Below are 123013 nucleotides of genomic sequence, written 5' to 3' on the forward strand. Positions count from 1 at the left end.
CCCTTCCTCGAACAGCCACAATTGGCTTCCTTCGCCCTGATCCCTCCGGCGCGGATGGCTGGGGGTTGAGAGCCAGAGTCAGGGCATCCAGCCCCCGTCCCTTACAGCCAGGATCGGTTGCCGGTGTCACCGGGATGGGGCCAATGTCCAAAAGGAGCCAGGTCGAATGCCCTTCGGCACCTTTTCCTCGGTGGCAGCCCTCCTTGATTATCCTCCCCAAAGCTGGCCAGCGGAAGGGCTGCGTCTCATCGGCTTGACTGGCCTCGGTGATCGGAAGACTGACGGGGGCTTGACAGGCCCCGGGCTCCAGGCCTGGCTTCTCGCTCTGAAGGCCCTTGCTCCAGCCAGCCCTGGCCTTGGCCCTTTTTTCTGGTAGCCCCAGAGCCGGCCTGTGTGGGCTGGGCCTGGCACGACCCCATAAAGGACTCCGTGGCTGTCTTTGAAGCGGGCTGTGGGCTTCTCCTTGGAGCCTCTGCTGAGCCTCTTGATCTTGCAGCTGTCACCCCCAAGGCCTTCCTCCCCTCTTCTTTCCCCGCCTGAACCATCCTCCTGCTGCCGATTTGGAGAACCAAGGGGCTTCCACAACCCGGAATCTGCCTCTCAGGAGTCACCAGGACCCTTTCCAGGGAAAGGGGATCTGTAGCATCTTGGCCCCTGGGCCAGCAGCTACAGCCTACAGCAGCGTTTCTCAGCCTCAGCCACTGTGTGGGCTTCAACTCCTACAATTCCTCAGCCAGCACACATGGACTTCAACCCCCAGAGTTCCCCAACCAACCAGGCAGCTTCCTTGCTCACGTCTTCACACCAGGAAAAAGGCCTTGGCCAGTGGCATTATCAGTTGCATCTGAAATCTGTTACACGACTCCAAGCAAGTTTCCAAAGCAGCGAGACCTTCAGAAATCTTAACGCGTGCTTGAAAGAGCTTCCAACACGAGGGTGGGATCAAAGGAAGCCGTTTTTCCTCGGGCAGGGAGGGCCTGCAAGGCATCTACTGCAAGACCTCCTGAGGCGTGACTTGATACAACAGGCATGGATTGAAACAGCCGACAATATTTTGCAGCTGAAGCTCAAGCAGCACTTCTAGAGAGGTTGATAATAAAAGGGGAAGGAGAATCACGAAGCCAAGACAACTGCAGTGAAGGCACCGAACCAGGAATTGCCACTGCCAAGAGCCTCGGCTGCTGAACGCCAGCTGCAACGTCTCACCTCTGCCAGACTCTCTCACCTGCTTGACCTCCTCTGCAATGAGAACCTCAAAACTGGCCTTTTTAAGAGGTTCCAAGGGAACATCTGGGAACGGTGTCAACATACGTAAGTCACACAAAGGGCTGTGCAGGCTGGAGATTATGGGAGATGAGTCCAACACATCTGGAGGGTACCAGGTTGAGTATACTTTACCTATATTGTTCAGTTTTGCTCCAAAGGTCCAAGGCAACCACAGAGGGCTCCTCCGTGGTCCTCCTCTTTTCACACCTTCAAGGAGAGGGCAGTCTGACCAGGGACAGCAATCCAATTTTACGGAGTCCAACGCTTTTGGCCATCGCCCTGGGCAATGATTCATCCCTTAGGCTGCACACTGCAGGATACGATTTCAGGAACAGCTCAAAATAAAGCATGTGTAAGGAGCTGAGCTCCAGTTTAGAAAGGAACTCTGAGCTGACGTTGAAATAGTTGGGACAACTCAAACTTTGGCACAACCAATGGAGAAAGCATAGGAAGAGTAAAAGGGGAAACACCCAGCCGAGAGGGGAGTCCACACGATGAAGCTGTCAGTGCCTAAGTCCCGTGGCGCTGAAGGAGTGGGTCACGGCAGCCCCACAGGCGAAGATGCAGACCCAGAACTTCTTCAGGTGAAGACAGAGACAGTCTCCATACAATTTTGCCCCCTTCAATTCCTGGTCTTTGAAGCAAACATGGGGGAGACGGGCAGCTCTTCGAAAGATGCCTTCTGCACTGGTGTGTTGCTTCAGAGTCTTCAAACAGAGGACTTCTTCTTCCATTAATCTTGGGTCTCAGGTCAGTCCTGAAGCACGCTGGAACACAGCTCACGCACCAAGCCAAGAGCGGTTGCGTGGACCAGCAAACGCTGGACAGAAATAGGTTTCTGTCCCAAGAACTACCTGCAAGCCATGTGCGCGTAAACCCTCTTCCATTTATCTACAGATCATTCCTTGAGAGATGTAAATACAATTCCTCTGGCCATGGTCATTCCCTGAACAATTCAGCCCCAGGAACTCCCTCAGAGTAGCAGCACTCCTAAGCAGCTGGGAATTGAAAGAACCCCCCCCCCCCCATGGAAAACATGACAGGTAAAAGACGTAGATGGACCATGGACCAGCAGCAACACAGCTATTTGCCTGTAGCAGTTGCTTCCCACTGGGATCTCCCCTTTCCAAGAAGATGGGAAAGTTGAACCGCTGCCCCTTCCAATGTTTCACAGACAACACACTGGCAAGATTTTAGCTCCTATTCCTCAGCACCACCTCTGCCTTCTGTGGTTGCGGAATCTGCTCAGCTACGCCTTCTCAGTGCATTGTCTCGCAATTGCCTCAACTACTTTCAAAGCCGGGAAAGAAATTTGGCTAAAAGATAACAGGAAAAAAAAGTCTGCAACATAAAAAATAAATTTCGTAACATATTACCAGCAACTTGAGACAAACCCACCACCACCACAGGGCAACTTTGTGCCAACCCTGTATACCTGGCGGTTGGCCCCATTCAGTTCAGTGGGACTGACTCACAAGTCAACACAGTTGCTCTAAGGCAGCCTGGACCCCTCCAGATCCGTTGGGCTGTAACACCTGGTTTACACAGCTCGCTAAGCCATCGGGTTGGTTCATTGTTTTCGTTTTCGCAATGCATGTGTGAGCCTAGCCAGTGTAGTTTGCAAATGTTAGAATACAGTCTGCGTGAACCTAGTCTACTGGGACTGATTCAGTAAACCATGGCTTAGTGTGATGTGTAAGGGGAGTCGGGTCCTACTCTCTGCATGGATGGGAGCTGTAACGCCAGCTGGGGAAGGGTCTGCTGAGCTTGATCCACCCGTCCACTCAAGACAGAGTAGGAGGTAGGTGATGGCACTCCACCAATGCACAGAGATGCCGAAAGCGTGGACCGGTGACCGAATATCCCTGGGGTCCTCTGTGGAGGGGGGTGGGGAGATCAGGACCGCCCACAGCCCAGCTGTCCAGACAGCAGGGATCCAGGGGGCAAGCTGCAGGAGGGACTCGGGCAGTTCGGCCAGAGGAGATGCAGAAGACCACCTCTCTCCAACCGAGTCCTTTTGGGGTCCAGAGATCTTCTGTCAAAGCCGGGACATTCCAGCGTTTCCCAAAAGATGAAAGTCGTTCAGGGAGCCACTTTGTTTTCCCCACTGCTAGACAGAACATCGCAACCACACCTCAACGCTTCCTCCTCGGGCAATGTGGCCCTTCCACCACAGCAGGGCTGCATTCAGGCATGCACTCCTGCGCTTGCAGGGGAGCGTTATTGCACTGGGGGGCCCTCTGCTGGAGCAAAGGGGTAACGCCCGAGATCCCCAACTCCGCGGCCTGTCGCGCCTTCGCTTACACGCGCACCCGTTGGGGCAAAACGCACAGAAGGCAGACCGATCTGGCGCCATCCTGCGATCAGGCCTCACCGTGCTCACAAACGGAAACTTGAGGACCCCCTTGAGCAGAGCCCAGTGAAAAGGTTCCCTGTGTGCTCACTCCAGTAAGAACTGCACGCTCTCTTGCACAAGCCTTGCTCCCTCGCCGTGACATTGTCATAGTAGGCCTTTATGGCCTCTGGCCTTAGTGCACAACCATGATTATGTGACAGTTCTTTCAAGAAGGCCTGCTTTGCTAGACAAGGCTTAACCCGCGTCAGCTCGGCCAAACACAGAGGAGCCAAAACTAGGATATGGGTTGGTGAGGCATGGACCCCAACAGACGAGGACCTGAGATGAGCCGGCCAACGTGGACACGCCTCGTTGCCTCACTTCCCCGCCTGTGAGGTCAGCTCTCTCTGCCCCCGGCTGCGGGCGATAAGGAAGCTCAGCGACAAGGACCTTCTGCTAGGACCCCTTGGCACGTTCTACCCTTTTCATAACTCCTAAACAAACGCTCCACTTTGCCTTTTATAGCTGAAAGCTGCCCCACAAGGCTGGTCCGTCCAGGCTCCCTTGCGGATGCAGCATTCAGAAGCGACTCTACAGAGAGGAACAGGAGCCGGAAATAGTCCAGAATGATCCAAGTGTTAGCCTGTCTCACCTCTTGCAGAGGACCCACAGAAAGCAAGCCGACCTGGGCTACCACGTTTTAGCCCGGTGTGTTGTGCAAACCCACTTGTGCAATTAGGTTGAGGTTCCATGGTGTAATGCCAACCCAGAACATTGGCTTTTTGGGGTAAGCCCTGGTTCAGTTAACTGTGGGGAAGCGTGTCACTGAATGCAACCAAAGGAAGTTGGGAAGAAGCTGTGGTGGTTTCAGCTGCGCTTTCCGATGCTCGGTTACAGGCTGAATCCACACATGACGATGGGCCAGGATTTGTTTTCCACGTGGATTGTTGAAGAAGCCTCCGTGGTCCACTTCATACCTCATGCGAGGCTATTATCCTTGGTTTATAAACCATCATGGCAGAACTCACACAGCGTGCTACCATAAAATGAAGTCTGTCCCTTTTTCCATGGGGTGCTGCTTAAAGCACTGGACCATCTACAGATGGCTTACTAGAGGCCTCGGGGGACCCACAGGCCCACGTGGCAGGAAAAGCTCTGCGCCAGCTCCAAAGAGCTTGTGGAAAATCTCCTGCTTCCATCCCTGCGTCAGGGTTGCACACGCTCCCCAGAGGGAAAGCCAGACCGCCCCTCGGGACGGGTTCGTTCGCAGGAACAGGCTGAGGCCTTCCGCTTTCTCCCCAGAGGATCTCCCTCTGGCCCCCGATGCCGGCCTCAGAAGAGAAGAACCCGGCAGACGCTCTCCAGCCGGTCAAAGCAGACCAGGCCCAGCCCAGCCCGGATTCCTTTCCCTGTCGTCACCTTGCCCTTTCTTTCCGTTGATCAAAATGTGCAAAATACAACCCTGAGGCGAAACCACCGAACCCTGCGCATGAAGCCAAGTTGTCTTATGTAACAGCTGCCCATGAGATCATCCGCAACTCCCCCCCAGAGAAAAACCCTGCGATTAGATTAACTGGATGACATCACCGTACCTGCAGCCAGGTCCACTGCCTTACATGGACATCAGCCAAATGCTGCTTGCAGCCCTGGCCACCGCGCAGCAGCAGCAGCAGCGGCAGGCAGGCCCCGGGGGTGGGGCGAGGGGGGCAGGAGCAGGAGCAGGAAGTGGGGCTTCCTCGGCTGATTGAGGCTCCTGCTTGAGTTTCTGTCCTTCCCTTGCTGGCCTCTGTTTTTTGGCAAACCCCATCCCCCAGGCTCTGAACAGACCTGCCCAGATTGCTTAACCCTTCAGGCAGCAGCCTGGCTCCGTGCAGGTGGAAAAGGCGTGGAGAACAGGACCGAAAACAGCCACCCACGGGGGACTTGTAATCCCTTCCCCGCAAGCCATGGTTAAAGCTTAGCCCTTTCCTTTAGAAAGAAGGTGACCAAAGGTCGCCATGCGAAAGGGAGGAACGGAAAGGCAGTAAAACAGGCTTCCTCTTCGCAATAATTGGGGGGGGGGGCGCCACTGAGCGGGGAGAGGGAAAAGAGCCTCGCAGCTTTGCTTCCAAGGGGGACAGAATGAGCCAGCAGCTGGCACCCCCTAAAATTAGGAACCTGAGCCGCGAAGGGCAGAGCCAAAGCAAGCGGGAGGGCTTGGCGGCCCCACCGACTCAAAAGGCGCCAGCGTGACACGAAGATGGCCAGGCGCCAGTCTTGGCGGGCCCTTTGGGCTCCTTCGGCCACGCGGGCCACCGCTGCAGCTGGACACCCGGCTGATCCCGGGGCTTCTCTTCCAGCACGGCGCGCGCGAGCTCCACCGGCCCGAAGGGAGCTCTCGCGCTCATGGCCGCGCGGGCACAGGACGCCGTGCGAGCGAATCAAGGAGGCGGGCAGACGCGTTTCCGGACGCGGTGGCGAGAGCGCATCAGGCCGCCTCGCCCGGGACTCCGTGCTTTTAAGGGCGGCGGGGAGTCACGCCACCCCCGCAAGCGCGCTCGGGCCTGCCTTCTTTCGCGCTTCCCACGGCTTTAGGGAGGCGGCTGGCGGGGCTCCGCCGCGGGGCCGCTTCGCCCCACAGCGAGGCCGCCTCCCGCGCTGCGTCTGGCTCCGGCCCTCCCCTCTCTCCCCCTCTCCCCTCCCGGACGCCCCCTGGGGCCGGGGAGCCGCGGATCAGCGGGCCCTCGTCGGGAGCCCTCCCCCTCCGGCCTCCCCCCGGCGTACACCAGAAGGGGCCGTGAGACCCCGGGGATGGAGTGGCTGCTGAAGCCGAGCCCTTGCCGAGGGGGCGCTCAGGAGGCAGGCGGGGGGGCAGTCTCCTGCTTCTCCTCCACAGGCCCCCCGACCCTTTTCCCAAGCACGGAGGGAGGGAGGGAGGGAAAAACTCCTGCCGGTCAGCTGGCCGGCTCCCTCCCCGCGTCGAAACCCCGGCCCCGCGAGCGCCTCTGCTGGAGGCGCGCCCTCCGAAGGGACGGCCGCCCCTTCAAGCGGCAGCCCTGGGGAGGCTGGAAGCGGAGCGTCTGCCTGCGCCCCGCCGGAATGCAGGCGCGGGCAGCTCCCCTTCCCGGCTGGGAGCAAAATGCCCTAATATGGAGCGGAGGCCGGAGCCCCCGGGGATCGCGCCGCCCCGCAACACCCGGCAGCCGCGGCTCTGCCCTGCCCTGCCTCTGGACGGCTAGCACGGCGCCTTGCACCCCCCAAACCGCCTTTGCCTTCTGGGCTCCGCAGCCCAGACAGTCACCCCGGGGAGGGGGCCGGTTCCTGGGGGTGGGGGCGGGGGGCAATACCGCAAAGCAAACTCTGGGCATCACCCCCTCCTTGGCTAGAGGAGAGCTTGGGCAGGGGCACAGAGGCACCTCCCTGCCCCTCTTCTACGGCAGCCGAGGAAGGGCAGGGAGAAGCCAGGCTATGAGATCCCTGCCACCAAGGAGAGCCCTTCGCTCAGGGGGCTTTTAGAGGGGCTTTGCAGCTCCTGCCATGGTTCTGCTCCAGCCAAGCCCTGAGAGGGCTGGGCTCGAGGGAGGGGCTTCCAAGCCAGCCCCCACGAGACGCCGGGCCAGAAGCACCCCGGCCGGGTCCAGAAAGCCACCCTTCATTTTTATCGCCAGGCTCTCTCCTTTTAAGAACGAACCTGAGGGAGAAACCAATCCTTTTCTGGCCCTCTATGCGCTCTGCAAGGCAGAGCAATGATTTATGCGCATGACGTGAGTGCATGTTGTACTCTCATTCTCTTCCGAAAGACAAAACAAAGCATTTCAGGCAGCGTGGAGCAGCCAGATCTTCACTCCCCACTGAAAATGTAAGTGGGGTCAAGCCGCTGCTGCTTGGCGGGGGCAGCCCTCTCAAGCCTGCCCTCCCCCCGCTCCTGGCAGGATTGGAGTAGATCTCCCATCATCCCCACCCAGCAGTAGCTTCAGGAAGGCATTGGTTACACTCACCCCTAATGCTAACGCAGGCGCAGCATGGAAGGGTTGAGTCTATTTGCAGCTCTAAGCCAGCATTCCTCAACCTTGGGGACTTTAAGATGGGTGGACTCCAACTCCCAGAATTCCATGGCCAGCATGCTGGCAGGGGAATTCTGGGAGCTGATGTCCACTCATCTTAAAGTCCCCAAGGTTGAGAAACACTGCTCTAAGCCACAACAGGTAAGCTAAACATGAACCAGCCACGTCATGTGCAGTCTGTCCAGGACTCTTTGCACTGGGAAGACCCAGCTACTGCCCCCGCACTCTGCTGCCCCCCCCCCCCCGCTCTTTAGCCTGGCTGCATTGGTAGGCACTTTCTCGGATTTGGCTCCTGCGATCCTTCCAGGACTGAGAATGAGGCAAGGAGAGCTGCGTTCTGCCAGCGTAAAAACAGCGAGATTGTCCAAATTGTCAATGCTAAGATTGAGAAAGGGGACTCTAACGCTTTGGCAGACATCCTGGGAGGTGAGGCAGGGAAAACTCTCCTGCTCCCTCTTGAATGAATGCCTGTCGAGAGATTAGACAGGGAGCGCCAGACAAAAGATTTCCTCCCTTTCAAGTCACCCCAGCCTTGGAGGACCACGGATGGTGACAACTCGGTTCAGGAATGCTACCCCCTCAGCGAGCCACAAAAACGCCAAGCATTTCTGAATTCCTGGTCTTGGAAGACTGGCTGGCAACAGAGGCCGCTTGCTAATTTTTTCTGTGCTGTGCAATGGCCTCGCAAAATATGTGGGGAATGCGCCATCTCATTTTCAGTTTATTCCGCTTTCATCATCCAAAGTGGCTTGAAAGAACGGATCGGAGAGGCTGAGCAACTCGAAATTTGGATCGTTCCCCGAAACAATGTCGTTGTCTTTCTCTCCTTACCCGCTTCCATTTCTTCCCTCTTCCTCTGTTGAGTTTTAGACTGGAAGCTCTTCAGGGCCGAGATCTGGTGACTTGAATGCGCCAGTGACTCTGCACGTAAACAAACACAGGGCTCGTTCGTGACTGTCCTATGTTGACAGCCACTCCCCCCTCCCCAGATCTCACACTGTTATATGCAGAATTCATCTTCCTAATAATAACAGCTCTTGGGATTTGCTTAAAAAAAAAACATCTTGGGAATCAACAGTTCAAAATGAAACTTACCTACCCAACACCACTGACCTTCTAGCTCTTCTTCAAGGCCAGCCCAAATTGGAAGGTAAGTTTCACGACGTCTGACTAGGAAACGGGCGTCACTGGCTCCCTTAGCAGAGTTACACAGATGAACTCTTTGCCTCAACCGGAGCTCGAAAGTCCCAAGTGGGCAGAGCCTACAGGAAACTCTGAAAAATTGGCCCTGGATGATTTTTGGAGTTGTGTGTAAAATGCTTCCTTTTCTGCAATATACCTTTTCCCACATCCTGGAGGAGAATCTTCAAATTTCATTCTGTATTTTGAGAAAGCGAATGAACTGGTTCTAATCCTATTTGACTAGCTTCCTTGGTCAGAGGGGATCCCAGCCATTCTACTGTAGACCGTAATACCCAATGGCTTCTGATAGCATTTCAAGAAGGACGGACAATGCTTAGCCATTCCAGATCCCTTCTGAAGGCTCAGCTAGTTTAAGAAACGATAATGCAAGTTTCGGGGGGCAAGGGCAACAACAGGCTAGTGTAAGCTTGTGAGTTGCGATGAACCACTGTTCCAACCCCACCCTCCCCACCCAGTTCTGGCAGGACCCCAGTTGTCCCCTGCTTTCGTTTGCCTTCTCTGCGGACAAAAGCAATCATCTCAGGAAAGGTGTGGACTGGGTACCTTGAGGCGGCAGGTGGGCTGCGTATCTGCAAACCGCAGACAGACAGGGATTGTATTTTCCTGCCAAAGGGGTAGCTATTGTAGCCAAAGCAGTACATCTGGCAGCTCCCCAAAGACTAACACCTTTTCTTAGGAACACGCCATGGCGATCTACCACCTACAGACGCTCACGCCGCAACCAAGGTTCTCCTAAACATGGACATCGTCCTTCTCCTAAGACAGTCACTTGATCCGAGTACCTGATTTCTCACCAAAATGGGGTGTGCGACATTTTAAAACAACAATCCCAAAGCAGCTACAGCAGTGAGATTTGTTGGAGGGTTCATGAGAACACTGAAGGAAGGAACTACTTGGTTCAAAAGTTTTATTTAGGGTAAATACAAAACAGCTTGGTGGGCCAGATAAAGAGGATACATACAGTGTAACGTCAAGAGAACGCATCCTTTCACTTTGGACAGTGGCCATCTTCCTTTTGTGGGCATGGCTGTTTCTGAGGGCGAACCCCCCCTTCCAGAAGCCCAAACGCCACGAAAGGCGCATCAGCTGCATTCAGACAGTCTGTGGCTGCACAGCAATGTCGTCTTTGACGGTATCCAGAGCGGTTTGATTAAAGGACAGAAAGAACAACCAGCAAGTCCTCAATCTCCGTTGCTTGCAACGAGGACATTTCATACTCCACCGATAGAACAGAGAGTCTGGGTTGAGGCGAGGACACCGTCCTTCGCTGGAAGAAAGCCCCCCCCCGCAAGAAAAGGCGAGCACAGCTGTCCTATGGAAAGGGGCTCATTTGTTGACCAGGCGTCTTCTCCAGAGAGCCCACGGCAGAGCACCAAGGGAGGGGTTTTAATGGCAGGAGCAGAGGGGGCAGAGCCCGAAGAGAAAGAGCTGTGGCCCCTTTCACAAAGGCCTCCCTTCGGGGTCCATTTCCCTTTTTAATTGAAGCCTCGCATGATTAAAACCACCAGGAATTTAAAGCTCCTTGCCACATGGCTTTCTTGCTGGAGGACGCCCAAGGAACCCTAAACTACATCCGGGACGTGACCCATCTGGAAATTCTCTCCCTCCAGACTTGTGGACGATGACGACCATTCCCTCGCTTGGCCTTCCTGCCTTCGGACCCCAAGCCACGTGCCCTTCTCTGCATGTTTTCCTAGGTTTCATGACGGGGGCCAGTGGACAAAGGCTGAGAACAAAAGGTACCTTTCTGAAAGCCAGTCCGCTCACCAGAGCCAGTCCTCCAAACCGTTCCCAAGGCTGCTGCAGGTGACCGCTGCTTTCCCAACAATGGGGAAATCTTGCTAAGGTTATTCTATCCAGTTATCTCTGTTTCCCGTGACAGCTGCCAATCGGGGGGCCATTACAAAACAATCAAAACAAGGACACCCCTCCCTGCATGAAGAAAAGGGGCTTCGCAGGGAATAGACAAGCTTATCTGTCCCTTGCTCTGCTAGCTTTGTGTTGGCTGGCGATGCATTTCATGGAGATTTGACCTTCCATCTGCACTGACCATCCACAGGCTGGAGGACACGTCCACAAGCAGGTTGTGCCCCCTCTTCTACACTCGCCAGTAATGCCACCCCCCCTTTGGGGCAAGCAAACACCCCTGGCTGGGCCTCTCCAGCGTCCAGCCTGACCAGAACTTTGCCCACCCCATCGGCCAAACGATGCCCAGAAAGGTTTTGCCTGTACCCCAGGTAGCGCTTCCCAAATGAAGGTGACTGGAGCTGAGCAGCTGGCTACCAGGTGAGCGATGATGCTTAAGGAAACTTCAAGGTATTCAGGATGGTCTGAGAAAGCCATTTTTTCCCCAGCAGATATACCGCACCCCTTGTTCTGAAAATTTCTGCTACCTGATAGTTAGGCTGATTGAGACAGCCCAGCCAAAACGTATTAAGCAATTACCGTATTTTCAGCCATGTTGCAAGGTTGGTTTGGAATAAGAAACACAGAGAATCGTTTTACCTTAGCTAAGATTTTATGTCACATTAAAGGAAAAATAATTGCAGCACCTTTGAAACTGCAGCCTCTCACTCAGATTTTCTTTTTCTAAAATGCTTCACTTTAGATAGCAGTTCACCGATCATCTACTGGAAAAATACAGTCTTGCTTTATTGTTCAGATGTTAAATATGTAGACATTGTCTTTTGCAATTCATAAAAACAGCGTCTGACTCCCCCTGCAAAACTTGGGGAAAAAAAGGACCGAAATGCACGTTGCTAATCCCCATGGGTTCATCCGGTTTGAATTCACAACCCAAGAGCAGCTTAACAAGCCAGGCTCAGACCCAACGTTATTCCATCGCAGGTCTAAAACCCACCTCTTGGGCGATCACCCGTTCTTGCTCGCAGTAGTAAAATATTTAGGGGTGGCCGAGGGTGCACATCCCACCAAACAAATTCTTCACCAAAACAAGGGAGAAAATCGGTTGAGTTGTATTTGGTACTCTGCTCAAGAGGTGAAAGGGCATTTTGCTACTCCAAAAGCAGGATTATGCTAATTCTCTGTGGGGCACAGGGGGGCTGCTGTCGACAATGTGCTAAATCGAATGCTTTTAGTGCAAACAGGTACTGTAAAGGGCTCCCCCATTTTTTTCCAAAAGAGCGGAGCCATCTTGTAACACTGGCAGAGACCCACCTGCCCCCAGCTCCAGTTGGGTCGCTTCTTCGCGACGTAGACGTCTCAATGCTGCTTTCCTACATATGATACCAAAGTCCTTAACACAGGTCAAAGAGGATAATAAATAGATCAAAACTTCAGGTTACGCTATAATACTGACTTGATCACCCCGGTTGTGAGAAGCAAGACCTCTTTCTCCTGAGATACAATAAACAAAGGCCGGGGTGGGGGTGGGGGGCACAGGGATACCCTAACACTGTACCGTGGGGTGGGCTTGCGTCGGGTCTTCTCCCACACCCCAAATTTTGGCAAGTGCCTGGCAGTGTCTCTCTGCAGCACAACCCCTCCGCCCGCCCACCCCGCGCTCAGCTCTCTTTCCTCCAAGCAGAACCAGGGCAGGCCTTTAGCCCTCCTCTTCCCGCAGCTCGCTCGGGAGGAACTTGTACTGCTGCTGGCGGATCTGGGCCAGCTTTTTCCTGGCTTCTTCCAATTCCCGCTCCTTCTTCAGCATCTCCTCCTGGGCTGCGATGATCTGGGGGAAGCAAGACAAGGACGATGCTACGAAGTCCGATGCAGGAAAACCAATTAGCCTCCCCGTGGTTGCCCTGCACGAGCGAGGACCAGGACCCCGGAAGAATTCAGGCCCCCGGCATCCGACACAACCGCGGGAGCCGGCTGAGCTGCCCTGCCTGTGACCCTCTACTTTCTCCCAAGTGCCAGGCAGAGAAGGGCAGCCCCGGCTTCCCTGGACCAGAAGGAGAGGCTCTCTACCGCGCCCCAGCTCCTGCCAGGGCCAAGCGGAAGCGAGTCCATCCTTCCGCTTCCTCCTACAGACTCAACCGATCCTCACCCCAGAAGAAAGGGGCAGGGACCAGGAAACGGCTGTGCGTGGGGGAGCAGACTCACCTGCGCGATGCCTCCCACAAACTTGGTCTTCACCACCACATCATCGTCATCCGCCTTTCCGAAGGCGGCCTTCTGAGCTGCCCTGACCAAGTTGTCCGACGCCCGTTTCACGGCATTGCCTGCGACCTACAGAGGGACAGCAGACACAGCAACTGAAAGTGCACCGTTTAGTACTCGTGTCGGTGCAACTATTACAACCATCTGGCACAAATGAATAGCCCTAAATTACACCTATTAACATGTTAAAGCCTCAAATCCAACTTACGGCTAGTAAAACAATTTAAGACTAAGGTTCAAGCTAGAAAGGCAGTCTAAAAGCTGACCGATTCAAAATCCGGCCAACGAGCCATTTAAAAGCGCCACACCCAGGGAAGATGCTCTGCCACTGCTGGGGAAGCAGCTGACCAAAGAGTCTGACCCTCCCATGGACCTCAATGGCTTGAGCTGTCATGCTTGGCATGCTGGCTGGGGAATTCTGGGAGTTGAAGTCCACACATCTTAAAGTTCCCAAGGCCGAGAAACACTGGCTCAGATGTTCCTCCAGCTGAACAATGGTGAGTTGGCTTTAGCAACCCATCTTGCTCCCCAGCCTCCCAGCAGGGTTGCAAGATTTGCCACGGGCACAACCAAAAAGGTGTCACCTCAGCAAGTCCCTGGTAAGAAACAACATGGATAAATAAGGCCTCATCTCCCCCAGTCAGTTAGGGTGGGGTTCCCAACATGCGGACAGAGCAGGCTTACCTGGAGCCTCCTCATGGCCTCCGAATCCTGGTCAGCCTTCACTTTGCAAGCCACCAGCAACTGTGCTGTGGAAGCGGCCACTTGCTTGGCCGAGGAGATGAGCTTCTCCTCGCTGGCATGGCCTTGGACCGAGGCGTTGGCTGCTTCGCAGAGGTTGCTGGTTGCGGCTGCCACCATCCGGGCCTGCAGAGGGCATCCGAAAAGGTCAAGGGCCCATCTCAGGATGGAACTGAGCCGAGGGTCCCTCAGGTCCAGGCAAAGGAGCAACTGGCGTGTGACCTAATTTAGCACAGCCCTTGCAACTGAAAGTGGACAGGACCTGGGCTGGGTCGGGTGTCTGCAGTAAAAACCACCTCTCCATCTTCTGCTCCAGCCCTTGACCTGACTGCTCTTCTGATTCTGTGGCGAACGTATCCCGGTTCCTCCCATGGGAAGCACCCAGCCTCGAGGAGGAACCCTCAAGGCCCAAGAGGCTGGCTAGAACCCGAACCTTTGCCTTAAAAAAGAACGAAAATATTGCCAAGGACTCACCGCAGAAATCAGCCCCTGAGACCACTGTCCATCATCAGCGGCGTTGGCAGGAATGGCTCCCACCTGGAAACCCAAATTAAAAAAGACCTTTACATCATTTTAAAGCCTCTTTGTTTGGGGAATAAAGCGGAAAAACATGTTTTTACTTCCTAAAGACTCCTTGGTCTTCAAGACGGTGTCAAATTGCACATGTGGGTACTACACGACTGTAAGAAGATGGCACCATCAATTCCGCTCCCGTGCATCTTTTTTTTCCTCGCTTTCCTGGAGTTGCTTCCTCTGGGTTTATCTGTCACATTAAGCTGGAAAGTGGTAGGTTTGCAAAATGCAGGAACCCAGCCACGTTGCATGCACTAGGCCACTATGGCTGTTTAACAATCGTAATTGAAAAAATGGTGACTTGGAGGTATGTGCAAAGCACAGCCCAGGATTTGTGGGGCAGAAAGGGCACTGGAGAGTAGGGAACGCTCAGAGGGGAAGCGAGGAACAAGGGGCAGGCAGATACAGATGTCAAAACAGACCCACAGCTTCCAATCTGTTGGTGGGGTCTCGGCCACCCACCTTGCCTTGGGCGACCAGCTCCCTCTGAGCAGCAGAGGCCGACTTGACGAGGGCGCTGGTGGCGGCAGCGATCGACTTGGCTGCTTCGAGAATCTGTTCTTCGAAATCCAGGGTCTCGTCCGCCTGCTGGGATCAGAAAAGAAGCCGTCACGCGCTGTTCTGGGGAGCTCTCTGCCAGTTCCTCGCTGGCTCTGCCATTTCGAACAGGCCCCCCAAGCGAGCGAAGCTGCAAGACGTTCTGTCTGCACGAGACTCTCTACAGTTTTCTGCACTGGAAGAAACTAGAAGGAAGCTGCATTGTAAAATTCAAAATTCATTTGGAGAGAAAAGAAATACTGTGGGCATCTTGGAGAATTCGCGGCACGAGGGGCACCTTTTGGCATGACGACGTCAGGCTATTTTTCAGGATTTGGGAGGGCAGAGTGGCAGTGGCTGGGCTCCCGGGAGCCTCCCATCACCACCCCTTCCTCCCCGTTACGCCCTCCCTGCCCCAAACTGGCCCGCCTGGAGGGCAGGGGTGGAGGAAGGCAGCTTCAGGAAAGAAGGAAACGCTCTTGGGAGGACAAAGCCAGCAGCTGCGTAAGAGGAAAGGACTCCCACGGAATCTGGAGAAGGAAAAGAATGGACCTGAGGCCAGATGTCACGGGTTCAAGGATGCAGGGGAAATAAACCAGCTGGTTTTTCTTTTTTCGGACAGAGCCGAGAGACAGAGCTGCGTTCAGCCTGTTTGGGGGTCTCGTGAGCTGCGCTGCCCGTGAAGCAAAGCGCACGGAAAATTCAGGGACATTCAGGCACCAGAAAAGCCCAACAGCTTCCAAGTTGGACACCAACATTCTGGTTCTCCATTATCCGTTCCACAGGATTAAAAGATAAACTGCTGCTACGCATGGCTGTTTCCGTAACTGATGTCTAGCATCGCTATCGCTATTTCAAAAGTTTTCTTCAACAAATCCCACAAGATCAGAAGCCATCATTCTGTGGCAGTGCATTTCAAGTCCCAGCATAGAAGTCCAGCCTGCTGGAACGGAGCAGTAAAGAAACCAAAGTAAACTGATAAAAATAAAATAAAGCCTATGGCAGGGGTTCTCTGCATTTGCTCTCTCTCCTACGCATCCTTTAAATCAGTCTGGAAGGGAAAAAGCGCCAGAAGAATCTGCAAGAGTTCTTCTAAATTCTCTCTGTGGGTTTTGTTATTGCCTCCTGCTATGTTACACGTAAAACAACGTCCCCGGAGACAAAGCGAGACACCGTAGGAATGTTTGATATATAGTTGGGCCAAATTACAACCTAATATATCAAACATATCACACAGAGTCTCACAGGACAAAAAAGCCATTCAGGTATGGGCTCAAGCTTGAAAAAGGAACACTGAACAAATGGAAGCTGGTTTGGGTTGATGGGGAACACCCCCTGCCCGCCTTCCAGATGCTGGAGCCAATGGGCCCAGTTCCAGGGGAGCTTCAGGGAGGAAGAGGTCCCGTTGCAAGAACCTTGCTGCCCCCAACAGCTTCCCAGGAGAAAGCACAGAAAAATGATTTTCTATCTTAGGTTATGAACTACAGGCAAACAGATGATGATTTGTTCCTACAGATATTCTTGCCCTCTAAGTATATTGGGGAGTATCCTGATCAACGAGGAGGCAAAGCGTCAGCTTCTGTTTCAGTCCATTCCAGAAAGGTTCAACTGAAAGATTTTCAGCATGATTCATAATCTGTGGGCAACCTATGCGCTGGACAAAAAGGGAGTACGTGGTGTGCAATGAGCCCACCTACGTGTGTCCTGTTCTGATCTGGCTGGTCTTGGGAAAGAAACAGCTTTTGCCAGACGTTGTTCACACATGGCTAGGACAGGCCTGAGACAGCAACCACAAACATCTCCCTGCTGAAGTTCCTCACCAAAGACCTCTCTGCAGCAAGTCTCCCCACCTCAACCAAACCTCTTCCTCTGCCCTTGCAGACAACCTGGTCCAGACTCTGGCCAAACCCCTCCTCTTGTTTTCCCGCTGCAACTCTTTGGGGATCCAAGACGCCGTGATTGCTCAAGCCCATTCAGCTAGGACCAGATGCATCTCCCTGGTCCTTCAGGAGAGGGGAGGCTCTGCTTGGGACCCCTGCTTGCTTGGGAGGGGGATGCCTTGTAGGTCTCCCCCTGAAGAGGGTCTCCAGATTGTAGCCCACCCCCTGCTCACCTTGGGCTTGGCTCTGGGTTTCAGCTGCTCCAGCTTTTTGGCAGCTGCTTCAATGGAAGCAGCAGCTCCGAGTAACTCCGTCTCAGCAATGACGGTGGGATCTTCGGGGTTGACCCATTCGGTGCCTGGAGGTTGTAGACAACAATGTAGTTGATTGTATTCTGTTTTCCCACTCAACTAACAACCGTTTGACTTCCTCAGCTGGGAGACAGATGCAGCTTGTATAGTCCTCACACCTTCTAGTATATGGTCTTATTTATTTCATCTGTTGTGTTGCTGGTGTCGCATCTCTGTACTTCTGCTTGTTGTTCTGACTGCTCACTGACCACAATAAAGCTTGTAAGTAAAACATTAAACCTCGAAGAGGTGCCACGCCACGCCACAAGGTGCTAGAACCTGAAAACCAAGGTTGTCCTACAACAACAATGGAAGGAGACACCCTCAACTCAAGCTCAGCTTCTGAATGCCACCTGTTTTCCCAGCCACGACACTGGTTCTTTGGCTTCCCAATCTAGCTGTAATGGTACGTGGGAATGGCCTCGGGAGACAGGGCAACGAGACGCAGTCAAGGAAACGGTCAGATAAAAGGCAGCTTAGCCTGCAGCAGGAATGTGGAGAGGCAAGAGGCTCAAAAGAGACCTTCCCTAGTATTTTGGGCTGTAAAGGGGAGTGGGGTGTTGAGAATTGTACTTTCAGACTTGCAAGATTCTGTTAATGTAACCTTACAATAAAATAGAATTAGTTCATCTGGTTGTGTTTTCCATCTGGTCTACCTAGTAAGGCTGATGCTAGCCTACAGCCCCGGGATTTTCTGCTGGTCTCCTTCTCAATGTCAAACTGGGTCTGATGCTGTTTAGCTTCCAAGCCTAAATAAATTTAGGCAGTTATTTAGTTTCCAAGCCTATATAAGTTTACAGGCTTACAGTTACAGGAGAAGATTTTGTTTCCCTCAATTTCGTTCGGCCAGGAGAGATTCAAAACTGCTGCCTCCCCCACAAGCCCGTTTGGGGTTTTCCTCAGGCATGCCCCCCACTAAGAGAGGGGCGAAGGACAGGGCCCTTTTGGTAGCAGCCCCCACCCCCACCTTCCTCTCCCCTCTAAAGGAGCCCAAGTTGGTTCCAGCCCTACTAAGTTTTGGACTGCATCGCTTTGATTATACTGACTATACCACTGATTATATTTCAAGAAGCGTTTTGTTCTGGCCTTTACTTTCGCGTGATTTTCAAAATCTGAAGACTGATTTGGGAGCCCCAAATCTGGAACAGTCGTGCCACTAAAACAGAGCCCCTTCCCCAACCACCCGGCGTTCTCTGCATCGCTTTCCGGCTCCCGGAATCCAACACAATTTCCGCAGAGAACGCCCGGGAGACAAAACTCACCTTTCATGGCTTCGGCGGACTGTATGAGCTCTGTCACGGCCCCCGCGACCCCCTTGGACAAGGCGGTTAGCAGATGCTTCGACTCAGCGCTGGGCTTCTGCAGAATCTGCGTGTGGAAGGGGAGGGAGGCGAAGGTTGCACAAAACGGCACGCGGCTTCCCGAGCACCTCTCCCTTTTCCTCTGAAACCTCCCTCCTCTCGATCTGGCCTGGCCGACGCGGAGCAGCGTCCTCAAGCTCCCCTCGGCTTGGGTCGGCCTTGCAAACAGTGGGTCAGAACGGGAAAGGCTTGGGCCACCACTGGCCAATCTCTCCCCAGCGCTTGGGCTCGGAAACATCAGCCGTGTTCCCCTGGAACGAGTTTCTGGCCGGTTTCATTCTTCTCCTGCCTTTTGCTCGCGGGTGACAAGCGGTAACGCCGAGGCCTTTTTTGTTCAGCCTTTATCTGTACTTCCGCACAGACCCATTAACTGAATTCGTCGAGAAGCATTTCAATGTGCCACCTTGAAAAATAAAGGCTGGCGGTGTCTGCCTTTGGATCTGTGGGTAATTCTGTTTTTCTATTCAGGTTGCTCCACAGCCACCTCTCCACCCCAAGTTGCGCCTACGGGGCCTTTATCTGCTGAGATCAGACCTGCTAATTGTGGGGTGTAACGGTCCGTGGGCACGGCCTCGGGAGACAGGAGGAAGAGCCGTGGACTGGACAACCGGCGTGTAAAAGGCACCTCAGTCCACAGAAGGAGAGGAGGCGTGGGAAGCGTTTCAGAAGGGACCCTCCCTGGCTTTCCGGAGAGTAAAAGGAGGGGAGGGGAGGGGAGGGGAGGAACACGTTCAGCCTTGCAAGACTCTCTTAACGCAACCTTACAATAAAGATGGAGCCGGTACTCCTGGTTGGTGCTTCCTGCCTGGCCTACCTCGAAGGGCTAGCGCGGGGGGAGCCGGCAAAGCTGCGTCTCTAGCTCCTCCCTCCAGAAGGGTCAGTTTTCCCCTGGGGAGGCAGGGGCTGGACTGCGATCTGCGGCCTCCAAAGCGGGTGTTCTGCTCCTCCGTCCCCCTCCCCAGCAGGACGCCTGCCTCTGCCTTCCTGATGGAGGCCCACGCCAGGGGCCTCTTGCCAGCTGCACTCAGGAGGCAGCCCGGCCGACTCAGCCGCCCCCAGAAGGGGCAAGGGGGTCGTTCTCCTTACCATCAGAACGTGTTCCAAGAGCTCCAGGTAGGCCAGGGTGCACTCAGTCCCGTAGTGCAGCGCTCTTGCCCGAACGTCTTCACTGACATCGGGGTGGTAGGAGGCTTGCTGTGGGGGTGAACACAAAGCCCATCAGAGGGAGCAAAATCTCCTGGCAGAGAAGGAGAAGCCACAAAAAAGGTGCCCTCCCAGGCTTGGCTCTTCATATCGCATCCGGCGCAGAAAAGGCACAGCTTTTACCGCGGGAGCCACAGACGCGGCTTACTGCACGGCCGATGCTCGACTCTTCCTGCCCAACCCACGGGGGCTCCCAATCCTGCGTGCTCCCAAAGAAATGAGCTTCCCCCTTTCTGCCCCCCCACCCAAGGCACTTCTCCCCCCAGCAGCCGGAGAACAAAGGGGCATTCCGCGGGAGGCTCATTTGCTGCAAGCGCCCTTGAGAACCGAATCTGAAATGAGTTGGGCTTGCGAGAGAACCGAGGCTGAGTTGATTAATCACGTGTTCAGACTGCCAGTTAGGATCCCTTCCACCAGGGGGAGATCCCAGACCATCAGGCTGCAGAGCGGCTCTGTGCCCGGGGATTGCCCGGTGCAAAGACATGCCCCCCCACCCCCGCCCCGGGGAGGACAGAGCTGGACCAAAAGGGGTGGCCCAGCTCGGGAGCAAAGATGCCAGGCTGCGTTTTGAGCTGGGATCTGCAGCTTGCTTGCTCACTTTCCTGGCCATGGTGGGATTCAGCGACTCCCAGGGCCGGGGCTGCTTCCAGGTGGATGGCTTTTGCTCCCCATTCCCCCCACAAGCAACTCCTTTGGTCCTTGGAGTGCCACCAGCATCAGTTGTTCGGGTCCTGCAGCCAAGCAACGAGCAGCTCAGAACAGGGATTCTGTCCCCGTCCATCACGCTCACGCACCTGCAGAGCCGCTGAATCGCTGTGCAGGGACCGTATCGGATGCCCTGTTTGCACCGGCTCCCAAAAGAACTAGCAAGACATCTACCTACCTGTATGTAGTTCCCAAAGCCCTTCACACAGTCCTTTGCTGACCCCCTTAAAACTCAAGAAGAGGCGCTAAAACCATCCCAGTCCAGCGGCCAGGCAGAGGCCTGCGGACGAGACCCCCTCCTGCCTTGTGCCCTGCAGCCGGGGCTGGAGGGAGGCTGCCCCAACCGGGAGAGTCACGGAGCCCTCAAGCTCCGCAGCCCTGAGGAGACCCGTCCTCCGAGAATTTATCCAGCCCCCTTATAAAGCCCTCCGTGTCAGCAGACGTTACCACATCTTGTGGTAATGAATTCCACGGGTCGAGGCCGCCCTGTGTAAAGTCCTTTCTTTTTCAGTTCTAAATCCTCTTCCGGCCAGCTGTGTTGAAAGAGCCTTGGCCTCAGCGTTTTAAGAAGGAAGGAAGGAAGGAAGGAAGGAAGGAAGGAAGGAAGGAAGGAAGGAAGGAAGGAAGGAAGGAAGGAAGGAAGGAAGGAAGGAAGGAAGGAAGGAAGGAAGGAAGGAAGGAAGGAAGGAAGGAAGGAAGGAAGGAAGGAAGACATCCCACTGCCTACTTTTACCAAATCCTGCATGATTTCATAGAGCTCAGTCCTCTCCCACCTCGCTCACTTTTCTCCTAAGCTAAGTCTGGGACGTTCTAGCCTTTTCTCCCTCACATAAACCTCTCGGAAAAGATCAGTGCTATCCTCTTTCGGGGCCCAGCTGGTTAAAGTATCCTCCTTTCTGTTGGAGACAGACTCATCGTCATCAACGTCCCTTGCAGGTTGCTTTCCAAACGAAGTGGAACAAAGTCACTCTGAAAACAAGGCACGCTTATTTTCAGCTCAGCGCCCCCCCAACCCCTTTTCAAGTGCAAACCGGCCCTGCGAGCGACGCTCCCCTTCCTGCGGGTATTTCTGAAAAGTCCGCCCAGCCGGCGAGCGGCTGCAAGGCCGGAGTCCTGCGGGAGCAGCTCTGCGTGGCTCTACCTTGCAGGCGGCCAGCATGTCCGCCACGGCTTTGCGGCTGAGGTTGGCCGTCGCGATCACATCCTCCTGCCGGCAGGAGTTCCCGGCTGCCACGGCTTTGGCCGTCGCCATGGTGATGCCTTTCGTCATCCGAATGGACTCCTCTGGGGACGAGGTCTTTTCGGGAACTTCCTTGGACTGGAACACCTTGAGACGCCGAGGAGGGGAGCAGAAGGGTAAGGGGCACCGCAAGAGGGCTCACTGACGAATGGGCCCACCGGAGGTGCTGGCGGGGGGCAAGGGCTGCAGGTTCCGGTCCCTGCTGAAGCAAGCCAGCCCAGAGCCGGCAAGGGAGAAATAAGACCCTTCCTCTAAAGAGCGCCCGGTCCGGGGCTCCCCCAGAGCACTGGGCAAGAAGCTGCTGGAATGACGGGGTTGCCGGCTGTTGAAGTTGCTCCCCCCACCCCAGATGGGAAACTGCTGCTCAGCTGAAAAGCAGGCAGCCTCCTCCAAATTTAAGGAATTGCATGGGAACGGGTCCCAGCCCTGGCCACAGACAAGGCACGGTGGGCGCGTTTACCGTGAGCTCCTGCTTGATGTATTCAATGGTAGCTTCAAGAGCCCTTGTTCCGCGCGTGGCCTCGTCCTCTACCGCCTTCACCGTCTTCAGGAGGGACGTGACATTGGTCACCATCACCTAGAAAGAAGGGAGAAAGGAAAGGATGCCCTGCAGCCCTCCCCGGCTGTTCAGGCCTCAGTCCAGGTGATCCTAAAGTCAAGGTAGATGCCGAGAGGGGCCAGGGCCTCCTTCCTGGCCGAACGGTCTCAACCGCAGAATTTGCTGAGCCTTGTGGGGAATCCAGCACTATTGTGGAGGGCAGATGGCACAGCGAAGAGGCTTTCTAGACATTGGGGCCATCTGGAAATAGCTATCATGGCTGAACCTTAACAACAGGTCTTTACTGGGCAAGCATCTCTCTTGCGACATTGGAAGAGGAGAACCGGGTTAGTCCATGGTGACAAAAAGTCAGGAGTCTGGTAGCACCTTTTCTGACTCACCAATTATATTAAAAGGCGTAAGTTCGTGAGACCTTACGCCTTTTAATAAAACTTGTTAGCCTGATGTCTTGCGACCTTATGAGCTTAAGGAAGAAACAAACTCAGAAGAATAGAACGGCACACTTGTCTCAGACCTGTGCAGAGTTTAATCTACAAACCAGAAAGTTGTTTGCAAGAAAAGCAAAGAGCAAAATTTGCCCCAGGGGGGAAGACAGAGATACAGAATACAGTTCTAGTGATGGGAAGGTCTGCGAGGACCACTGTGTGCCTTAAACCAGTGTTTCTCAACCTCAGCAACTTGAAGAGGTGTGGACTTCAACTCCCAGAATTCCCCAGCCAGCAGGAAGGGCGAATACTTTCCCATACTTTGGCAGCTCCCTTGAGCTGGTACATAGACGGGTCGTCTGCTGGCTTGCTCGCAGCTCCTTTGGTTGCACCGATGAGGTCAGACAAGGCCTTCGCCACATCCTTAATGGCATTGATTAGCACGACCTGTCAAAATACATTAGTTGCTTTAGTTGTTCTCAATTAGCCATGTGTTCTGGCATTTAGTGAGATGATATTTCAGTTTATAATGTCAATTGGTGTTGGAGAACAGGTGGAGATCATTTCAACAGCCAGACTTCTAATCATCTGCTTTCCACCCAGCCCCGTGCCAGCCAGTTGGGTTTTTCAGCCATTCAAAGTCTGATCAACCTCTACTGAAATTAACAGTCTCAAGTACAACAGGAATGCCACGTTCAGCAGCTTTGCACTCTCCAGATCAGCAAGAAGAGTGCAAAATGACTCAGGACTAGGAATTCTGGGGAGAGCCGCAATTTCAAGAGTTCTGGAAGTCACATGGGAGGGAAAGGCTGGTGTGTGCAATACGTACATCAACATATCTAGGTTCACGTCTAGGTGAAGAGCAACCAAGCAAGAGTGGGAGGGATGCAATACGGGGATGCTTTTTCCATACTCTGTACTTGTCCAATGCCATGCAAGGCATTTTCTACGCCCTCAACAGAGTTTACATTTGGAGGAGAGTAAGGGACTTCTTTTGCAGCATGAACTCCGGTGAAAGAACAAGAGTCCACCACCCATCAGAGGAATGATCTCCTCCTATTCTTGACTTTTGGGGGAAAGGATGATCATTGACCTGCATCTACGTGCAGGCCCCCAGGCTTCTTGACCCAGTCTCTGGACCTACTGTGGTGCAGAAGACCTCTCTCTAAGTTCACACAGCTTAGCTTCAGAAGCCCGATAGAAACTCTTGTCTGGCAAGAGGCTCTGAGTGATTTGGGGATGACCAAGCCCCCCCAATCCTAGGATGGAGCCCATCCCCACCTGAGTTTCGGGGTCATCTGAGCCCAGGCTGGCCGCTCCCAACTTCACGACCTCCGCCAGTTGCGTGATGGTGCTTGCGGAAGACTGGGCTGCCTGGGCCAATTTCTCCTGGCTCGAGGCTGCTCCAGAGACCAGCAGCTTGGTGTCTTCAACCAAAGCCTTTGCAGTCTTTAGAATATTTTCCCTGGGAAAAGAAACAGCATGGAAGTGGGAGAAACAGGAGCAGGCAAAAGTCAAGCAGCACCTTCTTCCTCCTTTGCATAAACAGGTGCAAACAGGTGGGAGCTGTTTGTGTCATTTTTATTAATGCATTTCTGATTGATTGCCTCTTGCATTTGAATGTTCCTTTTGCATTTTACCCTCCGTTTTAGCTTTAATCACATTTAGGCAGTTTAGAATATGTGATATAAACTTAAAAGTAAACCAATTATTCTGATTTATGCTCAGCTACAATCATGAGTGCAGTATTTCCAAATTCTGTTCCATAATTAGCTTTAATTAGCTCTAAAGAGTGGACATAGGCCCACGACTGATTTCTTGGGTGACACAACAGAACGTGTTATATTTCTACATTACCATAATAAAAACTTAGCTCCGGGTGTGGGGTTTTTACATGGTTTAAATTTTAACATTATTAACAGAAATCTTGGGAAGAATAGTTTAAAGAGTTCATGCACGTTTAAATATCTTTTTCCCAACAATACAGAATCAAGAGAACCCTTCTAAAAACAGCTCTGTAGTGATATTCTCAAGGTCCTGAAAACACTCGTGTTTCTGAGCTTCAGCCCTCGTCTTGTGCTTAGGGGTGAGAGAATCATAGGCTTGTCTTACTTAGAATTTATCTTTACAGACAAAGAATTTATCTTTACCAAGGCATCGGCTGTTCAAGAGTGAGGGGAAAAAATCTCATTTAGGCAAAAGGAAATTAAAACTATTTCTGAGTTTACTAATTCAAGATATGACTTCCCCATACTCCATATCTGTCTGAGCTAAAATACAACAGTACTACTACTACTATTATTAAATCAATGGCTGAATACACTTTCCTCATGAACCACTGCATTATTGTTTCTTTCCAAACCCCGCAAAGCAATTTCAGAGTAAATCTTCAAGGATTTCTACAGCAGCTTTCATTAATGTGGAATTACACATAATTGGGTAATAACACTGAAAATTTTAAAAGACAGAATATTTTAAAACTGTGCATCCTACGGCTTTTCAAAACCTCTTGGGCTCCTTCCCGAGAGAGCTTCTGAACCAGAGAAGAAATGACTTTATACATCCCAGAACAGCTAGGAAACTGAAAAGGAAAGGACAGCAGCCTAGAACCAGAGGCATTTTCCACCAGAACGTTATTGCTAGAACCAACAATTGATAAATGTAGATTCTTCACTCCTCAGCTTTGCTTAAGCAGATTTTGCAGGTTTCTGAAAGATGACCCTGTATGTGTTTTATTCTACTGCAGACACAGGACAGCATGAGAACTACAAACCGTGACGCTTGCAGGAATTCAACCACCCGTTCTCCATCTATTGGAGACATGAAGGCGATGGGGTGGGGGGGGTGGAGAACCTCTGCGGTTGTTTGGGCCACTAAATCATTTTGAAACCCAAGAAGTGGGGCCAGGGCACTTGAGCATTTCTACGCAGTGAGTCTCTTCTTCTAAACATCCAAGCCCTACATCTTTTCAATCCAGGTCGACTCTTCAGCTGAGGGTGACCGCTGGATTGCCTTGAGCACTGGCGGTTCAGCCACTGACCCCCGGCCTCTCTGCCCCCCGTTATGGGCCCACGCTCACCTGTGATCAGCAAAGGATTCGTTGTTCTCGGCATTCAGTGTCCCGGCCGCAGCAAACATGATGGTTGTGTCCAAGTCGGCAATGATGCCGGAGACAGCGCTGGCAGCGGTGATGCACGCCTGGGTGCCCTTGTTCCCCGCCTGGAGAGCCGACAACACCAGGGACACCTACCCAAAAGAAGGGACCGCGGTGGCTGCAGGGATGGCCCACGGGAGGAAGGGAGGGCGGCAAGGGTGGGGCTGCACTAGGGGAAGCGCCCACCTTTTCGCTGACTGTCCGGGTGCATTCGATCAGCTCCCGCTTGGTGTAGCCATCGGTTGGACATATCTGCAGGGCCCCGGCCTTTTGGACCAGGAAAATACAGCTGTGTCCAAGTTCTTGAACCCGCGTTCTGATCTGGAACCCTATCTGTAGAGCCAAGTGGTGGCAGGAAGAAAGAACAGGTGGTGTAAAAGGCTCCTGTTGGGATGTCAGCGCAAGTGAGAGTGGGAGGAACGATGGTTGAAGGGCTGCAGGAAAAGCTAATCCACAGCTGGAACATCATTGTCTGGGTTCTAGCTCGTTCACAAGAAGCGCATCAGAAAGATCCATCTCTATACAAGCTTAAAACCACCCTCTTGCTTATTATAACATATAACCAGTGTTATATGAGTGTCTGCTATCATGATGTTTGTTGGTGTTGTAGAATGAAAAGCAAATTAAAACCAAGACTAAACACCCTCCCGAACAGTGGAGAGGAAACAGATCAGAAGGATAAGGTCTTCTTAAAGAAATATGTCTTCCACCGTTGATGAAATGGAAAATTCCAACGGCATCTGATATTTTGGTCCTTGGTTAGTTCTCTTTCCAAAAGAATTAGGAGTACAGTTGGCATTTACTGTAAAACTAAATGGGGGATCTTTTTCTCCATGTTCTGAAAGAGGCTTCTAAATCTAGGGGGACACAGAACTTTGAACCGCTGCATCTGCTCCCAGCCCTACTGTGGGTATCTTTTTTCCCACAACCCCACGGGATGCTCATTTACTCAAGGGGGGACCAAGGACAGCAGACCTCCTCTGGTTCCGCAGTCCCCGCTGCCATCCGCCCTTGGGAAGCCAGGTGTCCATAGTCGGTGGTCATTTGCGATGCAAGTCCTCCCAGTTCCTCTGGATTAGTGACCGCCTTGGTCATCTGAAAGGATGCAAACAAGGGAGAGGAGCCTAGCTTGCCCTGTTTGACTCACAACACAGATTCAAGGGCCTAATTGGGGCTTTTGAAGATCCTCCCCCCAGTTTCGCTTGCTCTCCATCTTGCTGTGAGTCTCCTCCAGCATTTTGACACCTTTTATGGAGGGATCCTGTGGCAGTGTGAAGGTTCTGCTCTGACTTGTTCTGAACCATCGCTCTAGCTTTCTGTTTCTTCCCTCGCACAAGACCCTGTGTGTTTTACATCAAAGCACAGCTTGGGCATTTGCCGAACAGATCCACCTTAAATTAAAAACTAACACTTGGGATCCATCGGTTTGAGAAGAAAAACTTTTAGGGCAGCATAAAAATAATGCCAATTGATAAACCAACCAGCAAATGACTCCTCTGGTGGATGCTGGTTAACATGCAAGATCAAAATCTCCTGAAACACTGAAACACAATTGACAAAGCCCAACTGTCTGCAGAAATGCGGGCAGGTTCAGGCATCATTCCTCAACCAGACGTCTCCCCAGGACCCACTGATATGCAGGTTCGTATTGACCAGAGTATGCCCAACTGAGCCAAAGGGTGCCAAGCTAGCAATGTGGACGGCATTAATCCTACAAATGACCAGCTAACTGAGAAAAAAGGTCCGTCCTTTGCTTTGCATGAGTGCCCTTTCCTGATTATGTCAGGAGAGAAGATTCAGCAGTTAATCGGAAGACCATCTGGCAGAGGAGCTGAGACAGACACTCCTGGGCCAAGGCAGGCTATCTCTGACGAAGGGAGGCAGGAGGTTACTGATCTTATGTTCTGCCCGGCCACTGCCATGAGCAAGGAACCTGGGTCAAGAGGTGCACGGGTCTGTCTGTGTGCTTCTCTTACCATCTCTTGGGCTGTGACCGCGATGGCCCTGCAGTATTTGACGACGGTGGTCTGGTAGTCAACAAAAGACCCTTTGGCCTCGGGTGGTGTCCCTTCATCTAGCTGCATGGTGGGTGGTGTGGAAAAGAGAGGAAAGGTTATCAGCAAGAGAGAACAGAAGGCCTCAACCTGGAGGTCTCCAGAGCTGTTGGATTACACATCCCATAATTCACAATCAGCACAGCCACCAGCTTCAGATTATGGGAACTGGAACACCTCTGGAAGGCGCTCCCTAGGAGAAAGCTAATCTAGATACAGAATTCATGAATCCAAAAGAGCAATTTTCACCAGAAAGTTTGTGTCAAGAACCAAACTAGGAACAGGATTTTCCTGACTGTGTGCAGGATTCATGCATGTTCTTGTGCCTCCCAGAAAGAAACAAAAAAGTTTGGAATTGTAGAGCCCTTGGTGCTCTCTCAGCTTGGTTATTTGCTTGCAGATGTTTCATGACCCGACTAGGGAACATCATCGGTGCAAGGGAGTGTGGGGTTTGCTCCCTGTTTATATACAGTTGCTTGCCCTGCCAGTGTTGGTGGGGGTGTGGGTTTCTCCTTGGTAGTTCCTTGATGAGGGTATTGTTTTCTGCTTGATTGTTTGTCTGGTCTTAATCCCTGCTTATCTGGGTGATGATTGCTGGTGAGGAGATGTTCTGGTCTTTTGTTTTCCTTTTTATTGTCTCTTTTGAATAGTGTGTAGATGTTGTTTATCTCTATGTGCCTGTTGATGGCTGCCTTGTCTGAATACCAAGCTTCCAGGAATTCCCTAGCATTTTTGGATTTAGCTTGGTCTAGGATGCTCACAGTTTCCCAGTTGAAACTATGGTTGAGTCTGTCCATGTGTCATGAGATTAAGGAGTTTTCATTGTGTCTTCTGACTGCTAGTTGGTGTTCATGGATGCGCTCTGCTAGTCTTCTGCCTGTCTGTCCTACATAGTGGCTGTTACAGTCCTTACACTGTATGTTGTAGATGGCTGGGAGAAGGACGACAGGGCTGTGCACGTATGCATTTTACCCCAATCCCCAAAGCACCCCCTTCCCCTATTTCAACATATGATAAAATGAAAGCTGTTGAGAAAAGATGATTACTTATAGCATTTAAGAAATAAGGAAAGAGTTTTGGTAGTTGTCAGCCTAGTTTGAGCCTCCTTGGATGCCTTGAGAAAGTTGCAATATTCCAGACACCTTGGCACTTCACAAGAAGGAGCAATGGATCCAGAGGATCCTCACCCACCTTACTCATGGCTTCAGCAATGGAATCCACCATGTTCCCCACCATGCCTACTTCACTGGCAGCCTCATTCAAGGTCACCATAATGTCATCCACGGCTTCTTTCATGAGCTGTGCCGCTTCCAGGATAGCATCATGAGTGTGTGAAGCCTAGGAGATATAACGAGACGCATCACAGGACCCTTTCTTTCCTTTGTAATGCAGTCATGCACGCAGAGCCCCCTTAAACCCTTCTGTGGGACAGACATGGGACACTGACCGATCTCCAGACAACCTAGATCAAGGTTCTTCTAGAAACAGAGCATGAAAGCAGCAAGGAAAGGACTCCTTCTGAAGCAAGAAGTTTCTAAGAAGAATGTCTGCAGAATGAGGAAGTCTGCCAAAAAGGGTTCTCCCCCCCCGCCCATATTCCTGCAACTGCAGCTCTAAAGGAGGGCAGGTACAAGTTGAATTAAAAGCTTCCTGGTGGTATCAAAGAGGAAATGCAGCAGCTGCCCAGAGTGGCCTCAGTGCTAAAGAGGATGAAGGCTGAGAAACACAGCATCTTGAAAATCACAGGGTCTTAGGATTAGAAGGGGCCACTGAGGTGATTGAGTCCAACCCTCTGCACAATGCAGGAATCCAAATTAAAGCGGTCCCAGCAGAAAATGGGAGGCCACCATCCCTGCGGATGATTGCTTCCATTGTCAAACAGCTTACGATGTTTGGATTTTTTCCCCTTGACATTCAAGTCAAAAGCAATTCTTGAAAAAGTTCTCAATCCCCCTTTCCCAAAATCTGATTCCTCAAAAGTTTATTCCAAGCATCCTTTTTTTAAAAAAAGGCAATTAGAACATTTGCTGCCTGGGCTCCTTGAGGAGGGCCATAATCAGACGGAGTTGATTACCAAAGGCTGCGTTTTTAATTAAAGGCGCTTGCACAAGAGCCATGAAAGGAAGTCTCCAGGGCTCTCATCACGTACCAGCATTTGAAACGTGATTGCTCCCAAGGAGCATATTTTTAGACTTGTAACATGCAAATCATGTTTTCTTGCTGAAATTTCCTTCTACCAAACAAGACACATTTCAGGGAATATAGGGCCCTGACTGGGTGCCCTCCAAATATGTCAAATTACAACTCCCATCATTCTGAGTTAGCCCAGCCTGGCTGGGAATTCTGGGAGTTGAAGTCCACCCATGTGGGCTTTCCATTCAACCCACCAGAGAGTGCAAGCCCAGTGCAAAGTGGATTGAGGACGACTGTTCAGAGGAAGGACAATCAAGTGGTGGAAGAGACCATCCACATTATCCTGAAGCTAAAGGGTTTCCTTCTGTTTAAAAACTTGCTGCAAATACAACACCAGCTCAGAATCTATCTGCTTAATCTGCCCATTTTTAAAAATTTCTGCAGTGCTTCTTATAGGGAGCAATGTTCAAAAGCACAATTCCCCCTCTTGCCATCTCATACAGGGCCCATTCTAAGAAGCTTTCACCGTTTTTCAAAAAAGCAAAGTTATGGCAGTAGGGTTGCAAGTTTTAGTTGGTTGAACCAGGCAGGGTTCGTGTGTGATTGAAAATTTCCTGCAGCCTAAAATCATGGGCAGGCCCGTAGCTCTGTTCCAAATAGGCCACAAGAGGTCACTTCGCTGTCGTCTGCTGGGAGGGCTTTTCCCTCCTTCGGTATCAGCCCCATCCCACCAACAGATACCTTTGGATTTCCTCCTCCTTCCTTGGCTGCGTAGAGCATCTGGAGGGCCGATTCCGCCAAGGTCTTTGTCTGATCCAACAAGTTAATTTGCTGCTGGTGATTCATCAACTTGGAGACAACGCCAACGGCTGCAAGAACCAAGGGTTCAAAATAGCTGGATAGCTGCGTCACCTGAGGAGGGAAAGAAGACCAAGGAATCAGACAAGCTAGGTTTCCCTTTCCAAGATGGGTGCAAGGACTTCCCCTCTGTTTCCAAACAAGCTGTGTTATGGCTTAGGGCAGTGTTTTTCAACCTTGACAACTTTAAGCATGCTGGCTGGGGAATTCTGGGAGCTGAAGTCCACACATCTTAAACTTGCTAAGGTTGAGAAACATTGGCCTAGTGCAGGTTCCAAGGTTGGGAAACATTGCCTTAGGGCAATGTGAGAACCAGTCATTACTATGGTTCAGAAGACCTCTTACTCCAAGTACAGACATCCGCCATGTCTCGGCCTCTTACCTTGTGTCCAAGCTGAGCAGCCTCCCCTCGGGCTGCCGTCGCAATGGGATCAATGAGATGGCCAATTTCCTGGACTACGGAGGTCAGCTGTTCTTGCAAGGCCTGAGATACAAATTTCACTCATTTATAAAAAATGGTTAGCCTCTTTTCATCATAAATGATTACAAAGCTGTAAGTTTACAGTCCCCCAAGATGGGAAGGCCGTCAGAAACAAGATGCTGAGAGCTGGGCTACAAATGTTAAGCGTTCCAGCTTTCGTAGTACGGCAGCTGCGCTCTTAGAAAATGAAGCATAGTGTAAATTTTATATATGTTTGATTGTCATTAAAAAGCAGTAACGCTGGAAGTTACAAAGGAAGAAGCAACTGAAGATATGGGTTATGTCAAAAACAAGAAGTGCAGATTTTAAAAACAAAGCCCCATTTGTGAAGACTCCAGCCCAGGAGTCTGGCTTCCTAGCTATTCCTTGGCCAGCTGACCAAAAGGTAAACTTAATAGCCTAACCCTGAAGAAACTCCCTTCTTCCATTGCAAACAACCTTGGTTTCCCGTATCTCGGATGGGCCATGTTTGCTCATCTGGAACGCAGTTAGCAGTGCATCATGGGAAACTCTTCCAGTCTGTCGTTACCACAACACTGCCTCCTGGGTTCAGTCGGTGGCTCTTCCGATTTGCATTTGAAGGGGAAACACACGCACACATCTGCAGGAAAAAGTCTTCCTCGCTGGCAAGACAAGGCTTTTCTTACCTCCACAGAAATGTCGTCCCTCGTGGCCAAGTTCTGACTAACGGCAGCGAGGGAGGCTTGTTCGATGTCTCTAATACACTTGTTAATGCCGTCAATGGCGTAGTCACACTCCCGCTGACCCGGAGCTTTGTCTCTGCAGAGAACAACGGAGCAGCCGCTAGTTAACTGGGCCTGTGGTGAAGATTCCTGGCGTGGGAAATGCCTTCTTCAGGGTTCCGCATTCTTGATTCCTCCCGTCCCACCCCGTCTGGGTTTGCACACCAAACTGTCTTTGCGCACCCCCTGGGCACGCAGCCCTCTTTGGATGCTCAGAGGACGGGCTGATGCAGAGTCATGCGGGGCAGAAAGGGAGGGAGCTCCACCTGATGGAGGTGATAAGGCTCTTGATGGACTCGGAGACAGTGTGCGAATGTCCAGCCAGGACAGACCAGGTTGATGGGTCCTTGGGGTTGATGGCCAGCGAGCGAGCTGTTTTGATCAAGGAAGATGAGCTCTCCAGCATGGTCCGAGCTGAAGCCAGGATGGGCTCCTGTGCGCGAGAACCCTGGAAAGAGGCCATCTGATGAGCAAGCTAGTTCAAGATGGTCAGGCTGGCAAAGAAGGCTCTTCAGATGTTCCTCCTTCTTTAACCGAAAGAACATCAAGCGGGCGCCGTTGAGTCCACATTTTATCAATGGCTTGGGCAGGGTGGTGGAACACAGCAGACAAGAAATGCCCCCGCCCCCCCGTCATTCAGAAGGCTTCCCCATACCTCAGCACTAATCTGAGCCGGTATGCTGACAAACTCAGGATTGGAGGCAAAGGCGGTTAGATTTTCCACGGCTTCAATGAGCGGGGCAGCAGCGGTCCGGCACTTGCTCCGATTGTCTTCCGAGAAGTCCCCGTCCAGAGCCTAATGAGGAAACATCAGTGTGGTTCGGAGCTCAATTTAAGAAAAAACATGGATCAAAAAACAGGGGAAAGCAACGATAGCAACAAAGCAAGTAGTTTGTTCCACACAAAACGTTAAGGAACATTGCTAAGTCCCCTATTTCAATGGGTCGGTTGGAGCCGGAGAGGGCATGGGATGAAAATCAGGTTCAAGTTCCCCACTTGTGTCTGAAGTCCACTGGCCACATACTTCAGTGCTCTTCTGCTGGGACCTCATCTACTCCAAGCTCCTTGAAAGAAGCCCAGGTCCCAGTGCAGGCCGGTTCACACCCCACATAGTATGCTTAACCATGATGGACTGAATATGTCAGATTTGGCTGGGTTCTCTCAACACACCAAGCAAAACCAGATAAAGTCCATGGCCAGGCACTGCTCCCAGGGTCTTCCTCTGAATGCCTATGGCACCGTAGACTTTCTTGGTGGCCCCAGGACCTAAACAGTCGGAGGGTGATTATACGAGCCTTCAGTCTCCCCAGCTCATGACCCAGATCCCCCACAGCATTCAGAAGTCTGTGTCTCTGTTCCTACTTTCCTGGACAAACACTCTGAAATGGGTCCTGAATTCTGACCAAGCTCAGAAGAGGGAAAAAGTGAGTCACCGGCTTTTGCTCAAAAAGGTGGTGAAAAACCAGCCACGCTCTGGAAGGGCCAAATACACAAGATCAGAATCGCTCCTATCCCAGCCCTCACCAAGGAGATCCAACTCTACCAGGCAGAAAAATATAGACTTATCAGAAAAACCATTAAATGAAATCAATGGCTCAACTTAAAAAAATTACAAGATCATTAATCCAATGAACAGCATAATTTTGGCAGACCAGGAACAAAATCTGTGTGCATCCAAATATTTAGGCATTACTGTAAAGGAAGTTTCCCCACGAGCATCCGCAGAGAAGATTTCTCCGTGGGCAGATCTAGTTCCCTTAAGTTTTTCTTTTTCCTTTAAAGCCACTTTTCTTTCTGGTTTTCATCTTTTTGTCAAGGACAAGCCATGAAGTGATAGGCTCCATATGTTACTTTTAAGAGGGCTGCAAAATCTTATTTGTTTTCTCTAGCTTTTCCCTGAAATATTACCTGCATTTTCCTTCCTGTTAGTTAATCACGTAGATTTGGATTGTTTTGAGATGTCTGTTTTTATCACGACTGGCTTATTTTAAATTGTGGCTGAAACCCAATTTGGGACTTTAGGATTTGGTTCTACCCGAACGGATGCTTTGATTTTACCCCAAGCCCCGCCCAGAAAGATGTTGGCGCTAAACAATAACCAACCGGTTGCAGAATCATGAAGAGGACTGTACCCCAGGAGGGCGCCTCAAATACATATCAGGATCAAGGCAGAAAATTAAAAAAAAGACATCCGCATCTCCCAAAGGAAGCTGTCTCCCTTCTGCCTCTCCAGCACCACCCACTTTTCACGCCTGGTCTTTGGCTTTTCAGCACTTCCCCAAACAAGCGTTTCTTTCCTGTGAAAGGAGAACAGGAAGCCTGTTGCAAATGTCCGCGTGACGGCCCTCGGCTTCCTGAGAGGCGTGGAAAGGTCCCTCCCTGCGTGCCCTCTGCCGCCACCCTTCCCTGCAGAGATGGGAATAGCTTTCTGGGGGGGAAAAACCCGAGCCTTTCTTCCAAAGCCCCCCAGATGGACCATTTTTAATCTCTGCTGGGCGGTCCAAAGGGAGCAAGGCTGGCGCACCTTGATGGTTTTCACCAGGTTCGCCGTGCTGTTGGCCACCTCCTTGGCAGACTGGACGAAGTGCCTCTTGGCGATGGGGTTGGCTGTTTTGGACGAAGCGATGCGGCAGGCGTTGCACAGGGCGGACGTGTGCTTGGCTACGATGGTGGCAGCCGACAAGACCTGCAACAGATGCGCAGGACTCAGGGCAGGGCCTGGCTTTGCACCCTGAAAATCCAGGGTGCGATCCCCGGAGGGGCCTCCACCTTCTTCAAGGATCGGGTGGCAGGAACGGTCTTTCTTGGCCTGAGGCGCTGCAGGGCTGCTGCCGGTCAGAGAAGGCAAAAGCGGGAGACAAAGGCTATCATCCTGCTAAAGATCAGCCCCCCTCCCCGGGCACCTCAGGGTCCCAGGGCATTCCCTCTGCTGGTCCCAGGGCGGCAAGCAGGGAGGAAGGCGACGCAAAAGAGCACCGGGGATTGGTGCCCAGGAGAGGCCTGGGTTGGCCGTGCTCCACAGCCTGCCCCCCAACTCCAGCCGGGCATTTCCAGCCACAGCTTCCTCTGACAGGGAAGACCTTTCCAGAATGCAGGTCCTGACCTGGGTGGAGGAGCTCCTTCAAAGCATCCTCTGGGGCTTCTGCTGAGCAAAGCCATCTTTTCCTTTCTAAACCTCTTAGGTGCATTCACGGTCTCCTCTTTGGGGGAGGGCGTTTTCTGTTTTGCTGACTAACAGCCGAGCGTAACGGCTGCTCTGCTTGCACCACCTAACCACCTTTCTCCAAAGCGGACCTGCGGGCCCGGCTCAGCAGGGGAGGACACGAAGAGGATGCTGGAGCGTCTTCCTCAGAATTAGGCAGCAGAGGCTGTTCAGGGAAGCAGCGCTGGAGGGCCGCGTTTTCGGGGCTGCCCACAGCCACGAGGCGCGTCTAAGAGGCGTGGCCCAGGATCCCGCGCGGGAGATGCCGGGACATCCTCGGACCGCCTTCCAGCCCGGACCTGCAGCTCCCGTGACCTTGCGGGGTGGGGAGCATACCTGGGAGGGGCTGCTGGCTGGATCCACCAAGTTCTGGCACGCCATTTGGATGGCTTGGTTGGCCCGGGCAAACTGGATGGGATCCACGAGGCCCTGTTGACCGGCCTGGCTGTTGGGATCCGAGATGCCCACGAGGTAGGCAGCCTAGGAGCAACCAAGCAGAGGGGCCTTCGGCAAAGAGCGGGAGACATGCCCCTCAGCCAAGTCCCTTTCGGGGAATAACGGCGGACAGAAGCAGAAGAGGCTTACACGTCTTTCAACAAACGCTAGAGACAGAGAGATTTCCAGTCCCGACCAAAGGCCAGGGAAACGCAAAGCACGACTTACACCCCATTTGCAAAGCTGGCCTTATGCCAGTTCCCACGTATTTAATTACTGTTTGGGAGGTGGCCTTCAGGTCCCCGCCTGGGTTATCTTCAAGCAGGGTTGGCATTTGCAAGGCCAACTGTGTGCTTGCCAACTCGGACTGACCGCGGTCATTTATGAAAGCAGAGAGGAAAACAAGCCGCAGGGTTCCCGAAGCGCCACCAGCAGCAATAACCTGGCGCTCTGCAAAACACCCGCGCAAGGCTGGGAGAGGGTCAGGAGGCCGCCTGGGTTTAATGCCAGCCAAGACCCACCTGAGCTGCTGCTTCGGTGAGACCGCAGAGCGCCTTGGAAGCCACACCCACACACTCCCCGAAGATGGGAAGGTCGCCGGTCTTGGCGTTCTGGGAGATGCCGGCCATTGCTTCCCCGAGGACCTTTGGAAAGAGCCAGGCTGAGAACGCCGCCCCAGAAGCTGACCGCACGTCGCTCCTACGCCTAGCAGTCTCACACGTTTGCCTCCAACAAACCGGTTCTCAGTTTTAGCCATCGCAAGAGCGATTCGCCCACCCTTCTCTGTAACTGTTGGTGCCACTTTTCTACCAGTCTGATTCCCAGCAGCTGCCACTGCTTAAATCTTGGGTCTAACTGAGGCTGGATCGGACTCTTCCCTGATTTTTTCAATCCTTCAACTAACGTGCATGTACACTTTGACAATGGCTGTGTTTTCCTTCTTCACTTAGCTGCTGAGTAACCTGGGTTTCTGATGTCACCCAATTCACTGAATCCTACACTCGCCCAAAGCACTGGGTCTGCACATCGGACTAAATGACACCAGCAAGCCAAGGCTAACACTAATCAAGCGCTGGTGTTGTGCAGCGTCTAGGTCTTTGTCTAAACGGAGTCAGTGTGTGGTACGAACACCGTCAATAGAATGAGGATCCAACCCAACTTCTTCCTTGAGGATCACACTGGAAGATGCCATGGAGATCACCGAGTTCAAGGCAGGACGGGGCATCTGGGATGGGCAGTCATCCAGCGTTTGCTTAAATATGAGTTGCTTTTATGACTCCTTCTAAATTTGTTTGCAAACTGCCCGGAGTCATTCTGTGAGTTGGGCAGCCATACAAATTAAAGAAATAAGTGAATGCATATAGAGACCCCTGCCCTCTGCAAAGGTGAGTCTGCTCCACTGGAGCCAAGCTGACCATGGTCTTATCATCCAACGTTTCCTAGGTTCCTTCCCAAATTTCCACTCACTGAGTCTGGTTTCCTCATTATTAGGTCTCCCTCCCCAGGCTAAACCTCACGACTTCTTCCAGAGAAGACTTCCCAGGCCCTTTCCTGAAGAAGAGGCAACCTCTCTGAAGAGGGCAGCCCCGCCTGTCCCCGCTTCTGGAAAGAATGGCGTCTCCTGCCCTCGCATCTTCCTCCTCTTCCCCCACGGTTCCGCTGCCCACTGCAGAAAGCCTCCGCGGACAGATTTCGCAGGAGGCCCGGCCCGGGGAGAGAGCTACCTTGGAGTTCTCCATGACGCCTTCGATGCAGTCGAAATAAGACAGGTCGCTCACGGGCTCGCTGGGATTTTCCAGCATCTCCTTCACGGTCTGAAAGGAGACGCAGCACCGCCCCAAGTTAGCCGTGCAAGAAAGATGCTAGACCTGCAGCTGATCGCTGTCAGCCTCCCTGGATCAGGCCCAGGCAGTAAATCCCTCTGCCCAGACCCCGCCCAGCTTCCCTTGCTGTCGAGGTGGGACTAGTGAGGAGTCTCCCAGAGATCTGACGAGGTGCTTTACTGCAAACTAGAATGAAGCCACATTTGAACCGTGGCTTGTCTTCCTGAGCACAAGGGTGCAGCTCCCCTCTTACGCCCATGGCAGCTGGAGCCCCTGGTTCCTGTCCCCTGCCTTTCCCACCTTCCAGGCGACTCCTTGCCCTGCGCTTCGTGGCTTTGAAGCCAAGGGGTGGTTGACCTGACTGACATCTCTGCCCTGGGAGACACCAGTTCTCGGCCTAATTCTCATCTGAGGGCCTCATCTGCACACGCAGCCCCTTAGGTCCTGTTGGATTACAGCTCCCATGTGCACTGGGATTACGGGTGCTGTAATCTGACATATTTTGAGAAGGTTAGGATGAAGGCCTTCTTGGGGTGAATCCACACTGAATCTATGGCTTTAAAAGTTTTGATTGTGGATGGAGATAGATGCACGCAGACCCCCGTGTGTGTGTGTGCGTATGTGTGTGCGTGCGTGTGTTTATTTTGGAGATTTAAGTTTTTTTCAGTCATCAAATCATAACTGCTCTGTTTCCCTTCTTCCGTTTGCTTTTGCACAATATATTTTTCAGAAAAGCTGCACCCTGTGCTCGGCATTCCCTTTGTTTCTAAGGCTTTCCTCCAACTGCAAGAAAAATTCCTTTCCTTTCCCAGGCATTTCCACCCTCAGATCCCACAGAGTGGCCCGGGAAAAGTAAAGCCACCAGCCAAGGACGCACCTCCAGTTCCCGGAGAGCGTTGTCGCACTCCTTCTGGCCAGGAGCTTGTTGGGTACACAGGGTGATGAGCTGGTTGATGCTCTCCGTGACCGCCCTGGGTGCAAAGCAAGAGGCAACCCTGAAGACCCCAGGCACAGCCCTCCAGCTCGTCCACCGCTCTTTGGAGGGTCACCTTCCAGTCCCTCGCCATCCCAGGCGCCCTTCCTGCCCGCTCTCCACACTTGCGGTGCTCACCGATTTATCCTTCACTTCCTCCCACCTTCCTTCCAGGCACAGATCCTCCCTCCTCTACTTTCATCCCCCAAAGAGCCCTGCAAGGGAGGCTGGGCTACGAACAGAACTGACTCAAAGCCACCCGGTACTTTCCATGGCTGACGAAGGACTAGAAAGGGGGTCTTGTAACGCCATCAGGAAAATCACACAGTTGCGTCGCTAGCAGTCCTCCAGCCACAGTCCTCTGCAGTCCACCTCTCTCCCCATTTCTTAGTTCTCTTCCATTCAGCTCAATGGAGGCCAGTCAAGAGATGAAACACCCTTGGGGCAGGGTGGGGTGGGGGGGCAAGCAGTCGCAAACTCTCTGCCCCGTTATTCAAGCACCCACACCAGGGCCAAGCGCAGCTCTCACCTGGCAGCAGCCGCTAAGAGATTCTTGGCGTTGGGAGCACCGGGGTCCACTGAAAGAGACTTGGCCGCCAGAAGCAGCTTGCTGGAAGCCATGGAGATGTTCTTGAGGTTCCCAATGACCTGGATCTGGTCCTCTTTCGTCTGTGAGGCAGAGAGGCAAGGCCCAACAGGAGCTTACTGCTTGGGCAGAGAGCGGAGGCCCCCAACCTATATTTCTACTTCCAGCAGCATCAGGGAATGCTACCGGCTTGGCTAGGGCAATGTAGAAAGAGACAAGATCACCCCTGGGTGCACGGACCCCGGCCGAGCAAGCCAATGCTCCAACAATCAGGCCTTCACAGGAAAATCCAGCAGTGGAGTGCCATCTCTGCCTGGCACAAAGAGCCCGCAGTTGCTCACCACAGCTGGTCCAGTGGCTTGCCCTGCCCAGCGAATCCATTCACCCTGCACTCAAAGGATGGGTGGACTAATCCGCATCCCTTGGCGGCAGGATCTATCCTCAAGACAATGCTGACAGCAAACGAGAACAGTGGGCGTTGAGCGGTTACGCTGGCAAGCCTGCTGGTTGAGGGCAGAGTGGGGAGACGCAGGGACTCCTGTAGAGCCCTGGGGCTACTCCCCACATCTTCAGCCACATGGGATGCTGTGAGGCTCGATGCTCGGTCACCCAAGGAGCGGTGACGTTCTCATGACAGCTGGAATCAGGAGCAGGAAAGAGGGTTCCTCTCCGCTGATGCCCCCGCAGGAAGAAGAGGGACAGGAGAGTAGATGGCTCCACTTTTAAGTGTGCTTCCTGCTAAGGGTTTAGAAAGGAAGAGCCGGGCAATTGGGCAGGGGAAAATGCAACAGCCCCCCCAGAATGTTGATTTAATTCTTCCTTTCATGTCTTTCTAACCTGCCCAGTGCCTCAGCACTTGGCTGCTGGGCTTAGTAGCTAAACCGGCTTAGGCCTGAGGAGGACTTGGAAAGGAGACCACTTGGAAATCTCACAACTGCAGATGAGATTCAGAAGTCAGAAGAACACCCTGGAAAAAGCAACGGCAAACAGCTGCCATACCATGCCTTAGAAAGCTGCATGGATACAGCCCCTAGAAACAGAGCTCGGCTGGGGGGCCTCCGTATCTTTACTCTTCCCAAGAACTGAAGTTCCCAGAGTGCACCTTTCCAGTATCACGTCCAATAGGACAAGCCAAGAGGAGCGCCGCTGCCACCAGCCTCAGCCATCCTGCCCAGTGGGGGGAAACGGACTTACCTGAGCTTGGCCGGCCATTTCGATCCCTGCGTCAAGAAACTCGTCGAAGTCCTCGCTGAACTTCCCCGAGGCGGCCGCTAGCTCCCCGCTCTGGCCCCGCGTGGAGTGCACCACCTCCCCAGCCGACTGGTTCAGGTCCGCGGCCGCCTGGTTGAGCTCGCTCTGCGCTTCTTGGAATGACTTGGAACTGGGGGGCAGCTGCAAGGCGGGAGGGGGATGACGACTCTGTAGCTGTGCACTGGCACGTCAGGAAGCACAAGGGTCCTGCCCCCGTGTGCTTGCCCTCGACGCCACCATGAACGGTGGGCAGAAAACATACGTGGTGATAAGCAGGGAAAGGATCTGCAGTTTCTCCTTCGGTTTAGGGTTAGTCATCGAACGATACAAGGACCAACCCGACTGCCAAGCTTTATTCCAGCAAAGGAGCTGGGGGGGTGGGGGTGCAGTATGTTTTGTATTTGGGGTCTTATTTCTGTAAGCTGCCTGGAGTGACCATGAGTCAGTTGGGCGGCCGTATAAGTTGCTTGAATGAATGAATGAATGAATGAATGAATGAATGAATGAATGAATGAATGAATGAACCTTTGCAAGACCCGGCCCAGACAGGCAGAGGACTTAAGGGGACAGGAACAGCGTGCTCACCGATTCCACAAGCAACTTCTTGCTGGATTCGCCAATGCTCTTCAGCGCCACGTCCACGTCCTTCTGGCCAGGAAGGCAGTTGACGCAGTTGTTCAAGGAATGGGACACGGCTTTTGCCACCTTTCCGGACACACCGCAAGGCAAGAGGCATCAGATGAGTGCCAACTGCTTCCTCCAAGCCCCCCGGCCTCCCTGAGGCTCTGAAAGTTGCCCTCTGGGGAGTGAGCCACAGAAAGGGAAGCCTTTGTTGGATCAGACCCCAAGACCACGGGGCAACTGTAAGGACCTGGCTCCCCAAAGGCCGAGGCCACCAGGGAGGAGAGGAGCAAGCGAGGAAGGTGAGCGAACCTGATTAGGGGCTGCAGTGTGGTTTTAGGTGGAAGGAGAACTAGAGGGATCCAGGTGGGGGGCTTGCGTGGGGGGATCGACAAAGTCAAGAGGGCAGCCACGACACACACAGGTATGGGTGGAGCTCTGATCACCCCATGGTGGCTGCCATCCTGACCTTTTTGACCACAACCTGCAGATGCTCCTGGATTCAGGGAAAATCACAGGCAATGGAGACAGAACGGGGGGGACAGTTCTGGGCAGCAGTCGGACGGTCCGAGGGGCCACAGCCACACCACTCCACTCGCCAGGAGCGGTTCTGAAGTGGACGGCAGTTGGGGGGAGTGAGTGGAAGCAAAGCACTCCTCTTGGGATGCTGCCCGGCATTCCAGCTGCCCTGCCACCCACCTGGGCCAGCCTCTGCTGGCTCTCGGCGTCTCCTGGAGCCACGAGGGCCTGTTTGGCCTCTTGGATCAGCAGAGCTGAGCCTTCCATCACATCCCACGCAGAGTCCAGCATCGCGCGGGCCCCGGCTGGGTCGCCGGTAGATGCGGCCACGCCCCGCGCGGCTTGCGCCAAAGTCTTCAGCGCCTGGGCGGTTTCCCGGGCAGCCACCCCTGGGTGAAGAAGGCACAGAAGTGTGGGGAACGGCGCCTGGGCTGGTCCCGCCAGTCACAAGTAGATGGTCAGCCTGGCTGGATCTGCCAAGGCCCAATCGAGCCCAGCATTTGGTTTCCTGCCCTCAATGAATCTGCCCAATCTCTTTTAAAGGTGTCTCACATCTCGTGGGACTGAGTTCCACGGGTTAAGGACGCGCTGCCAGAGCAGCCCTCCCCAACTCTGCCTTTCTGCCAACGTTCCCCCGATTGGCGGTTGCAAGCCCGCTGGCTTTTCTCCGAGCTGAGCGTTCTGACTGGCTGCCCGATTCCCGGATCACCCCTGAAATTCTAGGGCCAGCCAAGGGCATAGGTGAAGCTGAAAGGGCACGTCCACCTCCTTCTGCAGAACCGGAGCTCTTCTAAGAAATGCACTGGCAGGCAGACGCTTGCCAGCCAGTTGCCTCGCCTGGCAGCATTTCCCAGAACGGAGGGGCCATTTAGCTCCCTGCTTTAGAAACAGCTCCTGTGCGCTGATGAACACCTTGGAGCTTTGTGATATCTCACTGGACAGCAAACGTCGGTCCTTAGGTGCCAGCTGAAAAGAGAGCACCATCCTAATCCAATTACCGTAGCTTTAAAATGAATGCAGAAAGATCACACCGCCTTCATCCTGCCCCCAGAGGGACAGCCATTCTAATAAGCTTTATTGGCTGGATTTCAAAATCTCCCATGGACAAGCCACCAAAGATGGAACGTAATTGACACAAAAGCATTTTAATCGATATGGGAATCTTTTGCCAACCGGCCAGGAACCCCCAAAGGGCACTGCAGTCTGTGCTGGAGAGTCATTCATTTCTGGCTAAAAGAAGACAGCTGATTCAGCAGCGGGGGAGTCACTTTATTAAAACGTAGGGTCCGGAGGAAATTGGGTCACGGCACATCATGCACATGTCTTCAGACCTGCTTCACGCACGTCCACGTTTATTAAAGTCCCAACTGCGTGTAAGAAACGGCTGGGATCAGATTGTTTGCTGTATTTTTATTGCAAGAGATCCTGGGGAGATCCAGACCTCCCCAAGCTTAACACTGATCCTTTAGCCTCTGCCCACAGCAGGAGACCAGCAGAATATTGTTTTCCTGAAAAAGCTAATTGCTGAGTCTGTACCCCCCGATACCCTTGCTTAGAAAGCACAGGAAGGGCCTCTGTATTCATATCTAGGAATGGTTTGCAACACATCTATGAATTATTAACAATCCTACTTTGTATTTGTGAGCCTTTAGTTGGCTGCACAGGGCCAAAGCATGAGGCGAGGCGACTGGGCGAGGCAGAGGCCACCCTCAGGCCTGTTGGGGAGGCTGCTGTGGCAAAGAACATTTGTACCTGTATAATCTTCGTTGCCTTGGGCTGCGCATGTCAACAGCTGGGCCATGGAGGAACCGACAGCTTTGGAAGTGCTTCCCAAGTCCTGTGCGCATTTTTCGAGCTGAGGGAGAAAGACGACACTGTTGGGAGCCTTTCCAATTATCTACCCAGACGTGGCAAGGGCCCACGGCTGGCACTCTCTGAGACTGGCAAAGAATACTTTCCCACAAGAGGGGCATTGGTGGTGGCGGCACCTCCAATATTTCAACCCTCCCCCCCAGAAAAGAGCACCTTCTCCATGCATCTTGCTTTCCAATCATGGCTTTTATTAATTCATTGTCAGTGGGACTTAACCATTAAAATGCAACCTCTTTGTATCTTTCCTCTGAGTTAAATTTCGTTGTTTGAATGGAACTGATTTGCCAGAAGTTATTCCATCGTGGCTGACTCTCTCTCAAAAAAAAAACTTGTAAACCTCTTAGTTAAAATGGCTATACATAGTTAGAACGACCGAAAAAGCTTACACCTTCTTAACACACCCTTGCCCTCTGATATGACCACAACACTTTGGGCCTGTGTGTTGCCACGTGCCAACAAAAGGAATCACCCTTATGAGCTGTCCAAAGGGAAGGAATGAAAGATACATTTAAATGCCAAAAACACATTTTAGTTTAGTTACTAGCTCTCCTAAACAATAATAATTAAAAAACTTTTAAAAAAACTGGAGCCAAAATGATTGCTGAGGATTCTTGCCCAGCCATATCAGCCTTGCCCAATGTCCTTAGTTTACCGTTTCTCCTGGAAGAGGCTTCAACTGTCCATCGAGAGCTGCCATCTTTGCATCCTGCAATTCATTTTTGAGGGTCTGGACAGTGTTCAAGGCAGAGTCGATCTCCATGGGGCCACAGGCTTCGTGTGCCTAAGCACAAGACGGGTGAACAAACAAATCTTCACAACTCTCACCACAGCCACAAAGCTCCTCAAGTGCGGGGGGCAGGGTCTGATGGGGAAGGGATCTGCAGCACGTGCCCCCCGATGACTCATCAGCTGCCCTCCTTGAGGAACTGGGCACCTGCCCACCTTCTGAGAGGCCGTTCTCAGCTCAGCGAGGCTGGTGGCAAGATTCTTGGCACATTGGCTCAACTGCATGGCCGCGGCCTGGTCAGTCACGGTTGGAACCGCTGCTTTGGCTGAAGCCACCATTTTGCTCCCGGGCTGTTGAAAGAAAGATGAATAACCGTCGGCCTTGATGGGATTCGGCCCTTCCGTCTTGCAGAGCGGGCACAGGGAACATCGGCATGGACGTAAAACATTACAGGCCCTGTTTTAGAAGAGAAAATCCTCTTCTGATGGGGGAGAGAAGGGAAACACCTCTCATAATATAGTCTACCCCTCAGAGGAAGACTTCCACTGAATATTTGTTCCAAGAAAAGATTTGCAGGTTGATCAGTCAAGAACATTTTCTGACTCAGTTTAAAAACTCGTGAAGATAATTACTGCACGGCATCATTCTTCTCCCCTCATTTCTCCAAATCTTCAGGGGTAACCCTGAGGCTATGGAGCAGAAAGGGGAAGGAGAGCAACCGCAACGCTTCCCAACGACGGCCCCTCCCCGCCCTCATGTCCTCCCTCCAGCTCACGCACCTGAAGGAAATTCTGGCTGGAGTTTATCAAGGCCAGTTGGGCGCCCAAGTCCTCCGCCTGCGTTTGGCTCCCTCGCACGCCTTGAACAAGCTGCGGAATGTGATCGGCCACGTTCTGCGAGAGGAGAAAGAAGGAAGGCACGTTTGGCTCTCCAACACGCAGCTCAAGGCCAACCCTTTGCCCAGCCGGACAATCATCCCTATCACTGAGTGCATGTAACGTGGCAAGGGCTACTCGATGGGCTGGAAACTGGGTCTGTTTGGGGTTACGTCTGGGCAGGGTTGAGTGGCTGGCAATTTAATTGGTTTGGAGGTTGCAGAACATGCTTCGCCTCCACCTGTCCGAGACTCAGTCATCAAGCACGTTGTGTGAACAGGGCCTCAGAGTGCCGAAAGGAAAGCGGCTCACCCAGAATGGATTTCTGGGACTAGAACAGCTTCCAACCCTTTTGGAATTGAGGAAGGCCATGAAGACCTGCCTATTCCAGGAGGCCTCTCTGCCGGCAGCCTGGGATTGTTTATAGTGTGTTTTTTCAGGATTCATGAAGTTAAGTCTGGTGGTGACGGACCACGTTATGGATACGAGGAGGCTCCTCTTCACTCTTCCAACTTCTTCCCCATTTGAGTGACCTTACCTTGCAGCTCTGGACAAGTTGCTGGTGGGCTGCAGCGTTCTTGTTTGAAATGGCGGCGTTCTGCGAGGCTGCAATGGTTTGAGTTGCAGCTGCTGCGGCCTGCTTGGCAGCCACCTGGAAGAAGGAGGATCTGGAAGAGTCTTGGAGAGGCAAGAGAGAAGGGATGGATCTGGCCAGCAGGTAAGAAGCGGCAGGATGGGGATTTTTTATACTCCGTTTTCCAAAAACTAAACTCTAAAGCTGCCTTCCCCACCAGGTGCCCTCCAGATGTGCTGAGGCTGCAAATCACTTTGGCTCTGCTGGCTGGAAATGCTAGGAATGGCGATCCCAGCACAGCTGGAAGGAGGCAGACTAAAAGAGGAGAGGTTATCAACAGGGGCCTCTTCATTCACCTGCTGCACCTGCTCAGGAGCTTGAGCTTCTTCCCAAGCTAATGAGAACCCAAGGAGCAGACTTGGAATGTGCTCAAGGAGCTTCAGGAGAATTTGGATTCACCAGCGAATGTGCAGATCCTAGTTCTCCTGGAGAGAACCACTAGGCTGGAAGGCTTTGGGAGAACTGCCAAGAAGGCAGAATATGTTCAATTCTGAAACCCCGAAAAGCGAGAAAGTTTGCTTTCTCTTTATGAACACACCATCATTCTGGACATTTGCTCTCATGCAAGCCTACTCATCTGCTTGTGTTTTTCAGGCTGGTTAGGCTGCCGCCTGTGACGTGCAACAACAGCCTCCCTGCGAGGTGCTGAAAAGGTCTCAGGGCTGGCCTGGCCTGGCCTGGCCAGACAAGCGCTCTCCTCCCTGGGACAGATCCAGCGGAGGGGACGGGAAAGCAGCTGCCTGAAAGGTTTGGCCTCGTTCAGAAAAGACAAATCAGCAAAGGAGAAAGAGGAGATTTGCAGACTGGCCTAACCTCCAATCTGTTCACAATCTTCTTCTTAATTGCGTTCTGAGCAGCTGCGTTGGTAGCGACGCGGAGCCCCTCGGCCGCTTCCCGCAGCCTCTGCTGCTGATCTTCATTGTCTGGGTTTGCAGCAGCTCCCTGGCCGGACACAAATCGCAAAGGTAAAACGCGGAGGGGGTCTGGCCCATCTGAGCCTCCACGGTACGGAGGAGCTGCGTTTGCCCTGGGACTGACTTTATCCTGTACCCCCAAAGGAGTGACCGCTAGCAGTGGTTCTTTCTCTGACAGTCGCACTGGCGAGCAAATATTTTAGGAGGGGAGCTGGGAGCCCAAAATCAGGAGGAGTTTGGTAGGACTTGGGGGTTTTGTGGTACCTTTGCAGCTTCCACCATCCGGGCTGTGGAATCAGCCAGAAGTTTGGCAGCTGCCAGAAGTTTCTTAGAGTTTTCCATGTCGATTTCCGCCTCGGCATCTGAGCGCATGGCGTTCACAAGATCTGAAGTTGCTTGTGCTAACACCCTGGCCTGCCGCACCATTTCACCTGCAACAGTATGAAGTGAAAAAATTATTTTATTTATTTATTCATATTTCAAATTTGGTCACCGCCCATTTCACTAGGAAGTAACCCTTTTATCTCTCTGGGTCTGTTTCTGATGTTCTCCTAGTCTAAAACTGATGACCTACAAGCTCTGTGAAGTGTTCCCATGGGCTGGCGTGGACAGAACACCCCTTGAGGAACCTACTTAGGTCTTCAAAATGCAACAGAAATGGGTGCCTTTATTTCAGTGGCCTGAAGCCCAGGACAGAGCCCCTGTTTTGCCTGCAGAAGGTGCCAGGTTCAATTCCTGGCACTGCCAATTAAAAAAGAACTCATCTAGTAGCCAACATGGGCTGGATGACAAAGTGGGGAAGACTTGCTCATTCAAGATGGAGTGGGGTAGGGTGTCAAAAATGTCAAGATGACAGCCATGATTGCATATTAAAGCCCTTCCCTTTTATGGGCAACACATCAACATAAAAAAAGGAGCAGGGGTTCAACTGTGTGATTGGAGCTGCCATCTAGCCTTTTTCGACCCCTCTGTGGATGCCCCTGTGTAGAACTCAGTCAATTACCCTGAGAACAACCTTGCACAGCAGGACCAGAGCAACATTACAACGAAGAAAGAGAAAGAGACCCCCTCGGACAGAGTTGTCCTCCTCAAATGCTTACCGGCGTCCCCCATGGAACTGAAGATGCTTTCAGTGACATACATGATGGTGTCGGTGGCCTGATCGTAGCGCCCAATGGGTTCCCCCCGACTGGCAAACTGGCGGACGTGCTGCAGAAGGTCATTGAGGGCCTGACTGACCACGCTGGCTGCTGCGCTGACTTGCTTGAGCAGTTCCGTGTCATCCGTGGCAGCCTGGCACGCCCGCACACAGTTCTCCACAGAACGATCCACCAGCTTCCCAGCTTCAATCAGCTGCTCCTGGCACACCGGAGAGCTGATGGTGGGACTCACCACCTGCACCAAAGACATCCTGCTAGGTTAGATTAGGGCCAGGCACAAAGCTTTTTGTCTGCAAAGACTTGCTTGACTTCTATAGCAGGGCAGTAGCTCTTTCAGTCTCACAACAAACTTGTGAATAGACTGGGCTGACAGACCACAGCTGTCCTGATGTCTATCCAGCTCCACACAGCTGGGCAATATCAAGGAAGCTAGAACTACACAGACTTCAAAGAGGCATCTTTAATACTCATCTGGGTATTATACAGATCTTGGGAACCGCAAGAGGAATTTCCCAGCCTCCCTTATTAGCACGTTCATTAAGGCAGAGTCTCTTTGAAGGATCTGAAAGGCTTCTCCCCAGCTTTCTTCCCACCTGGGCTGAGCTGCCCTTTACGAGAGTAGCTGCCAATTAACTCCCCTCCCCTCTCTCGATTGTTGAGGTCTGCCTTCCATTCCTTTCTCAACCTCCCCACAATCTTTCACAAAATCACTCCAAAATTGATGGCTGAGTTGCAGGGGGTTTGAAAATCAGTGTCCCCTCCCCACCACCTCCTGTTTTGCTAAACTCTTCTCCTTCAAACAATGGCTGGAGCTTCAAAACTGCTGAGCCAGCACGGCACTAGAACTGGAGGCAGGAGGGTCACCTGTCCGCAATGCTGCAGTTGCTTTTTGGATGGTTGATCCTGCACTGAGCGGCCACCCTGAGGTTCCTTTACAATTGTGTGATTCTCCGAACAAGGATTGGTGGCTGGCTGTCCCCAGGCCAAGTTCGGTCTTATTCCCAACAGAGCAAGGGAAGCCAGTCCCCAGCTCACAAAAAGCATCTCTACCCCTCTTGACGCATAAAAACACAAGAAGGAATGAACTCCAGACTTTTCAGCTGGCCTCCCTCTTATCCAGCATGGCTCTCCCACACCCCTCTGGACGTACCTTTGCACAAGCCACCAGCTGTGAGGTGGAAAGGGCGCACTGTGTTGCAGCCGCGATCACCCTGTTCTGCAGAACTGTGTCCTCAGCCACCTGAGCTACATTCTTGGCCTTCAGCACCAACATGGCGGCAGCATTGGCCACAGCTTTGGCCAGACTCATCAACACATCCTGGGGAAGAGGAAGGCAGGAATAAAGGGTCGAATCACGAGAACAGATTCAGATCTGCAGGTAGAAAGGATCCATCTAAACACCTGCCAACCTCCAGATGTGTTGGGAAGTCCTCAACTGGCCTGATCAAGAACTTTCTTCTTTACCTCCATCCCAAAGATTAAAAATACCATTCTTGGTTTTGTACTGAACGCTACATATAAGGTCAGAAAATACATTGACATGGTGGAAATCCATTGCTCTCTGTGCTCTTGTGCCTGATTCCAGAGTGTAACTAAACTGATTCAAATCCATCAAGACTGGCTCAGGGCCCTAAAAGAAGGTGATGACCCTAACTGCGTAAGGCACCCTGTCAGGTTTAGGGGGACACCTAGTTATCAGGTCCACACAAAGCGCTCTGCCAGCTTGGGAAACCAGCCTTCCACTCAGGCTTAAGGAAAAGTCCACAGGGCTCTGCCCAGACTGCCAAATTAGGGGTCAGCAGTGAATCCCAGCCCACATGCGAGTGTGCAAGGGAGGCGTCGTCCTGCACAGACCTGGTCCCACCATACCCACCCAGCTCTCCTGCATTCAGAGAAAGGCTGGATTAGTCCTTTAAATTAAAATAACCCGAAGTAGTGGACCAACTGTTTTTTAATGTGTGCAAATAAATGGCAACGCGGCATCTGGAGGGGAGGCACCCTTCTCTGGAAGACCTACTGCTGGGACGCCTGTGCCTCCACTAAGAAAACAGGCTTTTAGTTCACACGTATTCCTTTACTGGCACGCAAAGGTGAAGCGGCAGATTAAGTGAGAGAACCACTCAAAATCAAATGAGGAAGATTTCTTGCACTCTGCCCTTCCTTGTCCTGCTGTCCTTCACCTGCAGTGGACTTCCAGCCTGGCTGGGAATTATGGAAGTCCGATGCATCTGGTGGGGGAGGGCTGGTCCAGAGACCATAAAATGGGTGCAGCGTGGTTCAATCCCCACAGGGGAGAAGGGAGCCCAGGGGAGCCTTACCTGGAACCGTTCATCCGTCTCGTTCTCCCCAATCTGCCTGAGCAGCTCCCCGCTGGCTTGGCCGATGCTGCCGGCGGCAGTCAGAACAGTCTGACGGGGCTGGAAGGTCAGAAAAGTGGGAAAGGGGATCACGCGGCCTTAGGGAGAGAAATTCTCCGAGCCGTTGCCCTTCCACCAAAGCCCAGTCCTCCCCAAGGACAATCCAGCTGGATTCTTGTTGCGGCCAAGCGTACTCCGGCCACAAGGGCCAGGATCTCCTTCTTGCAGGGGGCAACTGGGGCGAACCCCTGCTCTTCTCCCCACGGCCTCACCTCTCCCGATGTGGGTTCCACTGCTTTGAGTAGGTTGGAGACGGCCCCTGCCAAGGTGCGAGCTGCCTTCAGCAGGTCCTCCCCGCTTCCGACTTCATCGTCCATGAGGGCCGCCAGCAGCTTGACCCCCTTGGACATCTCCGTGAGGTTGGAGGAGATGGTGGTGATGGCACAGCCCACTGCTGTGTAATCCGTGTCAACTGGGTCCCCTGCCGAACAAAGCAGACCAGGAGATGCCCCACTTCTAGTGGCACTGCACAGCCCCACACTTTGGCAACGTTTTCACAGAGGATTTTACACTGCCATCGCTTGGTCTCTTGGGGCCTGATCGTTGGTTGTTTTTTTTGTGAGTGTTTTACTGTTTCAGAGGCTCCCCTGCTTTGACACGTTGCACCCTCTGGTTTATCGCAAGCCATTTGGTTATTATTCCTTAATGCATCACTGACACAAGTAAACTCAGCGGCCGTTTCCTGCAGCAGAGTCAAGACAATCAGGAGAACTTGGGGAAGAGACCCATTACGCTCACCGACTTCATAGGATTCTTACAGAGCATTATGGTCACAGAAAATGGGTGCGCATTTGGGGGGAAACCATGACAGCCTCTTTACCTGCTGTAAGGTTCACAACTGAAGCTGTTCCTGCAGTGATAGCATCAACTTGAGAGTGGATTTCATGTTTTGATTCATCCACTTTGTTCTGAACCCAAACTCTGGAGGCCTGGATAAAAAAAGCAAACCAGAAATGCATAGTCAGAGGAGTGCAGAACACCTTCTAACTAGAGACACGCGTAGGTTTGCTAACTCTAGGTCAACATTCTCCACCTGGGTGACCTCCAGATACGTGGACAACAACTGCCAGGATGCTTAGTGATCACCAAGTGACTGAGGAATTCTGGGAATTGCGTCTGGAGGGTACTGAGCTCAGGAAGGACTTCATCAGACATGCATGTGATTGGATGTCCGCTCTGGTTGCTAAGAAACATCCTGGGAATACTCAGTATTATTCTGAGAAGTTGTATCAGACCCAGAGGGGCTGATTCACACATTGATAACCAAGTACTTTCCTACAGGAGACACAGAAAATGGCTAGACATTTTGAAACACAGAAGGGCAGCCAAGAGACTCTGAATTCAGAGATGGAACAGAAGCCCCAGGCCAATGTTGGGTTTTGGAAAGACAGCCTTCATGTTGCCCCCCGCCCAGCCCGCTGAGCCAACTGACCATATCATTTCCTAAAGGCGGAAGATCATCGACTTGGGTGAGATCTGCCTGCGTCTGCTGGACCGCCTGCATGCTTGTGTTGATGGTGCCCATCAAGGCCTGCTGAGCTGAAGTCTGAGGAAAGCCAAGAAAAGTTCAGAAGCTCTTCCCCTGCAGAGGGACACCCCAGCGGGACCTCCGAGACAAGGGCCCCACCCTGGCTCAGAGCGGGAGAAGAAAAGCTCCGGGGGCAGCTTACCAAAGGGGGCATGTGGGCCCTGTGCATCTGCCCAACCGTGACCTGCTGCTGCGGAGAAGGCATGCTGCCAATGTTGAATGTCTCTGGGCCGGTGGAGCCTGAGCGCATGACGGCTGGAAGTGCCACGGAGCCATGCTCAACCTTTCCGGTGCGGTTGAACTGCTGCTGCAAAATAGTCGACCTGCCAAGGGAAGGGCAGAACCGGGCTGGGAAGAGAGTTCCTTTCCCTCCTTGACTCTTTCCTTGGGGAGCAATGGGGGACAACTGAATGCTACTCCGTTCCTGTCCAGCACTTCCTCCGTGACTGGAAACTTAGGGCTTATGCACCAGCCCCAGTTCCACAAACACCCACTTTTCCCCTGGACTTTTCACCCCCTCGTTGATGAAGTGCTCCTGGACCCCTAAAAGCTTGCACCCTCTTTTGGACTTCATATTCGACACACCCCATAAGGTGGCCGGTACTTGAGGGATTCAGACTACAAAACAGAAGGGAGAACTCGGAAACGGGAAGAAGAGCAGCTTCGCGAGCTCATGAAAAGAAGGTCAGATTGGAATAAAGGCGCATTCTGGCCTTCAGCCTGGGATCTCACTGTTCCACAAGACGATGACAAAAGAGGGGAGTTTATTCCAAGTCAACATAATTATTTTGAACAACATACAACTACTATTTGTCAGATTCACTCCCAAATATTTTTCCCATCCTAAGACCTGTTTTGTTCATCAGTCTTCTTGTTCTTCTATCCTCATATTTTTCGTTCACATTTTAGTTTTTTATTAATTTTAAAACCGACCAAAGCACCAAATTCTTTCAACTTTTTTATTAAAGCTTCAACCCCCTTTAGTTTTTGTTAGTTTTTGATAGTTTTTACTGTGCCTTTTAAAAAAAATTAATAAAGTTATTATTAAAAAAGGGGGGGGAGTCAGCAACAGATTAGAGCAGTGTTTCTCAACCTTAGCAACTCTAAGATGTGTGGACTTCAACTCCCAGAATTTCCCAGCTGGCTGGCTGGCTGGCTGGCTGGCTGGGGAATTCTGGGAGCCGAAGTCCACACATCTTAGAGTTGCCAAGGTTGAGAACCACTGGATTAGAGCAACAGCTCAGGGCCACCCAGTGGTAAATGAATAACATGCATCGTTCTTCCCATCGTGTGGATGGATGGTGTTCAGGAGGCAGGATTGCCAAAGGCCACTAGTAACCTCAGTAGAAGCAAGATTTTAATGCATGGAGGGACCTGCTGGCTCACAGCTCATGGCTTTTGCCACAAAGACATGCCAGAGTAAAAGCCTGCCCCCTTCCACCTACTTTTTAGGTGAGACAGATTCTTCTAGCATTGTAGATTCTTCATCTCCTTCCAGCCCAAAGCGATCTTTGCTTTGCTTCTGCAGAAAAAGCAAAAAGAGGTTTTCGGTCACTTCCTGGGTCTTATGAATCCCTACCCTTTTTGCACATGGCTCTGGACACCCAGGGCTCTCTTGAATCAACAGGCTACAGCTCCACTGTGCCCTTCACAGGCCCTTTGGCTTGCTAGAGAGGTTTGTGGCCAGTTGCCCAAAGGCTTAGCAATTCCCAGCAACCAGCGTCTAACGTGCCCTATCTATCAGGAGGTGGGCCTGTAAGAATTGGGCAGGATAGGGATTTGAGACTGCAAAGTCCTGGGAAGAGAGATGTGTTGCTTCTCACCTCCTCGTTTGCTTTCCAGTGACCTAGATACAGATATGGAATGGAAGCCACAGTGGAGAAGAAGCACAAAATGCCTCCTCTTGCTGCCACCCCAATTCCCCCCCCCCCCCGTTCGCCACTGCTTGGCAGTTTGGGGGCAGGGGGCTGCTGGAATGGAGAGTTAAAGGGTGTTGCTCTTCCTCCTGTCTGCATACCCCCTAGAGCTACTTCAGCTGTCCCCAAAGAAGACCACTTCATCTGACTTCCAAGAGCAGAACTCTCCATGGTTTCCAAAGTATTTTGCAAGATGACAGGGAGGGCTGTTTCTTGAGAAATGTAACCCTCCTGGGAGCCCTAAACTAGTTCTCTAATTCCTTGGATCCTGGCCTGGCTGTGGAATCACACTGAACCAGCGTCTTACAACCATGCCACCAATTGCCTCAGTGACAGAGACTTCAGCCCTGTGCCAAGAATGTACACCAGCAACGCTCGAAGTGTTTGCTTTTGGTGAGAGAGATATTAGCTCATTTAATTGCTTAAGGACACTTTCCACTCCCATGGAAAATCAAAGAGATTTCAAAAAACCAGTGGTTTTTAGGTCAACCATAACCTAGCTCTCCAAGTTTTGTCAACAGATGGGCAATTATTTCCCAAGGAGCAACGTATTTTTTTTAATTTGCTTCCCTGTTCAGTTGTGCCACAGGGTTCAAAATTTTCAAGGATGGCATTCCAAAATGGAAGTAGGAGTAGAACAAGGGCAAAAAAATATAACCAAATAAATTCAATGAACACACATTGGTGGCTGTTTTGGAGAGGCTCTGAGGTTGCACCAAGGCTCTCGGAGGGCACGAAGTCTCAGCCTTAAGCTGTGCTCTCAAAATTACATGAAGAGTTTAGCTAACGCCACGTTCTGACTTTGTTTCCTGAACTCAGATGCTCCAACACACATTAAATGTGATTGGAGGACCATGCTGTCCCTTCCAACAGAAGCCCAAAGATTTTACCTTCTTGAGGATGATGTCAATATAACCTGCAATCAGCTGAGAGATCTGCTCCCCTTCAGTGGTCTGTACTGAATAGTAGCTTTCTTGGTACTCGCCAAAATCCTGAGGGAAGGATATAGTACTATTTGCATCAAGGCTACACCCAGCTTACAAATGGGAAACCTTTTCCTCTGCTTCACTCTCACCACCACCACCATGAATTACCAGTGTGAAGCTTTTGGGTGAGGCCGCCCAGCGTTTCACGGTCGTCAGTGGCCATTCCTGCAAGACCTCCTTGGTCTTTTCATCCACGCGCATCACGGACTCCTTGGTAATTCCTAGCAAACGAGGGACCAGTTTGTTCTTTCCTTTCATTTTCTCCTGCGAAGGGAAACAAGACAAAACAAAACAGAATTTGAAAGAACGTAAGAAGAGTCCCGAGGATGGATCCAGCCGAAGGTCTCTCTAGTGCAGCTTCTGTGTTCCCCAGGAGCCAACCAGATGCATCCAAGAAGGTCACCAAGAGGGTGGTCACCCAATTCCACCCAACAGTTTGTGGTCAAGGAGGTAGTCAACAGTCATGAAGAGCAGCAGGAAGTGAGACCCTGGTCCTTTGTGGACTGGATGAACCTCCTTTTAATACGTACTGTCAAAACTGAAGTCCATTACTACATTGGACAGCAGCAAATTCTACAGTTTCACTTGTGCCAAGAAGCCCTTCCTTTTCTTGGTCCTGAATCTCCGTGCATTAGGTGCCAGTCACGACTGCCCGCACCCAACCACCTTTCCTTCATCACACACGATTCTCCAGATCACTGTCCTCTCTCCCTTTCTATGTCTTCCCCCTAACCCAAAAGAGCATAGCCTTTCCTTCCCGGGCATCTGCTGGAGTCCTGAGATCACTGGTGTGCTCTTTCCTACACGTTTTGCACACATTTCACTTTGGCTCATAGCTCTGAAGAAGCATCATCTGGTGTAATTCTAGCTCATGTTTAATGAGTAGGAGTTGAAAATAAATTAATTGGGATACGGGCTCTGATTCCATTTGCCCTAGGTTGTATTGGAACAAAGGTGCTGGAGGTGAACAGTCAAGCCACTGAATTTTGAGGAATTGCATGTTGTTGACCTTCAAATAAAAAAGTGCAAAAAGAGAGTGTCATGCCTGTCATTATAATTTATTTCTGTCCCCCAAGTTATTTTAATTCATTCAAAGCAGAGTTGCCATGTTCAGAGCATTCGTTAAACAGTTCAGGTTTTAAAATTCTCAGCTTTCCTTCCCTCATAAATTTATCACAGCCAGACATTTCACACTGCTGTTCCTGAAATGACTTAATTACTATTTGCTTCAGTCAGCCCGAAAAAAAGAAAAAAGTTCAAGGAATGTAATATGTATTTTTAATTGAATGAACCCCAGCATGTCACCGCAGTCCAATAATTATCCGAATTGTTGTCTTCCTCTGGTGCGCAATGGTGTCAGTTTGAAACCACCTGTTAGGAGGACATCTAAGTAATCTGAGTGTGAGAAAAAGCACGGCCTAATTACGTTGCAGCACTTAGCATCCCAGGAGAGCATCCTGGGAAAACCATTTGTGCATAAATCGCTCCTTTGCAGGGTGGTTAATTCACTTGAAAGGAATGCTGAAAGGAAATGGCTGACGACAAAGCATCGCTCCTCTAGAAAAGGGCACATTTTCAACCAGGAGAGGGAACACCTCCCATAAGCATGAAACATCAATGCTTCAGCCAACACAGAACATCATTAGCTCATTTTTCAGTGGGCTCCAAGAACAGAAATTAAGAATTATCAGTGGACCCAGCCACGTTCATGCTACAAATTCAAATTGCCCTGATTCAATATCAGAGCAAAGAGGGTTGCATTTCCTTCACTCTCATTTGGCTTTATGACAAGGTCACAAAAAGCCAATCAGACTTGGCAATGTCATGATTTCTCTAAGTCTATTCAGAGTGTGGGCTAGGAAACACTGCCCTCATTCTGATTTGGATTCATGACAATGCCACATAGCTTCTCACGTCTGGCCACATGATGACAAACCAAGTCAAATCATTCATGTATTTTTGGCATCAAACTATCAAGGGGGGAAAAAAGATACCGATCAACATAAGGAAAAATGTTGGTGCCAAGACCAAGTGAAGAAAGGAAAGTCTTTCAGTCCTCCCCCTCAACTCCAAACCTTTTGAGTTGGAAAAGTGTAGACTGTTTGGCTGAGTCTTACGAAACGTATTTGTCAAAGCTGTAAGCAGCAACAATTGAATCTAATTAAGTAAATTTAATTCAAGTCCAAATCCTACCTTCACCAGGAAAAAGGAGACTCCATAGGTCCTCAGAGATCGGGCCAACTTAACATATTTCACTTTTGCCTCAATTTCTGTCATCTCTCCGCAATTCTTGTGTTCCTGTGGTGGAAAGGACTATTTTTGTAAAGGCTGAAACCTCCTAGGAAAATGTCTCAACAGTTGTGGATCGGGCAGGAGTCAACATCTGAATCTTTCATGGAAGTGCACAAATTCTGCTAGAAAGAGGGTAGCCCCTGAACATTTTAATTTATTTGCTTATCTAGGTCCATAACCTGGTACGTCTCAAGAGACCAGCCTTAGCTTGGCTAGGATATGAGCTGAAATTTGTCAGCATCTCAATTTCTGATCTTCAAATGTAGGAGAGGAAGGTGAAACAGAGGGAAAGAGCTGGAAAAATAAGAAGGCCCTTCAGAAAATTAGACACAATCAACATGCATCCTGTTCCTCTCAGTCATAGGTCCCCCACCCACGCTCCAAAAGCACAGCAATGAGGGAAAGAGTGGAAATGAGGACACTGGGCATCTCCTCCACCTTCTGCATTTTGGAAGGTGATCTTCTGAAGAGATGAAGACACATGACTTAGCGACATAATCTTTCAGGGACCTAAAAATCACATTTGGAGCTTCTGCAGGTGGACAAGAGGGGGCTGCTTCAGGTCCACCTTTCCAAGATGGGGAAGGCAATCAAGCTGGTGTCAGGGGTGCCAGAAGGGGATGCTGCAAGTTGTTTCTGCCATGAAATGGTATGAAATCAGGCTAGAACGAAGCTAGTTCCTCCAGGGCTGAATGGGATCTCTATGATCTTCTGGGGACACTGCATAATCCATTTGAAAATGACGAGAAAGAAGGGGACTGCAGATTCCTCACTGTTCCTGCCACTCCTGTGAATCTTATCTTGGGGAAAGAATTTCTACCCCATTGCTGAATATACCCCATTATACTCTTTAGTCCATTTCTATGCAATCCCTCTGAGTCTTCCACAAGAGCTTGGAATGAAAACTATTCTCATCTGAAGCTCCTGGCATGGTTCTCGGTCCAGTAAGATCTAGCTTCAAGATTCAAGGGGCAGCTTCTGTCACTAATCTATCATCCTTGTCCAAGGCCCTCAGTTTTCCTTCTCTCTCTCTCTCTTTTAAATATAATTTTATTAAAGATTTTTAAAAAGGAAGATAACAATTACTACAAACTAATATAAAATAAGAAAAAGAAAAGAAAAAGAAAGAAATCAAAGAGAAAACTAAACGTGCAAGATAGGGGGAAAAAAAGGAAAAGAAAAATAGAAAAGAAAGAAAAAAAGATACACAGAAGTGGCTTCCGATCTTCTTTACAGCAGTTTTAAGTACAATTATAAATTTACCTCTTACTCTGTGGTTGCAACATAACTCTCTTCTTTCTATAATCTATCCTGTCTAATCATCAAAATCATAAATCATGAGTTCATTTTTTTCTGTTCTATGCAAAAAGCCCATAAGGGGGTTCCAGTCAGCCATAAACATAGATATTGTCTTTTCTCTGATCAAAGAAGTCCATTCAGCCATCTCAGCAAGTTCCATCACCTTCACCAACCATTCCTCCACGGTGGGTAATGCAAATCTGTCCATCTTTGTGCATACAATAATCTCGCTGCAGTTATCATATACAAAAACAAAGTTCCATGACTCAGTTTCCCTTCTCAACCATACTCCATTACCTATCATCCTCGCCCATGGCCTACAACACTTCCTTTCTCAACTTGGCATCGGAGAAGGAGTCAGCCAAGGGTGTTGCGTTTTCACTCTTGCAGCCCATGTCAGCTTTCATTAGCCTCTGAGATACCAGCAATATTTCGGGGATGTGAGATTCACACACGCAAAGAAATTTTCTCAGCCCTTGAAAGACAGCTCTCATCTTCCATCAATAGCTCTTTCGAAAGAGTTCTTCATCCAATTTTTGACACTTGGCATCTTCCAGGACTAACTAATATAGGCGGCCAATGTCTTTGCTATCAAGAGGAGAAAATGGGAATGTTCCACACTGACCTGGACATTCATAGCACCACTTTTTACTTTCCACTCAATGCCAGTAAGAAATGTAGGTTTCAGTACAAGGAGATGCTCACCTTGTATTTAGACTGAACCAGATTAGACTGTTGATTGCATCTTGGATGAGAGAGTGCTCCCTATGCCAATTAATTAGCAAACCAGATGTTAAAGATCCTTGCCATCTGGAACCTCCCTGAATGGCGAATCACATAACACTTAGTAAAAAGTGGTGAAGCCCAGAGTAAAGTTGTTTGAGTGATCTGAGGCTGGTATCTTAGCCTCTCCTGCTCTGTCCTGTTTTATAGAAATTGTTAGTGATTTTAATTATTTCCAATTATAACATTTTTTTGAGAGCCAAGGGACAGATCAGTAAGGGCCTTAAACACATGCATGGCTTGAAAAAATAGCCCTTAATTTGCTATAATGGGAATCTTTGTAATTCCCAAACCCTAAACATTTTCAATCAGTGTCAGCCTTTGCCAGACCTGTGCCCTCCAGATGTTGACTGGGTGTTGTGGGAATTGAGACTGAAAACATCTGGAAAACATCACACTGGGGAAGGCTGCAGCGGCAGATCCTGACCAAGCAGATGAAGACCCGTGCTTTTCATTAGCTGTTTCCCAACCAGATGTGTCAGTCTGTAACTTCCAGTATCCCCACTGTTCACGCTGAACCGAGAATGGTGGAAATTATAATTCAAAACATCTGGAGGGCATCTGATGGGAGAAGTTTCCATTAGATGCATCTAGTCAAAACAAGATATCTCAGCAGCACAAGGGATTTCTAGCCCTCTTCATGCCTTCGGTGTTCTATCACATGATGCACGGAACTGAGCAGAACCCCAAACCCCCAAAACCTCTAAGCAATTACGTATTGGAAACCTCCTTGTTCCTCCTCATCGAGGATGCTCTCTTTCTGCTTTCTACGGTGCAGTCAAAAGCTATTAAACATGCCCCTTCCTTGAAGAGAACGCACTGGAAAGCAAACAAATCTTCCAACCGCACACAAAATTATAATTTAGGATAGGAAGTTTGCCAAAGGGAGAAAAAAAGAGGAAGAACACCTGCTTCCTTTACACTTGACAGAATGCTAGGCTGTAACAAAGCAAATGTGGGGTTGCACGAAATACACACAAAAAAGGAGCATTAAGATGCATATCAAGCTTGTGGTAGAAGACTCCCTTTTTAATTACCTGGAATATTCTCTTTTCAGCTCCTCTTTGCTTGATATATTCTTTTGGGAGAAATTCTTTCAGGCTGTAGGGGCAAGAAGTCACAATTAAGGAAGGGGCCACAGCCTTCTCTTCATTTGAAAACGTTCAGCTGCAGACGTTGGAGAGAAGACCCACAGCTTCATCTGGTTTCTAATACCACGTAGCTGTCTTTCCTTCCCATTCAGAAGGCTGGGGCATTCCGGAAGTTGAAGTCTCCACACCTCTTAAAGTTGCCAAGTTTGAAAAACAGTGGCTTAGAGCAGGGTTCCTCAACCTTGGCGACTTGAAGATGTGTGGACTTCAACACCCAGAATTCTGGCTGGGGAATTCTGGGTGTTGAAGTCCACACATCTTCAAGTCACCAAGGTTGAGGAACCCTGGCTTAGAGTGTTGTGTGGAACTGGCCAGTTGTGGTTATTCCATAAACCATTATTAACAAGCCATAATTTAACATGCTGGAGGAGCTCCCTCAACGGTCCGTCAGCAGAGATTCTCCCCATTTAAAGGAAGAGCACCTGCAAGAGGCAGGTGGAGGGACCAAGGTCTCACCCCCAAACACAACTCTGAGCAGAATAAAACTCTGCCGTTCCTGAGACAGATGCAAACCTTCACCTACGATTAAGCTGCATTATTTAAATTCCATGGAACCGCTTTAGCAAAATAAGGTGAATAAATCATCATTATCATCATCATCCTGGCAGCCTCTGAGGCACTAGCAGCGTTAGGAAATTCTTCAGGTGCAGCTACCATAGCAATACTCTGCCCTTCCCCTGATGCTGGCCTGGCTCTGCCTCACCAGCTAAGCTGGCCCTACTTTTCCAAGACGGGAAGCATGGGCAAGGGTGTCTAGCTCCCATCCTTTCTCCCCTTTTGTGTTCGAGGAAAGAGGTTGAGCGTGAGAAAGCAGACTGCAAGAGGACTGGGGAGACCATACGTTGCCTAGCCTTCTCGGCAAGAAGTGCTGGATTTCCCTTGGGGGGTCCCCAAAGACCCCCGGGCTAAAACCTTCATGCAGGCAGCTGCCGCGCTCCGTTTGGCCCATGATGGAAGAGTTTCAGAGAGACTTACTCCAAAAATCCAGGTCTGTGTTTGTGCTCCACATGAGGCCCAAACTGGATCTGGGCCTGAAAACCGCCAAATTCACACGCCTTCTCAAAGGATACCGGATGGGAACCGTTCAGAATGTCGTCCCGGGCCTAGAAAGCAAGTGGGGAGAACGTCCACCTCATGTCCAAAGATCTTAACTCCTCCTTTGCCAATCCCCAAATTTTCCAAGAGACTCAGCCCTGTCCTTCCTCATCAAGGAAATCAAATCATCTCCCCTGCATCAAGAAGCAGTTTGAAAGAAGCCTTACCTTTACGTACTTGCTAATAAATGGGGCTAAAATACGCATATCATCCAGCGTCCAAGATTCTGCAAACTAGCCGCTTTTCCTTTCCATAAATCTGGTTAATCCAGCTCTGTCAGAATCTAGCTTTCAGGGTTGCAATCAGCTGTTCGGGCTTGATGCCCACAGATCATGGTTTGACATGATGTACAAACATGTGGCTTACTAAACAAACCAGGGTCAAACAACCTCTGGCTTAACCTGATGGGCAAAGCAGATCAGTCTGTGGGCTGGCAACAGGCGTCCCCTTTCCCACTCCAGCATACCTGAACATAAAGCAAGTTGAGCTGAACAGGGTCTCTGGAATCCACGTTCTGGTCTGAATAGAAGAACTTGCGCCTCAAAAGCAGCGTCTCGTTCTCGTCGACCCCTTGCTCCCGAAACGTTCGGCTGTGATCTAACCAGTTCACTAAGGGGAAAGGGGGAAAAGGAAGCCCACGTGCGGATCATTTAACAGTTTATTCTTCCCTCCCCTTCCTGCAGGAATTTCCAGCTATGAAACTTCTCCTGGGGCAAAGTAAATCCTCTTCAAGCCCCAAAGGAAGGCACTGTGGTTGGCACAACCATGGTTTAAGGGAAAGTGAGGGCTTTGAACCCAGTTAGTTTTGCTCTCCATGGGAACACATGATCATTTTGCTTGTTTAACTGATTTTTGGATCAAAATAGACCAAAGAACAGCACTCTCTGGCTTCCTTTGATGCATCCAGCTGCTGTCCATCAGGGCTACACATACATTTCTGGTAATAACTGGGAACCCATGGAATTCCACTGCAACTGCCCCAAATCTGAGAAATGCCTCGTCAGAGTTTGGCACCTGCGAAGCCGCCTCTGTGCTGGATGCAAAAAGCTGCTGATCCAGACCCAGCCCCCGCAGGGAAGACCCACAGACAGACTCGTGCAGCCTTCCCAACCCTGGTGGGTTGGGATTACAGCTCCCCGGGGCTGGGAATTCTGGGAATTGTAGGCCCTGCACATCTGGCAGGAGGGGGCCGAGAGGGGGCCAACCTCTGTGCAGGCAAGGCAGAGATCAAAGGAGACCTGCTTGAAATGAGTTTATGGCTTCCTTAAAAGCAGCTGGACTGTGACGCCCAACATGACACAGCTAATGGGCCAGTTGCACCAACTGGACACGTAATTATATCCTGGTTGAAATTAAGCACAAAGTCTGGTGCTACATTTTTCTGAAGAGTGTTTCTTGCTGCAGTTAAAAATTTGTGCCCCTTTGCTCTGACAAGCAACCTGATATTGGCCCGGGAGGTGAAGGCAGGATGGAGCTATTGAAAACGAAACAATTCCCCGCCTGCCAGCTGGCACACCGCGAGGCTTGGACCGCTGCTGAGGCCGGGCCACAGAACAGGGATTGCCTTAACTCTTCTGCACACCCAACTGATGTTTCGTTCTGCTCGGCACGCAGCATGTTTCAGTGACCTTGAGCACTCAAGGTGAAAACAGGAGAGGAGACGTAGGGAGAGGGAAGAACCAAATTCACAGCCTGGGCGGGGGGGGGAGGGTGTTCCCCAGGCAGATTCCTGGCCAATTCCAAGCAAGGACATTTGGGGAAGGGGGAGGGGAGGAGGGAGAACTGGCACAACCATTGCCTAGTGACCATGTTGCTCCAATACCAGGTTCAAAGCATCGTCCTCTTGCCCTCCCCCCATTTAATCAAATCAAGAGGGATCACCGTAGAACCTTCTCTGCTAATGTGGATTATGCCCTTGGAGAGGCTGACACACGTTTCCTCTCTTTTTTAAAAAAGCCTGTGTCCGTTTACCCTGATGGCAAGTACAGCCAATAGGTAAGAATGGAATGAATCCAAATGAAATGAAAGCGGTCTTGAGTATACAATTACTGAACATATGATGTCATCGGGGGACATGATGCATCATTCATTAAGGGGAATACTCCTCCGTCCCCAAGGACGTTGCAAGCGAGACCAAGAGGAGCAGGCGAGGGCGTTGCTCCAATGTCACTGCTTCACTGGAATTCAGCTCAGCCTCCTGCAGACCACTGGATGGGGCTCCCATGGTTCCCTGCCGGCTGGGCTGTGAGTCATTATGGGAGTTGGGCAGCACCAAGTGAGGAAGGAGAAAATTCAGAGCAAGACTAAAAAATTGCATCTGAAAGCTGGTAAAGGAACTTATTTATTTAGGACTGGATTTTAAACAATTAGAATTAGCTGTAGTTCGTTTTGGGCATCCCTGGCTCCTTATTTTTTACATTTTAACCCTAGATTTAGAGTGTAGGCACTCCAAGATGTCTACATTCACCTTAGACTACATGCAAACGCATGCAAATCCAAGATGTTACTCCTTAAGCAGTGCTACTATTAATTCACTCCCATTTTCAGTGCCATCACACACTGATTTTCTGTCCCCGGAAAACACTTCTATCAGGTGGAGTGTACTCACAGTCATCATCTGTGTGCAGCTTGGCTTTTAATTTCTCCATTTTTTTTTCATCCCGTAGCAGCGTTCGATCCTTTTTCAGTGTCCCCGTGCCCTCTTCCTTCTTTTCTTCGCTGCCTTCTTGGATTAAGGAATATTCTTCATAATTGGTTATTCCTAAAATTGCAAACAAAATCATTGTTCTAAGCTGCAGGAACTGTCATGTTTTGGGGAGAATGGGGAGAAATCTACGTGCCAGAACAACCCCAATGATTTGGGTGGGAAATCATTTTCAGCTCTCTCTGAAGTCTAAAGAAAGAACAACTCTGTGCCTCATGGTACCATTCCCTATTGTTAACGACCACGGGCGAATGTTGGCCTTTGCATGCATTTAAGCACCCTGTCCTCTTCATCCCATCCAGCGAACAGGTAGAGTTGAGTGGGCAGAGGACAGCACAAAGATTTCAGCCATTCCAGGAGCAAAAACTAGGCAAGTTCTTCCTCTGGCAGAGAGCTTGGAGAATCACAACTAATTAAGAGTACAACATCCTGGTAGGTAGAGCTTGGGAGCGCCAGGAAACTGGGCTGCACAAGGCCAACTTGCAATCCTCACAGCCCACTTTCAAATCAAGGTAGACCTAGGGAGGCAGATCCTTCTCCTTCAGTCCACATCAAGGGCCAGCCACTTTCTATATGATAACCAATCTATTCCATTACAGATCAATGAATGGACAGCTGCCAACGCTGAGAGAGAGAGAGAGAAAAAAAATTCCCAGCAGAGTTTGTCAATCCACAACTTGTGGAAGCCACAAGTGATGGTCGATTATCACTGCCTGCCACAAAGTCTGCCGCCACAGGCTTTTCCCCCCCTCGCTTTGTCCCCTTCTTTCATTTGTGGGCTGGCCACTACAGATCATTTGTCTGGAGGGGGGATTTGATTGCTGTTCTGTAGGAAGTGGGGAGAATGGGAATAGGCGGCTTGGACGCCAGCCCTCCGTCATACCTATCCGGCTGCAGATGGTCACCAGCAGCTCTCCAACGGTTTTAGAGTCATCCACCATCACTGTCTTCACAGAGCCGTCCAACATCCTGATTTTCTGGGGCCTCTGTTTCTTTTTGTATTCCAAAATATCCTAGGGAGTCAACCACAAGAATATTTCACAGGAGAGGCAAGCCCGGAAGCTGTTCTTAAAGGATAAGAGACTGAGTTTCTTCCTCATTTACAGCACTTCTCTATATGAACTAGTCTTGACTTTCACATTTCCATGTTGAGTTTAATCCTCCTGAAGCTGCCACAAAATATTCTGGATCGACTGAAATTCAGGAATCCTGCAGATCCTGCGGAATGTCTTTCAGAACATACACCATCAGCTTCGCAGTCCTTAGGAGCCCAAGAGTCCAACCAAAACAATGGGACACTGAAAGGGAAGCTGTAATTGGTGGGTTTCTTTGATCCCGACTACTCCAAAGCAAAGAGGGTGTTAAGGAGACTCTGATTAGGACCTGGAATGGACACCACCAGGGAATCCCAGGGTTGCAGGTGAGACTGGAAGTTGGAAGGGAGAAAGGAATGGCAAACCGCTCCTGAGCTCTTGCCAGGGAAACACCATGGCTTTGTCCATGAAGTCCCCAAGAGTCAAGGTGGACTAGACAGCAAGCAGACTGGCTGACTTGAACCGCAATTCAATTACTATGCTTTACTGGCCCTGTTGGCGCACTGCAGCCAAAGGTGATCTCCAGCCCCAGTAAGGGGAGCAGCTCAGCTGTCCTTCTCATTCCCTGGAAGGACCCCAAAAGCCTGCCCAGGGTGGGGCCTTACCCCATTCCGCAGCATGTAGTAATCCAGGGTCCTGCCGGCCTCCAGCCAAATGCCTTTCCGTGGATCTTCATCGGACAGGAATAACCCATAGTCAGCGGCTGTGAAAGAAGATGGAAGAGGAAAGCCATGGAGACAGCAGGCGAAACAGGCCCCCTCGTTCCGGAGGTCTTGGTTACCTTCCAGCCAAGCAGAGAACTTTATCAGGGCCCTTCAGCTTCATACTTTAGCCCTGGCCCTCTGCTCGCCGCTCTCTTCCCCTGGTTCCTTTGCCCTTCACCCTCACCTCCAGCCCTTTCTCCTTTTCTCTTCCTGTGGCTATAAATGGCTCACTTAATTCCATAGGGTTCAAAGCTTGTGATGCATGGAACAATTGATTGACTGTTCAGAGAGGGAGGAAGGAAGGAAGGAAGGAAGGCTTAATATTGTCTCTATAAAGGGAATGAGGGCCTATTGGTTTTCTGCAGAGTTAGGGATCTAACTCTGAATTTCCTCCCCTGCCTTCTCCTTGCCTCTGACATGTCTAGTGTTAAGCTGCTATGGGGGCAACGTTCTCAATTCCTGCTCAGTTTCTCTCTTGGCTGTGCAAGGTTGCCCTTGGTTGGTTCGTACATTCATTCATTCAATTTATATAGCCACCCATCTCAACAATGGCTCACCCACAACCAGTCTCTCTCCAGACTCACTTGCCTGTTTAGGAACCACAGGCTGGCTTCGTGACGCAGAAACCTAGGCTCACTCCCTCTTTGGAAGGAACCAGCGATCTCATTCCCCTCCTGTCTAATCCTACAGATCAGGTAGGGTGATTCTGTAACATTCCCTTTTGTCACAGCAATTGATATGTAAGCTATGGTTTAAGAGGGCCGGCGTGGAACCCAGGTTTGCCCGAGACTAACCTTGCCCTGTCTGAGCTTCTGGTACTCTTTCACGGATAACACGGCATGCATCGTACACTGCAGTGGAGGGTTCAAACTGCATTGTCTTCACTACATTGCACTGGCGGACACAGATTTTCAGCGACAAGGCAACCATGTTGCTGGATCACTTGGAGGCTTTTATCTTACCTTCAAAAGAAGCAAAGGAAAACACTGAATGAGTATTTTAAAAAGAATCAGAAGTTGTTTGAACTACAAGACCAGTTCTTCTTCCTTTGGGACTTTTCCTATCTGCTATCACCATCATTCCAAATTGTGGGATATTGACTTAGAAGATGTCAATTTATTTGCCCATCAAGCCAATGATGTCTACTCTGGCTAGCAGCAGCTGACTGGAGAGCTTCCAGACCAAATTTTTCCTCATCTGCTACTCAGGGTACTGTGATCTCAAAAACCAGGATTTAATTTGGGATCTTCTGCATGGAAAGCAAGTATTCTATCACTGAACTCCACTTCTACCATAATCACTCTTGATATTATGGTACCGATATACCCCTGGAATTATCCATCCTCTTGGGTCCAAAATGTCAAATTCCGTGCCAAGGGGTAGCAGAGTGGATGCAGATTGCGATTAGCCTAAACTCTTGGATTCCGATGGAGATGGGTTGGTTTGCTTTCAACATTACTTCATGATTCACATGAAGTTCCAACCAGTCATTGAAAGCACTCCAAGCTGCTTGGGGCTTCCTCTGTTTGCTTCATGCAGATCACTTCTCCTCCTCCTCCACCTCAAATGTTGTGGGAGAGGAAGGGGGATGGTCTATTCCAAATTGGGAGAAGCATCTTATGCTCTTACTTGTCCCAAAACAAGCCCTAAGCCAACAACACCAGGACCCAGAGGCCTTCCTATAGCTCACACAGGACCCAACCAGTTGGAAGTTGAGTCTCAAAATGAGTCCAGCCTTCTCATAATATTATGAAAATGGAGGGATGGCAGTTTCCAGACTCTAGTGTTATTCTCACTAGATAACAGCAAACTGGAATCTTGAACTGGACGTTTGCCAGTCACACCTGGAGGATTCATGGCTCTTTCTCTGAAGTAGGTCAGGAGCTCACTGCTGAGTACAGCCCAGCCAAACAAGGGAAGGTCAATACAGATTTTACAAAACCTCTCTTCCTTTAATCAAAATTGAATAGGACAAGTGCAGTCAAATCACTCCAAAAGGCAAAGCTGTGAAATCTCTCCTTCTCCACTGCTGAAATCAATCCAAATCAAAGCTATCTCATCCCATTAAACTTAAGTCTTGTTAAACATGAAGTTCATCCAAAAGTGACATCTAAACATGTGGAATTCTGGCAGAATCCAGCTCTGTAATCAAAACAAGCCACTTCTCCATCCCAGGCCTGCCCCATTTTGCCTGCAGTTTTTGTCTCTCTGCAGCCTGTTGTGCTTGGAAAGAAAGCCCATCAGGAAGCTGGGAGGTCTTTCTTTTCCTCTGATGAGTCAGGAGTTTGTACTGCCCCAAAGACCGAAAGGTTCACAGACCACGCAAAGGGAGCAGAGCTCAGACCACGTTCTCAGATTCATGCCAGCCATTCGCCTTTTTATGAACTTCCAGATCCCCCCAAACCAGGGTTGTCCTTCTGTTACAGTTCTCTTCCCTCTGACCACAAACTCAGATGGTTGGTTGAGGGCAAACAGGACTAGACTTAGGTGGGTTTATCCAAAAATATGCCTGGCAAAGTTTAAGGTACATGGCAGTATGAAAACATCTTTTAAAAAACTCAAGAGGGAACACAGCCCAAATCCCGAAGCGCGGAAAAGTGGAGCAGGGAAGGGGACCCGGAGTGGGTTGGTCAGCTTGAGCCCATGATGGCAAGCATAAGCCATCTTTCTGAGCCCATGGGCACATTTGAACTTTGAGGAGCATCCTGAGATGCTCTTACAAAATGGGAGCCCTGGGAGGGCATGGCTAGTCACAAAACACCACTTTGCTATACTCTGTATGTCTCCAAGATACCCTCCACCACCCTAGTTTTCGAGGTAGGTTGGTGGGCACAGTATTCAACAAAACATTCTGCAACCACCATTTTATTTTGTCCCAATAAAGCCAATGTGGAGTCCATTTGATTACTGTTTAAAAGAAAACATTATGGCCTCTATGAGCATGATGGCATCCCAGGGAAGTTTATTCCAAGGGTTTCGGAGCAGAGCACCTGAGGATATAGTGAGATGTCATTTCACAAGTCTTGCTTGGGTTGCCCGAAAGCTGCTGCTCCTTCAATCACTCGATTTACTGACTGAATGAATAGAGTCAATTTGCATTCTGTTAAAGTCTAAGCAGATGTTGTCCCCACAGGAGAATTTAAAAATGTAAATCCATTACCCGTTGTCAAACTTTCATCTGCAACTTGGCAGTGATGTCAGCTTATCTCAGAAAGTTGTTGTAAGAAAATGAATGTCTTTGTCAAGACTTCAGATACTTGGGATCAGCTGTTATAAAGCATCTTAATGCAGAGGAAGCTGAATTAATAAGACACTATTGATCTCTGAAAGGCCAAAAGCCAAGGAGCCATAGAAGGAATTGCTTTAAGGATAAAAAGGGAAATGATAAATCAATTCTCTAGACTTCATGTTTGTTTCCAATGATGTTCTCCTTCCAAACATTGCGAATTACATTGTATGGCATTTGAAGTTAAACTGGCTCTGAAAAAGAAGATTGTATGCAAATCTATGACATTCCTGGACAAATTAAGGCAGGGAATTGAAAGAGGCACAAAAGCTGTTACAACAGTGGAGACATGGATATTATGTGGTGTCAATAAATCTACACTCCTCCACGGCACTGGATTCTCAACTGATTATATTTAATGTTGCTGGGCCTGCAAGCTGCTTTCTTGGGCCAGACCTTTCCTTATGTACTGAAGGATCATGACCCAGAACAGGATGGGTATGGGAAAGAGCCGATCATGGAATCCTAGGGTTGGGAGGGACCTTGAAGGTCTTCTAGTCCAACCTCTAGCCCAGTGCAGGAATCCTCAGACCACTCTGGCCAATGGCTGTCCAGTCCTTTCTTGAAAGCCTCGAGTGATGGAGTACCCACAACTTCAGGAGGCAGGCTGTTCCACTGCTTAATAGCTCAATCAACTGAGGATTTCAAAGCTTAATCAATCAATCAATCAATCAATCCAATCAATCAATCCAATCAATCAATCAATGGTTTCAAAACTCAATCAATCGAGGCTTTCAAAACTCAGTCAATCAATCGAGGGTTTCAAAACTGGCTTTGTAATCAAGAGCTTCTACCGCTGTCTGCAACTCAATTTCAGCACATGGCCAGGCGGAGACCAGCTGGATAGATGCAGGTGTGCCCAAGGGAACGCTCTAGCTTCATTTGACATGTATTTCTCCCTCTCCTTATTTACTCAAAAGTAAGCTGGCAGCAAAGCTTTTCCATTGCACACAACCAAGACGGAATTTCATCTTTGAAAAAGTATCGCCCTGAACGGTATTTTATCCTGGCACCGTGTCTTCCACCTCATGGCGGGGCAGTTACATTTCGTGCTCCGCAAAGCAGCCAAGAATTTAGCAGATGCGAGAGGCAGTAGAAAATCCAAGCCTCTGTCAGTCCTGGAGGACGAGAGCTGCTCCAGTTGGCCAAACCTTCCCTGATGCTATTCGTTGGCAGGCGCTAGACCGGGACTTAAATCCTGCTGAGGCCGTAGCTCAGCGTCCCCATTGCAACTTCCACAGCTTCTCTGGAGGTGCCACTGCTGGGACAACTGGGCTAAGGTACAAGGAATCCGAAGGCGAACTTTGGCCATTCTGCTCCTCAGCCCGCTTCTTCTTTCAGGGTGCAAGAAGGGGATTTGTGAGCAGATTATTCAAAAGTCGACAAGAATGTGTGCATGAAATCGTCATGACAAGAAAGCATCGTTCCTTAGAAAAGAAAAAAGGAAGGCCTTTTCTCCTTCACCTGGAAAGAAATGAGAGCCAGCTCAGTCATTAAGACGTGGAGCTCTTGGAAGAAAGGTAGAATGCAAATCTAACAAACAAGCATGCACCTTCTCTCTAGAGAGAGCAAAATATCTTTTGGGGGGAAAAATCCACTTCTGAGCTTCTTGGATTCCACACAGAGCAAAAATGGCTCCTTGCCAACAGATGTAACTCCAACCACTAGATTTGGCCCAGAACTCTTTGGCCCATAAATATGCAAAAAGTTTAATTCTGCACATGGTACGGAGGGGCCTCGTCTGATTTTGTCAGCATGTGTGCAAGTACAGTACGCGCACACATGCACATCTCTTAGCGGTAAAGATTCCAGGAGGGCAGATTTTGGAGTTAACCTTCGGGGCTTGCTTTGCACACCCTCCTTTCTCCTGCAAACCTCTTCCACGCCCCTTCATTTTTTAAAAAAATAATCATTAGAATGAGTAATAGTCTCTCTTCAAAATGTTCTCCTCATTTGAAGGAAATAACATACTGCCCACCTGGGACCAAATTCTCCATTTTGTAGCATGAGCTAAGACTTGGTGATCTTCCCCAATTTTCAGAGTCACAGATTTATATACAAAACTTTGCGCATATATATTAACAACTCAGTACTTACACGTTACAGCTGAGTATCAACACTAACCCTGTTTGTATCCAGTTTGGGGAAACGCTGATGCATTGGGAGTGCTTGGAACCTAAATCAAGCCTGTTTGCTTCCAATCCAGGAAGCTAAGAATTAGGCCAGATTTTCCACAAAAGGGAAGGGGGGGGAATTCCAGAGGCACAGACAGAAGATGCTCAGCATAGTTGGGAGGGGAGTGGTTGCTCAAAAGATCACACTAGCTTTAGTTTTAAGAAAATGAACCCAAATGCACAGCATCTACCAGGAATTTTGGACCAGGAGTGATCCAATTTCCTGGGTTTGTTCTCCACGAGCTGACGCACTGCCTTGCTTCATAGGATCCCAAGGTCACAGAACACCTCAGAGCAGCGTCTTTCAAACTTGGCAACTTTAAGATGTGGGGACTTCAACTCCCAGAATTCTGGGAGCTGAAGTCCACACATCTTAAAGTTGCCAAGTTTGGAAATCACTGCCTTAGAGCAAAACTTTAATTTAAAAAAAGTCCTTGCTGTGATAAGCTGGCCCAGACTGAAGGCTGACTGGCCACAAGACTCCTTGCAAAACTTGCTGCCACCCCGGAGGATGAAGGGCTAAGAATGGTGCTGCTAGCCACAAGGTACTCGAGAAGAATTTCTGCAACAGAGATGTCACCATTCCAACTGCTCCAGGTCAAATCTCCACCTGTCTTAAAAAGAGAGTGGGTTCACGGGGAAGCAGGTAATCCTTCAGACTCCTGGACATACATTATAAAGCTTCATAGCTCAGTCCAGTGGCTTGAATTATAACAGCAAAAGTGCATCTGACTTTGACAATGACTGTGCCTACTTAAGAGTGAGATTTTCTAGACCAGTCTTCCCTAACCTGAATGATTTCCAGAGGTGTGGACTTCAATTCATACGATTCTCAATGCTGACCATCCTAGCTGGGAATTTGGGGGCTCGAAGGGATATATCTGGAGGGCATCTAGGTAGGGAAGACTGTGGTTAAGTTTCAGCCTGAAAGGGCAGAAAGAGATCATGTGCACCAAAGACTAGTCCTGCTTCACTAGTCTTTGCTTTCAAACAAACACCAAGGGTGGAAAAGCGTTAGCCTGCAGATGCTGGGGAATGACACACCCCAACGTGATGTATGATGGAGACTGCAAGAATTCCAAGAACATCATCTCAAGAGCTAAAAGCTGACCACTCCCAATGACCAAGAATAGAGTGCCCAGATCTTATACAGCAGTGTATAAGAGTTAGCAGAAAGAACTTCCTACACCTTCTCAGACACCCATTATTTTAAAGGCAAGCGTTTAGGCTCACAGTTAGCAGGTGAGAAGCATTTTGCGTAAGTGAAGACCCCAAGACCCTCTAGACTGAATGAGACAAAAGACCCGCCTTGTCCACCCCACTCCCCCCATTTCCTCACAGTGGGCAATCAGTTGTCCTAGGAAGCTCATGGTAAGATGTACAAAGGCAGAAGACCTTCTCTTTCTGCATCAGGTCAAACCATTATTTTCAATTTGCTTCAGCATTCTGCACACTCCAGAAAAAGAGGGAAGGCATTGTTTCAGCCAGAAAATTAAGCAGCTGCCTTGGAAATCATGATTAAAATCACTGCTGTTTTCATTACCCTGGAAAGAGATATAATCAGTAAATATTTCATGTCACTCCCGTGTGATGAACAGAGAGGGAATGAGCCACTGGAGGATGGCAAACGCTTTTATAACACAATGTGACCTGGGCACACCATTTAAGAAAGGGGGAGAGGCAGAGACCATCCCATTCTCTCTTTCTGTTCAGGCAACGTTCCCCCAAAGGTTACGCCCTTACACGTAGGCTAAATGAGCCCCAAACAAGATGGGGTTCCAACATGGAGGAGGATTAAGTTCTAAAATTGTGGGCTTAAGAGATGTAGCAGTCTAGAAAGCAAGCAAAGTAATAGGATATTTGAAGGAGCCTTCCTTAACCAGGTCTGACAGCTCAAGCTCACACAGGCTTCTGCAGGAAGATTTCCAGATGCTGAGGCTGCAAAACGGCCCCTGTGGAAGCATCGTCTGGATGATCCAGGGGCAAGTGGAGACGTTCCTGCTTTTATTTAGCACACAAAACGTCACCCTACAGCACTACTGGGCTCCCTATTAGAGCACTGGGAAACTACAATACCCCGGTTAACAACTTCCTAATCACACAACATATTCTAAGGATCCTTTTGTTTTCCTGTTGCAAACATAAAATGCACCCTGCAAAGACAACCCGAGGATTTTCTTTGCTTTTATTCCACTTGAAAGAGGGAAGAAAGCAAAGAAATGGAATGTGTAACATATCCTAGTCATTAGGGTTACTCTACGCAAACAAATCAATTACATTTTGGGTGTGTTTTCTAGAGTGGGAGTATTTCATCCAATAAGTGGAAACAGCTTGGGGTTTGCACACACAAAAATCTGTTAGGTTTTCAAAAATTATATTTGTATAGGCACGGGGAGGAAGCAAGCAGATGCAACAACAAAAATAGGAATTTATTTTCCAAAAACATTGCTTGGTGTTTGACCAGCTTCCTTGGATATTTTCTGCAAAAACGGGCATACCCGTTTTAACGCTGTTTTAAGGAAATACAGAAGAAACTGCTACGTATGGATAATAAGTATTTATTCTTTGCCCAAAATCAGGATCGGGAAACACTAGGAAGCGCTGGTCCTTCCCCATCGTGAGCTTTCACGTAATGAAAACTGGAGAACGTGATGGGTAGAACTTGGAAAGCACCAAGCCTGGGCGCCCGGCGCTCCGAATGCCTCCCGCTGTGCTCAGCTGGGGCTCTCTTACCATCCTAGGATACTACCTTACTTTTAACTCACCCTATAATTGGGGAAGTCAGCTGCAGTAAACACATGAAACTAGCTTCAAGCCAAGGATTTCACATTTAACTAAGGCTTGGATTTCAGCAAAGGCAGATATTTCGACCTATTGGGGCATGTGATTACAGGACGGCAAGAAAAAAACCAGATCTCCGTGGGACCCCAGCTCAGGGGACCTGTTGCTCCCTCTTGGGGCCCCCAAGCTCCGTGGGCAGGAAGCAGCTGTTTCGCCCCGCAATTCTGTCTCCTTGTTAGCCAGCTGGATTAACGGGAAATTCTTCAGTTCCTCTCGGCCCCCCTTAACTCATCACTTCGCATCTTGCAGCAGGGAGTTCCACTGTGGGGTTGATCCGTGTTCTCCAATTGGAAAACTGAAAATCCTAACCATGCAATTAAACCTTGTATGTGATGCCTCCTTTCTGTGTTTTTTGGTTCGGAGCCTCTTGCCAGCTAGATTAAAATGGTGAGAAAAGGATGGAAAAGGTTATTAACCAAACCCACCCTCCGTCCCCTTCTGGCGTACCACGGCTATGTTTGAGTGTCGCACTGAACCCCAAACTAGCCAGCCACACGTTCACCTAGCCGGTTAACTTTACGGATCCGGGTGTTGTGGAAACAGCAGAAATGGAGCTCCTGCAATAAACCATGGCTTAGCCTAACGTGCTAACCCAGCTCCTGATTGTTTTATCGATTCCATCTCTCCCCCACGGCCTTTCTTCTCAAGCAGAAAACTTGTGCAAGCCAGGGAAACAGCACAGAACCTCTATTCAGTGCCACCCTCCGCTCTGCCTCGCCTAAATTTAGCTCTGATCTAAATAAGCTTTCGCCCTTCAGGGACCCCAAAGGAACCACATTACTCACTCACTCCCTGGAATCACCCAGACACGCAGGGACAGGGCAAGCTCCAGCATCTCTTGAATCACACACACACACGTATCGCTTCGTGTTATTTTTGCCACAAAACTTAAAACTTTGTCTTACGACGACAACAGAAGGATTTAAGCTGGTCTCTGCAGAGAGCAGTTCATCTCGCATCCTCTTTGCCCATCTTTGCTAGCCTGAAACCCAACTCGTTCAAGCACACCCACTTTCTGCACCTGCATCCCCCACTGCAGTCGTAGGTCGAAGCAGGGCGATCAGAAGAACCCAACGGAGCACAGATCAGGCGGGCGGCATGTGGGGAAAACCTACACGGACCCAGGGTTCGCTCCGGCTAAGCCACGATATAGTTTGCTTGCATTTGCTTTACCATGTTGTATGAATCCTGTTACTGTGATTAGGTAACCGGAAGTACACGTTATATTTGAATCGGGCCACCACCAAGAAGCCATTGTTCAGTGTGATATGTGAACCCAGTCCTGAATTTATCTGGGTGCAATTAGCTCTGCCCCACACAATGTGCTGGAACACCAAACCCCAGAGTTGCCAGGCAGGTGCAGGTGCAGGTGCAGGTGCTGAGCACAGCTGTTGCAGGCCTGGGGTTATCCAAAGAGGCCACCCCTGGAAGTCACCCGAAGGACACGGCAGGGGCTGTGCCACGTGGCCCGCATGAAACAACAGGCTTTAAGTCAACGAGACCAATCAGCCATGTGTTTCTAAGGAAGCAAAACTGCAAATCCAAGAAATGTTTTGCTATCCTACCAAGAAGTTAAATTCCACAAACTGGAAATAAAATGCCAGCAAGATTTTACACTGAATTCTTACCAAACTAATGCAATAAACAGAACCTAAATCAGTGTTCTTCAACCTTGGCAACTTTAAGATGTGTGGACTTCAACTCCCAGAATTCCCCAGCCAGCCATGTTGGGGAATGGCCTTCCTCTGCCTGAGACTGCGAAGACCTGATGATGCCAACCTGGAAGGGGCAACCCCTTCTCCTCCCTCAGCTGACAGACAACGGGAAACCGGCGAGTGGAAGGAACAGCCCGGCCGACCCTCCAGCGCATCCCACGAGAACCGACTTCCAGTAAGCAAGCGAACTGCTGCGAGAGCTTCTAATTGATCAAGATGAGCTCATTTAGGACGCGTGTCTATTAAAAAACAAAAAAACCTTGCTTCAGAGTGGTTCTTTGCAGGCTTCGCCGTAGCCCCAAACACGAAAGCGGCCGCCTTCCAGCACCAGCGTGCTGGCAGTTGCACTCAACGCCAAGGGGGAGGAGGGGGTCAACCGAAGGAAAAAGAACAGAGGCCGATAATGGAGTTTGCATTTCATGGCCAGGGTGTTCCGGGTTCAAGGAATAAAAGGCCAGATTGTACAATTTCAAGAGTTTTTTTCCCCCTGAACACACACACACACACACACACACACACACACACACAATTGCCTATTTCTGCTTGAGCCTCTGCAAAGAAGCTGGGCAGGAGGAGGCGGGCAACGCATCTGCTCTTCTCTATAACCACAAAACGTTGTGCACAACCTGCAGAAATGAGGCGGGCACGTTTTCAGCTCCAGCTCGGGCCCTCTTTGATTACCGTCCTCCGCCAACTGGGGAGGCATCAACAGCAGGAGCTGCAATGGAAAAACAGCATTCTGTGTCGCGTCGGAAATTGAGCATATCATGCACAGTCCTAAAAAGATCTCAGGGAATTTCATTTGGGAGTCTTCTGTCCTTAGAGGAAAGTAATCAAGGAATAGCCTTTTAAACCATGTCATGAAATACTACACTGACCGGGAGAAAAGATTCAACGTTAGTATCTTCCACTGAAAAAGGTGCCTAACAGGTTCTGTCCAACGAAGCGGAACAGAGACTAAAAAATCCCAACTCTGACCCAAAGGGATGATCCACAACAGACTGCGCAACCAATTTTAATTCCTTTTACCATTCCTTTTTTATACCTTTTTTACCATTCCATGGTCCTCCATGATAAAGCCAACAGAACACATATCAAAGACCACCGCCCCCCCCCCAATTATGAGAGCAAGCAAGACATTTATTGTTTGGAGGAGAATCTGGCACAAGGCCTTCACACAAACTGAGAGAAGGACATCCTCACCACGAGGAAAACTTGGAAGGGTGTCAAAACCTTAGAACACAGCTCCAAAAATGCAATAAAAAATACAAAGCTCCTTCCCAGGAGGGCCAGAAGACAAATACAATTTCCAAAACATGCCACAGCAGAGGACAAGTTACAGCCACAGACTCTTGAAACGTAATAATTACTCTTGCTAAGTTGAAGCAAGAGAGTAGAACATAAGTCAAAACCTCTCACTTGGGAATGGTTAAGTTTGCAGAAGGAAACGGCTGAAAACAGAGCAGATGCAATGGAGGTGAGACAACATCTTTATCTGACCCCGGGGCTGGCTGCCACCCACCCAGCCCCACCCTTGGATAGGCAGGGCTGGTGGCCGAGCCAAGCAAACAGCGTGGCCTTGAAGAGTTATCCTAAAGAATGTGTTGTGGATACAGACTGATTATGGATGCCACTGCAGATCTGCTAAGAGTAGATGTTCTCTGGGCGGATGGGGGAGGAAGAGACGGAAAATAAACACTCCCCTCCCTCCCCCAAATAGCTTGCTTGACTCTGATACCTGACCAGCACCCTCTGAATAGGTCCCAATGCTGACTGCTGCTTGCAAGCCTCCCTGATGGTCCGTGCTTCGTTTAGCAGGAACAGAGTAGGAAGGATGAGACAAGTGTCCGTGGGGAGAAAGCTGGGTGGGAAGTGGGTCTTTTAAGGGGGATCAGATCAAATGTTCCTTGAAGGTCTAGAAGCATGCGCTTGGCTTCAGCACTTGCAAGCCCAGGAAATTGATCTTTGTGTCTCCCAGAGCTTCACTGGGACAGCAAAAAGTCTTTAGCAAGCCTCAGCTTGGATCAGCTTAGGCTCACGATGCTTGAGGTGGTCCAAAACCTACGCTGTTTTAAACTTTTAAGGAGGCTTCTTGTTTAAATCGCCAGGGCCATTCATCTCCATCCTCTTCCACAGCTTCATCCATGAACCTTGGTCTTGCTCTGTTCCCCCTGCTCATTCTAGGAATGTTCATTTTTAACGGTTCACTGCATGCAGCTCTTAATTCCTCTCCATCAAAAGCCTCACGGATTCTGCTTTTCTAAGAAAGACTTCAGTCGAAGAACCAATATGGTTTTTTTAGGATGCTACCACAAACAGGAGGAAAAATTCTCCTCTGGCTTCCACAGGAACCAAGTTAAATGTCTGCTTGATACTTCGCTTCCCCAGAGGAAGAGAAGCACGTCCAGCTTGAGCTCAAGAACCCAAAGAGAAGAGAAGAGAAGAGAAGAGAAGAGAAGAGAAGAGAAGAGAAGAGAAGAGAAGAGAAGAGAAGAGAAGAGAAGAGAAGAGAAGAGAAGAGAGAAGCAGGAGAACTGAAGAGGGGCAGAGGAAGAGGCTGTGAAAGAAACAGCCCGCCAGGCAGAAAACCGTTGCAGCACAAAAGCTGCGGATAAGCAGACCATCCCTTGGATTATATTATTTCTTTCTGATTACTGCTTTTATTGTATTTTTATTGGTTTTTACTTCTTTATTGTCAGCGGCCAAGAGTTGCTCGTTGGGTGAGATGGGCGGTGACTAAATTTGAAATATAAATAAGATAAATAAATCCGTTTGGGCAGCTGAACCAACCACTCCCAATATTTTCCTTCTCCGTCCCCAATTCCTTTCCTTGCCTCTCCTGATTTTTGTTTATCGTTCTGAAGGTACGGCCGGTCTAACTTGTTTCTCTGTAAGCCGCTAAAGAGGAGGACGAGTCTCCGTTCTACGTATTCAGCCACGTCCATCTGAAATCCCTCCCATCTGGCAGTCCTTGAATTGCTCATCCCTGATTTAGGAGATCAGAAGAATGACCAGCTTCCAGTAAGGAGAGGGACTTTCTTCAGCCTTCTTCCCCCTAATTTCTACACGCAGAGGAATTTAACTGATTCTGGTCCCAGGAGATGACCGCCTGCAGCAAGAGCGGAGGGCTGTGCAGGGCCCTCGCTTGCCAGGTGGGACAGAGAGGCAGGGGGTGATGACAGAGGGACCCCCTCTGCACCCCCTTCTCTCTCTCTCAGGCCTGAACTTCCCTCCCCGGCATTTTGGAAGCGTAGCGCTGCTGTTTCTTCCTGGGCCTGTTTCCCAGAAGGGATCAATTTCCCATGGTAACGATGGCAAAACTCAGATCAGGCGAAGCCGGTGTGTCAAGCCCTCTGCTCTGTGTAGGTGGCCCAGGTGAGTCACCGCGCTGCGTGGATACGCTGGCAGATGAGGAGTTGGCTCCCAAGGGGCATCTTTGACGCTTGCCAGAACAGTAATTTAGCCACCGGAAGGCGGCGTTTGCTGTCTCAGGCCAAAGGACCCGATTCCCCGGATAGGGGCGGAGGAGCTGGCTCCTGGGCCGCCACATTCCATCGCACGCGGAGCATGGGTTGCTAGCTACCCCCCTCACAGCAGAACCGTTCCCTCCCCAGGATAGCGGTAATTCCCCGGATGCAGCTTCGGAGGAGCACACGCCCAGGTGGAGCCTTCCTCAGGACAAGCTCAGCGCCTCGAGATTCATGGGCACCCCCAGGCAGCTGCTTGGCAGCACCAGGGATCTGGTGCGTAACTGCCTCTTTCTACAGTCCTGGGGTGTTCCATCCAAGTACCAAGCAGGCCCAGCCCTGCTTACCTTCTTCAGATGAACCAAAGCTAGCGAGGTGCTATGCCCAATGTGACAGAAAAACAGGATACCAATCTCAACTAAAACTTGTGTATTCTGCAACAGGAACTCCAGTCTTGTATTTTTTTCCAACCATCAACACGGCTCAACTGTTCCCTACTACAGCCCTCCTCGGTCTGGTGCTCTCCAGATGTTCAGGGCAACTGCCCAAATTGCCTGGCTGACCTTGGATACAGGCTTTTTTTGCACATCTGCACAAAAGAAACGCAAGGTTTGTGCAGGGTACCTGGAAATTCTGGCTCACCACGTGTTGCAGGGCAACAGCTCTAAGCACCCGTCACTGGCCCTGCAGGCCGAGGCTGCATTTCAGAACGATCTGGAGGGCCACGCCGGTGACTCATCTTGAGTACCCAGATTCCAAGCAGTGCCGCTGGAAGGAGTTCTGCTCTTTCAACCACCCTTCCTTGCTTCTTGCAGGATGAAGACAACAGTGAGGACAGACAAAAGGAATCCTTTTTAACACAATGTATAATTCAACTCTGAAGCTTACTATCACAAGACGAGGGGCTGGATCCCAGCTTGGCTGGCTTCGCAACTGGGTTCATGGAAGTTTGGGGGATCAACGGCTCTTGGCCATGATGGCGGTGGGGCTGCCTCTGAAGGGCATCTGCTGGGAGATTTGTGGGCTACCTTGGGCAGCCGGTTGGCTGGATCAGATGGGTCAGGGGTCCAATCCAGCAGGGCACAGCTTATGTTCTTAAGAGGAGGATCCTGGGACATCCACTAGCTGGCGCTAAAGGTTTCTGTTAGCCCCAGCTTTAATTATCACGCCCAAACAGCTTGAAATAATTCCCAAGGGCTTCCCAATTCTGCTTGGAATGCCAACACTGCTGTAATCCCAGGATGGAACAAGGCCAAGACATTTATTAGCACCAATCAGGAGAAAACCTAAGTGCTTCTATAAGCGGGTCCTTGACTTCCTCCTGTTCATCTCATTGGGACTTAAGCAGGAGAACTTCTTCCTGGATCACGTCCCCCAAGATCCGAGTTGCCTGCAACCACCTCTTGTCCCATGGCACCATTCGAATCAGACTTAGGGTGCTGCCCCTCCCCACAAACTTTCCTCTGTGGCTGATGGACACCAATCTTCAACCTTTCTATTGATCAGATCAGCAGCCTCAAGACCTTCCAAGCGAAAACTTTAAAGCTTCAAAAGAAAGCAAAAGGGAAAAAGGAAGACCCACATGACAGCGGAGGCGCTAGGCATGGAGAGGTGGGTTTTTTCAATTATTCTGGCGTCTTCATGTTGCTTTAACCTTAATTAGCATAAGCAGGACTTGGAAGCTGCTCAGCGTCTTTGGACTGGGGTGTCGTAGGACCCTGAGTAAGTAAATAAGCAGGTGAGTAAACAAAGGCAACTTTCTAAGGACCACTTGCCACTCCAGCTGCAGAACAGACTGCAGATCAAGGTCTCTGCAGAATCCATGAAATGCAAATTGAATTAGAAAGGAGTTTTTTTTGCTCCGTAGGCCATTCAGCTCTTGTGCTATATTTCTGGCACACACCCAAACACCTTCTCTCTAAGGCCTTCGCTGCCTACTTAGCATGCGGCAATGGTATTTTCCCTACGGTACTCGATCCACCAGCACGTACCTCTGGAGCACTGGGAATTCCTTCCGAAGGGGGCAAATTAACTCAGCACCATCCCAGGAGCCGGTCCATCCCTTCAGAAGACCATCAAGCCGCTGACTGGGTCAGTTCATTCCGCCACCTTTGCCAGTGGCCTCGCTACACCAGCCAAGAGGTCTTGTCTGCCGGACACAAAGCCATGTTTTTTCTGGAGCTTGTACCCTCGATCAAAGCATCTTCTCTATGGTTGATAAGGTCAATCGGACTGCTCTCCTGTGGCTGAGCGTGTCTCCTTTTTAGTATCGGGGGTTTCAGACCTGCTGCTGCAAAAGTAGATTTTGCTGCGACAATACAGTATAAGGCGGGGAGTCTCAGGTTGCAGCGCTATTAATGTCTGCTCAGCAATGCAGGAACCAGGAACAGCTCTTATGCAAAACACGCAATCCCGGGGGGGCAGGGGGGAGGATTAGCAGCCCTCCAATAATATCTATTCCCCGAGACCTCTTTGTGCCCAAATGTGGCTAAATGTACACAGCCTGAACAACAAGCCATTTCATTTTTGAACTTACGGTGGCCTCGAATATTGACTCAAAGGTGTACAGTTCCTGCAAAATTGGCACCCATGATTACTCGGTCACGTTTCTTATTCAAACTACCGGCAGCTTTCAACCAAGTTCTTCTGTCAAGAAGTTCCCTTCGTACCTTTTGCTGACTTACACTGCCAGGCAATTGGCCAGCAAAACTAACCACCACCTCTTCTTCTCCTGGGCCTTCCTTTGCTCTTCTACCTCAGTTCCTTTAATGCTGACATCAGATCAAATCAACGAATGTGATGGGAGCTCTGGAAGGTCGAACTGGGAATCTTATGCATGGAAAGCCAAATTACAGCTATATCCAATCCCTTGGATGCTCTCCCCCAATACTGGAAAACAATGATTTATGGTAGAAGAGTAACCAACCTTCTTAAGTAAGTACAACGGGGGAAATCTTGCAGATTTCCTGGCAGAAGGATGCATAAACCCCCCAAAACATCAATAGTAGCAGCGGGTCCCCTCTTTTGAAGGCTGAAACTCAAAGCTGTCCTTCTGGGCTGAAGCTCCCTTTGTGCCAGTAGTAATAATGTGATGAGGCACCATGCTTGATCAGGAGGAGGCACGTGATCCACAAAGCTGCCCTGGTACACATCACACTGCCACTTGCTCCATGCTGAAATCAAGGAGACCAGGAGTTTGATTCCAGGGTGACTCAAGGCCCATTTCAAAAAATGAGGCATCAGAATAACTCAACTGCAGCTGGAAATAAACTCGGGTGGAGACAGCTAAGAATAAATAGGTTTCTGTCTGGCATCAGAAGGCACCAGTGATCTGCATTCTGCATGGCGCTGCTTCTGCCAACAGATTCTCACCGTTACAGCTGCACGGCCTGGAAAAGAGGCCGCTAAAGTAGGAATATACGCAACCCACCCGCCGGTTGTAATGTATCGGGAACATGCTGACGGGGTTTCCCATTGGAGAATTTAGGCCCGCAACTCCCAAAGTTGGGTACGACACGACTAGGAGGAAACAGCTCGGGGAAGGCTGCTGTAGGCAGAGATTTCATTCAGTTATTTTGGTCGAATAACTGAATAGCAAGGTGTCTGCAAACTTCCATGAACTGGCCTAAAGAATTCCTGCAAAAGTAGACCTGGGTGGTGGGAGCTGAACATAGCAAGCCGACTTTGGGAAGGATGGGCAGAAGCAACCTTGGTTCCCGGGCTGTAGGAGAGACCAGATCTGCTCAAGTGTTGGTAGAAAAAACCCAGGCGGAGTAAGCCTCTGCTTTTGATCTCTGATGTGGCCCCTGCAGTCTCCCCACCGGCCACCATTCCTCCTGCGACCAACGGCCATCCTCCACCGAAACAGGAATCTGGAGTGGAAACGGCCCGAGAGGGTTGCCTCAGAAGCAGGAAGGGTGGGAGGAGATTGCAAAAGTCTGAGGTCTTTTGGCCATGAAGGCGAGGCCCCAAAAGTAAGACGGAGGAGAAAGAGGCCAACAAGCTGGAGATCAATAAACCCAGGAAGCTGGAGAGAGATCAGCCCAACACAAGAAAGCCAGGCTGGCAATTCAGCCAAACCGAGCTGGCAATTCACACATTAACAGGAAGGTGAAAAGACCGGTCCCAAAGTCTCCCCTCCTCAATTAGCAAGTAATTTGAGCCAAGCTGCGCTAACTTCCTGCTCTTGCACAGATTCTTCTCCAGCTTCGATCTGCTCATTCTGAATCCAAAGAAAAAGACTTCAGCCTGGCTTATCCTACTGCACAAAAAGTTATATTGCTTAAGACGCAGCACCTGTCAATTTTTCATATTGTTGCCTCAGGCAGTCTGGCAACTTCACGAACACAACAGTCCTGCAAAAGGAAGAGGCCAGCAGGCCAGCAGGCCAGCACCACCACCGCCGATCACTCTGCTGAGGAACGGGCGATTCTTTGTTCTCCGCTGGCAGGCTTATGGGCGAGCAGTGATGGGGGAAGGTGGAATAAAACTACCAAGAAATGCAATAAAAGGGTCTTAAAAAATCACCCTCAGCACAGCCAACACACAGACGAGGCTTGTGGCCGCCTCGTTCTAGGCTGGTCCCTGGTTCCTCAGACTAGCCTAGAGCCCTGGGATCCTGGGAAGGGCCCCCATCCAAGGCCTGGTAAGGCTGGATCCTGCCTGCTGAGCCTCTGAGCCCCCGTGAGGCGGAGCTGCTCTTCCACGGAGGCACGGAGAGGTTGCCTTCTTGGTGAAGACCACCCCTGGCCACGGAACTCCCTGGCCAACCTCATCCACCAGACCGCCAGGCTAGAACAAGCTCCTTGGGGAGGAGCGGGATTGAGCCCCCCGGATTCCATCCGATGCCGCTGACAGCGGTGGCTGAGCCATCTTCCAATCCTGAAATGAAAGACAGCGCAGCACATCGATACGTGCACAGGTAACGGTAACATCTACTGCAGAGCAGGTGGTGCTGAAGCTGCCTTAGATCAGATGGGCTGGTAAGGGGTTCCGCTGCAGCTCAGCCTGGGTTAACAGCGACTGAAGCCTACAGGCAACTGAACTGGATTTGGCTCTAGTTTAGCACAGGTTCTCCAGTCCTTGCCTGGCAGGAGGTGACCCACACAGTGCTCACGCAGCTTGCACTAGCGGGCCACAGCCGAGATCTCCCCGCGGGTGATGCCTTGACTTCTTTTTAACCTCTGCTGCACCTCTTTTCTTTGCTCGTATTTTCACTTCCCTCTAAACTTCCCCCTTTCCTCTAAAACAACCCCCTCCGCTCGCGTCTTGCCAAGGCCCACCTTCTTTGCCCCGGCCTTCTCCTTCCTTACTCTCTCTCTCCTCTATCAGCCGGTAGAAGCAGCCAGAAACACGTGCAGCTTGGTTTCCTGCCCTGCCATGACATCAGAGCAGTCCAGCCAATCACAACAGGCTTCAGCAGCCAAGCGTTCCCCAGTGCTTTAAAAAGATGTACAAAGCAAGAAAATTCTGCTACTGCAGGGGGGCCGCAAGTCTCTGCCCCACCACGCTCTTGGTATTTCCTTGCTCCTGGCAAATATTCCTAGTCACACTCTGTTTCTCCCAGCAGCGAAAACGGCCCCCCTTGGCCCCAAACCCAAGCCTGTCCAAGTCTCTGCTTGCATCCAGATGAACGTGGGATGGAATGTCCCCATGAAGAATCAATCTCATCGTGGCCAGCTGCTGTGACCAGAGGGGACCAAACTCTGCACAAGCAGACCATTGTTGACTTAAGGACTACTTCGAGGATGCGGACTGCAACGCGAGAGCAGCCCAAGTGCGGCTTTCCGGAATGCCAACAATGTTATCTTTCTTTCCACTTCCATAACGCTCCCATGCAAGTGTCAAAGAGATGGCTTTGTGTATTGTGAGCCTCTAAAGGGAATTTAACAAGAGAGTCAGATGCACGTTTCTCAGAGAAAGCAGCAAATGCAAAAAGGCAAAAACTGCAAATTTACTCTGGGTGGGTAACAGAGCCTTCCTCGGATGGTACCCTCTAGGCTCATGGGGTTTGCACGCCCAGAAATCCCAGCCAAGGTAGGACACGGCAGGTTGAGTTATAACACAAAGAAAGAAATCAAAGTATCACAATGTTTAATGAGATAACTCAGTAAGGCATAGCCCAACATTTTTTTGCCTCCCCTTAGGGTGAGTACAAATTTGAACTTGAAATGGAGAACTGTGCCTTGAGTATGCATACCAAATTCCATGCTGATCAATCACAGCTGGAGAGGCCATGCTGCAGCTAGAGGAACAGGATGCAAAATAAGATGAAATTAAACAAAAGCCCTTGCTTATATCAGCAAATATGGATCTACCTATTTCCCATCCCAAGAAAGTGCTCTCCACCCCATGTTCAACAGCAATCTTACATTGTTCATTTGTAAGTGTAAGGTAGCAAGACTACAGCGAACAGCATTTCAGTTAAGCAATCAAGCGGACAGAAAAATATGAATAGTTCTTTTCTTTGAATAGGTGATGAATTGAACGTTTAAGTTCCAAAAATGCTGATGGAGCACAGCTTTGTTCCCCCTCACACACCCTTTGAATGTGTTCCCAGCTCTACAACAAAACTTGCCTCCATAAAAGGCAATCCTGCTTAAGCAGCCTTGTCTTCGCTTCACTTTAAGAATAAATTTAACAAGCTCCTTTAGGCCTATTATATACTTTAGCAGGTAACCCCAAATACAGACACAATCAGAGCTAGGTGAGAAGATTTCAACAGAATGACCTTGGAAGATGCTTCTGCAACTTGTAGAGATAATAAAACAGCTGTCTATCTACCCCCTGTTGTCACATAATTAATCTGTGCTTCTTGATACAACAGGATTCTCTGAGCTAATTGAAAACAAGATGCTAAAAGTGACAACTGCCTCAGTAGGAGCACATCATCTGATGGTCAACCTAGATTCAGTGCTTCAACTGGATAGAAGCTAAGTAGGTCTTGAGTTGGCCAATCTGGGTGGAAGGCAACTTGGAAAGCCTCTATAAACTCATACAGTTCCGAGAAAGCAAGACAAGATATAAGCACGATACTACACACAGAGAAAACTAGGTCCCAAATCCTCATTAAATTATGAAAAGACAAACCTGGATGAATCTGGGCCTACTCCTATTAAAAACTGGGTTATATATTATATTAAAGTCAAACCTCAACTGCTCAGTTCTGGCGTAGCATTTTGTGTGAACCCAGCTGTTAGGATCTGTCAATCATGGTTTATGCTTTAGTATCCAACCGTGGCTTATTCAACAAACCTTGTTCAAAACAAACACACTGAGTGTGAGAACCCAACCTCCCTCTGAGCCTAAAGGAGAAGACTGGGGGGTGGGAAACCTTGGGTTTCCTAGCAGAAAGGTGGATTAACAAAGAACCGAACGAAGCAGATGCGAGCACCCCATCGGCTTTCAGTTTAGTCAACCACAGTGGATCCAGCCCTTTGATGTTGGTGGAAGCTGGTCCACGGGGCTTCCAGCAGGAACCACTGGGCCAGTTGGGCACTTTTGTGTTATGTTCGTAAATAAAGGGACTTGCTGATTTAAGAGAAAGGAGAGAATCTTACGGATGGGGAGTGAGAAGAGCTATGCAAAAGCTGAACAGAAGTTCTGTATTGTGGAAACGGAGGCCAAGATGCACTAAGGGCTTGCAACGTAACTTCACTCAGCAGCTGGATCATCACACTGTGCAACCCGTGAGCGGAGGTGGGAGGGAGACAATCTGAGCATGCTCGCAGCCACAAAACCAAGTTTAGCCAGAAGCTCAGATAGGCAGGCGCGGCCCTGTCTGTAGAGCATCACCTGTGGAAGTGCCACGACAGAGCCATCAGAGAAGGTAACAGCTGACGAAGAGCAGCCCGGTGAGGGAAGGGCAGAGGAGGAGACGGGGCAATCTCTTCCACTTACACACACAGTGTTCTTCTTGCCCCCGGACATTTTCCCAGAGCAACCACCACAGGGGCCACTTTGCCTGATTTGTCCAGAGGGCTGAGGCTTCCTTGGCACCGAAGAGGAAGGTCTCCCTGGTCAGGGCAAGCCCTCAATCGCTACAGGGGCAGCTTTCAAGGCCACTGTCGATTTTTGTGTTGTGTTCGTGGACAGACTGGGGGTGGCCAGCAAGAGGGGGGGGCTCCCCACCATCCTGAGCTGCTCCGAGGAAGCACAGCTGCCTCAAAAATGTCAGGCGCGTGTAATCCATCCTCAACTGCCATCAACGTCATGGTTCTTGGAGCATTAAAAGGCCCGTGAAGTTCAGCACCTGTTGGAGCCCAAACAGTTAAGTGAATTTCCCAAGGCTTACAGCCTCTCCCAAAGTCCTTTTGGCTCACTGGGCGAAGAGTGGACAGAGAGGAAGCGGGCAAATTCTGTCTGTGGTATTGATCTGGAAGGGTCTTTCCCAGCCTTGACCTCCGCAAACCCCCAAATCCCCAACCTGCGTGGCGGAGGAACTGCAGTCCCAACCCTTCAGCTTTAATTCACATTAAAGCTGGGCTCACCACTGCACTGGCCCAAAGGCATGTTTTAACCAGCATCTGCTGAATAAACCACCATTGGCTGGATTCTCACTGCAGTGAGCCATAAACTATGGTCAGCCACTAAGGAGAGCTGAACTCTTATATTCCACCAAGCCAGAGCCGAACTGCCCATGCTTTTGGCTTCGTCTAACGTGGCAACGAAGCGTGTGACTCAACACCAGAGCTGAATGTTGTCTGTGCATTTGCACAGCATGCTCCAACAGAGCTTGTGCACATGAACTTTCCCATGACCATCCTATGTGAATTAGTGCAAGAGAAGGATAAACTCTGGTTTCTTCGTGCCTGTGGCACCTCTTGTCATAACCTCTGATCTTAATTGTTATGGGGAGGCAGCCAGAGAGAAGAACAAGTCAGATGGCAAAGTGGATTATAGCATCTTTGCCCTTATCTGTACTGAGAGAAATCTAATTTCTTCCACGGCCCCCCCGGGCCTTTCTCTTCACAGACTCCATTTACTCAATTGTGTGAGAAAGGAGGAAGAAAATGCAGCTCTATTTTCAAACTGAAGGAGCCTCCCCAGGGTGCAAATCAGAGGAACTTTAGACAAGGTTGAGCATCCACAACACCCAGTTTCATCCGGACAGGAAGGAACCAACTGAATTTGTACCAGTTTTTGCTCTGGGACTTCACAGAGAGCAGTTGGGAACAAAAATGGTCTCCTCCTCAACCCCCAAGAGCCTCTCGTCCTTTTTTGCTGTTCCTGTTAACCCAGAAAGTACCCGGTCCCTCTGGAGCACCATCTGGCCTATGGTCTCCAACTCCACAGCCGTTTCTGGCATTCCACAGCCAGGGGAAGGTCTGGCCTGCCCTGGGCTTCACCCCCACCTACTTATCCTCCCACAGCCTCACCATGGGGATTGCACATTTTTTACCACTGGATTTCAGTTTCAACTGGATGGCAGAGAGATCTGACGCTGCAGCGGCCTCATCTCCAAACCAAATGAGAAGCAAGCATTTGGGTCCGGAGGCTGGAGCACAAGAGCGGGCGAGCTTCCCAACTCCTGGCTCTGCATCTTCCGCCTTTCATACTCTCCCACACCCTGACTCTCTTCAGATTCCAAGGACGGTTTAGAAAGTAATGAAAAGGAAGGGGAGAAGTGGAGTCACTAAATGTGTTTCCTGTCTCCTGGAGTCTATCATTGCTTCTGACATCTCTTAATGCTCTTCACTCTCACCTGTCACCCTACCCAGGCATCAGGAACTTCCATCACCAAGGGCTGCACCACAACTGTAGATGTCACCCACTGCAGGAAGAGTTCTCCCCAGCGTATCCTCCTGTGCATGAAGATCAAAGGGAAGGGACCTCAGCCAGTTTTGGAGGGCCTTGAGGACTGGTCAGTAAATAGGGCCTTGGGATGTCTTTTGGGGCCTGTCTGTGGTCCCTTAGGACACTGCGCTGGCTGCAATTTCCATAAATCTCAGCCAACAAGACCCTGGCTGGTTCTCGTGTACAAGACCTGTAGTCTAACCCATCTTCAGGACACCACCTTCTGGCTCCCGTTTTAGGCTGGGTTTGCACCATGGTGCCAAGCTATAATGGAGCGCATTGGCCAACAGAGGAATTCAGCCGTCATGACAGTTTATGGCTCAACATGTTGTATGGACCCCTCCAATGACAGCTTGTTCACCAAACTATGGTTAAAATAAGCCTTAGTTTAGTATAATTTGTGAACTGAGCCACAGCCTCTGAAACAACTGCTAGCCATGTTTCTTCTTTCTTATTCAACTGAATGGAGGGAGGGGGAATGGCTCCTCTTTTCTCAAACATGCACCCCCCTCAAACATGGCAGCTGGTTTTAAAAGGGAGTGCATGTGGGTGGGAAACAGCAGGAGAAAAATCTGATTAAAGAAATCCCACGTCATTCCAGTTTGTTTTAGTTGCTTGGAAGGATTCTGATAAAGGCCCTCAAAAACAACCACCCTTAAACTAGACTCAGGAGAGACATTCTCCTCCTGCAGAGATGGCGAGGAGCGTGTGTGGCCTCTAAACAAGATAAGTGAATCAGATTCAAGGCAAATGTATGTCACTGTTTGGAGGGTTTTCACTCTCCGCATTCAAACAATTTGAAACAGACTCTGGAGTCAGTCCAGCTGCTTTAATGCAATCGCCTCCAGATGTCCTGGGCTGCACAGCATGGGCCAAGCTGGCTGGGGATGTTGGGAGGTGTAGTCTAGAACTCCTGAAAGGCAGCAGGTAAAAGGGTGGCTAAATTAGATTAGCATAAACTGGGTTAAAGTTGGGCTGCAGAGCAAAGACAGACTCTCACCCAGGAATCTGGACTCTGAATGCAAAAAGCCACCCGGTACTTTGCAGTCCACAATGCAGCATTTGAACCCCACTTTTATCTCAATCGACCTTCTCAGGCCATGGAGCCTTTCTTGATATGAACTGCTGTGCTAAAAGTAATATGGTTGTGGAATTGCTCCTAACAGCTTGCGGTTCAAAGTATTTCAAGAGAAGCGTTGATTTAGGAGGCATGCCAACTCAACAAGCAACTATTTCTCGCAGCTGGATTTTCATGTTCTGAAAAACTGGTTTTTCCATATAAAGCGATGGCCTTCAAATCAGGTGGGGTGGGCAAATAACCTGCTGCTCCTACCTGCAGAGTTGGATAATGGAGGAAATGCAGAGCAGATGGTCCTTCTCTACTTTGGAGGGTGCAGAGCATTAAGAATGTCACGGGCCAGTCTGGCCCAGCCTGGCGCCCCTGAGACCAACGCGGGCTGAAGGATACGGGGGCAGAATCCCCTGCTTTGCAGAGGGTGAGCCGGTGCTGGCTTACCCACTCCGTAGGCAGCGTTCTGCGTTCATCCACCCAAAAGCGCTGAGGAGCAAGTTCCTACCACCTGCAGGGACAAGGCCGTGCTTTGGAACCGCAGGCAACCCCAGTTCGTATTTCACGCGCAGGTTCTGCCCTTGTACCCAGCGGAACGAGCAGGCCCCTCTGCCAAGCAGCTCCAAAAGGAAGGGAGCCAACGCTTGCCCACCCAGGCGAGTGAGTGGCAGCGCTCTGTCTTCTGATTACAACTCGGCAAGTTGTCGAGGAGCTGATTGTCCTTACAAAAGCATTACGTATGAAAAGTGCAATTACGTAGGGACAAATCCTCTCGCTGTATCGGCTCCAGGGGAGGCAAAACCAAATACCGGGGAGAATCTAACCTCAGTAATCTCAGTCTGCATAATCAAGGGGCCACCATTTCCACGGCACGGACAAAATTACAAGCTGGTCTCGAGATGCCTGACTGCAGATTGTAAGCTGAGGGTTCCCTCAGCCTGCCACAGAGTGTGGGGGATTGGGGGTGGGCTGAAGGCTCACGTTGGGACAAACAAAAGCTGTTTGCCCAAAGTTCAACGGGGCGATCTTCATCAAGGCATTTAGCGGCCTTCCCCGGTAGCTCAAGGTCAACACGGGGACAAAGAACTGGCAGCTCCTCGAGGTACCCCAAAAAGTAAGTCTTAAAGCTAAAGGGCCTTTCGGAAAGCGCGGGGGTCACCCCAGTTCAGGGATCAGCCGAGGGGGGAATAACAAGGGGCCTTTCACAGGCACTTCCTCCACTCCTGTCCTCTCCTCAAAGATTTGCCCATTGCACAAACTAATCCAGATAGGAAATCAGCTGGTTTTGCTCAAGGATGTTGACTCAAGGACTCTTCCAACCTGTTTCTTTCCAAGACTTGGACTCTGAGTCTGATTCTGGCGCTGAAGTCCAACCCATCTCTACCGTGGCTTTGGAATCCTTGCTCTCTTGGCCTGTCCTACAAGGATGTGGTATGAAAGCGTGGAAGAGTCAAGGGCTTATTCTGAGCTCCTCTGTGGAAAGCCACAATACCAGGCAGGGCAACTATTCCTACGTGCAAGGATTCCTTCCAGAGGGCACCGCTCAGGTAGAAAGCGATGGAGCCAAATTCAGGAGAGGATATAATAAAAGAAATTGTGCCGAACAGCATTAGCACACGCAAATTGCCGGGGACAGAGAGAAGGAAAAGGACACGCAACTGTGCTAGCTAGCATTTCCCCCCCATGTCGGCAGCTGAGAACACAATTTGAAAAGCGAACATGAACCAAAAAAGAAAACTCACGCGCCCGACTTTTTTGAGTGGAAATCAGCAAAATCTCCTCCCGTGTCGTGTCTGCTTGCTGTCCACACCTGAGCACGAGAAGGATCTGTTCTTCTCCTGGGCCCTGCCTGAGCCTCTTCTAATTCTGTTCCGCCACGCTGCCCGATCCCACCCCAGTCTCGCTTGCCTGACCAAAGAGAACTGCTCCAAGGAGCTCGCTCCCAGCAAGTCACAACTCTTGGCACCCACACACGTGCTGTTCATGCCCTGCGTTCAAATGTAATGCCACCTGCACGGATCTGCCATGAAGCACCGCAGGGCTGACCAGACGCTTCGCCTCCAGTGCAGACAGGCATCTCCTGCTTTGTCAGTAGCCCAGCTTTCCAAAAGCACCTCTTTGCTGCTGTTGGAACTGCAGGATCCTTGATGGGCTTGGATTGCTGGGCTGCAGACATGATGTCTCGTACATCTCGGGAAAATGGGTATACATTTAAATACAGTAATAGTTTTTTAAGGCAGGTGAGCACAGCCCACACGTTGCAAGGTTTATGCATCATGTTCACAATGGTTAGTTAAGGAAGCTGCTACAGGCTAGTTCTCACATAATGCCACTAACTGAAGTTTGCAAACAATGGTTTCCAAAACACAGTGGCTTTCTCGCACACTATGGTAGCCAAACCCCTCTGGAAACCCTTCTGCCTCTAGTGATGAATGCCTTCCCTTAGTTGTTCTGGGGTTTTTTTTGCAGAGGAAAATTCCCAAGCAGAACGTTCTACGCTTCCAAGCACTGCAGCAAACTGGATTTCACTGATGTTCATTTGTAAGCAAACCTGCTTGGTTTCCCATGCATGCTACAAGACGCCAACCCCTCCCTGGGCAGCCTCTACAAGGTCAAACCCAAGATTATTTATTTTCTTCGCTTCTCTTGTTCAGTGGCCTGTGCTCCTCACAGAGCTGACTTTCTGTCTGCAGCTTGTTCCTATAAAGGGGATGCTCCCCTGAGTCCTAAAAATACGCGCCCCCCAGGTGTCCAAATTCCTGACCTCTTTACACCCCGGAATCTCCAGGTGCCCGTGACTGGATGGTGGAACGCCCGATCAGAAGATGGCCACCCAGGTGAGATTCCAGCAGGAGGAGGCCCGGAGTCGGGGCCTGGGAACACAGCGGCCAGAACGTCTTGGCACTGATGCCAGGGCATCTGCAGGGCCTGGTCAAAAAGGTCAAGAGGGCAGCCCTGGTGGTGGGCTCAAAGCTGCCCTCTTGACCATACCCTGCGGACACCCCTCTACTGGTGGGATGCAGATAATGGATAGGAATGAACGAGCCTGTTTCAGAACCCACTTTTAGGCAATGTATATTAAAATCCATTTGTCCTGATGCGAACCAAGGGCCTGTGCTGTCCTCAACCTTCCTCACATTCCAACAAGAGACTGAAACAATTTCGAAGCCAAAAAATGGTGTTAGTGGCGGCAAAACTAAAGGATACGGGGAGAAAAGCCCCCTCGTGCAAGGAGGGGAAGCGAGAGCATCACGAACGGAGCGCAGACCCCACGCCGAAGGGGCGGTCCGCAGCCACTGCACAAACGGAACCAGAGGCAAGGCCAAAATAAAGACTGCAACGAAATGGCCCAAGAAACGAACGATCTGCCCAGTCTAACCGCCCTGAAGGTGTGCTGGACTACAAGCCCCAGCATCCTCAACCTGCGACTGAGATGAACACGCAGTTCGACAAATCTGAAGGCCGAAAGATCACCTGCATCAAGAGCAGTGAAGCCTAATAAGGGGATTGGGGCCCTTGGTCATTTATAACTGGTGTGAAAATAGCTGTGATATGTACGCTGACAACTGGCAGTGAAGAATGGGATAAAAATACATACGCGAGGCCCCCTTTTCAACTGCCAAACGCTGGCAAGGAGATGCGCCTTCGATGTGAAGCGCCACAGTCGCGAGGGAGCTCCATCCCAGGAGCCAAGTCCTGCCTTGTGGGAGCTCGGGAGCTCAACCCCCGTGCCAGGGCAGAAGGCCCTGGTACCATCCCTCCCTGGAATGCCAGCTCGCCATACCGGGGGGAAGTGATGGGCAAAGCCCATTGAAACCGAAAATGGCCTGGTTTATACCCTGCGTACCCGCGTGACCCCCAACTTGCGGAATCACCCACAACCAGCTGAAACAAATTGATGACTTAGTGAAGTGCACAGAACGTGCCGCGCAGAGTGGCTTTGAGCATGCCTGTCCACTGCAGAAATGTCAGGCTCTATCTCAGCTCAAAGCGATAAATATTCTTGCAGGAACACGGTCTCTGTCATCCCCCACCGCCACCCCCAAGCGAGGGTGCCCATGCTTCATTCACCATGCCAACCGACATTCGGTTCCTCTTCCCCCTCCCCCTCCAATGCATATTCATGCCCTGGCTCAAAACCTCCGCTTAATTATCAGATATTATTTGATTAGGAGGGAAACTGCCTTATTGCTTAAGATAAATGAAAGCTCCACTCGCTTCACGTATTAGCTCAGTCGTTTTTGACCATAAGGCTGGACAACGTGCACACAGCACACTAAGATCCTCATCCCTTGGGCATGAGAGATAATGTGCTCGGAAGAGAAACGCGCGCCCCGGGTTCAGAGATCACCGGCCCGTCGGTTGCAGTTTTCAGGAGAAAAGCACCGGGCTCCAACTGCATTCGAAGCCCAAACCACACCAAGCTGAAAACGTTCGGCACATCACGTGAACCAACCGAAGTGTGTCTCCCAAAGAAAAATGGGCTGAGAATTTTGGAACCTCTTCCACATATTGTTGAGATCATTTCTCTTTCTTTGGGGGGAAAGTAGGCTCCTCCTCTGCAGACAGAAAGTCCAGATCCTGCCAGAAGGAGCGGACATTTCTCAGCCTTGGGGAGTCACCATCAGATGCAAAGGCTGCCCGCTAAACCATCATGTACTTTGCTGGTTAGGGGCATGACGTCCTGGGCAAATCCAAGTCTAGCAAGGCATCATCGTGGCTTATCATGCTGCAAGAACCAAACCAATTATGTCAAGCCACAGCTTAGCAAGACGCGTGAACCAATATTCCCAAGGGAGGGTTAAACAGCTGCGTCTATCCAGAGATCCAGGGCATGGGACTGCCCTCCCCCCACCCAGGGAAGTCAGATCTTCACAGACCCAGGACGAGCCCAAGCAGTTCATGCAGGGGAGGACGACCCACCCGGTGGGGTGCCCCTCTAGAAGGCTTTATGCCCAGTCCAGCCTTCTGGCATGGAGGAGGGTGGAGAGGAAGCGCCATCAAGAGCCATCTCCTGCAGGATTTGGCCCTTCAGGGCCCTTTGGTCCGGCGATCCTGCCTTCCTCCTAAGAGACACGCAGGAGGAAAAGAAAATGCCTTCAAGCACCAGGCCCACCTGCTCCATCCTTAACCAACATGCAGCTTGGCTTAACCGCATAATTAAGATCCCTGCATCCACTCAAATTCCTTTAATCAGGTGACATCCCTCTTTGGAAACCCTGTAATGAACTTGAAAAATTTAAGACCTGCAATGGAGTATCTGTGCCTGCTCATGCAAGAAGGGAACGGACATTCGCGGGGTTCTGCGGGCCCTCTTGGTGCCAAGACCGTTCCCTCTCTTTGCCCGGAATAACGAAGCGACACGCGTGGCTGAGCGCACAAAGAGCGAATCACCGCAAACCAAGGGGCTGGAGAGGAGGCTTCCTGTACCCAAGGCTAACCCAGATTGAGCGGCCGAACGGGCTGAGCTGGTGTGGAACAGCTGCTTGGAGCCAACCGCTCTGCCAGCGTGGCATCCAGCACATCAGGCACCCACCAGATGACAGGCAGAGGATGCACCCACCCCTTGCCAGCTGCAGAAAAGGCAATTAAGGGTCGCTCCTGATATTAGATTTAACACTGTGAACTTTTTTGAAAAACGCCCTGAGAGACATCTCCAGAAGGCACCCCCGGGGCCCCTAATTCCCCCCAGAACTGTCAAGCCAGCAGCTGAAGCAGGCTCCTGGGATGTCCTGCCAGCCCCCCGCCCGGCCCCCGGAAGATGGCTCCCGCGCTTCCTTGCACAGCCCCTCTCATCAGGGCGGCCCCCTTTTGGGGCGGCCTTCCCAGCACATCCAGGCGCAGCGAGCGATTTTGCGGGAGCATCCCTGGCCGCCTGTGACGCGCGATCCAGAAGATTCCACCCGCCGCTGAATTCCGATCCATCCCGACTTATCGCTGCGTTATAAACCAGCGCTTCCCAGCCTCAACAACTTTAAGGTGTGTGGACTTCAACTCCCAGGATGCCACACATGCTGGCTGGGGCATCCTGGGAGTTGAAGTCCACACCCTAAGGGGCCGACGTGGGGAGCAGCACGCATCACCTGGAAGGGGGGCACCAGAGCCGAGCTTTCCAAAGGCCCCCGAGGCCACGCAGCCTGACGCGGCCCTCCTCCCGCGAGGCAGCACAGACAAAGCCTTTCCGCAGCCAGGCACGGCCCTACCTGCGAAGGCTGTTGTGCAGCGCTGCGCCACCCCACGCATCCGCACCTCCCGGGGAGTCCAGGCTCCGCCGGGCTCCCGGCCCAGGAGGCGTCTCCGAAGCCGCGCCAGGCGACCAGTTTGGTCCGGCCCGGTCCACCCCGGGGGGTCCAGGGGGCGCGCCCGGCTGGAGTGCGCCACCTCGGGGCACGCGGGGCGAGGCGGGCGACCGCCCAGGCTGCCCGGCGCCCGAGCCCGGCGCGCGCGCCCCGCCCCGCCCCGCGGGCAGAACTCTGGGATGGGGAGCGCCCCCGCCCCCCGCCGCCAGGGCAGAGCGGGCAGGGGCGGCGGCCCCCTCGGCCCGCGAGAGGGGCCCACCGGCGCAGCTCGGCTCTGGCCCCGCCGGCAGCCGGGCCGGGAGGGGAAGCGGCGAGGCGCGCCCCGCGGCTCCGGCGGGGGAGGGCGGAGGCCGGCCCGCCCGCCCGCCCGCAGACCCGGGCTGCCCCCGGACGCCCCCGGGACGACGGCGACCCCTCCGCCGCCGCCGGAGAACCGCGGCCGGGCTCGCCCGCGCGCCCCGCTCCGCCGCGGGGATGCCGGCGGAGCCCGGGGCAGGTGGCGCCGGCCGCTGGAGCACCGGCAGCTCCGCCGCAGCCGGCCGCGCTGACCTTGCCCGGGCGCCGCAGCGGCGCCGGCCCAGCCCGCCCCCCGCCGCCGCCTTCTTACCAGGCAGCCCGCGACCGGGCGGCAGCGCTGCCTCGCCTCCGCCGCCTCCTCGCCGCCTCCTCCTCCGCGGCCGGCTCGGCGCGCCACTCGCAGCCCGCGCGGTGGCGGCGGGCGGGCGGGCGGGCGGGCGGCGGGCGGGGGGCCGGCTTTCGCCAGGAGGCGGCGGCGAGCCCCCGGCCCAGGGAGAGCAGGAAACGCGTCATCACCCCGGGACCAACCTGCCGGCCAGCTGGGCTTCCCCGCAGCCCCGGCCGCGTCCCCCGCCAGCGCCGCCGCCCGCCCGCCCCCGACCCCCGCGGCGCGCCCGCCTGCGCAGCCGGGCGCCCGGCGCTTCCCGGGCAGCGGCGCTGCGGCGGCTCGGCCTTCGGGGTCCCCGCCGCGCTCTGCGCGCGCCCTCCGGCAGCGAGAGCCGAGCTGAGCCGCCTCCCGCTGAGCCCGGGCGGGCGGCGGCGGCGGCGGCAGCAAAGCTCCGGCCGGGCGAGAGGGCGGCGCGGGGACCGGCGAGCGCCGCTCAGGGCCGCCCCGAGCGGCGCGCCGAGCAGTGGCCGGCCGGGGCCGGGGCCGCCCTCCGGCCCCGAGGGGAAGAGCCCCGCCAAGCCGGCCGCGGTAGCACCCCCCGCGCCCGGCAGCCGGGCCCCGGAGCTGGAGCGCGGCGCCGCGGATGCTCCGCGCAGCGGCCGCTCGGACGGCCTCCTTACCGGGATCGGAAGGGCTTCCCGGCCTCGGCGGCTTCCTGCGAGCCCCCCGGCCCGGCCAGCCGGCGAGGCAGGGGCGGCGGCGAGGAGGGCATCCCCTTCCGAGCCGCTGCGCGGGGCCGGCGGCGGGCAGGCGCTCCGGCGGGCGGCGACGCGAGGGGCGCCCGTTGCTTCTGCGGGGCTGCCGGCGCGCTCCTCCGCCCTCGCCGGGAGAGGGACCGGCACCAGGGGGCCTGGCGGGCGGGGGTTGGGCACAGCGGGGTCAGCGACGGTTAGCGGAGACCGGGAGGCGCGGGAGGAAGCAGCTGATCGGCCAGCCCGGAGCTGCGGGCAGCGCGGCTCAGGCGGGAGGGCAGCCCCGGTGCCGGGGGACGCGCGAAGGGACCTGCTCGGCGTCTCAACAGGCACAAAGTCTCTGCTCCGCTACGCGGCTCCGGAGCAAGCCAGGCTCTGGAAAGGCGGGCGCGCATGAAACGGACAACCTGGCGGTCTCGGGAAACCCCGGAGTCGCGCGCCGTCCCAGCCGGCGCCGTTCGCGGGGCGATGGGCGAGCAGGCGGCCGTTCCCTGCGCCAGAATGTTCTTTTCGACGGAGAGGGCTAAAAGCGAGCCGACGCCGCCCCCTGCCGGCAGGCAGAGGAGTGGCGGCCAGGATCCCGGCGGGGAAGAACCGGCCCCGTCCTCCTCCCTCCCGCCGGACTCCCCGATGTCCCCCCCCCCGTCTGCTCAGGCCACCTGCAGGAGGCCTCTCACGGCCGCAGCAGAGAGACCTGGTCCACTGGCTGCCCGGGGGTGGGACGACGGCCGACCTCCCTGTTCCCATCAGGTCCGGTTACGGTAACAGAAAATCAGCGGGACCCGCAGCGTCTTCTCCAGCTAACAAAATGCATCCACAGGCCTAAGCGGCAGCTTGCAAAAACCTGTGCCTTTTAATACAGCGTCTTAGTCGGAAAAGGTGCTCCCCGACTGCCTCTGACCGTCAGCCTCGTCTGTCGCACGGTCCTCGTAAGAGCCAAGGTGTTGAATCAGATACGTCACGAAAGGTCAGGGCCCCGCATGGCTCTTGTGACTTCATGGCTATCAAGTTGTCCTCTTTCTTTTTTCGATAAGAACCTGGAGATGGGGAGGAGGCCGGTTTCTAGCCTATGTGGGTCTGGGGAACTTAGCAGAGCTGCTCTCGATTTCCAGGGGTGTCCTGGAGCGACACAGTGTCAGTGACTTATGGGGAAAACAAGGGGGGCTTCCCAGAACTACTGTCCCAGGGCAAATCTTGGCTTAATAGGGCATCAGGTAGAACACCAAGTCCTCAGCACATCGGGAGCTCTTAGCACATGTGGCTGCTGCAATTCTTGCAGAGAGAGGAAGTTCCAGCGGCATGAGCCATTCCCAGCCAGGACTGCACAAATCCTTCAAGCAGAGAGCACATTTTCCCCTCTGCCAGACTGAGGAAGCTGAACTTTTGAGGGGCATCCAGCGGTCAGAAAGGGCCTTCCTTATTTTTTATCTTTTCTTGCCTGTTTAAGGCAACCCCTCGAAAGAGAAAGCACATCTGGCGGTGGCGGCTGACTTGAAACGGTTGAAAATCAGATAGCAGAACAACGTAATGGAAGAGGGGGTGCCCTGGAGGATGCAGAATTGTTCCTGTCAAAGCATTCAGACCCTTAAAAGGCATTTGCCTGTCAAAGACTCCCGTCATAAACCTCCCTGGTGCATTTATTGAGTCAGAAAGGGCCCAGCTGCAGCTTCTCCACCGGAAAACTTGTGCCAAGGGTAATCAGGCAATGTATTCACTGACGGCGCTGGATCAACCCCAGCAGCTCAAGATCAGGCTGAAAATCCAACAACCCTCCCGGTGTTGCACAGGGACCTGGAATAGGGATTTGGGTTGAAATGATCAGAAGGTGCACCACAACAATTGCACAGAGCTGAGAAAACAGGAATTTTGGGGAAGCAATTTCAGAAATAAACAGGCACCTTGGAAAAGCTGGGCCTTCCCTGCAACACAGAATATCCTTGTCTAGAATCATTTTGCTTCCATCTATGCTTCCTTCTCCCTCCAAATGCAGGATTTCCCCCCCTTGAAGTGCTTTGGGGCTTCTCCCTACCCAGAGAAGTTTGGAGCAGCAGCAGCAACAGAAAAACCTGCAAGAGGAAGGTTTGCCCTGAATAGCAGAATTAGGAGGATTTGAACCCAGGTCTCCATATTAAATACCAGGGGAAGCTTCCCATAGTGGCCATTTTTTTTTCTGCCATGCACATAAAACCTGGGTTATCGTCCCATGTGAAAGACCTTTGGGCGCCTCATACGTTCCATTTTTAAGTGCATTCTCTCACAAATTGGCACAAACTAGACCTCTCTCTGGATTCAGATCCTGCCTTTCTGGCTTTAACCAATGTCCAATCCAGCTTTTAATACTTGCAAATAATTACTATGAATATAATACCGTGTGAATAACATTGACTAATAATAATTACGTAAATCATTGAAGCATAACATAAAGCAGTCCAATGTCAACCAGCAGGCATTACAGTCCCGGACAGAGCCACACAACTCACAAGGCAAAATGTGTGGTTAATTTGCCAGTTGGGTTCAGCTGTGTGAATCCTGCGAGAGCAGTTAGTCGATCGGCTACTGAGTTTTGAGAACATTTGGGTCAATTCAATTCCCTGTGGGTTAGCATGTTTTGCATCAGATTCAGTAGTATCCATTAAATATAACTTTTGTTGTTTGAAGTGCCTGCACAAATGCTGTGCATTAACATGGATAATCTCTCTTTCCTTTTATGGCCCTCGAACGGTCAGCCTTTGAATTGATTTCAGAGGAATCACGGCAAATGAATGCCAGCGTTACGATGCATGTTTACCGTTCTTTCATTCTGGGAGTCGCTGCCAACCTCTGCGAGCGCCTTTTGTCCTGCAGCTTCATTCAGCTTCTCCTCGGCGGATCCTGCTTAAGATTCACACCACTGTGCACCTTTGATGTTTTGGCAAGACAAACGGTGGCCGCTGCTGCACCGAGGGAGGTCAGAAATGTGCTGAGTGCCGAGATTCTGCGGAGCTCCTCGGAGAGAACTGCAGTCCCCAAGTGGATTTCCGGCCTGGGAGGCCTGCCAAAAATTAATTGGTTTCCCTAGCAAAATTCGTTATTATTAGTCTTGTGGTATTCCTAACTTTAATAAACTTTGAACATCTGCTTACAACATGGCCAAGGAGGCCCTGGCTCTGCACACTTCTTGCAGAAACCTTTCACATACCAGCTGATTCAAAAGGGCTGAAGCTCAGGAACGGAGACCCCGCATTCAGCTCCCGACTCGCAGCATCTCCAAGGCGGCTGTGAAAGATCCCTGTTTGAAATCTTTGAAAACTGCCATCCATCTACCCTGCAGACCGGCCTAGCTGGAAACTATGGGGGGAGACTGTCCAGCACATCTGGAGGACACCATGTGTTGGAAGGGTGATGGGGTCTGGACTAAGTGGGGAGGACCATTTTCTAGACAGGCATTCAAAGAACTCCCAGAAGTAGAGTTCTCGCAAAATAGACGTTTCCTGTGGGACTGCGACCTTAGTCAGTTGTACTTCTGAGAAAAAGTCAGCTCTGGGGGTTAGTGAGAGAAGAGACCCCCACACTCAACACAGGAAAACCCTGATTCATGCAGACTTCATTGTAAGCACAAGGGCCTTCAAGTCATGCTCAACTCCTGGTGAGAACCACAATCTGTGTGGTTGTCATGGCACAACAGGCAAGTGCTTTGTTGCTCACTTTTCCTGGGGTGTTTGTTAGACTCCAGAATGTGCTCCACAGCCCTAGACGTTCCGGATGGACATGTGCAGAATTCACTGCCCAGAGAACCCTTGCCACAATCTCTGCTGCCACCCCCAGCCCAAATCTCTGTCCCCAGGTCTTTTTTGTGGTGGTTGTTGCATATTTCTGGGTTCAGTTTGGATGCAGCTCGCAATTGTCAGCTCCACGAGACTCACTTCAGCCACTCGGCTTTGCGCTCTGTAGGGCTCACTTCTGTCCCTCAGTATATACCAGCCACAGGACCAAAGAAAGGAAGACAATGTCTGCTTCAGAAGGAATGCAATGGATGACCAGGGTTTAGCAGGAAACCCCTCTCTCCAAACACTAGTGGGTTCCTCACTGGTCATGACTGTGATTAACTGAGTCTGTCCACCTTGCTGCTGGTCATCCTCTTTTTCTCTTTCCTCCCACTTTCCCAGCATTATAGATTTCTCAGAGTAGCTAGGACTCTACATTGACTGATTGATTATATGTCATCAAGTTGGTGCTCTCAGAGATGACAGAGATAGATTTTCTCCAGGAGGATCTGTCCCCAACTTGGCCCTTCAGGTCTTCCAACAGTGCACCACTGCAGTTGAGTACATCCACCTTGCTACTGGTCATCCTCTTCTCCTTCCTTCTGTCTTTTCTAGCACCAGTGACTTTTCAAAGGAGCTGGGATTTTACACAAATTGATGATGTGCCATTGACTTAACGACTGTGTTAACGACCATAGGGAGATCTTCTACAGGACAATCTGCCCTTCAGGTCTCCCAACAGTGCACCCATCACCACTATAATCAAATCCATCCACCTCACTGTTGGTCGTCTTCCTCTTCCCTTTCCTTCCACCTTTCAAATTATGTGTTCGTGTTCGTATAATTTGAGCCTGGTCATTTGTGCCTTGAGAGAGAACTCTGGATTGATTTGTTCAATAATCCATTTATTTGTTTTCTTGGCTGTCCATGGTCCTCTAAGGAGTCTTCTCCAACACCTAAGTTCAAAAGCATCAATCTTCTCCCTATGCTATCCTTCCAATCCCTTCCATTGCATGGAGATCACTCCTCGTTCTGTGCTCTCACAACTTCCTCCAGTGAACACAGTGCTATGATTCAGACCCAGCCCTGCTCCTGAGATTAAGAGAAGTCCTGCTCCCTATTGCTGCTGAAGCCACTAAAACCCTGACATTCCTTGGACAGGACCCCAGAGTAAAAATGCTTCCATGTCTATAACTGAAAGGGATGATAAATCAATTCTATATGCGTGCAATTTTCTGTCCAATGCTAAGAATTCATATGACTGGAATCTTGCCATCCCAATTACAGAATATGTGAAGCATGAAGAAAAGGGTTGCTGATTCTACCTTTCCAGGCTCCGTTGTGGAAGGCACGCCTGTGTGTCAAAGATCCTAGATCTAGTTCTGGCCCCTCATGAAGGAAACGCTCTTCCTTGAAACATCTACCGGTTTTCCCCCCATTTAGTGCCCTCCCCAAATTCCCAGGCAGATACCCTCGGACTTCCAAATCACCAGGCCTCTGAGACCGGAAATAACCTTGGCTGAGGAGGGACAAAACAAGAAAGGGGGGGGGGAACTGCAGGAAGAGTTTAACAAATGCCGGCTGATTCTCCTCTGCATTTGCATCCCAAGCTGTGTCTGCAGATCAGGCCGTTTCAATTGTTTTCCAAGCTGCTCTCTAGAGCAGGGTTTCTCAACCTCGGCCACTTTAATTGAGAAACCCTGCTCTAGAAACATTCATAGCTCTCCTGGTTCCTCTTTAGCCACACAGAAGATTCTAAGTCTTCATGCAAGTGTACCTGCCACTCTGCAGGCCAAAACCAGTGTAATATCCCCCGCCCCCGCCCCCGCCCCGCCAGGAATTGTAGCCCTATGACAGGGTCAAAACACTGATATCAGAGACCCTTTTACACCACACGGGTCCCAGAAGTGCTGGGCGACAGACAGGTCCATACACTGGTCCAGGGCTGTAGGTCAGGTGTGTCCTGGCATGAACTTCTTTGAACTGCCTTCCCCCCACCCGGTGAGCTGGTCCCCCGCAATCTTCCCCCATCCTTTCGCCTTCGGCCTGGCACGTTACCAAAGGCTTGAGACTGGGGCCAGCTGATCCAGAGCCAAAAGCGATCAAGGACGGGAAGGGGCGGGAAGTGGGGGGACCGTGCAGCAGCAAATCGCAAAGGGTTTACGGATTGGGAATAATTCTAGAACTCTCTTGGGCAAAGCTGGTTGACCAACTGCCCCCTTTCAGCCCCTGCTTCAGATCTTCAGGGGATATTTCAGGAAGAGGCCGCAAGGTAGCTGGGCGGGGGGGGGGGGTGTCTTCTGCAAATCCCTGGAGACGGTTAGTGCACCCGCCTTCTCTACGTTGAGCAGACAGCGAGCTCCGATGGCCTTGTCTTGAGGTGGTCGGGTCCCTGCAAGGGGGCCCCGTGGCTTCTAGCGGCCCTCCAGCTGCCTCTTCCTCACCCAGGGAGCAATACCGCACCCGGAATTTCTGTAGGCGGCTTTCTGTGTCGGTGACCACGGGCGGGAGTTTTGCTCTTAGAAGGACCTCCCGCGAGCGCCAGCTAGTTTATGATGTTGGGACTGTGCGTGCCCGACAGGCTGCCCGCGGTTAACGTAGCCGCAGTGCACGCAGTCAACTTGGTTCCCCGTGTTCGCGGAGGGTGTTATGCCCACGCGCGCTCGCGGCTCCTCCGGGTGTCCCTCGGAGGCGCTTCCTTCGCCCAGGCTCCGCGATGGGCGGCACGGCGTTTCCTCACAGCTGCCGGCAGGGGGCGCCGGCGCCCAGGCGAACGCGCGCCACATCCCGGCCCGCCTCTTTTTCACAGAGACCCGATTACGCGTCTTTGGCCCCTTCGGGGAGTCTCCCCGTCGCAGAAGCCGCCTCTCGGCTCGCCGAGCCCTCTGGGCCCCCTCCGCAGCCCCAGCTGGCGGCTCGCATCCGACGTCAGGCCCGGCCGAGAGCGGGAAGGGGCGAGACGCGAGAGCGACGGAGACGCAGGAGCCTGGCATGGCATGGCATGGCATGGCATGGCGTGGCCCGTTCTGGACACGCTGCTCCTGCCCAAGGCTAAGCCCGCGTCTGGGAAAGGCGCTCCGGCGCTTCCCCGTCTTTTGCGCTTGGGGACTCTGCGGAGGCACGATGGGGAGAAATGGGGTTTCATACTGATCAACGGAGTTAGCTTTTGCCCGACGCCCCTCGCTTCTCAGTCCCGGCTCCACCTGGCCTCAGGAGTGGCAGCCTGCTCTGCGTGGCTTCCGGCCCCCCAAGTTATGCATCCCTGTTTTTCAGAAGGATGCCTTGATGCCAAGAACCCCACAGAACCATCATAGCGACCTGGATATATTCTCTCTGCCCCCCCCCTTTCCCTGAGAGTTCAGGGTGGTGGAGACAGAGGTGGCCCTTCCTTCTCCCCTTACCACCACAACCCTGGGAGGTGCGGGGGGTTGAAAGGGACCAACTGGCCCCAACTCCATGTCTGGGGGAGAAGCTGAATCCCCCGATCCAGCCCCTTGACTGCTGGACGTCTCTGGCTCAGCAAAGCAGGCTTGTTGTTTGACAGTTCGAGGCCTGGAGAACGACGCTGAGGCCATCATGCTCGGGAAGGCCAACCGCGCCAGCGCCACTGGGAAGCAGGGAGGTTGACCAGACCAGCCTCACCCAGGGGTGCCAGGCAGCGGAAGGCCAGGGAGCGGTTCTGCCGGCTGAGAGGGAGGGAGGGAGGGAGAAATCTGGGAGCTGCTGAATTCCCTTGCTGAAGACGAGAAGCCAGCCCGTGAGTCGCCCTCGTGGTGGCCTTCAGCCTCCTCAGAGTCCATTCAGTTCAGCTGCTGGTTCAGCAAAGGAGCCTTTGGTCGTGAAGGAGCTGCTCCTGCCTTGGACAGCTGTGCAGACAGGGGAGGGTCGTTCTCCGTGAAAACATTCCTGGGAAAAGGGAGTTGGGACGGTTCTTGTCCTTGGGGCAGAAGGAAGGAAGGAAGGAAGGAAGGAAGGAAGGAAGGAAGGAAGGAAGGAAGGAAGGAAGGAAGGAAGGAAGGAAGGACGGACGGACCATTGGCAACTGAATGTGGTGTAGTCCAGATGTGGTGGACTACCGCTCCCATCACCCCACGGGCATACGATGGGAGGCGCCAGCATGCAAAAAAGGGAAAGGGAAGGTGGACTGGCTCAGCTCCTCTTCCTGGGCACAATCTGGGTCTGCCGCCAGCCGCCCCTGTTAAAAGTGGCAGATGCTCCTCCTGCTTCTGGGAAGCGCAAAGAGGATCTTGTGATTGTCACAGGCAGTGGGCACCTTGCCCAGGAAATGTGGGCTGTTGACAAAAGCGCTGCAATTTCTTCCCATAAAAAAACGAGGGCGTCGTTGCCCGCCCTATGGAGTGAACAGATGCTGGCTCTTTCCGAGGAACTGAGTAATCCTTCGGTGTAATTTCTGGAGCCAGGCAACCCTGTTGGTCAGGGGTAGGTCTGAAAGGGAGAAGGGCCCCAGTTCAACCCCCGGAAGGGCTGGAAAAATGGCAGAAGCCCTGGGGAGCTGCAGACTGTCCTAACACAGGCCAGTCACATATTTTGGGGGGGGCTGGGAGGGGGGAGAAAGAAATGGAGGAGCTGCAGGCTCTTGGTCCAGTCAGGGGCTGGGACGCTGGCAGAACAATCTGCCCAAAAAAGGATCAGCTTCCCCGAAGGGGCTTCGAAAAGACTGAAAACATCTCAGCTGCCTTCACGCCCTCAGAGAGGTCTGTGCCGTGGCCCCTCGGGGACGCTGCCTCTGGTTTTGACCTTCTGGCTCACAAGGAAGCCCAGGGAAAGGTTAAGACTCACTCCTGCCGAGCTGAGCTCCGGGCGACAGAAAGTAGGGATTGGAGGGCTTGGGAGATCATTTAGCCCAACCTCTGCCAAAATCCCCACGGTGTCCTCTGCTTCATCACCTGCCCAAAGAACTCCATCACCTCCCAAGGCAGCCTCTTCCAGACGTCCAGCAAAAATCTGTTCCCTTGTCGCTGAAGTCCACTGCGGTCCTGTGGGACGACTCTGAATGGCGACACCCCTTTTTCTGCACCAAGACGTCTTTCCACGCACGCCTCTGTTCTTCAGGCTAAACATACCCAGCAGCTCCCCTGTTCCTCAGTGGGCCTTCCTTTCTTCCTTCCACCGCAGGGTTCTCTGGACAGGCTCCGGTTTCTCTCTGTCCTCCTTAAACGTGGTGTTCAAAACTGGGCACCCATACAGTGTTCCTGACAACCATTCAGAGGTGATTTGCCACCGTCAGCTTCCAAGGTGCCTTTTTTTAACAGTCTAGTCTGTGCTAGGACTTCCCAGTGGTCTCCCATCCATGGATAAACCAAGTCCAGCTGCAATGGATTTCCTCCAACGATTTGCCACCACTTTTTATGCTAGATGTCATTTGCACACAGAGAGGGAAAGGGGGGGATCAGCCGGGTCGACTTGGAGAGGTTCTCCAAAAGAGGATATTCTCTCTCGTAACCGGCGGCAGCTCCAAGCGCTGACCATGGAAAGGGCCATGACTTCGTCCTGCCGCTTCGCCAGCATGGATAGAAGGCTGCAAAAATCCGGCCACCGCTAGATGTCAGCAAAGCCGCCCAGAGAACACGGCTCGCCGCCGCGGACACGCTCCCGCCGCCGCCCTCCCTTGCGCCGCCCTGCCGCGCGCGCCCGCACTTTGCGCGCCCCCGGGCCAATGGAAGAGGCCCCCAGCGCCCCTCCCAGCTCTGCGATTGGGCTCCGCGCGGCGGGCCGGGCGATAAAAGGGTGAGCCCGAGGTGGGGGCTGCCAGCGCGGATTTCCAGCGCCCCCGGAGGAAGCTACTGTCGGGCGTGGGACGCGGCGCCTGGGAGAGCCAGCCTGCGGAGCTGCGCGAGGTAGGCGTGCCTCGACCCCGCCGCGCTGGGGTCCTACGGACCGTTTGGAACGGGGCTGTTCCGGAGGGGCTCTCCCTGTCTGCCCCGAGGGAGTCTAACGTGATACGCGGGAAAGGCGACTCCGTGGGAAGCCTTGCAAGGCCACGCCGGTTACCTTCTAAAGTCCCTCCCCCCCCATACACACACAGTCTGTGCCTGCAGCATCCTCCCCAGTCCTGGCTGGGAATTATGAGAATTGCAGTTCCGGTGGATCAGGGAGAGGGTTATGGGCTCAGAAGGAAGGGACCCGGAGGTGGTGGGGTTTGGCTCACGACTAGATCCACAGAGGGTCGCAGCCAGCGTGGAATCAAGCAGCTCCGTGAGCCCCCCTCCCGTATGAGCATGTCGTGATGGGAGGGGGGCGTGAGGTCTCCCCCCAAAGGCTTTGTGCCGCCCACCTGGGAGCTCTCCAGCCAGAGGTCTAACGCTTCGCCTCCTTCTCCCTGCAGGCCGGTGTTTCGGGCTCCCTGGAGGGCCGTCTGCGCCCCGATGTGGTTCTTGGAAAAGATGCGGGCGTCCCCAGGAGAGGCTGGCCTACTGGCCCCCTTGTTCCTGGCTGTGCCCCCCGAGAAGGGCCAGCTGGGTGCCACCGCCGCCTTCTTCCCCAACATCCTAACCCCAGACCGCATCCCTGAATTTTGCATCCCTCCACGGCTGGCCAGCCCTCCGCCGGCGAAGAGCCCGGGCCCGGCCTTCCAGCCCCACCGCAGCCTGACCGAGCCAGGCTTGCAGGAGGCCGCCTCCCCTGGACTTGCAGACCGCGGCCCCCGCCCCTTCCCACCCCACCTCATCCAGGTGGAAAGCGTGGAGGAGCTCTTAGAGCTGGACCCAGGCGGCACCAACTCGGATCCTCGGTCGCAGGCTGCCCTATCTCTGCCCCACATCCCCAAAGCCCAGACCTCCTACGGGTTCTGCATGCTGCTGGAGAGCCCCCACACCCGCAGGAAGGAGTCCATCTTCCACAGTGAGGCCTTGGGCGGCTCCCTGGCCTTGCCCCGGTCCCGAGCCAGCAGCTGCAGCAGCAGGGAGCCGGCCTCCAGCCCGGTGGCCATCCGACAGCGTTTCTTCTCTGGCCGGCAAGGCGCCTGGGACAGCGACACGGCTTCCTCCGGCGAGTCCTCACCCTTCGGCTCCCCCCTCCTGGGCAGGTCCCCGGCCCGGCCGGGCTCCCTGTTCAAAGCCCGCAGCCAGGAGCGGCTGCTGTGCAAGGCCTGGAAGCCCCGCAGGCTGTCCGGCGTGGCGAGGGCCAGCTCTTTGTCGACGGACGAGGGCAGTTCCACGGACAGCAGCCCCGGTTCCACCCGGCGCTCTTCCGAGAGCCTGCTGCCCCCCGCGGCCTCCTCCGGTGCCTGCAGCTTCCGCCCCCTGCCCGTCTTCCCGCTGGACTTGCCCTGTGGCCTGGACCGGCTGGGCAGGGAGGCCACCGTCTTGATGGACAAGGGGGGGCTGCTCCGGCTCTCCTCTGAGCACTGCCCCGAGAACCGGCGCGTCCGTATCCGCCTGATCAGCGTGGAGGGCCTGTACGAGGAGGCCTCCGTGGAGCCCCGGAGCATCAACTGCTGCATCACCTTCTCACTTCTGCCCGGCAAAGTCCAGAAGCAGCGGAGCACTGTCATCAAGCGGAGCCGCAACCCCATCTTCAACGAGGACTTCTTCTTTGTCGGCGTTTCCGAGGACCACCTCCGCCACCTCTCCGTCAGAATGAAGGCCTTGAACAAAGGGGGGAACATGAAGAGGGACCTGGTGCTGGGGGAGAGCGAAGTGCCTTTGATGCAGATTTTAGCTGCGTGAAACTCACGGTGACCCGGTGGAGCTTTATTTATTTATTTATTTGGCATGATGTGTCTGTGCGTGCATTTTTTTAAAAAATAAATTTAATTTTATTTAAATACGCAAATGTGTTTTCTGTGCTTAAATCATAGAGAAGTGTGTTTTTGGATTCTGGGGCTAGAGCTGGTCCAGGTCTACAGGATCAGCCCCTCTAATGGGGTCAGTTTGGCTAATCCTGCAGTTGCAGATACAGGACTGAGGCTAATTCAATCTCAGGTTAAGACCCCCAAAGACGAGAAATTAAAAATACTTACGTAGTACTAAAGCCAGTTTGAGAAGCGGGAGCTTTTTCCTGCGCATAAATGTGTAAGATGGTAGAGGGGGCTCTTGGCTGACCGTTGACCGCTCAAGCCCCTTAATCACCACAGGAGGAGAGCTATGATTACTTTATGATAGCTAAAAATTAGGAGGAATCTGTTAACACCTTTTCCAATGAACCCATTTTATCCAAAGGCAGAAGCTTTTGTGTGCACGGAGGCTCGCGAAAGCTGCCTTTGAATACAACCCGTTTATCGGGAAAGATGCTACCTGACAAGTCCTGATTTTTTAAATCGGCACGGGAATCTACATGGGTCTCCTTATTCAGAATGACCAAGGTACCAAGTGAGGTGCGAGCATAAAAAGGGCACATTCCCACCTGCAACCGCCCCCCCCCCAGGAATCTACAATTGATCACTTTGATCAGGGTGGAAAACAAGGAGAGGAAACGTGTATAACCCGGGAAATGAGCCCAGGAAGCAAAAACGTGCCAGATCTCTGCCCCAAAGAGCTTACAGTCTAGTTTCCCTCCGGGTGGAGTGGGTCTAAGAGAGAAAAAAGGACAAGAACCATGAACTGCTGATAAAATGGATGGCTTTAAAAACTCCTAAAAGTACAGCAGGAAAATTTAATCAGCCAGAGCCCAGCTGGCAAATTCTGAGGGTGCAACTCGCAGCGTGTGAAATGAAGGTCTGCTAGCATCCCCGGGCACACAAGCTTTGATGCAGAGAGGAGGAAGGAAACAGCGTATGAATGAATCACAGGCCCAGGCCCTCTCCTGGGAGCCCGAGCGAAAGACTTAACTCTTGGCTCAGAAAGCAGCTTTGTGGAACAGGCAATTACAGCCCCTGGAATTAGAGGGCAGAAGGCCCCGGTAGGAAGGGAAGCCGCTGTCGAGGGAGACGAGGCCTGGGGTGCGCGTGTGCGGAAACAAACGTCGTGTCCCCTGAGCTGAAAGGGTGCAGGCTCCTCTCTGGTGTCAACCGGTTTGCTCCCCAGTTCCAGGTGTGACTGACAACCCCTCTGATTATCCCTGGCCACCGTCGCCAACTGCGCCAAGGAGCTCACGACCGCTTCAGTGGTTCTCACTTTTGCTGGTGAAGGAGAAGTTCCTCTGGTCTGCCCCGTTCTCCTGCGTGTCCAGCAGCAGCAGCAGCAGCAGCAGCAGCAGCAGCAGCAGCAGCAGCAGCAGCAGCAGCAGCTGTGTTTGGAATAACCAAGGGAAGAAATGGTTAAATTCTCCCCCACACCAACGCGTGGCAAGAGGCTTGGCCACGTCCGACTTAACTCAGAGCAGGCAAACGGAATTCTAAAATCTTGCAGCCACAGGCCAGTAAGTGCTGCTAAATTTCACACAGCGTCAATTAAGTCGTAAATTTGTGTCCTTCAGTTAAATAGTGAAGCGGTATTCATAATTAAAGGGCCAATTCCACGGCCACCAGAGGCTAGCCGAAGGTGTTTGGGGTAGGCGGACTGCGCGTGTGGGAAGAGCCTTGTGCGGTGGTGAGCCAAGCCTCATCCCGTCTTACGTGGGTCTCCTCCTCATCCTACGAGCAGAAGGGCAGAGCTGGGGATGGCGCCCTGGTTTCCTTCATTTGCGGCCTCCAGGAGCAACTGAAACTGAGTGGAGGAAGTAATCCATCAGCCAAGAAACCGCTTTCTTCCTGAAGTGGACACAGAGGCGTAAATCTGTCTTCCCAACATCCTCATTTCTGCTGCTCCTTGGGGGACCCAGCCATGCCTCCGCCCTTCTCAACACAAAACTGTTCTTCCTGAAACCCTTTGGCCGAAGCTGTAAGAAACAGTTGATGTGAATTTTCCACAGCAGCCAGAGCAGCTAAGAAGAGCAAGGCCATTCCTTTTCACCCATTGCTGTTCCCGTCGCAAGGCAGCCAGAGGTTCAAGGGAAACTCCGTGGACACCTGTGTAATGTTTGTGTATTTCACATATGCGAGTTCGGTGTTCCAGGCACTTTTTTCTGGAAAGCACCAGAGCACCCAAAGACGAGGAAGCCTGAGGAGGCCTTCTGGAGCCATCCCAAGAGCCCCCCTCTCCCCTTCCAGGCCTCGGACCGCAAGTGAGCGGGCACCAGTTTGAAAGAGAAGCATGAAAGCTGTGGCGGTCCAGGACAACCAGCTCTCCTCCTGCTGCCTCTCTGGCTCCCGGAGTATGTCAACATTGGTTGCACTGGGCTGAAACATGGGCAAACAGATGGAGGCATGGCAGGGCGGAGAGTCCTCCCCTGGCTTCTCAGAGAAGGTAACCAGGCGCTCAACAGCTTGACCTGAGCCCTAAGCAACTGCTTTTGTGCACAAAAATAGATCACCCCAGTAATTTGAAAACATTAACATGACAGAAAGAGCTGTAAAAGGACTGCAATCAAAGGGCAGAGGCCTTGAAATTGCCCGCTCCAGCTAATGCCAGCCTCTGAGAGGGCTCCTTCGTGGGTCCCTGGCTGCCTGCATGCTCAGGAGGGAAGCGCAAAGATGCTGGAGGATCCCATGGGGCCTCAGCTTCCTTGGGTCAGGTTGCTTTCGGCACCAGCACGCCTTTTAATGCAAGTTGTCCTGGGCAGGTGTTCAGGCTTTCTGTGATGTTAAATTTACTGACCGAGCGTGCCATGCCTCTGATGGGTACATCCAGAGAGAGTGCTCCGTGGGGGTCAGAAAAGGTGAGATTGACTGAACGACTTGGCGGCTGTTCTGCTGATGAACTGCATGCAGTGTAGGAATGGGGGGCTGGAAACGCAAGGGCCTAAAGGGTTCCAGAGGGGATGAATGGGGCTGGCCAGCCCTGAGCTCTGAATCAGGAGCTGACCACGGGGAAGGGGGGCAATGGCCCACGTCCTGCTCAGGGGGTCCCAGCTGCTGGGTGATGGAAAAGGCCTTGGTCCAATCCAGCTGTTTGACTCCACGGAGCTCTGATCTGCCAGCTGTGACCACCAGATGATCTTCAAGAAAACGGAGAGACGTACTCAGGTTCTTTTCAACTCCGGAGAATACAGTGCATGGCAGATTTACACACTCCCCCCACACGCACACCATGTGTCTTTATTTACCTGGGTTCTTGCAACCTTTCCTAGAAAAAACTCTGGAAAAGGGCAGCCTGACAAACAAAGACTCGGTGTAAGAAAGCCCCTGCAGGTGGTTGCCAGGCTACTAATGATAATCTAGCAGAGGAAAAGAAGTGTGTGTGTGTGTGTGTGTGTGTGTGTGTGGTGTACCTGTGTGTGCGCTGGGGGAGCCAAGATAAATCCTGCCTGGGAAGCGGAGGGGGAAGGGCACTCCAAGTGTCTACCAAACTGGCCCAGGGGCTCAAGGACATGGACAGCCAGCGCCCCAGCCCAGTCCAATGCAGACGTGGTCCCCGACACGTGCAGTAAGCACCTCCTTTCTCTGTTGGGAAGGTCGAGGTGACGGTGTCCTGCTGGGCCCAGGAGCCTCCCGGAAACAGCCTTTCCCACCAGCTTCCTTTCGGATGTGTGGGGACCTCGATTTCCAGAGCCCCAGCTCACGTGCGCTGACCCCAGCTGGAAAAGATGGTCCAAGAGGATCCAGCCCAAGGAGGCGAGGACACACCTTCTCATTCATCACCTCAGGCCCTCTTCAGACTTGAGTCCTTTGTTTCTAAAGCTGCTGCCTTTTCTTAACGATTCTCTGCTTTTTTCCTAACTCAGATTCTTTGGCAGCTGCCTCAGAAGGAAGTGATTCTTCCCAAGGAAAATTCTCACCCAATTCTCATTAGCAACGTTGGTTGAGAGGAAGCGGATGGGGTTACAGGAATTTCGGCAACCAAACTCTTCTCCATTTAGAACCAATTTGCCGCCTAGTTCACTGGGCTGCAGACTTTCTTAGCTGCCAGCAGCCTTCCTGGCCAAGGTTTGGTCTCACGCCCCCGTAACTTCTGTCAGGCTGAGAATGATTCATGACAGTATCCAGCTTTCCCTCCGTGGGTCTCAAGGCACAAGGCCATCAGGCAGGTGTAGGAGAGCGGCTGCCTGGTCCCCAGAAACTGTGACCTTGGGGGGCTCTGGAAACCAGCCCTTTCTATAGCTGACGGAGCCCCTTCTCCAGGGAAAGCAAGGTGGCCAGCCGCTCCACTCCTGCTGGCGTTTTAAAGACAACCTTAAAGGCCTGTTTTCCTCAAGAGACATTTAACTGAGGCGTTTTACTGACAGTTGGAAAAGGTGGTTTTCTAGTGCGGATTTGCTTCCGAGGGGTCCCGAGATCTGCCTAGTTTCGCTCCTCCGGGATCGTCCGCTAAAACTCATTCTTCGAGCTGCATTGGGAAATGGGGAACCAGTTTCAAACGTCTGCAGCTGCGTATTCAGCAGTGGGGCGACTGGAGCCAGTAAAAAAACAACCCGCAAACCAGATTTGTTCATTGTTGGTTCACGAGCATGTTAATATTAGCAGCTACCGAAGCAAGCGAGAAAGAAAGCAGAAAGAGGATGGGGTGGCAGTAAGAACAGGCTGTCTTGCAGCAGGGGAATAAACGAATGATTCACCCCCTGCGTGCTATCGCTCCGGGCAGGATGTCTCAACCAAGCAAATGGTCAACATAACGTAGAGGGCACGTTGCCAATGGACTTTTTAATATTAATTTCTGTTATCCCTCTGGATAAAGGGCAGGAATACGTTGGCCTATTGCGTGCACACACAGCAGGTGCATGAGTCAGCTTCCTCCCCCCCCCAGCGGAACACACCTGGGGATCTGTAAGGAGACCCACCCCCTAGCAAACCTCTCTTAGGCAGCCCACGTTTCAGAAGCCTTGGCCAGCAGAGCAATTTCTCCTTCTCCCTCTATGCCAGTGGGGAGATTTTCCAAGGAAGTCCTGCTCCAAGTCATCCTCCAGAGACCTTTAAAGTGCCTTTTTTTTTTTTTTAATGCACAGCCTTTTCATCAGCAGCTCCAGGCTTTGGAACAGCCTTTTAGAAGCCCTCCAGCTGCTGCTTTTCTGGTGAAGAGGACAAGCCTTGCCTCTTTACAGTTTTGGCAACAAAGGAAAGAAAAACAAGCTTATTTTTGTAGTTTTACCCATTGTCCCAGTCTGGATCATCTTTATGCAGGCTGCTTTTAGTAACCCTTGAATCTCTTTTTCTTTTCAGAAAGAACATGGGTGGTTTTGCAAGAACACGTAAGAAATAGGTGATATCCTAATTAAAGATGTCCATCCCCTCAGCTGCCCAACTCTTCTGTATAGCCAGTCTGGGGCGGACAAAATGTTCCAGCTTCTTCCTTGGCTGCTAAGGTGTAATGATGTTTCCTGTAACTTGTCCTTCACTCCCCTGTATTAATGGAGATGCAGCTGAAGTGTATGAATAAGAGGCTGTCTGGAAAATGAATGCTGAAGTAGGACTTCGGTGAGAGTGAAATTGAGAGGCTGCAAACATTAAGTACGCATATGAGTAAGGCAAACCAGATAATGAGGTAGCCTTAATCGGAGCCCCTTCCGGCCCATCCTGCAGATCTCATTCAGAAAAATGCCACGTAATGTCAATCTGTTTCTGCTGTGCTGGATTAAGAGCAACTGCCCCCCGCCCCAGAATTGCAGTTACAAAAGGGGAAAAGTATCCAAACATGATGAAAGGGAGCTTCCTTTTCCAACTTCTTCCACCCCTTTACTGGCGTGACAGGAAACCTCTAAAGGCAGCTGGAACGAGGAGGTCTCCCAGGGCCGGCAGCTTCTTTTGGAGGAGCGCTCACGTTTGGCTTTGCATGTTACCCCGCAGTAGGGCCTTCTCAGCGTCTGGGGAAGGAGAGGGGGGTTTGGAAAGCACTGCAACACATCTGCCCACCCTTCCATTATCTGGAAAACGGATCTCTCTCCCTCTCTCTCTCCTGTTCTCCAAGACAATGAAGAAAGCTGGGCTCCAGGAACCCAGAACTTTTAGTAAACTCGGTTAGAGAAACCTCCATGAGAAACTTATCTTGGGATGGACTCAGCTGTTGCCCAGCGTTTGACAAAGCAGGGGGCATGCTCTAAAGCTTGGTTTAGTTAATTTAATAAAGTTAAATAGGACTACTATGCAGGTATGTCATAGGCTTTCCCTTTCTGTCACATTAAACATTATTCTTTCCTAGCAAATTTGGAAAGGGCTCCAGGCCTCTGCCCACGTGGGTGGGCCTCCAGTTCAGGACCTCTAGTGTACTGGCTCAGATTCTGCGGCGAGAGGTCCCCCATGGCTGGTGGGGAATAGCCCCTCAAACTCTTACGTCTGTGCTTCCATGGAGCATAGCAGGAAGAAAGGAGGAGTTAGAAATGCTGCTTTTGTGGGTGGCAGTATCTTGTTCTTTGCAACCTGTTGCTCTGTGTGTGTCCTTCCTGGCAAAGGGAAGACACAAAGGGAGGACATCTTTAAGGCGCATTCAAAACAGGCCCCTTCTTTTTCCAAGCAACATTGGTCTGGTCCCCTTTTCCTTGCAATCAACCCTCTAAGTTGGAAGAGCTCCCTGGAAACTATTGTTCCCACTGGCCAAAATTTTCTGGGGAAGTCCCTATGACTCTCCGGGTACTCTTTCAACTTTCTGATCCTAATTAAGTTTTAGGAAGGTGGGGGAGGGAGGAAAACAAGAAGTGAACCCTTGCATTTCTCAGTAATGAACTCATAACACAAATATATTAAATAAATGGAAAGCTCGGCCGATAAGATCCAGGTGGAAAAAAAAGTCCTACTAGGTTGCCCAAGTGATCTGCATGTGAACTATTCCAGTGATGCCTAATCTAGCTTGATTCTTTGTGTTTCCACTTAATATAATTATGCCAGGCACTGCTGGCTGCTGGAGCTGAGAGTCTGGCAGGCGGTACACTGAGATAAGAAGGGGGTTACATTCATGTAGATAGTCAAAATGGCGGCCCTGGCTTATGCTAATCCTGCACGTATCCATTGCAGAAATTTAATTACTCCAGCCTCTGCGACCTGCTGCCTGCTTAACTGAGTTTGGCATGGAGACGTTACAACGCTGAGTTCACAGGTTCACCAACGGCAGATGAAGTCAGAAGTGTTGGGCTGGGACTCTCAATTTCCACTCCCTACAACACCCTCCGCAGCCTGCTGCCAGATCCTACAACTCCCAGCCAGCAGTCTTTGAGGAGCATCCCTTTGGCCAACATGCCCAGTTAGAAATCGGACGAGGTCACTGAACCTCTCCCCATGTGAGCCCTGAGTCGAGGTACGCGAGCACCAGGCCGAGCTGCAAACTGGACTCATGGAAAAGCAACAGAAGAAGTGTTTCACAACGCTGAGATTTGGGCAACGCGCAGACCACCTCAATCAACTGTGGAGAACTGGTTATGGAACAGAAGATAGGTGGTGAGAACACTTGTATAGGGAACGTGAGTGGGCTTCTTAGGCGGCTGAATCATTTTTAAGCTTGATACGCCACTTAAGCTTAAGTCCAGACTTGGGCTTCCCTCTTCAACCTGAACGAGGGCCTGTTCCTTGCTCATGGCTCACCTCTCACTGCTCCCTGTAGAGCTCCAACGGTCACTGAAGTCTGTGTGTTTTTGTCTCCATAATTAAGCCACCCTTGGAGCCCAGACTTAATAAGCTGCAGGAGGGAAATTTGCTTGGGGACAGCAATTGCCACGGTTGAGAAGGGACAAGCCTAATAATGGGACGCCGAGCACGCCAGGACTCCAGCTAACCCTCCTTATTTATATTTCCACCAAATGTTCTTGCTGTAAACAAACATCACCTTACCCTGGTCAATCTCTCAGCACATGGTTGAGATTTTTGTTTTTTGCTTAAGTGCTTGACTCTTGATTAAAGGGTATTTTGAATGGTAGAGTTATCAGCTACTGAGACTCCAGTTCATGTAGAAATGTAAAATCCTTTGAAAATACAGGTTAATATTTGCATTATAGTACTTTATCTTGTAAGTCTTTTAAGTTAAATTGACATTCACTGTCCAACAATGGGAAGGATGTAGATGGGCACGCCTTCCCCATGTGTTGTACCCAATAATGTTTCTAGGAACTCTTATGCAACCAGGGAGCAATGTCAAAGAGTCACAGAAAGATTGTTGATGTCAGTCAGTCAGGTTGGATCATGAACTCTTGAATGGAAAATAATCTCAGTGTTAAACACTGGACCGCTGCAGAATGCAAACACCAGAGTTGATCGCTGATGGGAACAGGTACCCAGGCACAACCTTTCTCCTCTCCAAGGTTAAAGAAAAAAAGGTCAACTCCTCCACTGAAGATTGGAGCCCTAGAGCATACATCTTCCATAAGATAAGGAAATCCTTTAAACATTCAAGTGTTCCCACCCCCACAACAAAGCTACCCCACCAAGGATTTCCTCGGTCAGGAGAATACTTTAAAAGTGAGAACTTTTTTTTCCCTACTTCCAAAACAGGAGATTTCCTGCAAAAGGCACATGGCTATCCAAGTGACCCAGTTCTGACAGCACTGCTATAAACCAGACCAGAGCCCGCTGGCATCAAGGGCACCCTTTGGAGAACAACTGCTTTGCTTCATCTGATAAGTTCTAATTGTGAAACAATTCCTGTGCCCCTCTAGCTGCTCTGACAGCTTACATGCCTCTGTGCCGGGGGGCCTAGAAAGAAACAAGAGGAGGCAGACTCCAACTTCAGGAACAGCTGGGAGGTGATGCTTTGCAAGATCGAAGGAGTCAGCCCGCTGCCACTGATCTCCATCCGCAACTTCAGGGTGAGAGTCAGTTATGGTCTATGATGCCCCCTTGCATTTGCGTGAGCGGGCAGAGAGTCTGATGCTAATGGCTCTGTCTTCCTTCTTTACAAACTTTCCTTCCTTCCCTATACTTTAGATTGGGCGTGTTGCCTGGGCTCCAACGTTGTTTAGCTTTAGCACATTCTCTTGTTTACGCTAAAAATCCAGCTATTTGGATTCGTAGACAATGAACTGTAATTTGTTGCACCGTGGGAACCCGGCCACTGTAATCCACAATTCATCATCACATCATCAAACGTGCCACCACCCATCTCATAAAACGACTCTGGGCTTACAATCCTGCGTTACAGTGCATGATTTAGCATGATGGGCAAATCCCAAGAGCTGTTTTAAAGAAAACCTGGTTAAGCAAAAACCAAGGCTTAGCATGAGGTGGAAACCAGACATGTCTGTACAGCTTTGTTGGGTCAGCATCAGCTATGAGCCCAGTGAGCGTAAGGCCAAGAGACCAGAAAACGAACGCAGCCACCACTGTCTGAGAAATAAGCAAGAGTTTGATGATGTGAGACTTTGCTCTTGTAACGGCCAGCCTGGACAGTACCTAAGCCAAGTACGGTAAAAGCACAGAAGTCGAGTAGGGGAAAGTTAGTTGCTGGGAGCTGGAGGATCTAATAGTCCGTATCTTGGCTTATAGACAAATTTGGTTATAGGTACACAAAGTGTTATACTTCTGCAACAATTTCTATTTTCTGTATCTGACCTAATGTTTACAGTTCCTCCGCAGACTGTGTGTCTGCAAGCATATAATTTATCAGTGTCAGTCCACCAAATACCATTGATCTTGGAAAGCATGGCTCCTTGATGACCCCAATCAATAGGTTTTGCAAATAAATACTGGGCTGGCACCTTCCTTGCATTCTCCAAACCAGTTATGCTGATTCCAGATACTTTCATAGCTATAAAATACATAAAGGCTAATGAGGCAGCGTGTGTTCATATCCCATTCCATCTTCTTCTTTTACCTTATTGCTCTGCACCTACATCCACCTTTCTAAACCTGGTACCTTTTGATGTCCTGGCTGGGATTACGGGGGTCCAACAGAGCTGAAGAGTGCCTAGTTAGAGAAGTTTGATGCATACTTAAAAGCCGTTGCTAGTTACTAATTTGCCTTTCAGAGTCAAGTTTAATGTCATAATTTCATTGATACTTTATCCAATATTTTGTGAATATTCTCAATTACTTTCTGCAGACCACTTCCTGATGATCAGAGAATCACACTGGCATTTTGTTACAGGCTTAAATGACATTTTATTATGGTGTTAATCCCATCCACCAACTCGGATATTTAGCTGAACTGCTTGAATTGTACTTGGTGATCCAGAATCCTTCAAGTCAACCTGCGCTCTCAGTTGGCTTATTTTGTACTAGGCTATGATTGGCTTGAATCCCAGCTTGCTCAATAAGCCATAATGGTAGGGTTCACATTTTGTGCTAGGCCAGATCTACACCAACCACATTATGAGTTAATGCCATATGTTCAGAAGATTATGTGCTAGGAAGTGAGAGGCTTCTCAGCGGCGTTACTGTTCCAGCCGCTGAGGCAGGATCTGCTCCTTTATAAGGCTTCCAAGAGGAAGAGGCCAACAAGTGTCAGGAGCTGTCCATGGTCCTGGGCATTCCAGCTCAGCCTTGCTCCTTGGCTCTCGAAGCATGCTGGTTCCTGAGGATTTTGTCGTTCAGTCACATGTGCAACGATGGACACAGGCAGAGAAATGAAGAATGGTGGGGAAAGTTATCCCAGGAACAAACTTTGTCTAACTGTTCGGAAATGCATTCAGTGAAGAACTTAGGGTCACCGTCACAGATGTACGAATGGTGTGCAGCAAAGTAGAAACAGATGGTCACCCATATTATATTAAGCAAGGGAAGTACAAAGGGTAAAAATCTCAGCCAGATTCTGCGTCTGTAAATGAGGTGTTCTTCCTCCCCACCAGCTATCAGAGCTAGGCACTTAAACACTGAAAATGGCTTGGACCAACACAATGCTAAGTCAAGATTTGGCTACTCATGGTTTATTAGGGTTTATTTCTTAAGAAATCTAAACTGATGGAGAACGCTTTAGTGTAACTTCATTGGATTTTGGTTCTGATGGTCCCAAATTAAGGAACTCCCCTCAGGTGTAGGAAGGAGAAAGTTGTACTGCTCTGAGTCCTTCTGAATGAGTGAGAGCCAGAAATGTTTCCTACTTAATCCAGGCCCAATCGTCAAATATTGATTCAATGCAACCCCTTAGCAACCCTCACTGTCTAAACAGAAGGGCAGGATCAGTGTCAGTGCTCAATCGGATATGAAAAATGGTGACGTGGGCATAAGAGGAAATACGTGATTTTTAAGGAAACAAACTCAGCAATACAGCCACTATCTTTCAACCTCCAATCCCCCAAAGCAAATCACATTTGAATGGAACTCCATGTTCCAAGTCTCTTATGTAGGTTTTCCAAAGTCTTCATCCCTTGAAAAAACACATCCAAAAAGCCACTCACCTAGTAAATGTTGGAGAAGAAAAGAGGGCATTTCTTTTTCTACTGGCTGTTCAGAGAAGCTCAAGGGCGTAACAGGAAATTCAAATTCAGGACATACCCCCTTACAATCTTTTTTTGGTTGTTGTTGTTCAAAAAATTTAATTGTGGAACTTGAGTTTAAGGAATCTAAGATCTGGAGTGCATTGAGCTAAGTATTGTGAGATTTATAATGGTATTAGCATAATGTGTAAATCAAGAGAATGGAGGTTTATCTAACAAACCACAGTTAAACTAATCAAAGCTTAGTGTCTATAACATGCACCAAAATCTGTCAAACAGGTGGCTTTTAGTAATAATCACAATTAATGCTTATTTTGGAGGGTTGCTAATTTATTTAAACTGCAATCCTGGGCTAAGCATAATTCTGATAGGATTCACACATCTTGCTAAGACATGGCTTGCTAACCTAGATTATTTAATAAACATGATTGGCTGGATTTGCATAACACATAAGATTTATTTTTGCTTGAACTGGATTTGATGTACATCATTTTGAAAAGTTTTAACGCTGAAAATTGATATAGAAATAAGTCGTAAACCATAGCTTACAAACCACAATGTCAAGATTCATATCAGAACAAAATAAATCACTTTATGAGTAGTATGTTATGTGAACCAGGCCTATTCTTTCTAGTTCAATATTAACAGTGAATGATAATCATTTAGTGACACTTAACCCTGTTTTAATTAGCCATTTTATTGAAAGATTTGTTGAAAAGCTTCTGTTTCTGGCAGGGAACTCATTTCCCATGCTGCCCCCTTCTGAAACCCACAATTTATTTGTCTTAGTGTTATAAAGATAGCTGCATTAGCCTCAGATAAAAAGCCCCTTAGCCATTTTACAGCTTGGAAGAGGCAATCAAAGGCAATTTTTCCTGGGTTTAATCAGCTTCAAATGAACCATCAGGGTGTTTTGCTTTGAAGCTCCCATTCCATGATTCCGAGGGAAAAGCTGGAGCGTTTTTCACCCCCAACACTGGTGTGTGAGTGTTTTTCCCTGAGAGCTGTTTACCGTACAGAGCAGCCCCTTCAAAACATGCATGTTTAAACAGATGTTTCCCGTTGAAAGCTAGCGCAATTCCTGCAACAGAGACACACCGAAAGGTGAACAGATGGAGCTGTGTTAGATGGCCGTCCAGGGACGATCTTTTGCATCTCCATCAGCAGAACTGTGATCCTCTGGCCCCAGTGAAATGCTGTCTAAGATGAACTGAGGTGTAACTCAGAGATTGGATAAACGATCTGTCATTTCACGAGCGAGCTTTTGGCAGGCATCTGTGAGCCCGCACAGGGCTTTTTGGAGAGGAGCAGAAAAGAATTAGAGGAAAAGCCCACAGGATAGGAAAGAAGCATGGAAAGTAGAAGATAAGAGAATTAAAGGCTTCTCCTCCTCCTCCTCCTCCTCCTCCTCCTCCTCCTCCTCCTCCTCCTCCTCCGGCTCCATCACTACTATTATTTTTTTGGTAGAGCTTAAAACTGTCAGGGGTTTCCCCCAAGGATCCGAGGCGGCGGATATGGAGAAGTCTCACTTGGTTGCTGCTAGAAGCTACAGCAGAAGCATGGCATTTCTCTGTGACCATCCTCTGTGACTTTCCCCTCTGAAAAGGGAATTGGACCCCAAAGCCCAAACTGTCTCCTCCAACTTAGCAATTTGGAAGTCCACAGACTGTGTGGGTGCGTGCGCACATGCATTTTCTTTTTCATTAAAGAAACAAAACAGGATGAAAACTAGAACAGGTAGAAGGAAATATGAACCAAGAGCGGAACAAAAGCAAAAAAAAAAAGTGTAAACACACATACACATGCACAATCTTTAAAGTTTTCACATTCAATATTTCTGTCCAGAACATTTACACAAAGGTAACTGATTAGGAGAAACATGAGTGTAGCTAACAAATGGTGACCCAGTTTGAATTATTTTATCCTTCTTGAAAGATTGTTTGAAGTTTCTTCCATACATTGTTAAATAAACCACTCAGTGTGGTAAAGCATGAATCATGGTTTGCAAACTACAGTGGCATTACACTAATTCCCACCTGTCTCTTAGGGAGAGGGGTATAAGCTGCAACATTCAGTTCCAGAGCCAATGTGTATGGTACATATTTTATTGCCATTTGGCAACAGAGCAGCTTTGTCAAAGGCACCAGGTGATGCACCTGACATTTCTTTCAAACAGGCAACCCTACTTCTGTACATCTTGAAAAGAGCTCATGAAGCCTTGGGGAAAAGAGCCCCCCAAGCATTTTAACGGTGTGCATAAACACATGTATCCACTCATTCCTGTCTGAGAAGTTGCCACATCTTTTTCCCTGAGTTTCTGACAGGCTTTTCTGGAAACAAGCAAACGATACGTTCAGCCCAGAGGAGCACACGGGCATGCCATGCAACGTGCCCTCCTGTGGATGAACAGACTGACTGCAAATGCTACTGATAAGGCACGGTAACTCACCATTCCCACTGATTCAGGAGCACCGGAGAAAGGAAGACAAACAGAAT

General features: G+C 51.1%; 2 protein-coding genes across 6 annotated transcripts; one reads left to right on the top strand and one right to left on the bottom strand.

Annotated features, from left to right (window-relative positions):
* Positions 1–11328: 11328 nt before the first annotated feature.
* TLN2 (talin 2) lies at positions 11329–97614 on the bottom strand. 5 transcript variants are annotated; one of them, XM_088148270.1, is made up of 57 exons: positions 97479–97614; positions 66322–66489; positions 65429–65526; positions 64613–64742; positions 63634–63786; positions 61492–61634; positions 60906–61033; positions 59817–59880; positions 56599–56703; positions 54514–54669; positions 54310–54411; positions 52949–53025; positions 51646–51826; positions 51408–51521; positions 50796–50904; positions 50188–50396; positions 49877–49975; positions 48709–48876; positions 47499–47793; positions 46663–46829; positions 46298–46426; positions 45389–45502; positions 44755–44868; positions 44191–44325; positions 43901–44029; positions 43129–43231; positions 41557–41765; positions 40822–40941; positions 40180–40377; positions 38929–39068; positions 38304–38397; positions 37328–37417; positions 36125–36247; positions 35505–35648; positions 34491–34652; positions 32622–32762; positions 32233–32414; positions 31871–32003; positions 31125–31226; positions 30626–30796; positions 28943–29089; positions 27674–27775; positions 26673–26792; positions 25884–26030; positions 25623–25789; positions 23825–24008; positions 22865–22990; positions 22020–22136; positions 21461–21646; positions 19498–19605; positions 18313–18418; positions 16934–17058; positions 14746–14871; positions 14185–14247; positions 13654–13836; positions 12913–13038; positions 11329–12538 (listed from the first exon to the last, which is right to left on the bottom strand). In XM_088148270.1, the coding sequence occupies exons 2-57, from the start codon at positions 66455–66457 to the stop codon at positions 12410–12412; spliced, it is 7629 nt and encodes a 2542-aa protein (XP_088004396.1). In that variant the 5' UTR covers positions 66458–66489; positions 97479–97614; the 3' UTR covers positions 11329–12409. The 5 variants fall into 5 exon arrangements, with proteins under 5 accessions (XP_088004396.1, XP_088004398.1, XP_088004395.1 ...); XM_088148272.1 differs by lacking the exon at positions 97479–97614 and adding an exon at positions 96781–96968 and having other exon boundaries at positions 14746–14868; XM_088148269.1 differs by lacking the exon at positions 97479–97614 and adding an exon at positions 96781–96968.
* A 9411-nt stretch (positions 97615–107025) lies between these two features.
* Positions 107026–109074, top strand: LOC103048089 (C2 calcium-dependent domain-containing protein 4C-like). Its single transcript, XM_007439083.3, has 2 exons — positions 107026–107151; positions 107640–109074. The coding sequence occupies exon 2, from the start codon at positions 107680–107682 to the stop codon at positions 108979–108981; it is 1302 nt and encodes a 433-aa protein (XP_007439145.1). The 5' UTR covers positions 107026–107151; positions 107640–107679; the 3' UTR covers positions 108982–109074.
* Positions 109075–123013: the final 13939 nt, after the last annotated feature.

The sequence above is a fragment of the Python bivittatus genome, unplaced genomic scaffold (genome assembly GCF_059951505.1).
Source record: "Python bivittatus isolate LINGU-HERP-01145 unplaced genomic scaffold, Pbiv_v1 ctg000530_np1212, whole genome shotgun sequence".
Taxonomy (NCBI): Eukaryota; Metazoa; Chordata; class Lepidosauria; order Squamata; family Pythonidae; genus Python; species Python bivittatus.

Excerpts from the sequence above, each read along its gene's own strand:
- LOC103048089 (XM_007439083.3), top strand. The coding sequence starts at position 107,680 with ATGTGGTTCTTGGAAAAGATGCGGGCGTCCCCAGGAGAGGCTGGCCTA.
- TLN2 (XM_088148270.1), bottom strand. The coding sequence starts at position 66,457 with ATGGTTGCCTTGTCGCTGAAAATCTGTGTCCGCCAGTGCAATGTAGTG. Across the intron at positions 14,872-16,933 it reads AACCCAGAGCCAAGCCCAAG|CAGGCGGACGAGACCCTGGA; the intron begins GTGAGCAGGGGG and ends TTCTGATCCCAG. Across the intron at positions 12,539-12,912 it reads TTGTGGGAGGCATCGCGCAG|ATCATCGCAGCCCAGGAGGA; the intron begins GTGAGTCTGCTC and ends TGCTTCCCCCAG.